The following is a 144,179-nucleotide window of genomic DNA, read 5'->3' as shown; positions in this document are numbered from 1 at the left end:
TTCCGGCCCCACCTAAAAGGCCGGAAAGAAACGATCAAACCTATGAGCCATATAGGGCAAATGGAAATGCACCACGTAGCTCAAACCAATTGGGGGAACGACAACATACTAATATGCAACCAACCCCACCTATGTTTGACCAGAGAGCCGGTGGTCTTGCACCGGCTGCCATTGATATAGTAAGGGAAGAAATAGCCGGGGCGTTCCGAGATAAGCTCGAAGTAAGCATGGTCCCTGGGGGGCAATCATATCGGAAACCTTATGACAGCCGATTTGATCACCACCCATACCCACAGGGAACCAGGATACCCGAATTCGCAAAATTTTCGGGTGATCAAGGGAAAAACACACGCGAACATATAGGCCAGTTCTTAGCACAATTAGGAGAATTGGCCGACACAGAGGCATTTCGCGTACGTTTATTTTCATTATCACTAACAGGAACCGCGTTTGCATGGTATGCCACTTTGCCTCCTAATTCCATTTCATCATGGGGGGATCTAGAACAAAAATTTCATGATCATTTTTTCTCCGGTGATTATGAATTGGATTTGGTAGATTTAGTGTCATTGCGACAGACAAAAGACGATCGGTTAATGATTACATCCGGAGATTCCGCGATACAAGAAACCGATGCTTTCAAATTCATTTAGCAGAAAAACAGCTAGTAGGATTAGCCTTTAATGGTCTACGATATTATTTAAAAGAGAGATTAGAAGGCATCCAATTTTTTACACTAGCACAGTTACACCAGAGGGCTTTGGCTTGCGAAAGCCGGAGCAAAGAAACTGCTAAAACAATGCGTCACAACGTACATATAGTAGAATGCGACCAAAGTAGCTCAGATGACGAATCAGCCGAAGTATATGCTGCTGAAATGGTTTGGCCAAAACAGGCCAAATCTTCGGCTTGTTCCTCCTTGCAGCCGGTTCAAAAGAAACGGCAAGAGGAGGTTAAGTTTACGTTTAATGTTGGTAAGTGTGATAAAATATTTGACGAATTACTCAAAAATGGCAATATTAAAATAAATCACACTGTTCCATCCGCCGACGAGCTAAAACGTCGTGCATACTGCAAGTGGCATAACTCATTTTCTCATGCCACTAATGATTGTAATGTATTCCGACGACAGATTCAATCGGCCATTAATGAGGGACGATTGAAATTTCAGGAAATGCAGGTGGATACAGAGCCCTTTCCAATGAACGTGATCGACTTTGAGGGCAAGAAAGTCCTGGTTCGGCCAAACACGGCCGATAAAAGCAAAGGCAAAGGGGCAATCATCGGCAATTCTAAAAAGGCCGATGAGGATCATAAAGTTTCTTGCAGAAAAGTGGTAGCCGAGAAGACTCCCGATGGAGGGGAGACCCTAAAGGTGACCATCACAGCCTCCAGCACTGGGGGGCAAGCACAGACAGGGAGACAGATGCAGGAACCCGTGCTGCGTATCCCGGACGGTCCGACACGTAGGCGCGGACGGTCCGGGACCCCACCGGACAATCCGGAGAGCTCCGGCGGACGGTCCGGCCGTACTCAGGACTCGCAGCGACCACGTACCTTCAAACCACGACGACCAGAGATAGGTACGTGGAAAACAAATACATTTAAAGCAGCTGGTCGGCTGATCAAGCCTAGCCCAACTTTCGATCAATTGTTGTCTAAATATGTGAAAAAGAAGGCCGGCCCCAGTGACCGGCCACCGAAGCGACCCCGCTTACCCATTCATGAGCAACGTCAGGTCAGGCCGATTGGACCACCTCACCAATCGGAAGAAATGAAAGGTCCTATTGTACAATTGAGACCTAACATGCCGACATGGACCCCTCCACCTCCTTATCCATCTATGCCATATCCATACACATACTTACCTCCACCATATGTCCCAAATCAAATGTGGGGCATGCCACCATATCCATTTGGGATGCCACAGTACCCCGCCTGGGGGGCACCCCAAACGTCCGTTTTTGATAGGTTGGCGCCGCCAGTGCAAGACCGATTGAGCGCTGCTGAATCAGGTCACCAGGCACAGGCCCAACAAGATTACCGGACTACTCGGCCTCCTAGGCCGACCAATCCGGCAGGGGGGCATATGCCTGTAGCAACTCAAAGAACAACAAAAAAGGACATCATCAAAATAGGCACCGCAGATGTTGTCATACAGGGAGACAATAAAGGACCGATGATTTTCGGCGAATCGGCCAACACAACCGAAAAGGATACGGCTACCATCAAAACAGCCGATCCAAAATACTCCATGCCTCGATGGTGCCCAGCGGGATTGACACGATCCCAAAAGAGAAAATTACAGCGCCTAAGAGCAAAGGAGAGCCAGGAGAAGGAGGCGGAAAAGACATTTAATGACACACATCCATTATACCCGCCACCGCAAAAGAAATGGAGACCGAAGGCCGTTGAGAAAAAACAAACGGCCACAGAAATAGAAAGTCAATCTGCACCAAGCGCGGACCGTCCGGCCCCTACGCGCGGACCGTCCGCCGTTCACCAGGAAGTCTCTGGACAACCTGCACCAGGCGCGGACCGTCCGGCCACCGCACGCGGACCGTCCGCCGTTCACCAGGAAGCCTCCACCGACACGACAACATCAATGGAAGAGGACGACCTGCTGGGAGAAGACCTGGTCGACTACGAGGCTTCTCCAGAACACCCAGGTATGGATGTAAATATTATTACATTTTCTGCCGATTGTACTATTATCGGCGACGATGAACCTGTTGTTTCCCAGTTTGATTTTGGTCCTAAAGAAGCCGCCTTTACTAAACCAAAAGAATCGGTAAATCATTTAAAGCCGCTCTTCGTGCGCGGCCACATTGATGGGATACCGATTGCTAAGATGTTGGTAGATGGAGGGGCGGCTGTAAATCTAATGCCTTATTCATTATACAGAAAATTAGGTAAACAAGATGACGAACTTATCAAGACCAACATGACCCTCAGCGGTGTTGGGACTGATAGTTCGATCAAAGCCAGGGGAGTCACGTCCGTTGAATTAACCATCGGGACTAAGACCCTTGCTGCTGCATTCTTCGTCGCTGATGTAGAAGGAAATTACAGTTTAATCCTAGGCAGAGATTGGATTCACGCCAATCAATGTATACCTTCTACATTACATCAAATGCTGATACAATGGGTAGGCGATGACATAGAACAAGTACATGCTGATGTATCGGCCTGCATCGCTGTGGCCGATGCCCCTGTACTCTGGACTTATGAGACTGCTACATGTCTCACAGGAGTAGACTTTTCTGATTATCAATTCATAAGTATAGATAAGAAAGGTTTCATTCCTGTAATGCTAGAGCCGATGGAGAATCGGCTAAATCCTAAATAAAGTTAAATGATGAATACACACAAAGTTCATGAGTCTTTGGTCACGGACAGTTCGGCCGCCAAGGCCGGATGGTCTGGTCTTTCACAAAAGAGTTCGGACTTTAAGACCGAACACCTACCACAGCGAAAAGACAGTATTACGGATGATCCGGTCCACGAGACCGGAAAGTCCGCAATCACACAAAGATCATCTGATTCCTCTGTGGGGGACATGATAGAGGAATTCAGGGATCTTGATAAACTAGGACAGGGGTTTACATCGGCCGATCCTTTGGAGGAAATTGACATAGGAGATGGTAAAACTCCAAGGCCGACTTTTGTAAACAAGACCTTGGAGACCGATTCTAGAAATGAGATGATCGGTCTATTGAAGGAATATTCAGATTGTTTTGCTTGGAATTACACTGAAATGCCTGGACTAAGCCGAGAAATTGTCGAACATCGGCTGCCTATTAAGCCTGGTTTCAGACCTTTCAAGCAGAAAGCTAGAACATTTCGTCCAGATCTTCTCCCACGAATCAAGGACGAAATCCATCGGCTGCTAGAAGCTAATTTTATTAGACCTTGCAGATACGCAGAGTGGGTCTCCAATATTGTGCCGGTGGAGAAGGAGTCAGGTAAGCTTAGAGTATGCATTGATTTTCGTAATTTAAATAAAGCAACCCCTAAAGATGAATATCCCATGCTCATAGCCGACACATTAATCAATAATGCATCAGGAAATAGAATTATTAGCTTTCTTGATGGTAATGCCGGATATAATCAGATTTTCATGGCCGAAGAAGATGCGTCTAAAACGGCCTTTATATGTCCAGGCTTCATTGGTTTATTTGAATGGGTTGTCATGACATTCGGTCTTAAAAATGCTGGTGCTACTTATCAGAGGGCTATGAATCTGATCTTCCATGAGTTGTTAGGAAACACTATGGAAGTCTACATTGATGATATTGTAGTCAAATCGGCTGAGTTTAGTTCTCATATAGCTGATTTGCGCAAAGCCTTCGATAAAATGCGTCGGTATGGTTTGAAAATGAACCCACGTAAATGTGCTTTTGGAGTGTCGGCTGGTAAGTTTTTAGGATTTGTCATCCATGAACATGGTATAGAAATAGACCCTGACCGAATCAAGTCTATTCGGAATGTGGGGCCTCCGACTTGTAAGGTCGAAGTGCAGAGGTTTCTCGGCAAGGTGAATTATTTGCGAAGGTTTATTTCTAACCTAGCCGGAAAGATTGATGTCTTCACCCCTATCCTTCGGCTTAAGAATGATGCTGAATTCACTTGGGGGGCAGAGCAGCAGGAAGCATTTGATCTCATTAAAAAATACTTGTCTTCAGCTCCCGTGTTAAAAGCACCACAAGTAGGAGCGCCATTCAGATTATACATTGCAGCTGAAGACAAGGTAATTGGGGCTGTTCTGACACAAGAAACTGAGGGAAAGGAGCATGTGGTGACATATCTAAGCCGAAGGTTGGTGGATGCTGAAACAAGGTACACTTTTATTGAAAAGTTATGCTTATGCTTGTTTTATGCATGCACCAAATGTAGATGTTATTTACTGTCTAGTCATTGCACTGTTTTTGGTCAAGCCGATGTAATCAAATACATGTTGCATAACCCAATTATGAGTGGTAGAATTGGTAAGTGGGCTTATGCACTCATAGAATATGACTTGGCCTATGAACCATTGAAATCTATGAAAGGCCAAGTCGTAGCGGATTTTATTGTAGAACATCGGGTTAATGATATTCATGAAATAGACGTGTCATACCTCACTATTACTCCTTGGACTTTATATTTTGATGGATCGGTTTGCAATGAAGGGCAAGGAATTGGCATTGTGCTTGTTTCACCAAGTAATGTCTCCTTTGACTTCTCCAGCCGATTGAAAACTTATTGCACTAATAATCAAGCTGAATATGAGGCCCTCCTATTCGGTTTAGAACTTTTAAATGATATGGGAGTAAAACATGTGATGGTATTTGGTGATTCTCAGCTGGTTGTCCAACAAGTGGTAGAAGAATATCAATGTTTTGATGGTACTCTAAATAGTTACCTTGAGAAATGTTGGAGCATAATCCATTCTTTTGACGAATTCAGTATTCGGCATATCTCTAGAGTTGAGAATCATAGAGCTAATGATTTGGCACAAGATGCATCAGGTTATCGGATAAAGAGAAGGAGATTTCACAAAACTGAAAGTCTGATAACCGGTGCAGAGCCAAATTCCCAGGTCGCGGACCGTCCGCGTGGTGACGCCGGACCGTCCGGAGTTACCAGAAATATTCTCTTAATTGATTCGGCTGACAATGAAGCCGATGCAAGTGATTGGAGGACACCTATACTTAATTATTTGCGAAATCCCAATATCAGGACAGATAAGAACATTCGGCGAACAGCTTTCAAGTATGTTTTGATGAGCGATGAACTCTACCGCCGAACAGTCAACGACGTCCTGCTTAAGTGCTTGGGCCCAGATGATGCTATATTGGCCATGGCCGAAGTACATGAAGGAATTTGTGGTACCCACCAATCGGCTCCAAAGATGAAATGGCTGTTGCGAAGATCTGGTTTTTATTGGCCTAACATGATAGCTGATTGTTTCAAGTACTACAAGGGTTGCCAGGTGTGTCAAAAATTCGGCGACCTACAGTTGGTCCCTGCAGCTGAATTACATCCTATCATCAAGCCTTGGCCTTTCAGAGGATGGGGATTAGACTTTATTGGAGAAATTCATCCTTCATCATCAAAGGGGCATCGGTTTGTGTTAGTTGCCACTGACTATTTCACCAAATGGACTGAAGCCGTTGCTCTGAAGAACATGACACACAAGGAGGTAATTGAGTTCATAACTGAGCATATTATTCATAGATTCGGCATTCCCCAGACCTTGACTACAGATCAAGGTACTTCTTTTATGTCAAAGGAGGTACGTGAATTTGCCGAATCATACAGGATTAAGCTACTTAATTCATCTCCATATTATGCTCAGGCCAATGGACAGGCCGAGTCTAGTAATAGGACATTGATTAATTTAATAAAAAAGAAGATATCTGATAATCCTAAACATTGGCATAAGATTTTGTCTGAAGCTTTATGGGCTCATAGAATATCTAGACATAGAGCTACTAAAGTATCTCCTTTTGAGCTTGTCTATGGGCAGGAAGCAGTGTTGCCTGTGGAAATAAGTTTGAATGCTGTCAGGTTTGCCAGACAAAATGATCTAACTGTTACTGACTATTATAATGCAATGATGGATAATATTGATGAAGTGACCGACAAGAGGATGATAGCTTTGGAGGCAATAGAAAAGGACAAGATCATGGTAGCCAGGGCCTACAACAAGAAGGTCAAAGCAAAATCATTTCAAGTAGGGGACCTCGTGTGGAAGACCATTCTGCCTCTAAGGAATAAAGACCGGAAGTTTGGGAAATGGTCGCCAAGCTGGGAGGGTCCTTATAAAGTAAGACAGGTGATGTCTGGCAACGCCTATTTGCTACAAACATTACAAGGCAAGGATTTGCCTAAGGCTTTGAATGGGCGTTTCCTCAAACAGTACCATCCTAGTATGTGGCAAGATGCCTAAGAGAACCGATGTAATCACATCGAGTTAGTTGCTTTTGGTTTGCTCAGCTCCACCAAAAGGCAGGGGGGCATATGTTGAGCCCGCTTTTGAGCCGGCGGACGGTCCGGCCCTGAGGCCGGACGTCCGGACAGTCCGCGCCTGTGGGCCGGACGGTCCGCGCATGCGCAGAGCAGTTTAGGGTTCCGAGTTTTGTGCTACGATTGTTAGCTATATTCGCGGGATTAGCTCGGAATCAGTTGTGTAAAGGGTCCAGCCCCCCTCCTCTATAAATATAGAGGTCTACGGCCGATTTGTGATCATCAACAATCGAATCAATACAACTTTTACTCGCATTTTATCCTAGGAGTAGTTCTAGTCTAGTTTAGGTTTAGCCACTCGATCCCCAAATCCTCCGCCTCTCCTCGACTCTACGTCGATTAGAGGAGTCTAGGTCGGCCTGCCCGAGCCTAGACACCACCTAGGATCTCTACTCCCCGACGGGGTCCCTCCCGGGAGCGAGATCCAGGCGCCGTCGGCGATCTTCCGCCGTCCCTGCGTACGTGCGGACCGTCCGGCCCCAGGGCGCGGACCGTCCGGCCGTCAGGCAGAAGTCCCAGCCGCGCACCAGGCCGCGGACCGTCCGGCCCCAGGCCGCGGACAGTCCGCCCTTGCGCAGAGAGCACCACCGCGCCTCGCACCAGGCCGCGGACCGTCCGGCCCCTGCGCGCGGACCGTCCGCCCCTGTGCAGAGGGCACCGCCACGGTTCTTGTTGAGTGTTTGGCGCTCCGAAAAGGCGTCAACACATAGCATTCATGGCAGCACTTGGCAATGTAGCTCAAGATAGCTACAAGATAGCTATGTGGACCCGTATTACTCTACTGACAAATTTAGAGTAGCGTATGCTCACTTAATCCCTGCTATGCCCGACAAGACTCAATGGTCTAAAGGCCTGTTTGTTTGGATCCTTGTGGCAAACTGTTCGCTGACTAATTTTAGCACCTTAATCTTTAAACTGGCTAACAAATTGGCTAATTATTATCCGGAGGACTGAAAAACTGTTTGCCCATTAGTCATTTGACCTTGCTAATATGTGCTAATAGATCAAATAAAGACAAAAAGACATCTATTAGCCAAGTCTCCAAACATATCGTGGCTAATTATTAGCTACTGGTAAACAATAAGCCAGAAGGATCCAAACGGGCCCTAAAGCGACCCATGGATTTTTCATGTATCCTCCACTCTTAAAACACACTTCTGGTAGAAGGAACCAAATGTTCAGAGGATACACTGACAAGAACAAGAAGAAGAAGAAAAAAGACAGCACAAGTGTCCTATTTGTTTGGATGTTGGGCATCACTGGCATACATGTAAAAAGGGTAATCTAAAAGACATGAGAGCTCTAGCAGCACTGAGGTAATAAAGTCTGTATGTTCAGTACCAATGAAGACAAGAAATTTAAAGGCAAATGACCCTGATTTAATATTTTCGCTTGTAGGGAAACATCCTGTAAACATATCTGATTTTGTCAAATGCATGAAAATTCACATAAAAATTGGCTTATGAGTAGATCTAATTTTCTCACAGTTTTAAATCAATAAATTGTTGGTACTAAACGGTATAACTCTCGAAGTTTAACTAAAATGAATGCATTTTTACAGATCCAAAGAAGGCTCAAATCAACCTGAACATCTACAGAGCACACAAGTGGTGCAGCACCAGCATCTAAAGCTGTGAAGGTCAAGGCCAAGACAAAGAGAAAGAATATAGCTAAAGATATTGCCACCACTGATACTAGACAGCCCTGCGATGAGCACAAGAAGCAATAGATGCGATCCTGCAAGACCTGCAATGAGCACAAGAAGCAAAATGAGGATCAGTTCATGAGTTTCATGTGCCTTCATTTTAATTCCATGTGGAATGTCGACTTTTAATATGAAATTGATGTACGTGTCGATCTAATGCACTGTCAAACTGATGTATGTATCGAACACTACGTTAATTATGTCTTGTGTTCCTTTTGAATTTTTAGGACGATGAACTTGTTTAAATTGTGTGCCATGATCAAGTTGACATCATTTTTACTGTAATGTTGGAGATCTGCATGTTGCATTCCTATCAGAAAGTGCTTAAAATATGTTGTTATGAAAATTGGGATCAAAGAGTGCTCAAAATTATGCTGGTATTATGCCTGGCTATCCTTTGGTTTTTCATAATGTCTCGGGGATAAATTGGTCATTTCATGTATCACTTCAAGACATTAGAGGCAGCAGATTTGTTTCAGGACCAAAGAAGAAAAGCAAGTTCCAATCAGGGCCAAATAAGAATTTTTCACTATTTTGTAAGGCATAGCTGCTCATGAGAGGAGCCATCACAGTTTGAGTCTTCTGGATAAGAGAATAAAAAGATTTTGGCAGAATTCAGTCTGTATATGATTTTGGCCATAAATACTCAGCCCTGGTAAAACCTGAAATAAACAAGTGAAAAGTGGGGAAAATAATGGAAGAGTGTTATCAAAGAAATATAATTTCCTTGCTTTCTTATTTTAATGCCAAATAGAATCAAACAAAAACGATGCAAATCTGCTCTGTGGCATATATGAATCCCAGATTAAGTCTTGGTACAGAACTCTTAATTTCTTCCTCTAGCTGATGGTGTTCAGCTCAAAGTCGAGTTGACCTTGACCAACAAGAAGATAAACACTTCAAATCTCAATCGATCAGCTACCCGGTCTGTTCTTACCAAAATAGATTTGGGAGTTCTATCCTATTATTAGCTAAGCTACTAGTGTCCTAAGCTTTACATTTGCAGCTTATGTCGGTAAGAATGCAGTTTGCCATAAATTATGCCCAGCGACAAAAATCTGAACATGGAACAGAGGAAAAGGGATGTCAAATATGCAAATATATTACTGAAAATATGTGGGTTCCCTACTCGAGAGCTTTCAAGTAAAACAGCAAGTTCAGTGAAATAGTATTGTTAGACCGTGTCCAGCAGTTCACTCATATGGTCACACAAAATATTATTTTGCACTGTAGATTACACTGTTCGGATGAGTAAGCTGTTGAAGATAGTCTTAAAGGCTCCACAACGAAACTAAGGGCCTGTTTGGCAATAATGTTTCTAAAAACCTTAGTTTTACAATACTATACTTTACAATTGTTATTGACAATATAATAGTTTTGGCCAATTTAAAAAATACCATAGTTTTGAGAAACATTGTTTAAATGCAACATTGTAAACCATGATATTTAGATAAAGCTAGCCATACCATGAAATCTTTATAATATGGATTGGAATGGCGTTCCCATTACTCCAAAAATACCATAGTATCTAGAATACCATGGTTTGCGAAAGGGCCTCTAGACGAGTTGGTTAGGTCGTTTGATTAGCATCCCTCAGGTCTTGGGTTCGACTCGCCGTGGGAGCGAATTTTCAGGCTGTGGGTTCCACGCCAAAGCACAGGTCTAAGACCCGACCCCAGTTGTGTTCGTTCTTACATGGGCTACGGTGCCACTGTGTATGGGTAGACCAGAGGTTTATGGGTTTTCTTGACCTGCGTGAGAAGGTGTTCTTCTTAATATAATACCGTGGGCCGGTCTTACCCCCGCAGGTTGAGTTTTTTATATTACCATGGTTTTGAAAACATAGTTTTTAGGATTGCAACCAAACACCGTATGACATAAAATACTCCGGTATTCCTATAAACCATGGTATTATGTAGAAACTATACAAATACTTTACTTACAAACAGGCCTAAAAGATGGAGTATCCTCATTCACGAGTACACTGTTTCAGTCAATAATTTGTCAATACACAATCTTCTAAATTTAATAGACCCTTTACAACTATTCATTCAAGTTTGTGACAATTTCAAACTCAAAAGGCCCATTTCAACAATTTTTTATTCAATGAAATTGACAGTCTTGTGCCGTTCTTTCATGAAAAGAAAAAAACAACATTAGAAGAAGGATGTTTGATCATACTCCCTCCATTCCAAATTATAAGGCATTTGTCTTTTTAAGATACATAGTTGTACCCTAAATATAAAAAACAATGTATTTAGAAAAGATTAGATTCTCAGGGAGAAGTGGCGCACTTTCTCGAGCTATCTAAGCATCCAGGGAAGTGATTCCACAAGCTAGAGAGATTCTCCTCTTTTCTTTTTCAGAGTTGAGCTGGCGGATCAATGTTTGTCAAATCATTCTCTGTTGAGTTGAGTCCTCGCCGAAGGTGCCGTGCCGTATAGTACTTCCCCAGGAAGTCAATTTGTTCGAGATGAGATAAAGAAAAGAGTTTAGAGACGACTCAAAAAATTTCGAAGGGTTTTTCTTTTGAAGTTTGTCAGTAAAAATTAGCCAACTTGAGTCATGAGTATAAATGAACTTATGATTTAGAATGGAGGGAGCACATCTTTAAGTGTCATACTGACACAAAAAAGGGATGTGATTTTTTTTGTGATCTTTAAGAACATTAATCAGAAACATTACAAATTTAGGGCCCGTTCGTTTCCCTCTGCTAAAGTTTAGCACCTATCACAAATGTTAAGATGTTAGTTAGACTATCTGCAGCAGCTTACTCATGCTCATACTTATATTCAAACTACACTCTGCGAACAGTGCAGAACATGCAAAATAGTGTTTTGAATAAACTATGGGTAGAATGATGCAAACAGCCTTAAAAGTATTAAATATAATTTAACTACAAAACTAATTATATAGATAAAAACTAAACGACAAGACGAATCTATTAAGTCTAATTATTTTATGATTTGCTAATGTGATGCTACATTAAATATTTGCTAATCATGGATTAATTAGTCTTAAATTTTTTGTCTTATCGTTTAGTCTTTACCTATATAATTATTTTTGTAACTAGACTTTATTTAATACTCATATTTAACATTAAAATATTTGATGTGACATATACTAAACTTTAGTCCCTGAAATCAAACACCTCCTTATACAGAGAGCACCTTTAGGCTGAGTACTTTCTAAGCATGATGCACGCATGACTTATTGGTAGACTACTTCTTTCCGTAGGCAAATGATAAATAATCATGATGGAATGTTAATGGAAGAAATAACATGTATTAATGAAGTTACATATAGACCAATAAAAACCAGAACAGTAGACCTGAACAAATAAAAAATAAGTTCAATAGAATACTCGCATCATTATAATACTCACATATTATAAACTCAGTAGATTTCCTCCAAACAAAGCAACTGCAGAAAAATGGCACACCTCCACGGAATCTGTGAGTGTGTTAGTTCTTGGGTCATAGATCTGTAAAAGCTGCATGTCTTCTTTATATAGGACCACCCTTCCGTCACGTAATACCACCAATGGATGCACATATTGAAAACTGGCATACTCTTTGAACTGTATGATGTATTGTTTGACCCAGAGACCCTTACCAGAGTCCATCAGAATCCAAATGTCCATACTGGGAGCTGGGCCATGCACAACAGCTAAAGAGCCATTCAGATTGGCTAATGTTAGCTGCTTTATAGGTGGAAGCCGAAGGTCATTGAACACCTGAGCAGCAGCATCAGAAAAGCTGATGGGGGGTCCTCGCATAAATGGCCCCCATTTCTCAGTCTCAATGTCAAATGTAATTATCAAGTCTTCCTCAGTAGCTCGACAATCATAAGTGATAGAATGGTGCGGATCAAAACATTGGGAGTAGATGATTCCATTAATTACCACACTGGTGAACACACCAAACTGAATGTTTTTTTCGAGGGGCGTGACTGCCCTCCACCCTGTGTGGTTGCTACCGTTGACTGTGCAGATCTCGAGCAGCTGCCTGCCTCCAAACTGAACGGAAAGATGGTAAAGCTTCCGGAACACCTTGTATTCCCCTGTGCTGCTAACCTGACCAAACAGATATCTGGACTGTGAAATAAAGCTCGATGTGAAATCTATGTGTTCTTCGGCGAAGCTGTTTGGTATTTGATACACAGCTCCAGTTGCTGGGTTGAGCAATTGATCTGGTAAGTAATGCACGTCTCCGCTAAACGGGTTGCAGAATCGGTAGCTGCTGCTGCTGCTATCGGTTTTCTTGACAAAGACGAGGTCAAGGGCCGTGCTCACGACTCTCTGACCCGGCACGCCGCGCACCTGCTTTAAGATTTGCCCTGACAGATCCATGATGTTGACGTGCACGTCGGGTCTCTCATCGATGGCGGCGATGATGAGCGGCCCCGGGTGCCGCATGGCGTGGGCCGCGGCGAAGTGCGGGTCAGAGAGGATGGACCGCCACAACCGGCACACCGTGCGCAGTCGGCAGAGGAGCTTGGCGGGGAGGCGCAGCAGAATCTCGTACACGAGGAGGTCCAGGGGCAGAGCCCCGATGTTGAACGTGGCGAGGGCGCGCCTCTTCGGTGCGGCGTGCGGCTTGAACGACGACGCCATCGCTGGGACAGGGAGGAAAAGGGGATCTTCGTGAGGAGCAAGCACATCGAGGAGAAAAGTTATCTCCGCGATCGGAGAAGACGCAAACGGCTTACGGGGAGATCGTGGTTAGTTCACGTGCCGGACTAACCGGCGGCGTAACGATCGGCGCTGTCGTCGGAGGGGGTGAGGACTTCTATAGTTCTATTGCCCCGCGCGAGGGCCTGGTGCGGCGATCGGTAGGCCAGTCATGAACTCATGATGACGGCGGCGGTGAGTCGGGACGACGACAAGATGTTATTGGGCTGTGGACCTGCAGCGCAACTGAGCCCCGGTGCATAAATCAGGATGTTTTTTGTGACTAGCCCATGTCTCATTTATATTTCAAACTTTGCTCTCTTCTAATTTATAATTCATTTGACTTTTTAAATCAATTATAACTAGCTTGTCTTATTAAAAAAATACAAAAAATATAAAAAAATTAAAACTATACTTAAAGTATATTATAAAAAATTAACTGCATATGGGAGTAACTTCCACGACTTTTGTTTGACACAATTATATAACGTACCCTCTGGACCAGTCCGCCTAAAGCCCACCATCGTCGGCGTCCGGCGTTCATGCGCTCGCGGCAGCCTATTCAGACGGGCATCTCGCTCTTGAAACCTAGGCTGAAAGAGAAGCGAGGTCCGTCCTTATAAGGGCACCATGACCCCCTTGGCTAGGCGGGGTGGTACTAACCCAGAGCGTGCATACCGGTCTCTCACATCTCACCCTTTAAGAGGCTCAAAGCTCTCCCAGGCAGCAGCGGCAATGTGGGCTTCGATACCAATTGTAACGCACCCTCTGGGTCAATCCGCCCAAAGGCCACCATCGCCAGCGTTCATGCGCTCGCTGTGCCTATTCAAACAAACACCTCGCTCTCAAAACCTAGACTGAGGAGGGAGGCCCGCCCTTATAAGGGCATCACAGTCCCCCTTGGCTAGGTGAGGTGGTACTAATCCAAGGCGTGCATACCGATCTCTCACAGAACCTTTGGCTAGGTGAGGTGGTACTAACATAGGGCGTTCATACCAGTCTCTCACATCCCACCCCCCCTAAGAGACTCAAAGCTCTCCCAGTCAGCAGCGGCAATGTGGGCTTCGATACCAATTGTAACGCACCTTTGGGCCAGTCCGTCCAAAGCCCACAATCGCCAGCATTCATGCGCTCACGACAACCTATTCATACGGGCACCTCGCTCTCAAAACCTAGACTGAGAGAGGAGGGAGGCCCGCCCTTATAAGGACACAACTGCCCCCTTGGCTAGACATGGTGGTACTAATCCAGGACGTGCATACCGGTCTCTCGTAGAATAGGGTGCCCGCGGAAGGTTAAGTTGTTTGCATGGCTCCTTGCTCATGACAGATTTCATAGCAGCACACTCAGACACATGCCCCTGACGTCTGACCAAGAGTCTGAGCCAGAGAATGGCGATATGTGGTGTAACATGTTCCTTTAGCCTCTTGAGCTCTCCAAACTGTTTTGTAATCTTTGTGCTATTTCGAGCCGTTGCTAATTATGATACTACAATCAGGTGGGGACGCTCTGCCCTCCGTTGGCCGTCAAAAAAATAATGATCTAGAGATGGAATTTTACAAACACTCTCGACGACACTTTTAAATACCAATCCAATATCTATATCAAATGGCTCTTTGAATAATGGCTTAGAAAGTAAGTTTAAATATGGCTCCTGAAGATGCTCTGTTATCTTTTAATCCAACAGTATGGACTTTCCACAGCTGATCTTTTTGGGCAGAGCAAACAGAACCAAGTCAAGAAGATATTGATCTCTCTCTTCTCTATCATTAAAGATATACAAATTGCGGATCAACTCACAAGATGATATATGTTCATGCTACCACTCCACTCATGTCATTAGAATACAATCAAATCTCTGTTTTGCCTACAGAAAAGAGCTCACCTTGCATACAATCACTAAACTGGCTTGTTGTCAACGGAAATCTCTAAACAAAACTAAGCTAATGGTGGTTGACAACAACGGAGAAGGAGCCCTTGTCAGGCTTGTCAACAGAAACCAGCAACGGCAGCAAATCTAGATCAAAAGGCAATGGTTAACCCTTCGAACGTGCATGTTTCGGCTCGATCAAAAGCTCCTTGCCAACAGAAACAAGAAGCAAGAACACGTACAGTCGTAGTGACCAGGACGATAGGAATTGTGAAGGCCAATGCCTGTCACATAAACCAGACGGAACAGGTAAATTAAGGGGGTGTTTGGTTTGCCCCTGCTAAAATTTAGCCCCTATCACATCGAATGTTTGAACCTCCGTTCGGGGTATTAAATGTAGTCGGATTATAAAACTAATTTCTCAGCCGAAGATTAAAAAGTGAGACGAATTTAGTACAGTTGGTTGGGTTTATATTTCATACTCCTACTTGAAAGTCAAACGCTTGATGTGACCCGGGCTAAACTTTAGTCCACAAAACCAAACACCCCCTAAATGACAGTTCCCACAAGCTAGCTAGCTAGATAGATAGCCTCACCACTCTAAGCTGAGCAAGGTTCCTGTGTACACACTAACTGCGCTGCTGACACCCGTGTCGGCGACGCTGGACAACTTGTTGGTTTTGGGGTCATAGATCTCCAACATCTCCGACCCTTCGACATGTATGACGATCCTCCCATCGTCTAGCACGATCAATGGAGTGAAGCACGAGAGGCTGCAGTCCCATTCTTCAACCTGAATGCTGTACTGCCTGACCCAGAGGCCCTTCTCTGAGTCCAGCAGATACCAGAGGTTCATGCAGGGAGGAGATTGGAGATGGACGATAACCAGTGAGCCATTCAGGTTGGTTAACGAAAGCTCCTCGTCAACAGCCAGCCCGTTGTCGTTTCCATTGTTGACGACGGTAAGGCTTTGGGGTCCCCTGATATTCGGCCTCCACCTCTCTGCGTCAAGGTCGAACGACGCTATCCAGTCTTGCTCCTCAGATCCAGCAGAAGAAGAAGAAGACGCGTAGTTCTTGCTGAGGAAGTAGACAACCCCGTCGATGACCACGCTGGCCTTGTCGCGCCAATCGATGTCGATGCGGTGCGGATGGTCCTGAATCATCCTCCACTGCGCATTGCTCCTGCCGGTGCCGGCAACGGTGCAGATCTCGTAGAGGACACGAGGGTTGCCGTTGAGCGAGTAGGAAACCTTCCGGAGCACCTTGAACTCCCTTGTGCTGGCAACCTGCCCAAACGGGCACAGCCTGTCGCTGTAGCCGTACGGCGGGTCCTCTTCGGGCACGTGGTGCACGGCTCCCGTGGCCGGGTTCACCAGCCGGCAGCTGCCGTCTCCGGTCCTCTTCACGCAGGCGAGGCTGAGCGACATGCTCGCGATGTGGCCGTCCACGCGCAGGTTCTTCACCACGTGTCCCGTCAGATCCATCACGCTGATGACGCATTGGTACCTCCTTGGTTTCGTCCAGTCACGCTCGTCGCTCTCTGGAGGGGGAGCACTGTCGTTGTAGTTGTAGCCGACGATGATGAGTGGCTCGGGGTAGCGTGCTGCGTGGGCGGCGGCGAACGCGGGGTCGGAGAGCAGGGAGCGCCACGGCCGGCACACCGAGCGGAGGCGGCAGAGTTCCTTGGCCGGGAGGCGAAGCAGGATGTCGTACAGGGCGTCCAGGGGCAGAGCGCCCATGCCGGTGGCGGCGCGGACGGGCTCGACGCGCCTGCCTTGCCCCTGCCCGGCGGAAGCCGACGACGCCATCGCTGGTGCCAAGGTATAGATCTTCGTCGAGGAGGAGGAACAGGAACGCGTCGGTTTGGTTGCAACAATTGAGGAACGGAGATGTGTGGCTGATCGACAGATGAAGGGGGTGGGATGTTCTCTGCTTACCATAGGATCGTGGTGGATTCCGGCCGGCGCCGGACGGCCTCGCGCTTTCCTCGGTAGCGGTGGTAGATCGGCCGGCACGAGGAGCCTGCGATGGGCGAACGGAAGACCCGAGCTTCGAGACGTCGCGGCGCGCGCGGCCGATCGCCGCGGTCGGGAGCTGAGCTTCTTGGTGGAGGGAAGCAGCAGCGCCGTTCAAGTCAACGGCGCGGCGGCGGGTTAGGAACAAGGAAGTGAACTGCCTGTTGCTATTGTGCTGCGTCTTCTGGCTGGGTGGAGTGGTTCCCTGATTAGAGTCAAAGGTCAAGACGGTCAAGCACAATTGCATAATTAATCTAGGCAAGTTGCACGAACAGATAATGATCAAAGCCACCATCGCTCTCTCTCTCTCTCTCTCGAACTGGACCACAAGTAAGAGCAACTCAAGAGGCTTCTAAAAATACTATTCCCCAAAACTTGTTATTGGGATTGTTGTAAAAAAATTCCCTAAAAAAATTGTAAACTACAACAAACTGCTAATAACAAATCTATAAAATGTTTAAAACAACCACGTGGCCACAACAGCTATCCTATGTTGCGTCGCCCGCTACAGCAGCCGATAAGCCAATGGATATTGATCCTAGTACTCTAGGATGTGAGGTGATGTGAGGTGATGGGTCAAAAAACAAGAACACATATATTCATCGTTCACTTTGTTCCATGACAGAAGAAACAAGCACCAGAGCCATCTGGAAGAAGCAAGCACCGGAACCCAGTCACGGTTATAAAACCGTTCCACTGTCGGTAAACCAGTAGAAATTGGTAAAAATTTGTCGGTAAACCGGTAGAAATTGGTAAAAATCGGTCGGTTCGACCAAACCAAATCAATTTGAATTCAAACCGGTTTATCAACGAAAATCCGACCAAAAAAACGTTCTAAACCGCAGATTTTCCGCGAAACCAACCAGTTTTTACAGAAAAAAGAAAATTTTGACAGAAATTATTTATAGTTTGTTCAATTCGTATTGTACAGTAAATATTAATTGAACCACACGATATGTGTTCACCAAAATATCATACAACATACATATGCAACCACAAACTCCGGTTCTCATGTAACAAACAACCAGCGAACTTCGCAATATTTAAATATAAGTTTTTTTACAGCTCTTCAACGAGGCAACGACACATAGGTCGACTTATTTCACAATATTCACATGTTTAGCTCGAGCCATAGCGATAATACTCAGGCATGTTGGAAAGATACATTAGCGAGAAAACAATAATTGTGGTCCTAGTAGATATATATTTGAATATGGCGTTGGAGGGGTCCATAGTTTCCATACCCATACATGATCAATGGTGGCACTTCGTCTGGTGGTCCCTGTCTCGGTTGCCATTGCCATGCATAAGGATTCTAGATTGAGTCTTGTCCAAACGGATAGTTAGAAAAACTGGAGTTACTTAAGCTACGGATTCCATCTTGGACAGGAAATGAAACCGAACGACGTCGATCGCTTATTGTCTCCCGCTGTGAATGAGTTGCATCGTGGTAAGAATCTTGAAACAATAACTAAACTATAAACTATTGGACATTCACATTTAACAATAACTAAACCATAACACATTTACCAAAAGCTAATACATAAAACATACGCCATCACATATATAACAATACTAGCTCATCTTTACATATAACATATAACATCTTTACATATAACACTTAAACTGGGCAAAAAATAGTATCTAACAATAAATCATCTTCACATATAGCATTCAACATCTTCACATATAGCATATAACAGTAAACAATACTAATATGCCTAAATTGACCACTAAACGCCTAAACTGAAACTAAATATTGGCATGAAATCTGGTTTTCCGCAAAAAAATGGCGGTATTCCGGTCTAAAATGATGGTTTACCAATCTAAAAACGGTTTACCGACGATTTTCGGTTTTTATGATTATCAGCGCGGACGTAGTGATTTCTCTACCAAAAGAACTACGCACGGAAAAATACACGGGAACCAGGTGCACTGAAGTAATTGGGAAACAATGTGTGACACGTAAATTTGGGGGAGGAAACGCAATGAATGCGGGACACGAAGAATATGAAGAAAGAAGAGGGACTGTTAGAGGGCTTAAAAAGTATTTTCTTCACTAAAAACGTTTTTGGGGTTAGTTTACATGTTTTTTTGAAGATGCTTTAATTAGAGCTTGTTTGGTTAATATCCTGTTATAAAGCTGTCTGGGCGAGAAAGCACCCGGACCGTCGATTTTCTATGCCTGGCGGCAGGATACATCACTACAGGAAAATGATGTATTTCCGACGGCCTCCACTAGTTCCGACGGTTCCTAGGGTACCGTCGGAAATAAGTCTATTTCCGGCGGCCCACGGCCAGCCGTCGGAAATAAGACTATTTCCGACGGCTCCTCAACCCCCCGTCGGAAATAAGCCTATTTCCGACGGCTGGCCAACTGGGCCGTCGGAAATAAGTGGACGCCCCCTAACGGCCGTCCCCCGCGCGGCCCCCCGGCCGCGCACACAGCCAACGCACACACGCACGCACACATGCGTTCTAACGACTCCGTGCCGCCGCTCACAGCGCGCCGCACGCACGCTGGACCCGACGGCGAAGCTTCGCCGGCCACCTGCCCGGTCCGCCGCGGACGCCCCGACGCACAGGGCGCCGCCGCCCCGACGCCAGCGCGCCGCCGCCCCGACGTCCGCGCTCACAGAGCGCCGCCGCCCCGACGCCCGCGCTCACAGAGCGCCGCCGCCCCGACGCCCGCTCACAGCGCGCCGCCGCCCCGACGGCCGCACACCTGCCCCGACCCCGCACAGCGCGCCGCCGCCGCCGCGCCTCGAGCCGCCCGCGCCCGGCTTTGCCCACCGCCGCCGCCCGGGGCTCGCCAGAGCCATCGCCGTCCGGGTAATGGCATCACTGTCGTTTAGTTTTCATTATGTAAATAGTTTTTTTAATATAATTAGATTATAGTCGTTCGAATATTTGATGTGACATGGAACCAAAATACCCGTGCAGTGCACATTGGCACGCTGCATCGAGCCGATCCGGCCCGGCCCGGACTGCGTGTTGCATGGCTCCAACGAAAATAGAATAGAACCACTGCTAGCTAGGTCGACAACTGGCGCCAACATGCTTGGCCATCATGCCAGACACGTAGGCAAGCTAGACGCAGTGGCGGCCTGTGACTCTCACCGTCTCCATCTACCATTAGTTTAAAGAAAAAATGGAGCAGAAGGCAGTACTGGTTGTGCGCCTGTGCTAGTGCTTCTCTGGTAGCGATAGCAACTGGCATGGCGTTAACGCTTAGCTTATCCAGTTGGAAGCACTGCTCGTTTAGAGATGTGAGTTGACAGTAGTTAACGCATCGACTTTCATCTCTATTCCAAATCCCAGGTAACCAGTAGAGCCACGATGGGTGATAGTCGTCGCTGGATGTATGAAGGCTGGCGAAAAAATGATCCTTCGCTTGAGTGGATACAGAAAACCGAAGATTTTATCAATCGTGTTTTTTCTTCGTCAAGAAATGGTCGAGTGTGGTGCCCATGCAGTGTTTGCAAAAATTATCAACGTCAAACCAAGAAAGAGATGTCTGGTCATCTTTGCAAAAATGGCTACGTGCCAAATTATGAAGTTTGGGTGCATCATGGTGAGGAGCTTCCCCGTGGATATGCTGCAGAAGGTCAAGACAATTTTGACCCGGATTTAGACCGAATGGAGGAGATGGTTCAGGATTTAAGAGAGGATCCCGATTTAGTGTTTCCAGATAATCCTGAGGATCCTCAACCGCCGGAAGTTAAAAAATTCTTTGAACTTCTCAAGGCAGCAGAAGAGCCGTTGCACGAACACACGAGAGTAACCATTCTTGCTTTTGTGACGCGACTTATGGCTATCAAGTCTAAGTTCGCATTCTCCATCAACTGCTTAAATGAACTTTTGAATTTGATCAGCGACGTATTACCACCAAATCACAAAATGCCCAAAGACGTGTATCAGTCAAGAAAGTTACTCTCTGGCTTAGGTATGGAGTATCAAAAAATTGATGTTTGTCCAGATAACTGTATGCTTTTCTGGAAGGAAAATGAAAAATTAGACAAATGTTTGAGATGCAGCAAATCAAGGTTCGTTGAGGTCGTAAATGAAGATGGAGAAAAATTGACAACAGAAGTAGCAAATAAGCAACTTCGTTACATGCCTCTCACGCCTCGTGTAAAACGGTTGTTTCTCTCAAAAAACACTGCTAAGCAGATGAGATGGCACAAAGAACGTGAACGCGAGAACCCTCAAGTTATGATGCACCCATCTGATAGTGATGCGTGGAAGGCGCTTGATGATTTTGATTCAGATTTTGCTAGTGAAGCTAGAAATATTCGAATCGGGTTGGCGACGGACGGGTTCTCACCTTTCAATATGACTGCATCGCCGTATTCTTGTTGGCCTGTATTTGCAGTTCCATACAATCTTCCACCTCACCTTTGCATGAAATACGATTACATGTTTCTGTGTCTAATCATTCCTGGACCAGAACACCCTGGAAAACATCTCAATGTAATGTTGGAACCTTTAGTCGATGAGTTGAAAAAATTGTGGGAAGGAGTCGAAGCTTACGATTGCTACAAGAAAGAGAGATTCAATCTTCGAGTTGCGTACTTGTGGTCGATTCATGATTTCATGGCCTACGGTATTTTTGCTGGATGGAGTTGTCATGGAAAGTTGACATGTCCAATATGTGGTAAGGATACAGATTGTTTTCGTCTTGAGTTTGGTGGGAAAATCTGTTACTTTGATTGCCACAGATGTTTCTTGCCTCTCGATCACCCGTTCAGATTTGAGGCAAATCAATTCAGAAAAGACACCATTGTTACCAAAGGCCCACCGAAACGTTTGAGTGGCACAGAGATTCATGCTGCGCTCGATAATTTGAAACCAGACGGTACTGGTTACCTGGGATTTGGAATAGAACATAATTGGACACATAAATGTTCTTTGTGGGAACTCCCTTATACGGAGGCCTTGATTATGATGCACAACATTGATGTCATGCACCAAGAGCGGAATGTTGCTGAAAGCATTATTAGTACATGTATGGATTTTCCCGATAAAACCAAAGATAATATAAAGGCCAGAAAAGATTTAGAGAAAATTTGTAACCGATCAAGCCTGGTCTTGCTTCAGAGTGGTGCTAAGCCACGTGCGTCATTTTGTCTAAAATCTAAGCAAAAGAAAGAGGTGATGGTGTGGTTGAAAAACTTAAAATTTCCAGATGGGTATGCTGTGGGATTCAGAAGGTCCGTGAATTTGAGGACAGGAAAAATGAATGGATTGAAGAGTCATGATTATCACATTATTATGGAAAGATTACTTCCTGTAATGTTTCGGGGTTACTTGAATAATGATGTGTGGACGGCGTTAGCTGAGTTAAGCTACTTCTATAGACAACTTTGTAGTAAAGAAATTAAAAAAGATGTGATGGAGAAATTAGAGAAGGAGATTCCGGTCCTTATTTGCAAATTGGAAAAAATATTTCCCCTGGATTCTTCAATCCGATGCAACATCTACTTGTACACCTTCCATATGAAGCTAAGATTGGAGGTCCTGTGCAGTATAGATGGATGTATCACATAGAAAGGACACTTAAGAAGCTTAGTGCAATGGTTGGCAACAAGGGAAGAGTTGAAGGGTGTATTGCTGAAGAATTTAAATATAAAGAGATATCAGCCTTCACGAGTGTATACTTTGCAGAAGAACACAATGTAAATGCACCTACATTAAGGTATAATGTTGATCAAGATGGTCCATGCAGTAAACTCAAAATTTTGTCATTCGAGGGAAAGACAGTTGGAGCATCAACTGAATATCACATTGGACGTGAAGAAAAGTTGGATGCATTACTCTACATGTATGAAAACATGGAAGAGATGACTCCATACTTCAAGTAAGCATAGATTTTCAAAATTGAAGAGCAACATGTGCTCATTACTCCTCGTAACTCTTTTATTTACTTTTTTTTCAACAGAGAGTACGAACGACAGAATAAGGGTAAACTGTCGACGAGGCTGTATGAAATCATGCTTCGCGAAGGAAAAGAAGGCACTCCCAATTTCATTAATTGGTTTCGAGTTCATGTAAATATCACATCCGTTTTCTTATGTGTTCATATAGTTTATCTTTTTAATAGTTCCTCCTATTGATCTATATTCGTAACTGACAGTGCGAAAAAAACTTCCAACGTTGACGAGGACTTACGTCAGATGTCACGTGCACTTGTCAAAGTCAGAAGCTATGGTCGTTATGATGTCAAGGGATATCGTTTTCGTTCAACCAAATTTGAATGTACTCGACCGTTAGCTGCGACAACAAATACTGGTGTGGTATGTTGGTCTTTTGATGAGCAAGGAAGGGAGATGAATTATTATGGAACTATCAAAGATATATTGGAATTCGACTTCGCTGGGGGAAAAAATCTGAAAGTTATGTTCTTCAAATGTGATTGGATCGATCCTAAACATGGGATACGACAAAACCAATTTGGTATGGTAGAAGTCAAACACGAGCGTATAATGACTCGTGGTTGTAGTAAATTTATTCTTGGTTTTCAAGTGGACCAAGTGTATTATATGTCATATCCCTGTATCGATCTTAAAGACTGGTGGGTAGTGTACAACGTAAATCCCCGTGAAATATTATATTTAAAGGGTGATACAAGTTATCGACAAAATGAGGTGGAAGCTGATGTTGAAGAAATTTATCAAGAAATTGAAGTTCCACCCGTTTTTAATATAGAAACAACAATGGAGCCAGATTCAGTAGCGGGCGATCTTAATGATGTAATAGTTCCTCCAAAAAGGAAACGAAAGTCGAAGAAGAAAAAGACGCCCGAGAGAAAGTCGACGCGCTTGAGAAGACAACAAATTAATCCTGATTTCGAATATGATTAAGAAGTAAATATTTATTTTGATGAATTATTGTTATACTATGTTGTTATCTCTTTATTGTTATACTAATATAATTTTCATTATGCAGGATGGCGGCTCGAAAGTTGAAGAATTTTGTGAAGGGCATGACGAAGGACTCTTCTTCTTCAGGAAGAAGCAAAGCACAGGAGTGTCTGTTCTAGGGTACCGAGTCGCTCTCGAGCAACAGACGACAGGCTTTGATGGAACATCTTCCACCTGATATGCATGGACAGGTGTGATTACTCTAAATTATTATTTTATTTCAATATAGTAATGTTTATATGAATCTAATGATTAAAGTGTTTCATGTGCAGGATGTTAACGAGACTCGAGAGGAGGAGGCGAGGGGTGAGGATGCGGCCGATTACGATGCGGCCGATGCAGACTATGAGCAGGAAGATGATGCTGGAGGTGGAGGTGGAGATGGGTGGTCTTCCGGTGGTGGTCAGTTTGAGGGTGGATGGTCAGCAGGCGGATGGGACTCATGGCCTAGCAGTGATGCTGGAGCTTCTAGTGGTGGAGGGTCTTCTCGGGCACGGAAGTTGAGGAAAACACATTGGGTGCCTCCTCCTAAAGTTCCTGCTCGTGAGGAGGATAAGATTTTGATCGTACCGTGTGGCGACGAGTGAGTTGATTCTAATGTTAAATATTTGTTCATGCATTATATGAAATTTGTTAATGCTTCTTTTGTACAATGTGGTTGCAGGTCTTGGATTGATGCATCTTTTCAAGGTCAAGGACGTCGCACACAGGTGAATAAAGTTTTGGGAAGTATATGCAAATATCGCTGGCCTGGTGTAGTGATGGAGAAAGGCGTTGAGGTGCCTTGTATGTCTTGGGATCAGTACGGGCTCGCGTTCAATGCAGAACATAGGAATGCCCAAGGTGCTGTGTGGCATGAGTTCTGGGTATGTTCTCTAGCCCAACTTGAATTGATTCAACTATACAATGTGCTAAAAATCTTGTTTCTTGTTTTTTCAGAAACGTTACAAGTTGCCTGAAGATGGAAGTATGAACGATCGTGCACGGATCGTTTTTAACAAGAGCGCGACTACCTTGGTTAGGGATCAGATGTATTATGCTCGGATCCAGGTCACTTCTGATTACATATTAAGGCAGGAAGGACGTCGGCCACGTTCCAAAAGTGAGGCATCAAACAAATACTTAACCGAAGAAGAATATCTTGAGGTAAATTGTTTTTATCCTAATTCATGTCCAAGTGTTAGTACTAACAATACATTGGATCGAAATAAAGTTTTCAGACTCGGTGCCATGGATGGCATCAAATGAGGCTGGTTGGCGGGCTGTATGCAAATATTGCGCAACAGATGGATTTAAAGGTGTTTCATTGAGAAACAGCTCAAATCGTGGGCATGATGTTCACCACAGATATGGTGGTGATGGCCACGTTCGTTTGGCAAAGCGCATGGTAAGTGTAATTTATGGTCGTGCATATCATGAATCTTCTATGTGTTTTATGTTATTTTCTTTTGCCTGTAGGAAGCTAGTTCTGGTGTTACGCCGAGTGATGTTCAGGTTTACCTTAGAGGTCACAGGGGGTCGGATCCTACAAATCCAGAACAGTTGTGTTCTCAGTCAGCTGCTGAGCGTGTGGTGAGACTTTCGCAACTAGTTACAATGCACTTCTATTCTAAGAGTCGAGAAAAATATAACTGCATTGTTTATTATTTGTCAGGCCTCATATGGTGCTTCCATGATGTCGGAGCATGGGCAAGACTATGATTGGATGAATCAGCCTATCGATCCTCAGGTTGTGTATGCTAGTGGAGGCGGAAAACCTCATGGACGGTGAGTTTGCTATTATGAATTCGTCGATTTGATCTTTTCTAACATGATGTGTTGCGTGTTTAACTTCTTTCTATTTTTTTGTAGTTACCCTATGTTTGGTAGTGTTATCGACTCGACTCAGGTGAGGCCTGAAAGGTCTCGCCCATCGAGGTCGTCTAGCCGTGGTCCTCGCTCTAGTACCCAAGGAAACGCCGAGCTGATCCGGGTGCAGGAAGCTTTGAGGCGGCAGGAGGAGTATAACAAGCAACAACAAGAGTACTGGGCTGCTCAATTTGCACGACAGCAGGAGATGATGCAGGTAATCAGATCCTCGTGAGCCTCTACTATAATTGGAGCACATATTTTGTAATATATCCTCGTAACATAGCTTTCAATTTCTTTCAGCAAATAGCACTAGGGCAACGTCCAGATTTTTCAGCGATGACTATGCCACCTCCTCCACCTATCCCGCAGTTTGTACCAACTCCACAATTTAGTTGGCCCACACCTGTACCTCAGGTTATATTACTTGACTTTTTCTTTTGACGTTGCATAACAAGAATTTAACTACTAACACATTTTTTTGAATGTTGTAGGTCCCTCCAGGAAACTTGCTAACTCCGGGAAATGAGGACTCTGAAGATGCGGTCGCTTCTTTTGTGGACGGTCTTCTAAACAGCGGAGGAGCTAGCGGATCAAATCAACCCCATCCATTTGATCAACCTCCTCCATTTGAGTAGCCTGTCTCCTTGTGTTTTTCTCGTACTATGGACTTGTGAACTTGTGGTATTGGGAACTTGTGAACTTGTGGTATTGGGAACTTGTGAACTTGTGCTATTGTGAACTTGTGAACTTGTGCTTTAATTTGTGGGCGGGTGGACATTTTGTGAATTTAACTGTGTGTTTCATGTGAAACGATGAATTATGGATATTTGTGGTATTGTATGTGATTCTGGATGAATTATTGAAAACTGGATATTGTGTGCAGATTGAATTTGTATTTTGTATGATTGTTTGTAAAACAAAAGCAGGAAAATTTTGTTTCTCTGTTTTTTAATTACTTCCGACGGCCACTTATTTCCGACGGGGCCGTCGGAAATAAGCTGTGACGGCGTCAGACGCCGGCGGCCGGCCGTCTGCGGGGCCCACCTCGCTTTATTTCCGACGGCCCCACCCTGGCCGTCGGCAATAAGCATACTTCCGACGGCCCCGTCGGAAAAGCGGGTACTTCCGACTGGGTATTCCCTACGGCGTTACTTCCGACGGGACCCGCCTTAAGCCGTCGGAAGTAGTTACTTCCGACGGTTTAGGATTTACTTCCGACGGTTTAGGCCGTCGGAAACTGAGCGTTTTCCTGTAGTGCATCTGCCAAGAGCACCAACCAAACACGCCCACTGCCGCCGCGTCTTCTCCTGGCCTCCCACGCACTCTCACGTTGCGTTACCACTAGGTAGGCAAAAGGAAGGCAAAGGAAACTCCCACCCAAACCCAAGTAGATCGGGTTCTCTGTGGTTGTACGACGAGAATCACTTGGTTAGCACTGGATATCGAGCCTTAGTTTGAGCTGATTTGGCTCGGCTCGTTAAGAAACCAAGATAGAGAACCCTCTCAACTGACTTATTTAGCTTAGAAACCACAATAACAAACAATATACATATTATTAAAACAATATAATCAATTACTAGTTAGTTCTAAATCAATTTAACATTAGAAAAGAGTAATAATATTCATAATTTTACATATTGCATCAATCCAAGACTAAATTAACAAAGTTTATCGGCTCAAGCTGACTCGTTAACAAATCGAGCTGAGATGATAAATCAGATCATGATAAAATTGAAACGAGTCGAAGCGAGTTGAGTCGAACTGACCATAAGCCACGAATATTTTGTCTAAACCTACACTTGGTTGAGCTACACCCGAAGCACACTTTTTTTATACAATTTGCAAAATCATGGATTAACGGTCGCATAATTTAATTGGCGCAGAAAGGTTTCAAGATTTCTTGGCAGACGATGGATTTAAAACGTTGAGTTTGTACGCGTTATAGGGTGGTGTGTGGTGTTGTGCGACCGACAACCAGCTTGTTATTATATGGCTGTCGGCTCTCCCTTGCGTACAACAATGGCACAAATCAGTTTCGCCATTGCTAAATTTCTAGCGAATTCAAACGAACAAATTGCTGGATATATATTAATCAGACCGTCACCAAAACCATGCCATGCCGATTGGCAATTAAGCGGAAATCAGTCCAGTGTCATTTGCGTACGCGTACAAAGCACGGCAGCCGCAGTCGCAGCTGCCGCTACGAACAGCGACGACACGACGGCGACGATGATCCAAACCTCCGTCGTCTTCGCCTTTCGCTGCTGCCGAGAGCTTGGCTTCCCCTCACGGCGGCCGTCTCGCCGCGGCTGGCGTTGCCGGCGGGCGACGCGCGTCCCGGCGTCCCTCATCCTCACGACGACCTTGCTGCCGACCAGCACGGAGTTGGTGACACCTTGCACGTTGTTGTTCACGTAGACGTTGACGCAGCAGCAGTGGCGGTGCCCACCGCCGCCGCAGCTGCTGCTGCATCGGCAGCCCGACGACACCGCCGGCGCGCTGTGCGCGGCGACGGACATGGTCGCCCCCGTGCTCGTGCAGCCCTCGGCGGCCAGGCGCCGGCCCCCGCTTGCCGGAGAGCTGTCGGCGGCGCCGGCAGCCCCAAGACCCATCCTGGACGGATGAAACAGCGAAGGGAAATGGCTAGCCCGACGCAACGTGACACCATCTCGTCTCCGCGAGACCGGTCGCGCCGTGCGAGAACTTTTATAGGGTCCGGCCGGCCGGAAACTAAACGCACTGTGTTGTGCCTTGTGCGCTGTTGCCTGCTGTGGCCTGTGGATGCGAGGTCAAGCAAAGCATTGGATTAAGAATCATCCCCGTGCCTTGTAGGTGTAGTGCACGCAAGGTATAGGATTGGTTTCTCTCGCAGAACTCCACCAGATAAAAAAAAAACAATCTTCTTTTCTCTGTCGTACAGGCTTACACGAGAACGGGATTCAAAAACTACCCAAGCTGGTGCTCTTTCTCGATCCCCTTTTCTGCATTTTTTTTGTCAATCTCTTCTCAGTTTCTCGAATAAAGAGGAAATAGACAGTTTTTTTCTCAATCTCTCCTTCCTTGTCCTCTCTTTCCTTCTTTAACTGGCACCTCGAGTCCACTCCACTCACCGGGTTGCCGCGAGCATGCTGCCACCGCCGCTGCTAGCAGCCAAGCCGCGCTGACCGCTGCGTCAGGTATAGATGTCCAATAAGCACGAGGCCCGCGAGCCCGGCACGAAGCCTGTTTTTTGGGCTCGATCCGAGCCCGGCATGGCCCGGTTATATGCGGGCCCGGGCCGGCCCGGCACGAATAAGCGGGCCGGGCTCGGACAAGAAATTAGGCACGGTGGGCTAGCCCGGCACGGCCCGTTTAGCTCTAAGCCCGTTAAGCCCGCTTTTTTATACTTAAACGTGCTTTTCGGCCCGCATAGCCCGCTTTTCGGCCCTCTTTTTTCGTGCTAAACGGGCCAGCCCGGCCCGTTTAGGCCCGTTGCGGGCCGGGCTCGGACAAGAAATTGAGCCCGCGTGCTTAGCCGGCCCGGCCCGGTTTTTTAATCGTGCCTGGCGGGCCGGGCCCAAAACGGGCCGGGCTTCACCGGGCCCGTGCCGGACCGGGTCGGGCGGCCCGTTTGGACATCTCTAGCGTCAGGCCACCGCGGTTCGGGCAGGCGAGCTACACGGGCAGACGGGCTTCGCCGTGCCGGAGGCCGAGCGACCGCTACACGGTATGTACCTTGCCAGTTGCCACCTAGTGTGTTGTTACATGACCACAATTCACAATATTATTGTTTAACCGATGTCAAACAATAAAGTTTTTATAGCTCATACAACCCGAAAAAGTGCTTATGAAACTTCGGACACGGCAATGTTACATGACCACAATGTTATTGATTAATCGACGACGCGCATGATCGCGGCAACACACGAGTCAGCGCGCGGCAACACGCGAAATAGTGCATGCAGACAGCGCACGACAACGGGACACAGGTTAGACGCGCCGCGCAAATGCGCGCGCCGCGAGGGTGGCGCCACGTGCACTAATGTGCGAACAAACAACGACACCGTGCACAACGTCGATCGTGGCGAGGGGGCGTGGCCGAGCGCGCGACAAGGTGACGCGCAACGACGAGCACAGACGCGAACACAGTGGCGCTCCTCCGGCACTACGGCGAGCAACGCGAGATGCTGCTCCGATGTGAGGCGCAGGCGGGGGACTTCACGCGCGTGCGCGCGCAACGGCTGCGCAGCAAGGCAGCGTGTGTGACGTGGAGGCGAGGCGCTGCAACGCAATAGCGCACGACCATGGCACCAGGCGCAGCGCAGTTGGGGGTGGTAGAAGGCCAGCAGGCTACCGGCCGCCGAGGCGTCGCCGATGGCCATGATCGGAACAACGTGTGTGTGTGGGGTGGGGGGAGAGGTAGACCGAGCAGGGCGGTAAATGTGCCCTTATCACGGCGAGGACGAGCGCGACGAATGGCGAATGGCGAGGGCACGAATGGCGAGCGCGTGAGGATGGCTCCGAACGGGTCGGCAAAATGCGACCGTGGCGGGCTCGACGCGACACTGGCGCGCGACGGCTGGACGATGGCGCGACGCAGCAAGGCGACTCTAGGCGCGACGAGTCTGGGCACGGCGAAGGCGAAGCGGCTCCAGGCGCGACGAGTCTAGGCACGACTAGTGCTGGGAATATGGGTCGGGCTTTTCGGGCCAGCACGAGTACGGCCTGAAAATAGGAGCCCAAAGCACGACACAACACGAAATAATATGGGTCGGGCTAGCACGACCCGAAGGCGGGCTCGGGCCGGACCTCAATTTCCGGCACGTCGGCCCCCGACACGGCCCAATTAAGCCCAATCTATTTAATTTCTTTAATTTAGTAAGATATTGACGTTATATTGTTGTTATATTTAGAGTTTATGTGGTCAAATGATGCTATAATTGTTTGATATCTTTAATTTAGTAAGATATGAACTTTATATACTTGTAATATTTTAATTTTATGTGGTCAAATATACGGGCCGGGCCTGGGCCGGCACGACCCAACGAAGGCACGACGTGGTTTAGTGCCGGGCTGGACCACTGTTTTTACACTTCGGGCTGGCACGGCATGGCCCAAAAGTTTTTTGGGCTTTACTGTCCCGAACCTGTTTGGCACGAAGCACGATGGGCTTGGGCCGAGCTGGCCCGGCCCGACCCAATTCCCAGCACTAGGCACGACGAAGGCGAGGCTGCTCCGGCGTGACGACGTGGGCACGCGATGCAGAGCGAGCAGGTGCAACTACAAGGGCACGACTGTAGCTGACGTCGACGAAGAGCTCTCGGGCGGAGGCGCTCGGCGATGAGGCATGATGCGATCACGGACGGCTGCGCCTAAGCAGAATTGGGGGCGGAGTTTTGAACCGGTGCGACTAGGCGCGGGCGATTTTAGCAATGCCTTAGTGATGTGGGCACGTGTGGCTTGGGAGCTGGCAGTTGAAGTTGAATAGGAGGCGACGATGTTCGGTTGACAGGCGAGCCCGACGACGGGGGATACATTCTGCCCACATGTGCCGATGTGCGTGAGGCGCAACTGCAGGCGTGGTTGCGCGCGAGGTTGGGCCGATGCGAGGGGGCGAGGACGTGGTGTTGGTGGGCGCAGGTCGAAGCGACGCGGGCCAGGGGGTGGGCCGCGGCGTAGCAGGCTCAAGAATGGGGAGAGGGTGGCACGACGGCGCGGGATGGGCCGCGGGGGTGGCAAGCTGGGCCATGCTAGGGAAGGAAAAGGGGATTTAGGGGAGTCTTTTCCTTTTTTTTCTATTTTTTTTGAGAACTTTTGTGTCGTGGTGGTGGGCGTGGAGGGTGAGACCGGGATGGTTTGTGTCGTGCGAAAGTGTTGTACTATAATACTGGAGATGGCGATGGAAAAAGAAAATAGAAACATGAGAACTTTTAAAACATCAACCGAATTTACTTTCCCTAATTCGTTTTTTCTATTAGTTTGTTCTAGTATATTTTCCATTAATTTTAATAAAAACCAGGCAACCGAAAATTAGAAGAAGACCGAGTCCCATCAAATTAAGTATAGTTTTTTGATAAATTAACGTATTACCCCAAATATCAATGTCAACCAAATATCAATGTCAAGATTATTTTTTTATCCTCGTAACCAGAGATGTTTCGTACTCAACAAGAGTCTCATTCACTTTGGTAAATTTATCTTACCTTGAAGAGGATCAATATGTTTGACTTGAAAAGTCCGTTTCGTCAATGGCCATCATATTTCAGACTAGGTATATGCCCATGCGTTGCTACGAAATCAATATGATAAAAATGCATTGATATGTAAAAACACTAATTATTATTCTATATTTTTATTAATATCACTAAAAGCAGATGTTTACTTACCTTGTAAACATAAAAATAGAAGGCACTTTCATCAAATTAAAAATAATAATAACAATGTTAAATATAAATATTAGCAACCTCACAAGATTAGAACAGTTATCTATAAGAAGTTTTAACTGAAATTCGGGCAACATGCACAACCTCAGCAGTATAAAGAAGTATAATAAAATCACAATTCCAAACATTGTAAGAGAAACACCTTCCGAATTATTTTGGGCACCAGCTTGATAGAGCGTGCCCACCAGGAAAAAAAACGTGAATCAGACACTGAGGGGGCAATGTCAGCCAAGTTCATTGTTAATGACAGTTATATGACATTTGATACTTTTGACACGGACAGTCACAATATCCTATATTCAGAACCGTCAGGAACCTCAGTTATGCCTTAACCAAAATAATATTGGTCTAATGTCATTCAATACTTTAGGCGTGAGGGGTCACAATGCCTCAATTTGTAAGTGAATGACACAACCATCAGGACTTGTGTAGTCTTGAGTAACAAGGACAGATATAGTACCTCAGAAACATCCCGCCGACCTTGATGCAAGATAAGTTCTTTGAGCATTCGCCGTCTGAAATGCTTGCCTTTAAGATAAAGAAAAACTTGTAATTAAATCCTCTACGAGGTCATGCATTCTAAATCAAGCATATCATCAGCGGACAGTACTAACAGTGAACAAATCAAACTGTAAAGTATAACAGCAGTTGAAGTCTTGGAGAAAATTACCCGTGAGAAGAACAAAGACCGCATGAGAAGTTCAAGTTGAAACTCTGTTTGCACCAATGATTTAATAAACAAGTCACCGTAGCAGGACAAAAAGGTTGATATCTGAAATTGTTTGGCACTACTACTAACCAGTATCTTTAATATAGAGGAATATGTGATCTACGATAATGGACACCAATGAAGATCCTGCTGCTTCTGCAAGCTGGCAGACAAGTAGAGTAATAAGGAAAGAAAATGGAATAAGGATATAGGCATAATCTATCTTACTGCAGACAACACAATATCAAAAGCACACAGAAGTAAACCTGTTGAGCTTTTGGATCTATGTCTCCCCTATTTAGGCACACAGATACCCCAGTCATAAATGGAAGAAAGGCCCGTAAGCCTGTCAAAAATATTAGTTTAAGTTCAATTTTTTGCAAATAGTAATTGAAGTATTGAACTGAATGGTCAAGCTTCATAGATAGGAACTGGTTACCAGGTTCACTTAAGGCAGGACAGACAACTTCTGTAATATGTAGCTGAACCTCAAGCCCAAGTGGATTGTTCTGTTCTGTCCGCTGGACCGTGATCTGACGTTCAAAGCAAAGTGCGAGCCAAGAAACCCAGGAAAAGGGAAGTTCAGCAAAAATGAACAAGTTAATAAGTTACACAACATGTTATAAAAATAAAACTCAAACCACTAATGTTAGCCTCTCCAGATATTCCTTCCAAAAATCTTTCACCACCAAAAAACATTCGTTTTGCACCAAAAAACATTCGTTTTGCACCATCAAAAGCGTATAGGTTCTGAAATTTCCAAAGGATACGAGGAGATCATTTCCTGTCCTTTTGAGGCCTTCTCAAAAGCATTTTTGCTTTCTCATTGTCCTTTCTGAACCTATATGTAATTGCTTCAAACAAGAAATGAATTTCACTTATAAATTCCCAGTGAAAAATTGCTCCGCAGAAAAATAAGAAGGAAGGTAAAAATCACCGAGAACTAAGAAACGAATGCTTTTGCCACGGCGGGTACACCCCAATGATAAAGAAACCCAACTTCTAACCTGAGAACTAAGAAACAGTACCTTGCGTTTGCCACGGCGGGGACGTGGCCGGCGCTGGTGAAGGCGGCGACGAGGAGGATGCCCCAGCGGCGACCGGATCCGGCTCCATCGCTGCGATCTATGAGGATATATAGAAGAGATTAGGATTTGGCAAATTGAATTTCGCACGGGAGGATGTCTTTGTACTTGACGATTGCTGAAGCTTGCCATCAGGGGCATCTGCGACAGCAAGCAAAAGCATGCACCTGTTTCACTTGCTTCTTCTCGTAGAGCAGGAAGCCAGCAGGGAAAAAATAATGTCCTTGCCAAATGCAACAATAAATGACTTGCTATTCAGTACACATAAAGAGACCAACGACGAACCAAATTACCATAGAAGCATCAACAAATTGTTGCCACCAAATAGAAAGCCAGGACATGTTCTCTTGTGTGTTCTTTACAACTTGATCCATTGTTGACGATCCTTCCATATCCTCTTCTGCAAGTTGACTGTACTCTACAGTACACAAATGTCCAAAACATAGAAACAATTACTTCAAAAAATAAGTGTAATAAATATATAGATAACTCAAATTTAGGAACCCCCTCCCTCTCCAGAAATAAGAACTTAATCAATCTGCTGCACTTGGTTTGTGTTCAGGCGTGGGAGATAATTGCATTATTTTGAAAACAGTTTAGAGGCATTTATCCTCTCCTAACAAATCAATCAAGATCCTATTTTTATGGAAATGAAAATGGAAATAGACTAAAGGAAATAGATCCTGATCAGTGACTCACTATCAATCTATCATGAAGGAAAGATATTCGATAAACTGGAAAGCTCATACCTGCTGCATCGTAGTAGGAATGTGCAGAGAAGATGTCTACAATCCCATCGTTCCCGTCAGCACCCATAGGGAGTGTCTCGTCAATGCCATCACATTTGGCGTAATAAACAGCAGAAACATCTTCTGGTGGAACCCAATCTTCAGGCCTCTCACCTCTCGCACTGATCGCGGCACATACTTGACAATAGACAACATTTCCACCACAAGCAGCATAGTGAAGTGGGGTGCTACCAGCTCCTGCCACATTGAAGCCCAGGTACTTTTCAAACAGCGAAGCAAACTAAATGACAATATAGCAGGCAAAATGGAGAGCAGCCCACCATTGAGATAATCTGTCCTGCGCACCTGTTCTGGTTTCTCCCGATCTAGTGAAACTAAAACCACACAATGTTAGAGCTTAGGGATTAAAAAAAGATGGAAAATCTGTCCACATTAAGAAGTGAAACAAATGGACTCAGAATCAGTAGCAGCGTGAGAGAAACCGGACTGGTAGAAAAGCTGTCAAGAGCAACAAGCAATCGAAACTAAGAAACATCTGAGTGGAAAAACAGATAACAGAAACAGAGGGATGGATGAATGGTCATTACTGAAGCCGCAATACTTTATCTTCAACCAGCGGTTCCTTGGTCGGGTGAATTTGTAAAGGGTCGTCAGTTGAAAAAGACAGGTAAAGACATCTTAAGAAAAATGTTGGGAAAGGGTTCCGGTGATTGTCAGCAAACAATGATTTGTTACTTAACAGAGACATTACAAGACCAGTCTGAATACAGCCAAACAGAAGATAATTAATTAGAGCATCTCAAGAGTTCCCAACAATTTCTTCCCAAAATCAAGGGATTCCAAGTCGCCAAAAATTATTGAAGGAGTATCATTTCCAACAGTTTCCAACGAACTACCTTTCCAGAACAAAAAGGTAATTCCTGCTAAAATATTTTGACATTATTCAGTACTACACGGACCAACCAGTCGAGTGTATCTCATGCGACCTGGAGCTTGTTTCAGTATTGCACAAGGGACATCATTCAAGGGTTTCGGTGATTGTCAGCAAACAATGATTTGTTACTTAACGGAGACATTACAAGACCAGTCTGAATACAGCCAAACAGAAGATAATTAATTAGAGCATCTCAAGAGTTCCCAACAATTTCTTCCCAAAATCAAGGGATTCCAAGTCGCCAAAAATTATTGAAGGAGTATCATTTCCAACAGTTTCCAACGAACTACCTTTCCAGAACAAAAAGGTAATTCCTGCTAAAATATTTTGACATTATTCAGTACTACACGGACCAACCAGTCGAGTGTATCTCATGCGACCTGGAGCTTGTTTCAGTATTGCACAAGGGACATCATTCAGTTCTTAACTTTTGTTCCCAACAATGTTTCTGTACAGATGTTTTTGATATGCCGCTAGGCAATCACTACCATAGAGGCAATCGCCTGATAGAGGAAGCAGCAGACTTTGTAAAAGAAAACATAAATGAGATAAGTTTGCAAAAGAAAAAGGCATTCATTCAGGAATCAGGATCGTACAATGGGATCAACACAAATGGCCACCGTTTATCCTGCGCATACGCATGGAGCAGAAGCAGCCCATACTGCAGGACTGTCAGCTATGCCTCCCAGAGGGTGATCACTCTAGGCGTCCACACCTGAGTGCAGCGCAGAGAAGATTGTTCAGACATACTTGCATACATACACCCAACCTTCTGGTGGAGCACATGACCATGAGATAAATTCTTTCGACTTTGGCTGGTGATGGTATCTCGTACCTCTAAGATGACATAGAGCCAGATATAGGCCCAGAAAGACCAGAAGAGCTCGACTAACCAAATGCCCAGGTCTGAGATCTTCATCTTTGATCCCGCCCTTGGCATAACCACACAGACAGCGTGGATCAGAAACAGATCAAACGCCATAGAGCCGATGAGTGTGCCTGGACCTAGACCTGCAAAGCTCCAAATTACCTATCGTGCGTGCCACACTTGAATGGATGAATGGATGGATGTGAAAAGGTGGAGCACCAAGCTAGCCAGTTACATAGTATATATATTGAAAAGAAAGAAGAAAAAAAACCACACTTGTACTACCTCCTGCTGTGAGTTGACCGAGGTTACGGATGGCGTCGATGGTGGCGAGGGAGATCTGAGGGAAGTTGGTGCCGAACGCGAGGAGAGCAATGTCCGCGATGGTGTAGTTCCACACCTTGTCGCGCCTCACGACGGGTGCCCCGGTGCGCGGGTCCACGCCGACCACCACCTCCCGGGAGTGCCTCATGATCTGCTCAATGGATTTGAAGAAGCAGGCAATGACCGCGGACAGCCCGACGAAGCAGTAGGCGAATTTGAACTTACCATGACTTAGTGGGGTGCAAATCCATTGACTTGAACCTCTCCGACCACTTAGCGAACCTGTGGTAATCACCACCATAGAAACAAAATCAAATCAAAATTGCTAGTGCATATCAATGTGAAACACTGAAACCATTTAGTTGTGTAGGAGAGTTATGTCAACTTTTGACATCAGCTCCTTGAAAAACCTTAATTACGAGCCATTTCACTACACATTTTGAACTGCAAGAAAGTATAGCAGAACTATAAACCTTAATTACGGGCCATTTCAACTTTGGAGCATCACAAGAAGTCTGTTGTATGTGCTAGTGTCTACTGTAACATAAGAACCTTTTTTTGTTGTAAAGAAGCCCATAAGTTTACCAGGTATAAATAGGTCTAAATAACTAATTATTTCATTATAATGGTATTTTGTTCCAGAACCATTCTTTCCAAACATAGACAATCCCTTCATCACCAGCATAATTTCCAAATCAATCGATAAAAAAATGAGGGAATGGACAAAGTTGGCATGCTTTTGCAAGGAAGAAAAAGGTCATACCATAATCCTTAGTGAACTTGAGTCAGGGTTGGACAACTACAATCATCAAAAGGTAGTTGGACAGCAAGGACACCATTCCTGGCCATAAGTGAACCCACTGGTGAGAATGTTTCAGCCACTATATTCTCTTTGCCTTTATCGTACACCATTCTGAACTGTAACCCCCTTAATTTGTTCATCGATTTTCTTTGAACGTTTGGCTGTGACGGAACTGCCATATCACTGTTTCCTTGGCTAAAAGCCTTGAGCCACCATTGTGTCAGTCCAGTTATTCCATATCGAACATTGTCTTTGTTCTGCCTGGCACATTGATAACGAACCTCGTACAGAAATGTTGCTGGAATCTTGCTTCCAATGCCAACAAATGATGTAGTAAGACTGAGACTCGGTGTATAACTCTCATACTTGAGTTAAAGAGGATTCTCACACCATCACACTCAGGAATATGTTTTGTAGGTTCACCATACTTGTATTGAACAAGACCTCCATATGGACCAATCATCAACAGCACTTTAGGCCAGTAGATGGATACACTATCGAGTCCACTCCAAACTATTTGCTCTGATGACAACACTAAGTCTGCAAGAAGCTCGCCAATGATTTCAACTGCCATCTTCTGTCCAAGTCCAATCTCCAGGTCTCCACCGTTCCTCTCTTCTATAGGGTAAGCCGTAACTAAGAGCTTTAAAAGGCTAAAAGAATTTGACCGAGCAGGTCTGAAATCATGCTGCAAATAAGGGTCTGATGAACCAAATACTTTCTCCTTCCCCTCATCATTTTCATCCTCATCAGCATCAGATTCATCAAATATGATCTGCCCAACCCTGCTACTGATGAACTCTCGAGAGATGCTACCATTAGAGAAGCATTCTGCCAACTCCTTCAAGATCTGCTTCACAGCCTCAGAGCTCCCTGCACCATTAAATTCAACGATTGATTCCAAAGCCAAAAGTTGAGAGAAAATACCGCCAACTCCAGTAGCATCAGCATTTTCAGCCGTTGTGCCAACCTATTCGACTTTACTAACAACAGCCTGATCTTCAGCTTTCTGCTCCTTCTCCATGCTATCCTCTAGCACACTGCCAGCCCTAGCAGGAAGAAACTCCTCCATGTCATTCCAGATAGGCTGGCCCAACACCATCACTCACACAAGTCCAACACAGCCCACACGATTTATAACAAAAAAGAAACACACACCTAATCATCGCACGACAATGGCTCCTCTTCATACTTCAGCTTCTACTACTTCTGTCCTGCTTCATCAGGTGTGACACTGCAGGGCCCTGGAGCAGCAGCAACATGATGGCTTCAGGGGCGGCGACCCATTGCCGCTACTGGGCGGCGCCCCATGGCCGGTGTTAGGGGCGGCAGAGGGCGTCTTCTGCTGGTGGCTTTAGATATGGGCAGCGCGAGAGTCCAGACCTGGGCTAGGAGAAGGGAGGGCCGGTTCTAGCTGGAATTGATCATCACACCTTCACTACGAAGAGCAACAGGAACACGAGCACTGCCTGGATCTCCTGCAAAACCAAGCACATCAACACCGATTCGCATGAGCCAACACAACTCAACAACCAACCGAATGACATGATCCGGATCGGGCACACGGGGATCTCCGAAGCTTACCCTACGGAGAAGGTGGTCATGGAGCTCCCCTCCGTCGTCGGCGGAGAGCGTCGTGCTGCGGACCGCAAAGTAAGAGAAGAAGGCGAGGAGGTGCAGGAAGTAGTAGGGCTCCGAGATGGCAGCGTCTTGCCACGGGAACGGGTGGCTCTGCCCCGCCGCGCCGCCGCTTGCCGCTGGCGCAGACGCCTCCGTCGCCGTCGCGGAGGTGGATCTCGCGGATGTACCGCCCCGCTGCATCGACGTCCTCGCAGCTGTCGTTCTTGGCGAGCCGCATCCACCGTCCTGACCAGGCATCGCGAGAGAAGTCCGCGGCGCGGCACGTCTCCAACGCCGGAAGGGCCGCGTTATTGTCCGGCCGGAACAAGAGGCGGATGCGGCGCAGCTCGGCGCGGTACTTACCTCGAGGAGGAGAACTTGAGCCCCTCCCAGCTGCGGAAGAGGAGGACGACGGTGAGGCGGAACTCCCTCGCGGCGAAGCGCGGTGCCACCTGGAGGCGGAAGGAGTAGGAGCCGTCGCCGTGGTCCACGATGGGGGGCCGCGACTTTCCTGGGGACTGCCGGAGGATTGGGGGCGGGGGTCACGGAGCGAGATTGCTGGCGGCGCGCGGGTCATGGAGGCTGGGGCGTGCGCGGAGGGGGACATCGGGGCGGATGCGGATGCGAGATTTCGGAACGGAGGTGCGCGGACGCGCGGGTGGCAGAACCGTGCACCACGCTATACTGTGGACGCCTACACTAAGGCCTTAAAGAGTAGTAGAGATTAACCGATTTTGAATCGATCTTTTACGAATCTGCTTTGCATGTAAATTACGTATTCCATAATAAAAACACAGGGCCGCCTCATGAGGCCCAGAAGGTATGACGATATAGATCCTCGAAGCGGCACGTACTATCTCCGTAGTGCGGCGATTGAGGTTTTGTTCCGCTTTCTCAGGGTTTTCTATCGTCTCGTCTCCCATCGTCGTCGTCGCCCGCCGCTGCTAGGTTTGGGAACTTTGTGTTCCGAGTGATTGAGAAGAGAAAGCTCACTCGATCCGTGGATCGTTTGAGAGAGGGAAGGGTTGAAAGAGACCCGGCCTTTGTGGCCTCCTCAACGGGGAGTAGGTTTGCAAAAACCGAACCTCGGTAAAACAAATCCGCGTGTCACACTCTCCATTTGGTTGCGATTTGTTTTGCGCCCTCTCTTGCGGACTCATTTATTATTACTAACGCTAACCACGGCTTGTAGTTGTGTTTATATTTGTAAATTTCAGTTTCGCCCTATTCACCCCCCCTCTAGGCGACTATCACAAGGCGAGCATGCGGGGGCGGCGGCGCAAGGTGAGCATGCGGGCGGGGGCGCAGCCGCGCAGGGCTGGAGGCCGCGGGCGTGGGCAGGGTTTCACGGAGATGGACCTCGCAGAACACAAATCGATAGATGGGCCTCGCAAACACAAATCGGCAGATGGGCCTCACACGGCGTATATGGCTGTATTAATAAATTTAGTACCATATTGCTCACCAATTGGTGTTGTAACCTGCTTATATGTGCTCCTGTGCATGTAACATCACAATTGTTATCACATGGTGCTTGTATCGTCCTGTGCGCGTGACATGTGCAGTAATTCTATTTTTTGGAGCATGCACGCAGGAGCAAGCGGGCCCTACCTGTCAGAGACTACGCGGCAGAACACAAAAAGACAGGCTACTATTGCTAACTTAATAAGTAGTAGAGATAGTGGAGATGGAGAAAGAAAATAGAAACATGAGAACTTTTAAAACATCAACAGAAATTACTTTCCCTAATTAGACTAAATATTAGTTTGTTCTAGTATATTTTCCTTTAATTTTAATAAAAAACAGGAAATCGAAAATTAGAAGAAGACCGAGTCCCATCAAACTATGTATAGTTTTTTGATAAATTAATGTATTACCCCAAATATCAATGTCAAGATTATTTTTTTATCCTCGTAACCAGAGATGTTTCGTACTCAACAAGAGTCTCATTCACTTTGGTAAATTTATCTTACCTTGAAGAGGATCAATATGTTTGACTTGAAAAGTCCGTTTCGTCAATGGCCATCATATTTCAGATTAACCGATTTTGAATCGATCTTTCACGAATCTGCTTTGCATGTAAATTACGTATTCCATAATAAAAACACAGGGCCGCCTCATGAGGCCCAGAAGGTATGACGATATAGATCCTCGAAGCGGCACGTACTATCTCCGTAGTGCGGCGATTGAGGTTTTGTTCCGCTTTCTCAGGGTTTTCTATCGTCTCGTCTCCCATCGTCGTCGTCGCCCGCCGCTGCTAGGTTTGGGGTTTCCGGTGGCCAGGACCCAAGCCAGCTCCGTCGGGCGCCGTGGGGAACTGCTGGGAGGGGCGGTCGACCGGCGGTGCCTCTGCTTCGGGTTCTCCGTACCGGCGTCGGAGGGGATCGGATGGCATAAGGTACCGCGTGACCTCCCTCCTCGACTCATTATTTCACCGATTTATTCTGCTGGGACGTGCCTATGCGCTTGTTCCATGTTTCGTTGCCAGGATTATTCTTCTGGGATGTGCCTACGCGCTTGCTTGCGCTTGTTCCATGTTTGTTGATTGGATTAATGTTTGGCGTGGCAAGATTGTTTCTTTGTTGTTTGGATTGAGGTATGGTGCGCTAGGTTTGTTGCTTGACTGAAGTTTCCTTTGCTAACAAATAATGTGGAGTGATTGCCTGCTGTTTGAGGGGTTGTCTCAACGGGAGATCTGTTCTCTCCGTGATTTGAGGGGGTTGGACTTTGGCTGTGTATTTTTTCTCAGATTCGTTTTGTTCTTTGTAATGCCATAGTTGTTTGCCAGCCAATTGGTGTGGGTTGTATCAGTACTAGTAATTTGCCCGTGCCCTGCGCGGGGTCATTGGTTTATTTGTTTACACCGTTTAAAAAGTGTTGCTTTAGATATATGAAAGCAACAATAATCTAGTAATAGAACAATTCAATCTACAAATATAGCAGCATAATCAGCATAGATGTTATATTACAATGACGCTGCTTGAAGAGAGCTGAGCAGATATATATACATGTATTGAAGCAACAAAATGCTGGTCTTAATGAACACAAAATAATTATACTCTGAAATAAAGTTTACAGTGAGTTTCTGCAGCCACGCACTGAACGCGGATCAGTCATATGTACAAATTTCTAAAGGCAACAAAACACTGGTGTTAGAGGCAAAAAAATGCTGATTAAAATAATCAAAAAATTTGATGCTTTTCACGATAACATTTAATCTTCGTGAAGTCCACTGTCCTTTTTTTTCGATATGTAGTGCTCATTTTTTTCAGTCTATATGTGCCTATTAAGCTATTTTAGCGCGGTGATCATCATCTAGGGTGGAAAATAGTGCCTACCCTGTACATGTATACATATATGTACATATGCATGCAGATATTTAATAATATAGGCTACCACTTTGTGTGTATACATAATATGATCCATGTTCACTATATGTACTGATACATTGCATATACAAATATTTATTACATGTAAATATACATGGACACGCAAATGTCTTGTGATGCATGTGATTATACCAACTAATAAAAAAATCGAGAAAAGGATTGCACTGTCGATTCCTCGTATCCTGGCCATTAAGCCATGGTTTGGCTACCACACTCCGTGGTCAGATACCACGGCTCCAAACAGAAACAACAGAGGACAAAGGAGGAGAAACCAAGTGCATGCGTAGCTTTTGTCAGCAAAGAAAAAATTCGAGAGTGCTTTGTTGAGGCGTGCCTACCTTTAAAACTCAATCAAATAGAATATAACCTATAGGATATGTTTAAATAAAAAACCTTATTATTAGTTAGCTAATTTTTAGCTTAAATTGGTTTCAGTGTATCCGAATACAAGGGCGAATATATGAGTTGATTTTTAGCGTAATCTTTCATTATTTATTAGACAATCACATTTAATTTGAGCTAAATTAGTTCCACCTACGAATCAGCCGTGTGTAATATGTCGTTCTTCACTTCCACTTCCATCATTATAGTGACTATCCACTTCCATTGGTCCCTTGCTTCTTCATAAGTTAAGCAAAAACTTCGAGCAGAAATCCATCCAAAATTTGCTCCCGTACACCATGCAGGATCCCCGTTTCTCCCGATGACCAATAGCCGCAAAGATTAGGTGGGGGCTGTGTGCCTGTGTATTAGGGAAGGGGCGATGGAGTGCCTGTGTCTCTTGTTTGACAGGGGATGACGAAATAGATTGGGCGCAGACGACGGGGACATACTCACATACGTCGAAGCAGTCTCCTCGAGCGACGAGGTAACAACGGTGAGGGCCACGCTGGAGATCAAGCGACTGATCTGCCACGCTCCAGATTTCGCCGTGTTGTCCGGGCTTGTGTCGGCCTCCTCGTGCGGTCGTCGCCGCCGCGCAGACCCAGTGCTCCGTTGTTCGCGTCGATAGTTGCAGGTCGTCGCCATATAGTTGTTGATGCAGGCTTCTCAGTGGCACATCGGTTGCTCTCGGACTCTGATTAGGTGCCCCAGAGGATCCTACTGAGCTGCCTCAGCTGCGTCGGCGTTTCCTACGACGAAGTGAGGATAGATGCGTTGCGTGGGCGGCGAGGCCGCTAGCTGAAGTGGGGACAAATACGTCGCTACCTGAAGACGCCATGGATGCGAGCTCTGATGCTGCAAAGAAAGAGGACATACGAGATAGAGCAGTCTTGTGCTATCCACGGGAGCTTCTCGATGGCTCTGAAACCCCGCGCCTACAATGGCTGCTACCTGAGATGCTTTCGTGGGCCTTAGGAGCAGCATCGGGCGGCTAGCTGACGTGGACGTATGTGTGAGGCAACGACAAGCGATTGGCGACGGAGACGTTTGCGAGCACTCTTCACCGCCGTCGTCGGGCGATCGCCTTTTTTTCCATGGAAAACGTTTCGTCGTCTGTGAAACCATCTGGTAGTAACCCTTTTCATTCCCAAAGGTCGCGTGAGTCAGAAGTCTGGAAGCTACGCGCGTGAGTACGTATTGGACCGACGTTTTGACGACGCCGTCCAAAGAAGATCTGACGGCCGAAGTTTTTGGAGGTGGCGTGGCTGAAGGAGGTGCCCGCTTTGCGCCCGCGTTTAATAGATATAAGAATTGGTGGGATTTGCCGATTCGGCGTTGGTTGTTCCCAGTGTTGGTGGTTTTTACTGCAACCGGGTGATTATTACTTGTACTCTTGATTAGCAAGTCAGCAAGAGGAGCTCAAGCCACGTGTTCTAACGTGGGTAGTCGTATAACTGTGGTTCCTCTGCCCATAAGTGCAGATTGATGTACGGTGGCGGGGAAGGGATCTGGGATTATTTTATAAGGACATTTATTTCTGTAAGGGCTGATTTGATGACTAGGGATCACGAGGGGTTCCATGGAAGAGGAATCCCCTTGCTTTTCAATTTTGAATAGCAAGGGTATTTCTCCCCATGGATCCATCCATGGTCACCAAACCAGCCCTAACTGTATAGGCCCAGCCCAGAGGATGGCTCTATGGCTTCTTTGCCCGCTACTCTGGTAGCACGAAACTTGGCTTCCTGTAGGTTGCTGCGTTGCAGCCATGTAAGTTGGGCTTCCTGTAGGTAGCACGAAACAGAGGCCAAAGTGTAGTTCTTGATGCATTTCAGTTATTGGTGTTTGATCTTTTTTAGTGGATGGTTTCTATGAATTGGTAGATGGTAACAAGTGGTATGATTTTGTGTTATTAGTCATTCAAATATTACCTTTAAAAATTGGTAGCTGAGTGGATCGTGTATTTGGCCTATAGCCTTGTCAAGACGCCCAAACGAAGTTTGGTGTGAGGTCATTTGGCCTCTGTAAACTAATATTGAAAACTATATCATCTCAATGAATTAACATGTTTAATGGAAGATTTTATTGTAGGTCATCCAACTTATATGGAATTTGCCATTTCACACCGCCAAAATCCATAATTGTTGGGTTTAGGGATGAAAGTGGTAATCCGAACTGCTAGAACAAATTTAATATTTTAAAATAGATATATATGAAATTTGATGTTGATTTTTCTTATGTTATCTAGCACATTAGTACAAATATGAATAAAATATTACATAATTTTTTTTATGTATTATTTGCTCCCTACAACACAAAAAGTTGAAAAAATTACCGAATTTGTTTCCGAATCCATACCGAAGTTTATATCTATTATTTGAGAAAATATAGGATGAATTTGATGTTTACGTTTTATGAATCTTTACAAGCTGGATGTTAAAAACAAGAATACAAATTTGTATTATAGATTCTATATCCTATTTATTCGCGATCAAAGAAAAACGACTAAAAAACTGATTACCGAATAAATACCGTTTCCGACCGTTTTCATCCCTAGTTGGGTTCATGCTCAAATCACCACAAGTAGTATGTTTATGTCCATTATTAAAGTAGTGTCAACATGTCAGTCCTTTTCTTTGTACACATTCATTTCCCTCCCTGGCTTCTCTACCAAATACCAATGTCATCGCGGGAGGTGCACACGAGTGTGAAGAGTATGGGTTGTAAGGGCACAATTTAGCATGGAAATCCATAGCAAGGCTAATGTCAGGGGCAAGGGTGCAAGACTATTCACCAAAATGTTCCTAGATAATGTCATAAGTAAGTTGTGATTTCGTACGCATTAGTGCTAGTGGCTTTGAGCAGAATGAGTTTGGTAAGTAGCTCCTTGGCAACAAGGGTAAGCTGTAAGCGAACTACGAGGACAGAAGTATGGGGAGATTAGGATCGAGATCTAGGACTAGAATAGGTGAAAGAGTTGGTTAGTTAAGAACCGTAAAGATGAACAAGCACTCATGACATCACGTAGACTAGAAAATTTTGGATTGAGTAATTCGAGTTCTAAAAACTAGGATTTTGAACTTTTCCCCATGAATTACCAAACAAATCACAGCTCAAGTTTGGGTTTTGGGTAATCTTGATACTTGAATCACCTTGAAAAGAAAAAAAAACAACACCCTCCTGTGCTTGTCAGTAGCAATAAATGGTAGACATGACATTGGGCTCAATTTCCATCGCATCACCAACCCTCCTCTTGAGCATCATCCCTTTGGACCATTGTTTTCAAGTCGGACGACTTGCTAGTCGTTCTAGCTGATCGACTTGGGCGATTAATCGCGATTGGTCTAAACCGACTTGGTCGCGATTAATCGGACGACTTGAAAATAATGCTTTGGACCCATGCTAATGGAAAACATTTGGGAGAAGTCGAGAAGAAGGGATTTTGAGTTGTTTCTCACAGTGTCTGGCGTAAAGTGTCGAAGAAGAGGAGTGTGACTATTGGCTTCTCTTTGATATTGTCATGGAAGAAGAGTGTTGGATAGCTGTGGGTATCGCCAAAGAGGTTGAAGATTGGGGCCCTTTGATTGTGCTAGCATGATGGTGCAATGAAGGTGATGGAGAGCATGTGTTCATGTGGCTTTGGTTGCGTTTGTTAGCATGGTGTGATGGTGTGTCGCTGTTTGATGAGATTCTTTTGGTGGAGGTGAACAGTGACAGTAAAGCCAACTCTAGATTGTGCAGCTGTCAAAGTGCAGCTAGTGTAGGGTGTCGGGTGAATCATAGTCACATAAAACATATTCAAAGGCATTGACTAGACCTTGGTATGCGGGGCCATTTTTGACATGCATTGCAAAAATGTCACGCAAGTAGTGTACCACATTCTTTGACCCTACACCTCGACCTCGTTGACTAAAAAATTTGGTGAATTAGGTAGGCGGCATTATTGATGGGGGCTTGGGTCATTAGGTTAGGCTAATGTTACAGGGTCATTAGGTGAGGCTGATGTTACAGGGTCCAATCAACTTTGGGTAAAATGGATAAATCAGACACTGAGCCTTAATACCTCAACTACCTACAAGAAGATCATTTTTTGGCTGTAGGTAATTCAAGTTTGGGTATTGGGATCTATGCCCACATGTAGCGTAGGAGGCCAAGGAAGTTGCACCAGCGAAGCACGTAAAACATGATAAAATGTTGCATCTTGGAAGGAGGTTCAAGAGGTGTAGTGGTCTAGCCTTGATGGCGAGAGTAGTGAGGAAGGGAAGGCTTGAGGTATGTTAGCATGCTCCCCCCTCTTTATCTTCTTGTGTCAGATGTCCAAACAATTGAAGGGGAGGTTGCTTGATGGGAGATGCGATCTAGGGGTGGACAACTAGCAAAGAGGCGAAACTGGTGGGATGGCGCTTAGTTGGCAGAGGGAATTCGAGATCAGCATGGGAGCTTTTAGGAAAGGAGCCAACAATGGGACGAGAACTTGGCGTGGAGCCTTAGGTGGGAAGCGATCCTAGTAGAAAACCATCGTCTAGGCTAGACCCCCGTTAAGTTTCTCACACTTACGAACTCAACTCGAGTGAGAAAGAAGCTAGCCAATTAGGGGAATTAGATGAAAATGGCTTAGTGATGGCAGATACGATCGTGGATGTCGCGATCAACGATGTTGACTATGATGGTGGTCAAGCGGGTGAATAGCGACAAACACCCATCGTGGTGGACACGTCCTTTGTGATGTGGACAAGCATTGGGCCAGTCAATGAGGGTGACAGAAGTCTAGATCTAGGGTGGTGGTCGATGGGCGGTGTTCGTACTTGAGTGTGGAACAACCAGAGTCAAGTTGTTTGGGTTGGAAAAACAATAGAAAAGTACAATACTCCTACTTGACTCCTGGGAGAAGGGGGTAGGTAGGGAATGTTGGGGTGGGTTTTCCTCAAGAAACAAAATGCTCCATCAATTTAGTGATGTCAAGGGGGTTGACATTTGGCATTATAACACATTCAAAATTATATTAGCTTTTTCATGATTGTTATTATTGATGGAAGAATATAATATTAGCTTAATTACTGAGATATCAACACCAATTGCTCTACTATGGCTGCCTCTAGTGCTTATTAGGTTCGTCATGCACGATAGATCCAGGTGGAGGGGAGTGGCAGAGAAGGAAATTGCTTGGTCAACTCTGATTATAAAGAGAAAAATAATAAAGGTGGACCCTAATGCCACTTGTAGTCCACATTGGCAAAAATGACTTTGAAACCAATTAGAGGGCCAAATTTGTTCGGTGTCAGTAGTACAATGTCCAATCAACAATAGCCACTAGTGTTCGAGCTGGAGGGCGAAAATCGACGACAATAGTTCATTGCTGGAACATGAACTTGCTCCTTTTCCCTGAAGTAAGTTATGATGTTATAGATTGCTACATAAAATTAAATGGGAAACTCAAGTAGTAAGCTGGAGAGGTAAAATTGATATGTTTGAAAACTAGAAGTTTGGTATTGGGACCAAAATCGTTGTAGATCACTAGCTTTGAAAATTATACTTGCTACAAGTCTTTCTGTCTCCCTCACCTTATCACACTAGGTCGATTGAGTTATTTGTTTTGATGGAAGCCCTTGCAACCTTGGGTTGTGTTCGCGTTGCTTATCCTATGACTTGAGCATCATTGTTTTATGCATGCTAAAGGGCTACACTAAGTGATGAAATGGCAGAAGGAAAATGAGTTCCTAAAGAACAATGTTACCTTTATCCTTGGCCTCATCTTTGGTTTTCAAGATATAATGGAGTTTGATTTACTGAAATGTATCGCAGAGGCATCGTAAAGCATGAGTAACATGAATGAGTAGGGTTTATGAGGGGGTGATACATCTCTATCTCTACTACTATAATGCACCACTTGTCGCAATTCCATGGTCATCTCTTTTGTAAAAAAGTCCCTATACTTCTTTTTGTGCTAACCCGCAGTCCAATTACATCTATCTTTCTCTTTTCTATTAGGTAGTGTTTGGTTGAAGTGCCAAGTAGAACGGAGTCGTTCTGTTCCAGTTTTGTTGTTGTTTGGTTACAAAGTAACTAGAACGGAATGACTCCAATTAGGGAATATTCTCCTCAGATCCGGAACCATCCCGCTCCAAAAAATCAACCGGACGGAGCCGCTCCGTTCCCAGCCCGCTCGCACAGTCACGCTCCGTTCCGTTCACTCTGCAACCAAACAAAAAACAGAGCCACTCCGTTCCAGATTACCAAAAACAGAACAGAGTGGCTCCGTTCCTAGAATCAGGGATGGAACGACTCCGTTCTACTTGGCTCCTCAACCAAACACTACCTTATTTCTCTACTATTATAAAGCACCAGTTTCGACCGTTCGACGTCGTCCTGCGTCATATTTTTGCAGAATTCTCCCTCAATTTTCCTTGGATCAACCTGCCGTCTCGTCCCCACGTCTCCTCCCTCTCTCTCTCTCTACCTCGCCAGTTAGTTATTCGATCCGATTCATTCGCAGATATCAAGGCCTCTGTTTTCCTGTTGTTGTGTTCGTTAGAATAGCTGCACCCAATTTGCTCGTTGTAGATGCCATGCTCACGCTAGTTAAAGATCTTAAAATAAAAGAAAGTGTGGCAGTACTTATCCTTGCGTCTCCCCAAATAGAGAGATAATGATCTTATCTCTTCTCTACTTGTCCCTGCATCTCTGCTAACAGATAGATAATGATCTTATCTTTGCAACTTATCCCTTCACTACTATAAAACCCCTACCAGTGGTGTGAAGGCTGCGTTCAACGTTGAGTGTTCCTCGACACCCTGTCGCTCGGCTTCTTCGCTAGCTCCATGCTCGTGGCCACCGTGCACCGGGTTACCGCTGCCCGCTGCCCATGGATCGACGACGACCTCAACAAGGGCAGGCTCGACAACCACTGGCTGCTCGCCGTCGTCTGCCTCACCAACCTGCTCGTCTACCTCACCGCAACCAGGCGGTACAAGTACAATGCTAGACGTCCCAGCGCCGACGACAGCGTCAACAACGTCGAGGTGGCCGACGAGCCCATGCTCCACTGATCGATCCGGAGTATACGAGTGTGTATCATCCATGTGTATACGAGTGTGTATCATCCAAGTGCAGTGCGTGTAGATCCAACGTACGCGTGGAGTAGTATAAAATTTAATAACTTGTTTCTTAGAGGGAGGGGAGGAGAGCCACGGTGTCGGCTGGCTGGGACGGGCGCGCGGGATCTCATCCCGTCGGGTGAGGCATCCGCGACCCGATCCGAGCCTCCCTCACACCCCTGCCGGACGAGGTGCTGCTGGGGCTGTGCCACGACGGAGACGACCTTCCGACGCTTGACGCCCACGGCAGCGGCGCAGATGGCCTTAGCGATCCATAGTGTGGCGATGAATAATTTAGTTTGTGTGGCTTGAAACGATTCAATTCATCATGTTTATTTTTTCGTGGGTTGTATAACTTATTTAGCTGGGTGGATTCGATTGTACGAAAGCAGCATACTTGTTTGTAGCCTATCACGTAGCATTTGCTTATCCTTTCTCCATTTCAGTTTATGTGGCTAATTGCATTGGTTAGATTGTTTATAAAATTGTTTGCAACTAGTGCAGTGCAGTGTTCTTAAGGCGCCTAGGCGAGCAAGTGCACCAGCCAAGCGCCTTAGCGCTTAGGCGGCGCCTAGGCGACGCCTAGGCGGGTATGGCGAGCAAGGCGACCAGTTTTGCCCGGGCGCCTGGACGCCTAGGCGACGCCTAGGCGACGCCTTAAGAACACTGGTGCAGTGACTTGGGATTAGCACACATATATAATATAAGATAGGTTTGGAGTGTCTACTATGTTTGTGTTCTTTGTAGGGCTTGATGATTTTATACAAAATCACATTTGTATTTTGGTAATTACTTACAGTCATTAGCTTAGAGTTAACATGAATTACGATTCAAATATTTACCATTTGTAAGACCTTTTCAGGATTCTGGTACACAGATGATCATGAGTAGTTTCTCTTGTACACTTGCTTTAGCTTTAATCATAGTGTTAGCATTGTATGCATAACCTAAAATTACTTCTCCAAACTATAAGGGTAAAAATACTGAGTGATATGTACACATGCCTATACTAATTTATATATAGTATAGATAATAAGCTGTTCAAATAAACTTACACGGTACAAAGAAGTTAGCAAGGATAGCCCATATACCGTTGCAACACACGGGTATTATACTAGTATAATTTAACATGTGACGAGAAGCTGGTCTCCTCAAGGTAGGAGCAACTGGAGTTCACAGTTCACACAATTGTTTCACTGCCTCTAGTCCATGGACCTCATGGTCATGTGAATGCTAGTCCCTCCATGTTTTTTGTTGCTTCTTGGTAGTTGAGAATTTTAGGGGTGTGGGTTCATTCAGCATTTATCCAATCAACATTTTATGAGAGCTGATTACAATTATATTTTTCTAGATTAGAATTTACAATCACATGCAACATGTTGGTGTAAAAGATCACAAATCATGCAAACATAACCTTAGGTTCACTGTTTTTAAGGCGTCGCCTAGGCGTCGCCTAGGCGACGCCTAGGCGTTCGGGCGGTGGTCTGACGCCTAGGCGCCTTGCCCGCCTACCTCGCCTAGGCGTCGCCTAGGCGCCGCCTAGGCGTCTAGGCGGTGGTCCAACGCCTTGGAGCGCCTTACCGCTTTAAAAACCATGCTTAGGTTGTTCGGTGAAATTTCGCTAAAGTGGCTTAGGCAAACAAAGTGCACTATTGGGGTTAGTAAAACAGAAATTTTGTAGATTTTTTTTATAAAGTTTACTACCATATAAATATGATTGCATTTGAGCAAAGTCATGGCAAAAAAGTGGAGACCTTAGAAGTCTTCAAGCAAAGGGCCATCAAAGATGGCACATGGAAGGAAGAAGATGACACAAACATGCGAGAGAAGATGGTAACTTGTATTTGGAAGGTGGCCTTGGAGGTGTGTGGAGCAACAAAAGGGAGTGTATGCGAAGCTAAAGATATTTGTTAGTGGAAAAGAGGAAGTCCAAATGGCTATGGAGGCGAAGAATGATAAGCGTTTGTACCAAGACATGACTGTGGACAACATAGAGATGTACGTGGTAGCAAATAATGGTAGGGCGTTTGTAGATCTTTACTAATGTTTGAGTACGAAGGAAGTAGGTAACCATTACTTTTCTCTCTGCCCAGTTCCTGATACAAACAATACCCATATGGTAGTATTGCACTTTAGTGGGAAAGCCAGTTCATGGTATAGAGGCTAGAATCTGACCCATAATCACCGCTGATCTAATTGAACTGGTTCAGAGGGTATTCCCAGATGCAAGCACCTCACCTCAATGATGTTGAGGAATGGAAGAGATTCTACCAAGTCCATAATGGTCAAGATTCCACACAGAAGGGTCATGCCGTGAAGCATCTTATTCCTGTGGTTCTACAGCAGTAGTAGAAGATTGGTTTGTATTTCTCGCATCTTTTTGATAACTTGATTTGTGAGTCTCTGACCACGAAAAAAAGTTACTACTTTACTGAACTGACCTCGGGCGTGTTAATACCAGTTGAAACACGCTTTGGTCCCTCATCCGTGAATCAATCCCTAGCAGGTTTTGTCTTGTATCCAAGTAGATTATAATCAATATCGGTATCTATGGACCTTAGAAATTCATTCTTCACCTTGCTTACTTTTAAGTATGGTTAATTCATCCCGACTAGTATCTTTGGACACCGAATAAACCTTCTCCCTCTTCTAGGTACCTAACCTAATCCCTAGTACACCATCTATCTCTACATCCAGGGTCGCCTCCAATCTCGTTCCGGGTTAAAAAAGCTGAGTGACTTAAGCGGTATAGATTCTCAGCATTAAAAGAAGATAAAGCCCAACCCTATTACAAAAGGCGGGAAAAGTCACTCTATGTAAGTATTCTAATAAATTGGGCACACATTTCACTATATAGTGAGTTTGAGTCTAGGTTACTGTACCTAAGATGGATTATATAGCCTAAGTCGGGGAATAACTAAGTAGATATTAGCTTTAACCAAAGCATACTTGTGCATCAAAGGACAATATAGGATGACTATGGTTCGTGAGAGGAAGACGAGGAACTTCAACCAAGTTTAGTGCATTAAGGATGAAACGCTGCACCTCTTGGTGGAGGAAGAGATCAGATATAGATGGCGAGAGTATTTTGACTAATTGTTCAATGGGGACAAAGGGGACACGACCTTTCAGTTGGATGAGTCTTTTGATGACATCAATAGACGCTTTATGCATAGGATCCAAGAATATGATGTTAGAGTGGTACTGAAAAGGATGAAATAGGGTAAGGCGATGAGCCCTGATGGTGGCATGGAGATGCCTCAGGGACATAACTATAGTATCGCTAACCAAGTTGTTCAACCATATCTTTTGGTCGAACAAAATACCTAACAAGTGGAGAAGTATATTAGTAGATGAACAAGAATAAGGGAGATATTTAAAGTGGTACCATTTATCGAAGAATTAAGTTGATGGGGCATGCTATGAGGCTATTGGAGTTATCGAGCATCGTCTGAGAGGAATAACGAGGATCTGTATGAACCAATTTGGTTTCATGCCCGGAAGGTCAACCGTGGAAGCCATTTTATTAATAGGATATGGGAAGAGGCAGTAAAAGGTGACTTAAAAGGATGGAGTACACCTAAAGATTTAACCTTGAACAGGAGTGCATGGAAAACAATTATCTATGTGCATGAACTTTGACTTGCATTTTCTGTTGGGTTTCAACTCTAACTTACCCAACTTGATTAGGACTAAAAGGCTTCATTGTCGTTATACATATATGATAGCATTAGGTTTTTAACTTCTATGCACGTTAGGAACCTATATGGGGTTTTGTGTTTTGGAATTTCATGAACTTTGATGGAGTTGAATGTTATGAATAATTCCTTTTGTGGACATTGACATGAGACTTGATCCTAGGAACATATTACTTTTGGTCTTGCATTGACATACTGTTCACTTATTGTCATTTATGTTTTGTTTGTAGCATCCATAAGCCAATGTTATACAATCTCTATGTTTTTGTTTCTTGGGGACTACAATGTTTTCCATTTATATGATTACCTTTCATGTAATTTTTGGAATAACTTGCCACTTCTTGTGACCATGATTTGTTCGTTTTGTAGTTGTTGCTTGGATACATTTGTTTTCAATAGTGAATTTTGTTTCCTTGCTTGTAGTTGGAGCAAATCTAAGTCGTTAAATTGAGAATAGTCCAAGGAAACCTAATTCATCCTATTTTGGCCCAAGACGACGCTTTCCACTAGAATGAAGGTGGCAAATGGGTTGTCTTTGAGGAAATCTAATGGTAGGTTTAAATCAAAGCTTATGATGGAACTTGTTAAACAATGGCGAGAACATCAAGCAAATATGAGGTGCATGAATCTATCCAAGCGTAATAACAACATCTATGTTGGGGCAGAAGGAGCCAACATAACTTCTCCCAACGATAGCAACATTTGGCCAACGAGTGCTTTAGTAGCAAAGAATAGCAACCCAAGATATGTGCTAGCCTCAAAGTGTGCAAGCCAGCCTCCTACAATGTGGCTAGAGAATAGCTTGAATACTTCATCGGGTTTCAAGTGCTCTAAGCTCTCTATCGTTAGGAATGCACTTCCTTCGAAAACACCTAAGGCGTCTGTCTCTTGGAAGTCAAAGGATGATTCGAATGCCATACCAAGACACCTAGAGCAATCTCACTGTAAAAAGACATCTAGAGCAACTCGAACTCACTTCAAGGCGATGCCGAATTTGATTCACAAGGCAAAGAATGTTGATACCTCAAATCTAAACGATGGTACCTCGGGTTCAAGTTGGAGGGGTCAGTCGGATTCATATAAGGGAGAGGACATAAATATCGGGAAGGAATGCACTAAAACTTCAGAGTTGTTGAAAAGTAGAGAAGCCTCAAGAAAATCAAACATCCTAGTGGTAGATCGGAAGGATCCTAACAAAGATGAGCCAGACAAAGTGAAAGGAATCCAAGATGAAGTTATGACCAAAGAAGAGGGAGTGAAAGGCCATACCTGTGAAGGTCGTGCGACGTGTTGGAGTTGTCTTAAGCAGGCGAACACCACAAAGACAAATGATGCTCCAAATTTAGGTTCATTGTTGGTTGGTAACGAACACATGCAAGGCCTCATGAGTAATTTGAGAGATAATTCATCCCATTTGTTTGAAAAGAATCATTCAAGACACCAAAGGGATGATCCATGTGAATATAGAGAAACAAACTTGAAGTTTCCTAATAGGATCCAATCAGTTGGAGGCAATGGGAAAACCAATGATGTCACATCTAGGAGGAAACGACTCTTGTTAGAAGAAAAGGCTAGCGCACACGTGCAAAATGATCTTACTTATGGACCGATGAAGAGGCGGAGGTACATAGAAGCCAACGAAGATGAAGAAGAGCAAAATGATCTTACTTATGGACCGATGAAGAGGCGGAGGTACATAGAAGCCAACGAAGATGAAGAAGATTATGTCGGCGACCACCATCCGGTGCATATTGAAGATGCTACCACTGAATTGACACCGCAGGATTCTATTTCAAAGCATTGCGTTGAGCGACAATGCTATTGTTGCTCAAAGCCTATTGACATACCTAGATGGAGGTACAGTAGATGTGAAGTTTTCTTTTTTACGATCTGAAATGCTAGTCTTTGTATGCTATTTTTTTTCTTTTCTGTAAACAGTGGAACCTTTAAGATAGATGGAAAGGAACACATATCACTGGCTGGACATTTGTCATCCAAATCTTGTGAGAAAGTGTGGAAATTGTCATCATTGCCGAAGGTGGTTCAAGTGACAAAGGTTCCTAGAATGGCAGTGTGGCCTAAGATATTTAAAGCATCAGAACCCAGTGGTGACAATATTGGCCTATATTTCTTCCCTCCTGAAATGAGGTGACTTGCTTAGCCTTTGTGTTTCTTTCCATTACTTGTACTATCATTTTCTTGTGTATAAATGTCTAATCATTTTATATTCCTCCCTAGGCACGATGAAGAACTAGATCAACTAGTTAATGAAGTCATGGATAAAGATTTGATCTTGCGAGCTATTATTGGTGAAGCTGAGATGCTGATATTCCCGTCTGTTCTACTACCTGAAAGATATCAGAGTATGATCTTTCTTTTGTTTGTAAAAATATGGCCTCTTTTGGACTACATAACATATCTAGTAATTTTCTATTACGCCGATCAGTTTGAAGCGGAACTAATTGTTAGATTATTGTATGCTGGTCAGTGGCGGAGGACCCGGTGGCCAAGTATGGCAGCTGCCATACCTAAACTTTCGATAGTCTTATTATAACTTCTACTGTTAGAATAAAACCATGTCTATTGTAGTGGTTGCGCTTTGGTGTTTCAATTAGCACGTCTTGGGTACGATTCCTGTAGTGTGCGCCATTTTTTTTTCCCTTTTTTCTACCTGCTACTACAATGTTCGATTCCTGCATGCACCATTTCCTCGATTTTGTTTCCGTTTTTCTACTAGCTACTACTTATATTGTCATACCTTATATTTCTTTTGTCCTCCGCCACTGATGCTAGTATTACATTGTACTGTTTAATGTAATTGCAGCATTCCAAACCAAACATTACCTATGGGCGGCCTTCAAAGCAAAGGAGGATAAAGGTGATGCAATTGTAGAGGAGGAGGTTGAGAAGGGAAATTGCGTTTCAAACCAGCCAGACAAGGTACAGTCTGATAATGCTTCATTTCCTTCAAACCATGGACTGGACCGTCCAAGCATGGAAGCTCCCCCTCAAAGCAGTAGCAGTGTCTTTGGTATTGTTGTCCGACAAGCTCCAAATCTTGAACCAGAAGTGAAGCGATTTATCCAGGAGATGGAACGCAAAGGTGCGTTGGTAACGGTTATGAGGGGGGAGGCAATTGGTGGAGGGCCATAGCCAAGCAACACCACGACCACTATGCATTAGTTGTAGAGAGAGTAGAGAGTAAACCATGTCAAACTATGCTGTAGTTGTATAGAGTCTGACACATAACGTCGTGGACTTGAGCTCTTGTTCAGTTTTTTTTTGTAAGGTACCTACAGGTTTGGTCATATGATAATTTCTCCGGAACGGCATACCTTAGCACCTGTTTTCTAAATGCTTGTCATTTCCCCAGTTGCAATTGTGTCTACGTGCCATCTGGATTCTGGTTGTTTTTCCTAGACTCTTAGAGCTAATTTGGGAACCATATTTTTCCAGGGGATTTCCATTTTGATTGTTTCCAAATGCTACTTAAATGGCTGCTTCGGTTGCAATTGTGGGTATGGTCGCAAACTAACTGTATCATATTTCCCATATTTCGAGGATCTGATCTGTGTAATCATGTATTCTTTGCTTATATATTTGTGCGTGTATATATTCGGCCTTTTTTTCCTGATGAAATCAACTATCATCACGTGGCTACTTTGGAAGAAAAGACAACCTGCTTCTACCAGTTTTAGGATTTTACTTACAGAATGGTTAATGCAACACCAGTGAAGGCTATGAGCAAATTCGAGACTATTCGTTTTTTGTGTGATCAATATGAAGACTTAAGGCTATGAGCAAATTCGAGACAACCTGCTTCTACCAGTTTTGGAAAATGATACCTGGTTTGCAGCAATTTATCTGCGTTGCAGCAGTAGTGATATTTGAGGGATCGATTTTTTTGTGTGTTCAGCTTCCGTTTAATTAATTAATTAGTGTTTGAATGGTAAGACCAACTTTTAAGAGACTATTTTTGCTAAAGTTTTTGATAAAAAGTACTCCAACTAGTTCTTTAAATGGTTACGTAGTGATATTATAATTTGGGTTTGTCGTTTTTTAAAGATAAAAAACAAAAACGATTATATATGATAATTTAGAGAGAGAGAGAAGTTAGAAAAACTCTTGGAGATTTTTGCAGATACTTTAAGGTTAATTGTGTCGTTTAGTCCTACACATACATCACACGTTTTGACAATTTAAATGGCTGGAAAAGCGTTGTAATGGACAAAGAAATGTGATTAGACCGGCTAAACGACCGTTTAATTGGCACCTAACACATTGGAATTTCAACATATGAGAGGAGTGAGATTTAGTTTCCTTCCCTAATCTTTTTTGTTTGATAAATACACGCTTTTATAAGAATAATTATGTATCCTCAGAGTAACTCCAAAAGATAGTCAGATCGTTTTGTAAGGTAAATTGGGTTATTACTAAAAGGAAAACGTCTCCAATAGACTATAAATGACTCTTCAAATTTAGTACCTCTTTATACACTTTACTCTATTTTTTGACAGCGCCCTGTTAGAACTTAGAATAGTCTGCTTTTCTTTTGAATAATCTATTTTAGAGAGTAGTTAAGTCAATAAATTTGACTAATGTTTTTTATAATCTCTTGGAGTTGCTCTTACTACATATCAGATTTTGTACGCACATAAACATGTATACTTTACCGATGTTATATAAAGTTGTTTAGTTTGTTTAACTTCAATGCAATATCATCTATACACTATTATAGGACGAGTCAACATCCTATCCCATCTTTTATTTTAAAGTAGAGAATGTAATGATTACTGTAGAATAATAATAATAATAATAATAATAATAATAATAATAATTTTATGATGATTTTTAATCTTGAATACGATGTCTTTTATGGCATCATTGAATTTTGAAAACAATTCAACCTATACATACAAATCAGGTTCTAAAAGCAAGGGATCGAACAAACTGAGGGAATACATTTCCGCATTGACGTCTTAATTATAAAGATTATTTTGAGTTTTGACGTGTAAAACAAATTTAGAAAGTTTGTAAATTTGTAGAAGAAATAAAGAAACAGAAATACAAAGTTTGTAAAAGAAATAGCAAGCACACGTACATGCATGGTTGTTTTGACGTCTAAAATAAATTTACAAAGTTTGTAAAAGAAAAAGAAACAAAAATACAAACTGCGCCACGTCGTGTACACGCAGAGCGGGCAATACAATACGTACATGCATATGGTCTGTCGGCATCTTTTCACGTAGACGCAAGATTCGACTCTGATCAATCAGCATTTCAAGATATATCACCTATTTATCTTTTCACGTAGATAGATAGTAGATCGATCGTTTCACAGGTCAAAATTCTGTTGTCAAACTTATCTGGAAAAGGTGTATATAAACACCTCGCTAGCTAGCGCTAGCTACCTGCCTGTCCGTGCAAAACTATTAAGCGCAGCTAGCCGATAAACCATCACCTGCATCGTCCCCGGCGACGAGAGAACGTACGCTAGCCGGCCGTCACCACCTGGAGATCGGAGATCGGTGGCATATGGCCGCCAACGACCACGTCTTCCGGGCCACCAACGAGGCATCCGTCGCCCTCCTGCGCAGCCTCCGCGCCGGAACCGTCGACCAGAGATTCAAAGCCTTCATCCACCACGCGGACGTCTACACCGCTGCCCCTGAGGAGCTGGTCGCCGGCCTGGAGCCGGTGCCGGGCACCAACGTGACGGAGGACGGGTACAACAGACAGTGGTACATATACTGTCCAAAGCGATACAAGAACGGCGAGGGAAGGACCAGCGGGCACAGGCTGCGCGCGGTGGAGACCGCCGGGACGTGCTGGCACTCGGAGACTGGCCCGAAGTCCATGCAGGGCTTGCCCGGCGCCACGGTCTGCAGCCTATCCTACGGCCACAAGGAGAAGGAGGACGAGGGGACGTCAGGTCGGCATCGCTTCCACCGAATGGGATGGAGGATGTTCGAGTACGACGACACCCAGGGCGGCGGCGGCGACCACGTGCTGTGCAAGGTGCACCGTTCGTCCTCGTCTCAGGCCAAGAACAAGTCCAAGGCCAAGAGGACGGCGACAGGCGATCACCCAGAGGCGCCGCCAACTAAGGTGATCCACGACGTGCAGGTCGAGATGCAGGACCCCGCCGACGCCATCTTCACCGGTGCTTACCCGACGATGGATGATCCCCTGCTGATGGTCAGAGGCGAGGAGGCATCAGAGGCGGAGCACGGTGGCGACTTGGGCAAGTTCAACGTCGGTGACTTGCTCAACATCGACAATGTCGATTGGAAAGCTTTGCTAGACAATGTCGATGGGAAGCAGCAGCAACAACAACCATGCGCTGAGCCAGCCAAGCAGAGCAGCGTGCAGGTGCAGGTGGACCCCGCCGCCACTTTGATGCCCTCCAATGTTCATGGTCATGAACAAGGCGGGGATTCCATGATGGTCGGAGGCGAGGAAGAACAGCGTCGACGCATTGAGGAGCAGGTCAGCGTCGACGACTTGCTCGACGTCAACAATGTCGATTGGAAAGCTTTGCTAGATATGCTAGAAGACGATAAGGAGCAGGGGCTGCCGCTGCAGCAGCAGCCATACGCTGAGCCGGCGGCCGAGCAGAGCCAGAGCAGCAGGATCGAGGACCCGGCCGTGCCACCCGTTTGAAAACACAATACGCTTCTCTGCTGATTGTAAACACTTTACACGGACATTAAATATCATCTTGTCTTGAACCAAAGAAATATAATTATGCATGGTTGTTTTACTTTATTAATATTTATGATCAGTGATTTATGTTATTCATATAATTGTTCATCAGATCTAGTGTAGCGTCAATCTTTTGCAGTTAGCTGTTGTGTTGTTATGTCAGACAAGTGGATGCTTGTCGGAGATTGCCGGAGTTTCAGCCACTGCCTTGGCCGCCGGCGAGCTCTCAACTACAACACGTGGGGGCTTTTGAAACATTCTGTAGCTTAAGTTTGTAATTCATATATAAATGTGACAAGTGAACTATATACTTACGGAGGAAAGGGACGAATGTCTGGAACTGTCCTATTTTGGTTTATTCTACCGGATCCTGCCATTGATCTTGTAGGACCAATCATGACATTATTGCAAAGAAAACATCATTAAAAGGATTAAATGACAAAGTCCCTCTGTCAAACAAATAGATTTCTTTTACATCATAATGAAATTACAAGAAACTATTTTGTAGAAAGTGTAGACTCTATCTACGTCTTTGTTCTTTAAGAAACCTAGCATCAAATTGAAGATTTTTCATATAACAATATTTAAAGTTAAATCATAAAATGTAACATAATATGTCTCATATGTTTATCTACATCTTGTGACAGTTGCTGGTGAATAATAGGACAGCAAGCGCCAGTGAAATAGTAAGTACACATTTGCGTCCACCGACAGTAATGAAATGGCATGTAGTCAAAGCTCACGCACCAATAATTTTTTAGGTTGCTTCAGCACTTCATGACAATTGCAAAGCTGTTCTTGTTGGCGAAAAGACTTTTGGCAAGGTTTGAACCACCCAAAAGAGGATATTGTGACGTTTTCTTTCCCTATGATCAACAGGATTATATTATGCCCTTTTTGTGTCTGGTAACTCATGTCTAGGGTGATGCAGGGCTTAATCCAATCTGTATTTGAACTTCATGATGGTTCTGGTATTGTCGTCACAGTTGGCAAATACATGACACCAAACCACAAGGATATCAATGGGAATGGAATAGAACCGGATTACAATCGTCTTCCTGGTACTCTAAGAAAACGCCAGATTTCTTTTGTGGCAATTGAATTCTGCAATGTAATTCCCGTTTGCTGGTTTCCCTTTTGTGGCAGATTTCAATGAAGCCAGAGGTTACCTTTCACGATGCGGAACAAATAAAGCGGATGCTCTGCCTGACTACTACACGACCCTCCATGTCGCGCGCGCTGATACGATAAGCAGCGTATCGGCGAGCGTCGATACAGCCTCTACAGCACAGGGCGAGCATGTTGCTGGTGGCCTCTGCGGCATGGTGCAAGAAATATAGTACACGTGGCGCTCACCATATAGTGTATTGCAATTTAATGGAACATCGGTGCTAATAATAAATCAAAAGATACTTTGCTTGCAATTTATGGTCTTTTCTGACTATCAGTACACACAAACGTTTATATGGTGCATTTTGTCACCAAGCATTGCCTTAAATTAGTTCAATGTTTTTCCTCACAAAGTAATGCACCATTTTCTATGGAATGGATCAGTGCTACCTAGATTTGGATAAGAAATACGAAACAATGTATTGGTTAATATGATAATAATATAGATTAGATAAAAATAAATATCAATACATTCACTTTCTACAATCAGTTTTCTACTTTTATTTTTGTATGGCTGGAAAGCAACTGAAGATTTTTCAATTTATATTCCACAGTATCATTTACTGAACGTCATACTGACGTGTTCGTTATTTCCAGAACAAGGCCATCTCAGATAAAAGTAGATGTAGCTTTCATAGGACTTAGTTCCAGCAAAGCAAAGGTTGGCAGTGCACCAAACAATAGCGTTTATACTTCATTCTTATGGATTGGAGAAGCCTATGCAACATGTCAAGCCAGATGACATGCAGATGAGAAGGTTCTGCATCAATAGAAACCAGAGAAAAATCTGTATGTGTCTGTATGACATCTCAGATAAAGCCTGATGATCAGCATGATGAAAGGTGGGGAGTTCTATAGCTGGTTTAAGCTGGAGCTAGCTTCTGAAGTCCGGTCAGGTGTTTGTATGTGTTGCCCTTTTGTATTTCATTTCATGTTATTTGTTCCTTGAACTGTACTTGGTCGTACTTGTGAATAAATATTTTAGCATGGTTGTTCGACTTCTTATAATGTTTATTCGACATCAGTTCATGATATTAGTGTTACATGATATTTTATCATATGAATTTTGAATATCATAGTGATGTTTATCGTTCCGTATCTATATTTTATACTAATCTTTAACTCTCGTGGCAACGCACGAGCACACACCTAGTCTCACTTAAGGGTGTTTCACTTTGTATTGAACTGTAGACATAGAAAGAAGAATTAAGAGAAGCGAAGAAGAATGAAGTTGCGCAGGTGCAAGTGCACCGTACAGAAAGCATACTACCAGCTAATCCTTTCAACTATCATTTAGCATCAACCTCTATATACCGGAAGCATGCTTGTATATAAACTTCATACCCCAATAAATACCCCTAATACACACAAATTTGTCATGTCCATATATATTAGTTGGAATTTTAATTTAAATTTGTTCTCAATACAATTCATTCGCTTTTACAATTTGGTAATAGACATGACATAACAAAACATGTTCAAACTGTAATAGTAGAACAGGTCATTCAAATATTCAATATAATAAAAGAAATAGTATTAAGAACACAAAATGAAAGCATGAAAGCACTAACCAAAGTTTTGTTGGACAATACAGAGCTGCAAAGATGGGTACAGAAATTGAGGCGAACACAATTCCGAATTTCCCTGGATAGTCACAACGACCCATGATTATTATAGAAAACATAAGTATTCACATTCTGAGAAAAGAAACTGGTATTCTCTATCAGAATTTTCATAGCAACGCCAAACTAAGATGACAGAACTGCTATACAATGATGACAGAACTGCTATACAATGTTAAATGTTGATGAGAAAACACAATGGTAAGTAGGTAAAAACTATAGGAACATATTCAAAGATCCTTCTCAATTCGGATGCAGCGACACAACACACTACATGTTTTGAGAAACTAATCATTGCTATTTGCTAGCTCGGTAATGAACAAAATATTTGAAATAAACACAAACTGACCAGGTGAGCAGAAAGGCAAGTCGAAGAGAACATCATATTAAGGTTACTGAATCAATGATAATCCCACTCGCTCCCATAATAATCTTAGATTAGGTTACATAATAAGATGTTTCATAGTTTTGCTCATCAATATTTAACATTCATCAAAGCTGATAATACTTGTTATTTTGCTAATGGACAAAGAAAACTACAGAAGCATTTTGTTTGTCCACCTAAATTTAGTAAACAGTACAAAGAAGATTGTGTGCCAAGCAAAGAACTACATATCCATAAATGGACCGCCTAGATGTCTGGGATCAGCAATAAAGTATATTACTCTATAATTTCCAAAATTCAAAGGTAGACATAATTCATGGAAAGACAGTATACTGGAAGCAACACGAGGTTGTAAAAGACAGATGCTCCATACTTGTGTGCACAAGAAGAAAAAGGCAACACGGATGCTTGAGAGTCTGCACTGCTTGGGATTAACTCTGAGAAAAACAAAATGGTAATTAGAGAAGCAAAGATTAACTCTAAGAAAACACAATGGTAAGTAGGTAACAACTATAGGAACATATTCAAAGATCCTTCTCAATTCGGATGCAACGACACAACACACTACATGTTTTGAGAAACTAATCATTGCTATTTGCTAGCTCGGTAATGAACAAAATATTTGAAATAAACACAAACTGACCAGGAAAGCACGTAGTTTAAGTATGGCGTTGAAAGCAAATAAAACTGGATAACTTAAATTGTTCAATCATGATATATTGCATTGGTGCCTAGTTTTGAATGGTCAGCTTCTTACCAAACAAAGTCTGCTGATATGGAGTAGTGCAACAGTACAAGTAACCCTGACCGCGGTAAGCAGCCAAGTTACCACTAAGAAACAACGAAAATGATACTCCAAAGACCATGCATTAGATTTTAGGACAATTGGTTGCTGGATCCAAAGGCCATACACCAGATTTCCAGGAAAGCACGTAGTTTAAGTATGGCGTTGAAAGCAAATAAAACTGAAATGTGCTGAAGTTTACCTTTTTTTTAATTCATCGCTAAAAAGTAGTGCATCGATAGAATTTCGCATGTGCAGTTTGAATTAGACACCAATAATTGTGCACCAAAGCAAGTAGAGGCACACAGAGATGACGAAATGTGCTGAAGAAGAAAAAAGAAAGATAGCACTTGTTGAACTCTGTAATTTCGTTACTTTGGTAATGAAATACGGTTTTGATCGGTCTTAAAAAAGAGTCTTTTTGCAATTGTGAGCTCATGAAACATTAACTCAGATTGCTGATTTATACCAGTAGACAGTTTGACAGGTCAAGCTATCAAGAGCAGTGATCACTTCCACAGTTTGAAAAGGTAAGACTTGACCGAGCCAACTAACTCTAGGAGTGAGTCGAATTAGTAAAAATGACTTAAAAATCAAGATATCCCCTTTCCTACATCTAGTAACCTAAACTAAAGCATGAAACACAATTTATGAAAGGGTCAAACATTATATATCACCACTCAGAAACAGGGGCACAGGACTAAGGAAATATAGTACGAGGATGCTAAACAAAGTAATAAGCATGGAAAAATAAGCAAGCAACAGCCTAGAGAACTATATGACCTGCAATGCAAGGCACAGAGTGGTTCTTTCATCGTGTGGTTTGTATATCGTACCACCAAATGCAGGAATGATGGAATTACCATACACAGCCTAGAGAATCGCTCTACCAGTCTTGATTCTAAATAAAAAAACTACCTTACTCCTCAAGCGGGAGAGACCGGTCGTGGAGCAACTCGTCGTCGATCTTCACTACTCCCCTTGTAGCCTGCGCAGTCCCGGTTGTCGGCCGAGCAAGCCCCTCCTCGCCTCTGCTGAGCGCCCCCTCGGTCCACTGCAGGCGCGCTCGGACACTGTAGAGGCCCGGCGCGGCGGCGTGGTACAGGAACCCGACTCTGGTGAAAACGCGTGCTCGGACGAGATAGAGTCCACACATGCTCCCGGTTTATCTTCATCGAGCTCTATAAGGTGTCTGAGGAAGTGGAGGTCGTGGGGAGGAAGCATGCAGTAGTGGACGACGTGGGGACTGTAGAGGGGGAGACGGTTGCACGAACTGTGCGGGGGTGGGGACGGTAGAGGCCGCACAAATGGGGATGGCGCAGGGCTGGAGGTTGCCGGCGGGATAGAAGATGGAACGGCGGTGGTAGAGCGGCGGTGGTGAAGCGGCGGTGGTGGAGCGGCGGTTGCGCTGGACACTGGAGGCCGCGTCCGCAACGAAGGCGAACAAGAGGGCGGCGGCGCAAGGTGAAAGGGAATTAGGCTTACACCTAGTTCCTATATAATTTTGGTGGTTGAATTGCCCAACACAAATCTTTGGACTAACTAGTTTGCTCTAGATTGAATGTTCTACAGGTGTCAAAGGTTCATCTATAGCGATACTAATTCGACTGTCCGGAATACCGTAGATTATTCCGGACAGGAGAAGCTTTTTGGAAAAACAGGCCAAGCGCGGACCGTCCGGGCCCCTGCCGCGGACCGTCCGCGACACATGGATGACCCTCGGACAGAACCAATGCAAAAACACAAGTTTCCACTACAGACTGTCCGGAGGAAAAGCGAAGACCGTCCGAGCTCTTGCGCGGACCGTCCGGCCTCAGGCGCGGACCGTCCGGTCGGTAAGAAACCGAAAAACCCGAAGGTAACGGGTTCGGAGAAATGAATTTTAGCGGCCTCGCGGACCGTCCGGGCCAGGCGGGCGGACCGTCCGCGACTGGCTCTGTCTGACATCTGACGTCGCATTAAATGCAATATAGCCGTTGATATAGCCGTTACTGCTGACCGTTGCATCTTCAGCCGTTGATCTACAGGGGCGGACCGTCCGCACCAGGAGAGCGGACCGTCCGCGCTCAGCAGAAAGGCCCAACGGCTAGGAAGTGGTTGGTGGCTATAAATACAACCCCAACCACCTCCATTCAATCCATCCAAGCATTCCAACCTTCAACATTCAATACAAGAGCTAGCAATCCATTCCAAGACACATTCAAAGCCTCCATCTCTCCAAGTTTCACAATTGAGAAAAGAGATCATTAGTGATTAGTGGCTTGAGAGAGAAAGTGATCCGTGTGTCATTTGTCGCTCTTGTTGCTTGGCTTTTTAATCGTGCTTTCTTGATTCCTTCTTTGCAATCAAACTCACTTGTAATTGAGGCAAGAGACACCAAACTTGTGGTGGTCCTTGTGGGAACTTTGTGTTCCGAGTGATTGAGAAGAGAAAGCTCACTCGATCCGTGGATCGTTTGAGAGAGGGAAGGGTTGAAAGAGACCCGGCCTTTGTGGCCTCCTCAACGGGGAGTAGGTTTGCAAAAACCGAACCTCGGTAAAACAAATCCGCGTGTCACACTCTCCATTTGGTTGCGATTTGTTTTGCGCCCTCTCTTGCGGACTCATTTATTATTACTAACGCTAACCACGACTTGTAGTTGTGTTTATATTTGTAAATTTCAGTTTCGCCCTATTCACCCCCCCCTCTAGGCGACTATCAATTGGTATCAGAGCCCGGTGCTTCATTAGAGCCTAACCGCTCGAAGTAATGTCGGGAGATCACGCCAAGAAGGAGATGGAGACCGGCGACGACAAGCCCACTACAAGCCAAGGGAGCACTTCATCTTCATCGGAAGAGTCCCGCACCAAGAGAAGAGAGAAGAAGAAGAAATCCTCCAAGCGGAAGGAGAAAAGATCTTCCTCTTCTCACCATAAGGAGAAGAAGGAAAAATCTTCTCACAAGCCGCATCGGAGTGGGGACAAGCACAAAAGGATGAGGAAGGTGGTCTTCTACGAGACCGACACTTCATCGACCTCCACCTCCGGCTCCGACGCGGCGTCCGTCACTTCTAAACGCCAAGAGCGTAAGAAGTATAGTAAGATCCCCCTACGCTACCCTCGCGTTCCTAAACATACACCTTTACTTTCCGTCCCATTAGGCAAACCACCAACTTTTAATGGTGAAGATTATGCTATGTGGAGTAATTTGATGCAATTTCATCTAACCTCTCTCCACAAAAGATTATGGGATGTTGTTGAGTATGGTGTACAGGTACCATCCGTAGGGGATGAGGACTACGACACGGACGAAGTGGCCCAAATCGAGCACTTCAACTCTCAAGCCACAACCATTCTCCTTGCCTCTTTAAGCAAGGAGGAATACAACAAAGTACAAGGGTTGAAGAACGCCAAGGAGATTTGGGACCTACTCAAGACGGCGCATGAGGGTGATGAACTCACCAAGATCACCAAGCGGGAAACGATCGAGGGGGAGCTCGGTCGCTTCCGTCTTCGCCAAGGGGAGGAGCCACAAGACATGTACAACCGGCTCAAGACCTTGGTGAACCAAGTGCGCAACCTCGGGAGCACAAAATGGGATGACCACGAAGTGGTTAAGGTTATTCTGAGAGCCCTTATTTTCCTTAACCCTACTCAAGTACAATTAATTCGTGGCAATCCTAGATATACACAAATGACCCCCGAGGAAGTCATCGGGAATTTTGTTAGTTTTGAATGCATGATTAAGGGCTCCAAGAAGATCAACGAGCTTGATGAGCCTTCCACATCCGAGGCGCAACCCGTGGCCTTCAAGGCAACGGAGGAGAAGAAGGAGGAGTCTACACCAAGTAGACAACCAATTGACGCCTCCAAGCTCGACAACGAGGAGATGGCCTTAATCATCAAAAGCTTCTGGCAAATCCTCAAGCAACGGAAGGGGAAGGACTACAAATCCCGTTCCAAGAAGGTTTGCTACAAGTGTGGTAAGCCCGGTCACTTTATTGCTAAATGTCCATTATCAAGTGATAGTGACAGGGACAACGACAAGAAGGGCAAGAGGAAGGAGAAGAAAAAGTACTACAAGAAGAAGGGCGGCGATGCCCATGTTTGTCGGGAGTGGGACTCCGACGAAAGCTCAAGCGACTCCTCCGACGACGAGGACGCCGCCAACATCGCCATCACCAAAGGCCTTCTCTTCCCCAACGTCGGCCACAAGTGTCTCATGGCCAAGGACGGCAAAAGGAAGGTAAAATCAAGGTCCTCCACTAAATATGAAACATCTAGTGATGAGGATGATGATAAAAATGAGGAAGATAACTTGCGTATTCTTTTTGCCAACCTTAACATGGAACAAAAAGAAAAATTAAATGAGCTAATTAGTGCTATCCATGAAAAGGATGATCTCTTGGACTCCCAAGAGGACTTCCTAATCAAGGAAAACAAGAAACATGTTAAGATTAAAAATGCTTATGCTCTAGAAAGAGAAAAATGTGAAAAATTATCTAGTGAGCTAAGCACTTGCCATGAGATTTTAGACAACCTTAGAAATGAAAATGCTAATTTGTTGGCTAAGGTTGATTCTCATGTTTGCATTGATCCTAGAAATGATGATGTTGATTTGCTTGCTAGGATTGATGAATTGAATGCTTCCATCGCTAGCCTTAGAAATGAGAATGAGAAATTAATTGCTAAGGCTAAGAATTTTGATGTTTGCAATACTACTATTTCTGACCTTAGAACTAAGAATGATTTGCTGCATGCTAAGGTTATTGAATTAAAGTCTTGCAAACCCTCTACATCTACTATTGAGCATGTGTCCATTTGCACTAGATGTAGAGATATTAATGTTGATGCTATCCATGATCACCTTGTCTTAATTAAAAAACAAAATGATCACATAGCACAACTCAATGCTAAAATTAGAGAGCATGACTTAGAAAATGAAAAATTTAAATTTGCTAGAAGCATGCTCTATAATGGGAGACGCCCGGGCATTAAGGACGGCATTGGCTTTCAAAGGGGAGACAATGTCAAAATTAATGCCCCTCCTAAGAACTTGTCTAACTTTGTTAAGGGCAAGGCTCCCATGCCTCAGGATAACGAGGGTTACATTTTGTACCCTGCCGGGTATCCTGAGAATAAGATTAAGAAAATTCATTCTAGGAAGTCTCACTCTGGCCCTAATTATGCTTTTATGTATAAGGGTGAGACATCTAGATCTAGGCAACCAACCCATACCAAGTTGCCTAGAAAGAAAACTATTAATGCATCAAATGATCATGCCATCTCATTTAAAACTTTTGATGCATCTTATGTGTTGACTAGCAAATCTGGCAAGGTAGTTGCCAAAATTGTTGGGGGCAAACACACGGGCTCCAAGACGTGTGTTTGGGTACCCAAAGTTCTTGTTTCTAATGCCAAAGGACCCAAAACCGTTTGGGTACCTAAAGTCAAGAACTAAACTTGTTTTGTAGGTTTATGCATCCGGGGGCTCAAGTTGGATACTCGACAGCGGGTGCACAAACCACATGACAGGGGAGAAAAGGATGTTCTCCTCATATGAGAAAAACCAAGATCCCCAAAGAGCAATCACATTCGGGGATGGAAATCAAGGTTTGGTCAAAGGTTTGGGTAAAATTGCTATATCTCCTGACCATTCTATTTCCAATGTTTTTCTTGTAGATTCTTTAGATTACAATTTGCTTTCTGTATCCCAATTATGTCAAATGGGCTACAACTGTCTTTTTACTGATATAGGTGTCACTGTCTTTAGAAGAAGTGATGATTCAATAGCATTTAAGGGTGTGTTAGAGGGTCAGCTATACTTAGTAGATTTTGATAGAGCTGAGCTCAACACATGTTTAATTGCTAAGACTAACATGGGTTGGCTCTGGCACCGCCGACTAGCCCATGTTGGGATGAAGAATCTTCATAAGCTTCTAAAGGGAGAACACATTTTAGGATTAACAAATGTTCATTTTGAGAAAGACAGGATTTGTAGTGCATGTCAGGCAGGGAAGCAAGTTGGAGTCCATCATCCACACAAGAACATCATGACGACCGACAGGCCGCTTGAGCTACTCCACATGGATCTATTCGGCCCGATTGCTTACATAAGCATCGGCGGGAGTAAGTATTGTCTAGTAATAGTGGATGATTATTCTCGCTTCACTTGGGTATTCTTTTTACAGGAAAAATCTCAAACCCAAGAGACCTTAAAGGGATTCTTGAGACGAGCTCAAAATGAGTTCAGCTTAAGGATCAAGAAAATAAGAAGCGACAACGAGACGGAGTTCAAGAACTCTCAAATTGAAGGCTTCCTTGAGGAGGAGGGCATCAAGCATGAGTTCTCCTCTCCCTACACGCCACAACAAAATGGTGTAGTGGAGAGGAAGAATCGAACTCTATTGGACATGGCAAGAACCATGCTTGATGAGTACAAGACACCGGACCGGTTTTGGGCCGAAGCAGTCAACACCGCCTGCTACGCCATCAACCGGTTATATCTTCACCGAATCCTCAAGAAGACATCATATGAACTCCTAACCGGTAAAAAGCCCAACATTTCATATTTTAGAGTTTTTGGTAGCAAATGCTTCATTCTTATTAAAAGAGGTAGAAAATCTAAATTTGCTCCTAAAACTGTAGAAGGCTTTTTACTTGGTTATGACTCAAACACAAGGGCATATAGGGTCTTTAACAAGTCCACTGGACTAGTTGAAGTCTCTTGTGACGTTGTGTTTGATGAAACTAACGGCTCTCAAGTAGAGCAAGTTGATCTTGATGAGATAGGTGAAGAACAGGCTCCATGCATAGCGCTTAGGAACATGTCCATTGGGGATGTGTGTCCTAAGGAATCCGAAGAGCCTCCAAGTACACAAGATCAACCATCCTCCTCCATGCAAGCATCTCCACCAACTCAAAATGAGGATGAGGCTCAAAATGATGAAGAGCAAAATCAAGAAGACGAGCCACCTCAAGATGATAGCAATGATCAAGGGGGAGATACAAATGATCAAGAAAAGGAGGATGAGGAAGAACCAAGACCGCCACACCCAAGAGTCCACCAAGCAATCCAACGAGATCACCCCGTCGACACCATTCTCGGCGACATTCATAAGGGGGTAACTACTCGATCTCGGGTTGCTCATTTTTGTGAACATTACTCTTTTGTTTCCTCTATTGAGCCACACAAGGTAGAGGAAGCTCTCCAAGATTCGGATTGGGTGGTGGCGATGCAAGAGGAGCTCAACAATTTCACGAGGAATGAGGTCTGGCATTTAGTTCCACGTCCTAACCAAAATGTTGTAGGAACCAAATGGGTCTTCCGCAACAAGCAAGATGAGCATGGTGTGGTGACAAGGAACAAAGCTCGACTCGTGGCCAAAGGGTATTCACAAGTCGAAGGTTTGGATTTCGGTGAAACCTATGCACCCGTAGCTAGGCTTGAGTCAATCCGCATATTATTGGCCTATGCTACTTACCATGGCTTTAAGCTTTATCAAATGGACGTGAAAAGTGCCTTCCTCAATGGACCAATCAAGGAAGAGGTCTATGTTGAGCAACCTCCCGGCTTTGAAGACAGTAAGTATCCTAACCATGTCTATAAACTCTCTAAGGCGCTTTATGGGCTCAAGCAAGCCCCAAGAGCATGGTATGAATGCCTTAGAGATTTTCTTATTGCAAATGGATTCAAAGTCGGAAAGGCCGATCCTACACTCTTTACCAAAACTCTTGAAAAAGACTTGTTTGTATGTCAAATTTATGTTGATGATATTATATTTGGGTCTACTAACGAGTCTACATGTGAAGAGTTTAGTAGGATCATGACACAGAAATTCGAGATGTCGATGATGGGGGAGTTGAAGTATTTTCTAGGATTCCAAGTCAAGCAACTCCGAGAGGGCACCTTCATTAGCCAAACGAAGTACACTCAAGACATTCTTGCTAAGTTTGGGATGAAGGATGCCAAACCCATCAAGACACCCATGGGAACTAATGGGCATCTCGACCTCGACACGGGAGGTAAGTCCGTAGATCAAAAGGTATACCGGTCGATGATTGGTTCATTGCTTTATTTATGTGCATCTCGACCGGACATTATGCTTTCCGTTTGCATGTGTGCAAGATTTCAATCCGACCCTAAGGAATCCCACCTTACGGCCGTAAAACGAATCTTGAGATATTTGGCTTATACTCCTAAGTTTGGGCTTTGGTACCCTAGGGGATCCACATTTGATTTAATTGGTTATTCGGATGCCGATTGGGCGGGGTGCAAAATCAATAGGAAGAGCACATCGGGGACTTGCCAGTTCTTGGGAAGATCCTTGGTGTCTTGGGCTTCAAAGAAGCAAAATTCGGTCGCTCTTTCCACCGCCGAAGCCGAGTACATTGCCGCAGGACATTGTTGCGCGCAATTGCTTTGGATGAGGCAAACCCTGCGGGACTACGGTTACAAATTAACCAAAGTCCCTTTGCTATGTGATAATGAGAGTGCAATCAAAATGGCCGACAATCCCGTCGAGCATAGCCGCACTAAGCACATAGCCATTCGGTATCATTTTCTTAGGGATCACCAACAAAAGGGGGATATCGAGATTTCTTACATTAATACTAAAGATCAATTAGCCGATATCTTTACCAAGCCACTTGATGAACAATCTTTTACCAGACTTAGGCATGAGCTCAATATTCTTGATTCTAGAAATTTCTTTTGCTAAGCTTGCACACATAGCTCATTTGAATACCTTTGATCATATCTCTTTTATATGCTATGACTAATGTGTTTTCAAGTTTATTTCAAACCAAGTCATAGGTATATTGAAAGGGAATTGGAGTCTTAGGCGAAGACAAAGGCTTCCACTCCGTAACTCATACTTCGCCATCACTTCGAGCAACTCCCTCGTCTTTTGGGGAGAAATGAGCATCAAGGAAAAGGACTTCATCCTTGGGGGAGAGAGTAAAAGCTCAAACGCAAAAGGACTTCGTCTTTGGTATAATCTTAACTCACTTATTTATGACCAAAGGGGAAGATTGCACTCCAAAAAGGGCTCTAATGATTCCGTTTTTGGCGATTCATGCCAACAAGGGGGAGAAGTGAGCCCAAAGCAAAAGGACCGCACCACCACAAATTTCAAAAACTTAGTGTTGAATATTTTTCATTTGGTATCCTATTGTGTTCAAAAGGGGGAGAAAGTAGTGTTTCAAAATGATATATCAAAACCCTCTTGAACACTAAGAGGAGAATTTCATTTAGGGGGAGTCTTGTTTAGTTAAAGGAAAAGCATTTGAAACAGGGGGAGAAAATTTCAAATCTTGAAAATGCTTCTCAAAATCTTATTCATTTGCCTTTGACTATTTGCAAAAGAACTTTGAAAAGTATTTACAAAAGAGTTTGCAAAAACAAAACATGTGGTGCAAATGTGGTCCAAAATGTTATAAGAAAGAAACATTCCATGCATATATCGTAAGTAGTTATTTTGGCTCATTCCAAGCAACCTTTACACTTACATTATGCAAACTAGTTCAATTATGCACTTCTATATTTGCTTTGGTTTGTGTTGGCATCAATCACCAAAAAGGGGGAGATTGAAAGGGAATTAGGCTTACACCTAGTTCCTATATAATTTTGGTGGTTGAATTGCCCAACACAAATCTTTGGACTAACTAGTTTGCTCTAGATTGAATGTTCTACAGGTGTCAAAGGTTCATCTATAGCGATACTAATTCGACTGTCCGGAATACCGTAGATTATTCCGGACAGGAGAAGCTTTTTGGAAAAACAGGCCAAGCGCGGACCGTCCGGGCCCCTGCCGCGGACCGTCCGCGACACATGGATGACCCTCGGACAGAACCAATGCAAAAACACAAGTTTCCACTACAGACTGTCCGGAGGAAAAGCGAAGACCGTCCGAGCTCTTGCGCGGACCGTCCGGCCTCAGGCGCGGACCGTCCGATCGGTAAGAAACCGAAAAAACCCGAAGGTAACGGGTTCGGAGAAATGAATTTTAGCGGCCTCGCGGACCGTCCGGGCCAGGCGGGCGGACCGTCCGCGACTGGCTCTGTCTGACATCTGACGTCGCATTAAATGCAATATAGCCGTTGATATAGCCGTTACTGCTGACCGTTGCATCTTCAGCCGTTGATCTACAGGGGCGGACCGTCCGCACCAGGAGAGCGGACCGTCCGCGCTCAGCAGAAAGGCCCAACGGCTAGGAAGTGGTTGGTGGCTATAAATACAACCCCAACCACCTCCATTCAATCCATCCAAGCATTCCAACCTTCAACATTCAATACAAGAGCTAGCAATCCATTCCAAGACACATTCAAAGCCTCCATCTCTCCAAGTTTCACAATTGAGAAAAGAGATCATTAGTGATTAGTGGCTTGAGAGAGAAAGTGATCCGTGTGTCATTTGTCGCTCTTGTTGCTTGGCTTTTTAATCGTGCTTTCTTGATTCCTTCTTTGCAATCAAACTCACTTGTAATTGAGGCAAGAGACACCAAACTTGTGGTGGTCCTTGTGGGAACTTTGTGTTCCGAGTGATTGAGAAGAGAAAGCTCACTCGATCCGTGGATCGTTTGAGAGAGGGAAGGGTTGAAAGAGACCCGGCCTTTGTGGCCTCCTCAACGGGGAGTAGGTTTGCAAAAACCGAACCTCGGTAAAACAAATCCGCGTGTCACACTCTCCATTTGGTTGCGATTTGTTTTGCGCCCTCTCTTGCGGACTCATTTATTATTACTAACGCTAACCACGGCTTGTAGTTGTGTTTATATTTGTAAATTTCAGTTTCGCCCTATTCACCCCCCCTCTAGGCGACTATCACAAGGCGAGCATGCGGGGGCGGCGGCGCAAGGTGAGCATGCGGGCGGGGGCGCAGCCGCGCAGGGCTGGAGGCCGCGGGCGTGGGCAGGGTTTCACGGAGATGGACCTCGCAGAACACAAATCGATAGATGGGCCTCGCAAACACAAATCGGCAGATGGGCCTCACACGGCGTATATGGCTGTATTAATAAATTTAGTACCATATTGCTCACCAATTGGTGTTGTAACCTGCTTATATGTGCTCCTGTGCATGTAACATCACAATTGTTATCACATGGTGCTTGTATCGTCCTGTGCGCGTGACATGTGCAGTAATTCTATTTTTTGGAGCATGCACGCAGGAGCAAGCGGGCCCTACCTGTCAGAGACTACGCGGCAGAACACAAAAAGACAGGCTACTATTGCTAACTTAATAAGTAGTAGAGATAGTGGAGATGGAGAAAGAAAATAGAAACATGAGAACTTTTAAAACATCAACAGAAATTACTTTCCCTAATTAGACTAAATATTAGTTTGTTCTAGTATATTTTCCTTTAATTTTAATAAAAAACAGGAAATCGAAAATTAGAAGAAGACCGAGTCCCATCAAACTATGTATAGTTTTTTGATAAATTAATGTATTACCCCAAATATCAATGTCAAGATTATTTTTTTATCCTCGTAACCAGAGATGTTTCGTACTCAACAAGAGTCTCATTCACTTTGGTAAATTTATCTTACCTTGAAGAGGATCAATATGTTTGACTTGAAAAGTCCGTTTCGTCAATGGCCATCATATTTCAGATTAACCGATTTTGAATCGATCTTTCACGAATCTGCTTTGCATGTAAATTACGTATTCCATAATAAAAACACAGGGCCGCCTCATGAGGCCCAGAAGGTATGACGATATAGATCCTCGAAGCGGCACGTACTATCTCCGTAGTGCGGCGATTGAGGTTTTGTTCCGCTTTCTCAGGGTTTTCTATCGTCTCGTCTCCCATCGTCGTCGTCGCCCGCCGCTGCTAGGTTTGGGGTTTCCGGTGGCCAGGACCCAAGCCAGCTCCGTCGGGCGCCGTGGGGAACTGCTGGGAGGGGCGGTCGACCGGCGGTGCCTCTGCTTCGGGTTCTCCGTACCGGCGTCGGAGGGGATCGGATGGCATAAGGTACCGCGTGACCTCCCTCCTCGACTCATTATTTCACCGATTTATTCTGCTGGGACGTGCCTATGCGCTTGTTCCATGTTTCGTTGCCAGGATTATTCTTCTGGGATGTGCCTACGCGCTTGCTTGCGCTTGTTCCATGTTTGTTGATTGGATTAATGTTTGGCGTGGCAAGATTGTTTCTTTGTTGTTTGGATTGAGGTATGGTGCGCTAGGTTTGTTGCTTGACTGAAGTTTCCTTTGCTAACAAATAATGTGGAGTGATTGCCTGCTGTTTGAGGGGTTGTCTCAACGGGAGATCTGTTCTCTCCGTGATTGAGGGGGTTGGACCTTGGCTGTGTATTTTTCTCAGATTCGTTTTGTTCTTTGTAATGCCATAGTTGTTTGCCAGCCAATTGGTGTGGGTTGTATCTGTACTAGTAATTTGCCCGTGCCCTGCGCGGGTCATTGGTTTATTTGTTTACACCGTTTAAAAAAGTGTTGCTTTAGATATATGAAAGCAACAATAATCTAGTAATAGAACAATTCAATCTACAAATATAGCAGCATAATCAGCATAGATGTTATATTACAATGACGCTGCTTGAAGAGAGCTGAGCAGATATATATACATGTATTGAAGCAACAAAATGCTGGTCTTAATGAACACAAAACAATGATACTCTGAAATAAAGTTTACAGTGAGTTTCTGCAGCCACGCACTGAACGCGGATCAGTCATATGTACAAATTTCTAAAGGCAACAAAACACTGGTGTTAGAGGCAAAAAAATGCTGATTAAAATAATCAAAAAATGTGATGCTTTTCACGATAACATTTAATCTTCGTGAAGTCCACTGTCCTTTTTTCCGATATGTAGTGCTCATTTTTTCAGTCTATATGTGCCTATTAAGCTATTTTAGCGCGGTGATCATCATCTAGGGTGGAAAATAGTGCCTACCCTGTACATGTATACATATATGTACATATGCATGCAGATATTTAATAATATAGGCTACCACTTTGTGTGTATATATATATATATATGATCCATGTTCACTATATGTACTGATACATTGCATATACAAATATTTATTATATGTAAATATACATGGACACGCAAATGTCTTGTGATGCATGTGATTATACCAACTAATAAAAAAAATCGAGAAAAGGATTGCACTGTCGATTTCTCGTATCCTAGCCATTAAGCCATGGTTTGGCTACCACACTCCGTGGTCAGATACCACGGCTCCAAACAGAAACAACAGAGGACAGAGGAGGAGAAACCAAGTGCATGCGTAGCTTTTGTCAGCAAAGAAAAAATTCGAGAGTGCTTTGTTGAGGCGTGCCTACCTTTAAAACTCAATCAAATAGAATATAACCTATAGGATATGTTTAAATAAAAAACCTTATTATTAGTTAGCTAATTTTTAGCTTAAATTGGTTTCAGTGTATCCGAATACAAGGGCGAATATATGAGTTGTTTTTTAGCGTAATCTTTCATTATTTATTAGACAATCACATTTAATTTGAGCTAAATTAGTCCCACCTACGAATCAGCCGTGTGTAATATGTCGTTCTTCACTTCCACTTCCATCATTATAGTGACTATCCACTTCCATTGGTCCCTTGCTTCTTCATAAGTTAAGCAAAAACTTCGAGCAGAAATCCATCCAAAATTTGCTCCCGTACACCATGCAGGATCCCCGTTTCTCCCGATGACCAATAGCCGCAAAGATTAGGTGGGGGCTGTGTGCCTGTGTATTAGGGAAGGGGCGATGGAGTGCCTGTGTCTCTTGTTTGACAGGGGATGACGAAATAGATTGGGCGCAGACGACGGGGACATACTCACATACGTCGAAGCAGTCTCCTCGAGCGACGAGGTAACAACGGTGAGGGCCACGCTGGAGATCAAGCGGCTGATCTGCCACGCTCCAGATTTCGCCGTGTTGTCCGGGCTTGTGTCGGCCTCCTCGTGCGGTCGCCGCCGCCGCGCAGACCCAGTGCTCCGTTGTTCGCGTCGATAGTTGCAGGTCGTCGCCATATAGTTGTTGATGCAGGCTTCTCAGTGGCACATCAGTTGCTCCTGGACTCTGATTAGGTGCCCCAGAGGATCCTACTGAGCTGCCTCAGCTGCGTCGGCGTTTCCTATGGCGAAGTGAGGATAGATGCGTTGCGTGGGCGGCGAGGCCGCTAGCCGAAGTGGGGACAAAAACGCCGCTACCTGAAGACACCATGGATGCGAGCTCTGATGCTGCAACGGAAGAGGACATACGAGATAGAGCAGTCTTGTGCTATCCACGGGAGCTTTCTCGATGGCTCTGAAACCCCGCGCTTGCAATGGCTGCTACCTGAGATGCTTTCGTGGGCCTTAGGAGCAGCATCGGGCGGCTAGCTGACGTGGACGTATGTGTGAGGCAACGACAAGCGATTGGCGACGAAGACGTTTGCGAGCACTCTTCACCGCCGTCGTCGGGCGATCGCCTTTTTTTCCATGGAAAACGTTTCGTCGTCTGTGAAACCATCTGGTAGTAACCCTTTTCATTCCCAAAGGTCGCGTGAGTCAGAAGTCTGGAAGCTACGCGCGTGAGTACGTATTGGACCGACGTTTTGACGACGCCGTCCAAAGAAGATCTGACGGCCGAAGTTTTTGGAGGTGGCGTGGCTGAAGGAGGTGCCCGCTTTGCGCCCGCGTTTAATAGATAGAAGAATTAGTGGGATTTGCCGATTCGGCGTTGGTTGTTCCCAGTGTTGGTGGTTTTTACTGCAACCGAGTGATTATTACTTGTACTCTTGATTAGCAAGTCAACAAGAGGAGCTCAAGCCACGTGTTCTAACGTGGGTAGTCGTATAACTGTGGTTCCTCTGCCCATAAGTGCAGATTGATGTACGGTGGCGGGGAAGGGATCTGGGATTATTTTATAAGGACATTTATTTCTGTAAAGGCTGATTTGATGACTAGGGATCACGAGGGGTTCCATGGAAGAGGAATCCCCTTGCTTTTCAATTTTGAATAGCAAGGGTATTTCTCCCCATGGATCCATCCATGGTCACCAAACCAGCCCTAACTGTATAGGCCCAGCCCAGAGGATGGCTCTATGGCTTCTTTGCCCGCTACTCTGGTAGCACGAAACTCGGCTTCCTGTAGGTTGCTGCGTTGCAGCCATGTAGTTGGGCTTCCTGTAGGTAGCACGAAACAGAGGCCAGAGTATAGTTCTTGATGCATTTCAGTTATTGGTGTTTGATCTTTTTTAGAGGATGGTTTCTATGAATTGGTAGATGGTAACAAGTGGTATGATTTTGTGTTATTAGTCATTCAAATATTACCTTTAAAAATTGGTAGCTGAGTGGATCGTGTATTTGGCCTATAGCCTTGTCAAGACGCCCAAACGAAGTTTGGTGTGAGGTCATTTGGCCTCTGTAAACTAATATTGAAAACTATATCATCTCAATGAATTAACATGTTTAATGGAAGATTTTATTGTAGGTCATCCAACTTATATGGAATTTGCCATTTCACACCGCTAAAATCCATAATTGTTGGGTTCATGCTCAAATCACCACAAGTAGTATGTTTATGTCCATTATTAAAGTAGTGTCAACATGTCAGTCCTTTTCTTTGTACACATTCATTTCCCTCCCTGGCTTCTCTACCAAATACCAATGTCATCGCGGGAGGTGCACACGAGTGTGAAGAGTATGGGTTGTAAGGGCACAATTTAGCATGGAAATCCATAGCAAGGCTAATGTCAGGGGCAAGGGTGCAAGACTATTCACCAAAATGTTCCTAGATAATGTCATAAGTAAGTTGTGATCTCGTACGCATTAGTGCTAGTGGCTTTGAGCAGAATGAGTCTGGTAACTAGCTCCTTGGCAACAAGGGTAAACTGTAAGCGAACTACGAGGACAGAAGTATGGGGAGATTAGGATCGAGATCTAGGACTAGAATAGGTGAAAGAGTTGGTTAGTTAAGAACCGTAAAGATGAACAAGCACTCATGACATCACGTAGACTAGAAAATTTTGGATTGAGTAATTCGAGTTCTAAAAACTAGGATTTTGAACTTTTCCCCATGAATTACCAAACAAATCACAGCTCAAGTTTGGGTTTTGGGTAATCTTGATACTTGAATCACCTTGAAAAGAAAAAAACAACACCCTCCTGTGCTTGTCAGTAGCAATAAATGGTAGACATGACATTGGGCTCAATTTCCATCGCATCACCAACCCTCCTCTTGAGCATCATCCCTTTGGACCATTGTTTTCAAGTCGGACGACTTGCTAGTCGTTCTAGCTGATCGACTTGGGCGATTAATCGCGATTGGTCTAAACCGACTTGGTCGCGATTAATCGGACGACTTGAAAATAATGCTTTGGACCCATGCTAATGGAAAACATTTGGGAGAAGTCGAGAAGAAGGGATTTTGAGTTGTTTCTCACAGTGTCTGGCGTAAAGTGTCGAAGAAGAGGAGTGACTATTGGCTTCTCTTTGATATTGTCATGGAAGAAGAGTGTTGGATAGCTGTGGGTATCGCCAAAGAGGTTGAAGATTGGGGCCCTTTGATTGTGCTAGCATGATGGTGCAATGAAGGTGATGGAGAGCATGTGTTCATGTGGCTTTGGTGGCGTTTGTTAGCATGGTGTGATGGTGTGTCGCTGTTTGATGAGATTCTTTTGGTGGAGGTGAACAGTGACAGTAAAGCCAACTCTAGACTGTGCAGCTGTCAAAATGCAGCTAGTGTAGGGTGTCGGGTGAATCATAGTCACATAAAACATATTCAAAGGCATTGACTAGACCTTGGTATGCAGGGCCATTTTTGACATGCATTGCAAAAATGTCACGCAAGTAGTGTATCACATTCTTTGACCCTACACCTCGACTTCGTTGACTAAAAAATTTGGTGAATTAGGTAGGCGGCATTATTGATGGGGGCTTGGGTCATTAGGTTAGGCTAATGTTACAGGGTCATTAGGTGAGGCTGATGTTACAGGGTCCAATCAACTTTGGGTAAAATGGATAAATCAGACAATGAGCCTTAATACCTCAACTACCTACAAGAAGATCATTTTTTGGCTGTAGGTAATTCAAGTTTGGGTATTGGGATCTATGCCCACCTGTAGCGTAGGAGGCCAAGGAAGTTGCACTAGCGAAGCACGTAAAACATGATAAAATGTTGCATCTTGGAAGGAGGTTCAAGAGGTGTAGTGGTCTAGCCTTGATGGCGAGAGTAGTGAGGAAGGGAAGGCTTGAGGTATGTTAGCATGCTCCCCCCTCTTTATCTTCTTGTGTCAGATGTCCAAACAATTGAAGGGGAGGTTGCTTGATGGGAGATGCGATGATCTAGGGGTGGACAACTAGCAAAGAGGCAAAACTGGTGGGATGGCGCTTAGTTGGCAGAGGGAATTCGAGATTAGCATGGGAGGTGCTCTTTTAGGAAAGGAGCCAACAATGGGACGAGAACTTGGCGTGGAGCTTCAGGTGGGAAGCGATCCTAGTAGAAAACCATCGTCTATGCTAGACCCCCGTTAAGTTTCTCACACTTACGAACTCAACTCGAGTGAGAAAGAAGCTAGCCAATTAGGGGAATTAGATGAAAATGGCTTAGTGATGGCAGATACGATCGTGGATGTCGCGATCAACGATGTTGACTATGATGGTGGTCAAGCGGGTGAATCGCGACAAACACCCATCGTGGTGGGCACGTCCTTTGTGATGTGGACAAGCATTGGGCCAGTCAATGAGGGTGACAGAAGTCTAGATCTAGGGTGGTGGTCGATGGGCGGTGTTCATACTTGAGTGTGGAACAACCAGAGTCAAGTTGTTCGGGTTGGAAAAACAATAGAAAAGTACAATACTCCTACTTGACTCCTGGGAGAAGGGGGTAGGTAGGGAATGTTGGGGTGGGTTTTCCTCAAGAAACAAAATGCTCCATCAATTTAGTGATGTCAAGGGGGTTGACATTTGGCATTATAACACATTCAAAATTATATTAGCTTTTTCATGATTGTTATCATTGATGGAAGAATATGATATTAGCTTAATTACTGAGATATCAACACCAATTGCTCTACTATGGCTGCCTCTAGTGCTTATTAGGTTCGTCATGCACGATAGATCCAGGTGGAGGGGAGTGGCAGAGAAAGAAATTGCTTGGTCAACTCTGATTATGAAGAGAAAAATAATAAAGGTGGACCCTAATGCCACTTGTAGTCCACATTGGCAAAAATGACTTTGAAACCAATTAGAGGGCCAAATTTGTTCGGTGTCAGTAGTACAATGTCCAATCAACAATAGCCACTAGTGTTCGAGCTGGAGGGCGAAAATCGACGACAATAGTTCATTGCTGGAACATGAACTTGCTCCTTTTCCCTGAAGTAAGTTATGATGTTATAGATTGCTACATAAAATTAAATGGGAAACTCAAGTAGTAAGCTGGAGAGGTAAAATTGATATGTTTGAAAACTAGAAGTTTGGTATTGGGACCAAAATCATTGTAGATCACTAGCTTTGAAAATTATACTTGCTACAAGTCTTTCTGTCTCCCTCACCTTATCACACTAGGTCGATTGAGTTATTTGTTTTGATGGAAGCCCTTGCAACCTTGGGTTGTGTTCGCGTTGCTTATCCTATGACTTGAGCATCATTGTTTTATGCATGCTAAAGGGCTACACTAAGTGATGAAATGGCAGAAGGAAAATGAGTTCCTAAAGAACAATGTTACCTTTATCCTTGGCCTCATCTTTGGTTTTCAAGATATAATGGAGTTTGATTTACTGAAATGTATAGCAGAGGCATCGTAAAGCATGAGTAACATACTAACATGAATGAGTAGGGTTTATGAGGGGGTGATACATCTCTATCTCTACTACTATAATGCACCACTTGTCGCAATTCCATGGTCATCTCTTTTGTAAAAAAGTCCCTATACTTCTTTTTGTGCTAACCCGCAGTCCAATTACATCTATCTTTCTCTTTTCTATTATTTCTCTACTATTATAAAGCACCAGTTTCGACCGTTCGACGGTCATCCTGCGTCATATTTTTGCAGAATTTTCCCTCAATTTTCCTTGGATCAACCTGTCGTCTCGTCCCCACGCCTCCTCCCTCTCTCTCTACCTCGCCAGTTAGTTATTCGATCCGATTCATTCGCAGATATCAAGGCCTCTGTTTTCCTGTTGTTGCGTTCGTTAGAATAGCTGCACCCAATTTGCTCGTTGTAGATGCCATGCTCACGCTAGTTAAAGATCTTAAAATAAAAGAAAATGTGGCAGTACTTATCCTTGCGTCTCCCCAAATAGAGAGATAATGATCTTATCTCTTCTCTACTTGTCCCCGCATCTCTGCTAACAGATAGATAATGATCTTATCTTTGCAACTTAACCCTTCACTACTATAAAACCCCTACCAGTGGTGTGAAGGCTGCGTTCAACGTTGAGTGTTCCTCGACACCCTGTCGCTCGGCTTCTTCGCTAGCTCCATGCTCGTGGCCACCGTGCACCGGGTTACCGCTGATCGCGGCCCATGGATCGACGACGACCTCAACAAGGGCAGGCTCGACAACCACTGGCTGCTCGCCGTCGTCTGCCTCACCAACCTGCTCGTCTACCTCGCCGCAGCCAGGTGGAACAAGTACAATGCTAGACGTCCCAGCGCCGACGACAGCGTCAACAACGTCGAGGTGGCCGACGAGCCCATGCTCCACTGATCGATCCGGAGTATACGAGTGTGTATCATCCATGTGTATACGAGTGTGTATCATCCAAGTGCAGTGCGTGTAGATCCAACGTACGCGTGGAGTAGTATAAAATTTAATAACTTGTTTCTTAGAGGGAGGGGAGGAGAGCCACGATGTCGGCTGGCTGGGACGGGCGCGCGTGATCTCATCTCGTCGGGTGAGGCATCCGCGACCCGATCCGAGCCTCCCTCACACCCCTGCCGGATGAGGTGCTGCTGGGGCTGTGCCACGACGGAGACGGCCTTCCGACGCTTGACGCCCACGGCAGCGGCGCAGATGGCCTTAGCGATCCATAGTGTGGCGATGAATAATTTAGTTTGTGTGGCTTGAAACGATTCAATTCATCATGTTTATTTTTTCGTGGGTTGTATAACTTATTTAGCTGGGTGGATTCGATTGCACGAAAGCAGCATACTTGTTTGTAGCCTATCACGTAGCATTTGCTTATCCTTTCTCCATTTCAGTTTATGTGGCTAATTGCATTTGTTAGATTGTTTATAAAATTGTTTGCAACTAGTGCAGTGACTTGGGATTAGCACACATATATAATATAAGATAGGTTTGGAGTGTCTACTATGTTTGTGTTCTTTGTAGGGCTTGATGATTTTATACAAAATCACATTTGTATTTTGGTAATTACTTACAGTCATTAGCTTAGAGTTAACATGAATTACGATTCAAATATTTACCATTTGTAAGACCTTTTCAGGATTCTGGTACACAGATGCCCATGAGTAGTTTCTCTTGTACACTTGCTTTAGCTTTAATCATAGTGTTAGCATTGTATGCATAACCTAAAATTACTTCTCCAAACTATAAGGGTAAAAATACTGAGTGATATGTACACATGCCTATACTAATTTATATATAGTATAGATAATAAGCTGTTCAAATAAACTTACACGGTACAAAGAAGTTAGCAAGGATAGCCCATGTACCGTTGCAACGCACGGGTATTATACTAGTATAATTTAACATGTGACGAGAAGCTGGTCTCCTCAAGGTAGGAGCAACTGGAGTTCACAGTTCACACAATTGTTTCGCTGCCTCTAGTCCATGGACCTCATGGTCATGTGAATGCTAGTCCCTCCATGTTTTTTGTTGCTTCTTTGTAGTTGAGAATTTTAGGGGTGTGGGTTCATTCAGCATTTATCCAATCAACATTTTATGAGAGCTGATTACAATTATATTTTTCTAGATTAGAATTTACAATCACATGCAACATGTTGGTGTAAAAGATCACAAATCATGCAAACATAACCTTAGGTTGTTCGGTGAAATTTCGCTAAAGTGGCTTAGGCAAACAAAGTGCACTATTGGGGTTAGTAAAACAGAAATTTTGTAGAATTTTTTTATAAAGTTTACTACCATATAAATATGATTGCATTTGAGCAAAGTCATGGCAAAAAAGTGGAGACCTTAGAAGTCTTCAAGCAAAGGGCCATCAAAGATGGCACATGGAAGGAAGAAGATGACACAAACATGCGAGAGAAGATGGTAACTTGTATTTGGAAGGTGGTCTTGGAGGTGTGTGGAGCAACAAAAGGGAGTGTATGCGAAGCTAAAGATATTTGTTAGTGGAAAAGAGGAAGTCCAAATGGCTATGGAGGCGAAGAATGATAAGCGTTTGTACCAAGACATGACTGTGGACAACATAGAGATGTACGTGGTAGCAAATAATGGTAGGGCGTTTGTAGATCTTTACTAATGTTTGAGTACGAAGGAAGTAGGTAACCATTACTTTTCTCTCTGCCCAGTTCCTGATACAAACAATACCCATATGGTAGTATTGCACTTTAGCGGGAAAGCCAGTTCATGGTATAGAGGCTAGAATCTGACCCATAATCACCCCTGATCTAATTGAACTGGTTCAGAGGGTATTCCCAGATGCAAGCACCTCACCTCAATGATGTTGAGGAATGGAAGAGATTCTACCAAGTCCATAATGGTCAAGATTCCACACAGAAGGGTCATGCCGTGAAGCATCTTATTCCTGTGGTTCTACAGCAGTAGGAGAAGATTGGTTTGTATTTCTCGCATCTTTTTGATAACTTGTTTTGTGAGTCTCTGACCACGAAAAAAGTTACTACTTTACTGAACTGACCTCGGGCGTGTTAATACCAGTTGAAACACGCTTTGGTCCCTCATCCGTGAATCAATCCCTAGCAGGTTTTGTCTTGTATCCAAGTAGATTATAATCAATATCGGTATCTATGGACCTTAGAAATTCATTCTTCACCTTGCTTACTTTTAAGTATGGTTAATTCATCCCGACTAGTATCTTTGGACACCGAATAAACCTTCTCCCTCTTCTAGGTACCTAACCTAATCCCTAGTACACCATCTATCTCTACATCCAGGGTCGCCTCCAATCTCGTTCCGGGTTAAAAAAGCTGAGTGACTTAAGCGGTATATATAGGTTCTCGGCCTTAAAAGAAGATAAAGCCCAGTCCTATTACAAAAGGCGGGAAAAGTCACTCTATGTAAGTATTCTAATAAATTGGGCACACATTTCACTATATAGTGAGTTTGAGTCTAGGTTACTGTACCTAAGATGGATTATATAGCCTAAGTCGGGGAATAATTAAGTAGATATTAGCTTTAACCATAGCATACTTGTGCATCAAAGGACAATATAGGATGACTATTGTTCGTGAGAGGAAGACGAGGAACTTCAACCAAGTTTAGTGCATTAAGGATGAAACGTTGCACCTCTTGGTGGAGGAAGAGATCAGATATAGATGGCGAGAGTATTTTGACTAATTGTTCAACGGGGACAAAGGGGACACAACCTTTCAGTTGGATGAGTCTTTTGATGACATCAATAGACGCTTTATGCATAGGATCCAAGAATATGATGTTAGAGTGGTACTGAAAAGGATGAAATAGGGTAATAGGGTAAGGCGATGAGCCCTGATGGTGGCATGGAGATGCCTCAGGGACATAACTATAGTATGGCTAACCAAGTTGTTCAACCATATCTTTTGGTCGAACAAAATACCTAACAAGTGGAGAAGTATATTAGTAGATGAACAAGAATAAGGGAGATATTTAAAGTGGTACCATTTATCGAAGAATTAAGTTGATGGGGCATGCTATGAGGCTATTGGAGTTATCGAGCATCGTCTGAGAGGAATAACGAGGATCTGTATGAACCAATTTGGTTTGATGCCCGGAAGGTCAACCGTGGAAGCCATTTTATTAATAGGATATGGGAAGAGGCAGTAAAAGGGGACTTAAAAGGATGGAGTACACCTAAAGATTTAACCTTGAACAGGAGTGCATGGAAACAATTATCTATGTGCATGAACTTTGACTTGCATTTTCTGTTGGGTTTCAACTCTAACTTACCCAACTTGATTAGGACTAAAAGGCTTCATTGTCGTTATACATAGATGATAGCATTAGGTTTTTAACTTCTATGCACGTTAGGAACCTGTATGGGGTTTTGTGTTTTGGAATTGCATGAACTTTGATGGAGTTGAATGTTATGAATAATTCCTTTTGTGGACATTGGCATGAGACTTGATCCTAGGAACATATTACTTTTGGTCTTGCATTGACATACTGTTCACTTATTGTCATTTATGTTTTGTTTGTAGCATCCTGTCATGGACCTTCGGTCCATGGGGATAGCTGTCTTCTCCGGCGAGGTTATACCCCTCTGCCGCAGGCTTGGTTCTAGGGTAGCAGCCCTAGGCGCTTGAGAAGGTCATTGCAAGAGAGAGAGAGATTGGTTTGATAATGATTTTGCTTGATTTATTCCCTGCTGCCATGCGGCTTATAAATAGCCCTATGGCTAACCAACTTCTCCTACAAACTCTCAACTAACTCCTACTTTCTTGGACTTATCTGATGCTAACCAACTCTCCACAATTCTCTCATCTCAATCTTATTATCTAGCCTTATCGCAGCTCATCTCAATCTTATTCTCTAGCCTTATCCCAGCCTGGCTGTTGCCTCTCGCTCCCTACGATACCCATGACTTCGGTCCATGGGGATAGCTGTCTTCTCCGGCGAGGTTATACCCCTCTGCCGCAGGCTTGGTTCTAGGGTAGCAGCCCTAGGCGCTTGAGAAGGTCATTGCAAGAGAGAGAGAGAGATTGGTTTGATAATGATTTTGCTTGATTTATTCCCTGCTGCCATGCGGCTTATAAATAGCCCTATGGCTAACCAACTTCTCCTACAAACTCTCAACTAACTCGTACTTTCTTGGACTTATCTGATGCTAACCAACTCTCCACAATTCTCTCATCTCAATCTTATTATCTAGCCTTATCCCAGCTCATCTCAATCTTATTCTCTAGCCTTATCCCAGCCTGGCTGTTGCCTCTCGCTCCCTACGATACCCATGACATCTCCCCCTCCCTTGAGGACCAGCTCGTCCTCGAGCTGCCATAGACTTACCTGACACGACTTAAGGTTAAGCCTTTTACATCTCGGCTTACCTTTATTATTTAAGATGAAAATACAAAATAATTGTGGAACTAAAATATAAATTTGAACTGCAGCTATGTCCTCCTGTCCTCCTGGATCCCAAGGAAAGAACTGAACTGCGGACTTCACGTTGGATGAAAGGTGAAGGAGGAACCAGCTCGTTCTTATGTTGGGTCTGTCCAGCACCAAGGCAGTTGCCCGAATGAAGGAGACGACCCTCTTTGGCCGTGCAGGGGGGCTGCATACCCAGATCTCGACTTCTGCAGGGGGTTCAAAAAGTATAGACGAGACCTGGTGGTTTGGCGCGCAGGCTGCGAGTTGGTGCAGCGATGAGCTGATCAACAAGTGCAGCTTCCGCACCGCCCGCCTAACAAGGAAGCCGCGCACTGCGGCTTGCAGGCGCACCACGACCTGCTCATGTGATGACGGCCATGGGGTGGCCCTGGAGGCCACAACAAGGTGCTTCTCCCCACGAAGGGACTGTACCTGGCGGCGTGCCAGGAACCCTCGCGCTGCCGCCTGAAGCCGCACCGCTGCTTGGAGTTCCTTTTCTGTCTTCTCCTTGTAGCGGTGGAACATCACAACGAATTGATCCCACTTCTCTTCGAGCCGAGTGAATGCATCTAGAGTTGTTGAGGGCGGGTGGGAGGGCGTTGCGGCGGCAGATGACGCGGCGGCTGGTGGTGGTGAGGGATGGGCGGCTGGTGGTGGTGAGGATAACCATCCTCTGATACCAGGTGTCATGGACCTTCGGTCCATAGGGATAGCTATCTTCTCCGGCGAGGTTATACCCCTCTGCCGCAGGCTTGGTTCTAGGGTAGCAGCCCTAGGCGCTTGAGAGGGTCATTGCAAGGGAGAGAGATTGGTTTGATAATGATCTTGCTTGATTTATTCCCTGCTGCCATGCGGCTTATAAATAGCCCTATGGCTAACAAACTTCTCCTACAAACTCTCAACTAACTCCTACTTTCTTGGACTTATCTGATGCTAACCAACTCTCCACAATTCTCTCATCTCAATCTTATTATCTAGCCTTATCCCAGCTCATCTCAATCTTATTCTCTAGCCTTATCCCAGCCTGGCTGTTGCCTCTCGCTCCCTACGATACCCATGACACATCCATAAGCCAATGTTATACAATCTCTATGTTTTTGTTTCTTGGGGACTACAATGTTTTCCATTTATATGATTACCTTTCATGTAATTTTTGGAATAACTTGCCACTTCTTGTGACCATGATTTGTTCGTTTTGTAGTTGTTGCTTGGATACATTTGTTTTCAATAGTGAATTTTGTTTCCTTGCTTGTAGTTGGAGCAAATCTAAGTCGTTAAATTGAGAATAGTCCAAGGAAACCTAATTCATCCTATTTTGGCCCAAGACGACGCTTTCCAACTAGAATGAAGGTGGCAAATGGGTTGTCTTTGAGGAAATCTAATGGTAGGTTTAAATCAAAGCTTATGATGGAACTTGTTAAACAATGGCGAGAACATCAAGCAATTATGAGGTGCATGAATCTATCCAAGCGTAATAACAACATCTATGTTGGGGCAGAAGGAGCCAACATAACTTCTCCCAACGATAGCAACATTTGGCCAACGAGTGCTTTAGTAGCAAAGAATAGCAACTCAAGATATGTGCTAGCCTCAAAGTGTGCAAGCCAGCCTCCTACAATGTGGCTAGAGAATAGCTTGAATACTTCATCGGGTTTCAAGTGCTCTAAGCCCTCTATCGTTAGGAATGCACTTCCTTCGAAAACACCTAAGGCGTCTGTCTCTTGGAAGTCAAAGGATGATTCGAATGCCATACCAAGACACCTAGAGCAATCTCACCGTAAAAAGACATCTAGAGCAACTCGAACTCACTTCAAGGCGATGCCAAATTTGATTCACAAGGCAAAGAATGTTGATACCTCAAATCTAAACGATGGTGCCTCGGGTTCAAGTTGGAGGGGTCAGTCGGATTCATATAAGGGAGAGGACATAAATATCGGGAAGGAATGCACTAAAACTTCAGAGTTGTTGAAAAGTAGAGAAGCCTCAAGAAAATCAAACATCCTAGTGGTAGATCGGAAGGATCCTAACAAAGATGAGCCAGACAAAGTGAAAGGAATCCAAGATGAAGTTGTGACCAAAGAAGAGGGATTGAAAGGCCATACCTGTGAAGGTTGTGCGACGTGTTGGAGTTGTCTTAAGCAGGCGAACACCACAAAGGCAAATGATGCTCCAAATTTAGGTTCATTGTTGGTTGGTAACAAACACACGCAAGGCCTCATGAGTAATTTGAGAGATAATTCATCCCATTTGTTTGAAAAGAATCATTCAAGACACCAAAGGGATGATCCATGTGAGTATAGAGAAACAAACTTGAAGTTTCCTAATAGGATCCAATCAGTTGGAGGCAATGGGAAAACCAATGATGTCACATCTAGGAGAAAACGACTCTTGTTAGAAGAAAAGGCTAGCGCACACGTGCAAAATGATCTTACTTATGGACCGATGAAGAGGCGGAGGTACATAGAAGCCAACGAAGATGAAGAAGAGCAAAATGATCTTACTTATGGACCGATGAAGAGGCGGAGGTACATAGAAGCCAACGAAGATGAAGAAGATTATGTCGGCGACCACCATCCGGTGCATATTGAAGATGCTACCACTGAATTGACACCGCAGGATTCTATTTCAAAGCATTGCGTTGAGCGACAATGCTATTGTTGCTCAAAGCCTATTGACATACCTAGATGGAGGTACAGTAGATGTGAAGTTTTCTTTTTTACGATCTGAAATGCTAGTCTTTGTATGCTATTTTTTTTCTTTTCTGTAAACAGTGGAACCTTTAAGATAGATGGAAAGGAACACATATCACTGGCTGGACATTTGTCATCCAAATCTTGTGAGAAAGTGTGGAAATTGTCATCATTGCCGAAGGTGGTTCAAGTGACAAAGGTTCCTAGAATGGCAGTGTGGCCTAAGATATTTAAAGCATCAGAACCCAGTGGTGACAATATTGGCCTATATTTCTTCCCTCCTGAAATGAGGTGACTTGCTTAGCCTTTGTGTTTCTTTCCATTACTTGTACTATCATTTTCTTGTGTATAAATGTCTAATCATTTTATATTCCTCCCTAGGCATGATGAAGAACTAGATCAACTAGTTAATGAAGTCATGGATAAAGATTTGATCTTGCGAGCTATTATTGGTGAAGCTGAGATGCTGATATTCCCGTCTGTTCTACTACCTGAAAGATATCAGAGTATGATCTTTCTTTTGTTTGTAAAAATATGGCCTCTTTTGGACTACATAACATATCTAGTAATTTTCTATTACGCCGATCAGTTTGAAGCGGAACTAATTGTTAGATTATTGTATGCTGGTCAGTGGCGGAGGACCCTGTGGCCAAGTATGGCAGCTGCCATACCTAAACTTTCGATAGTCTTATTATAACTTCTACTGTTAGAATAAAACCATGTCTATTGTAGTGGTTGCGCTTTGGTGTTTCAATTAGCACGTCTTGGGTACGATTCCTGTAGTGTGCGCCATTTTTTTCCTTTTTTCTACCTGCTACTACAATGTTCGATTCCTGCATGCACCATTTCCTCGATTTTGTTTCCGTTTTTCTACTAGCTACTACTTATATTGTCATACCTTATATTTCTTTTGTCCTCCGCCACTGATGCTGGTATTACATTGTACTGTTTAATGTAATTGCAGCATTCCAAACCAAACACTACCTATGGGCGGCCTTCAAAGCAAAGGAGGATAAAGGTGATGCAATTGTAGAGCAGGAGGTTGAGAAGGGAAATTGCGTTTCAAACCAGCCAGACAAGGTACAGTCTGATAATGCTTCATTTCCTTCAAACCATGGACTGGACCGTCCAAGCATGGAAGCTCCCCCTCAAAGCAGTAGCAGTGTCTTTGGTATTGTTGTCCGACAAGCTCCAAATCTTGAACCAGAAGTGAAGCGATTTATCCAGGAGATGGAACGCAAAGGTGCGTTGGTAACGGTTATGAGGGGGGAGGCAATTGGTGGAGGGCCATAGCCAAGCAACACCACGACCACTATGCATTAGTTGTAGAGAGAGTAGAGAGTAAACCATGTCAAACTATGCTGTAGTTGTATAGAGTCTGACACATAACGTCGTGGACTTGAGCTCTTGTTCAGTTTTTTTTGTAAGGTACCTACAGGTTTGGTCATATGATAATTTCTCCGGAACGGCATACCTTAGCACCTGTTTTCTAAATGCTTGTCATTTCCCCAGTTGCAATTGTGTCTACGTGCCATCTGGATTCTGGTTGTTTTTCCTAGACTCTTAGAGCTAATTTGGGAACCATATTTTTCCAGGGGATTTCCATTTTGATTGTTTCCAAATGCTACTTAAATGGCTGCTTCGGTTGCAATTGTGGGTATGGTCGCAAACTAACTGTATCATATTTCCCATATTTCGAGGATCTGATCTGTGTAATCATGTATTCTTTGCTTATATATTTGTGCGTGTATATATTCGGCCTTTTTTTCCTGATGAAATCAACTATCATCACGTGGCTACTTTGGAAGAAAAGACAACCTGCTTCTACCAGTTTTAGGATTTTACTTACAGAATGGTTAATGCAACACCAGTGAAGGCTATGAGCAAATTCGAGACTATTCGTTTTTTGTGTGATCAATATGAAGACTTAAGGCTATGAGCAAATTCGAGACAACCTGCTTCTACCAGTTTTGGAAAATGATACCTGGTTTGCAGCAATTTATCTGCGTTGCAGCAGTAGTGATATTTGAGGGATCGATTTTTTTGTGTTCAGCTTCCGTTTAATTAATTAATTAGTGTTTGAATGGTAAGACCAACTTTTAAGAGACTATTTTTGCTAAAGTTTTTGATAAAAAGTACTCTCCAACTAGTTCTTTAAATGGTTACGTAGTGATATTATAATTTGGGTTTGTCGTTTTTTAAAGATAAAAAACAAAAACGATTATATATGATAATTTAGAGAGAGAGAGAAGTTAGAAAAACTCTTGGAGATTTTTGCAGATACTTTAAGGTTAATTGTGTCGTTTAGTCCTACACATACATCACACGTTTTGACAATTTAAATGGCTGGAAAAGCGTTGTAATGGACAAAGAAATGTGATTAGACCGGCTAAACGACCGTTTAATTGGCACCTAACACATTGGAATTTCAACATGAGAGGAGTGAGATTTAGTTTCCTTCCCTAATATTTTTTGTTTGATAAATACACGCTTTTATAAGAATAATTATGTATCCTCAGAGTAACTCCAAAAGATAGTCAGATCGTTTTGTAAGGTAAATTAGGTTATTATTAAAAGGAAAACGTCTCCAATAAACTATAAATGGCTCTTCAAATTTAGTACCTCTTTATACACTTTACTCTCTATTTTTTGACAGCGCCCTGTTAGAATAGTCTGCTTTTCTTTTGTATAATCTATTTTAGAGAGTAGTTAAGTCAGTAAGTTTGACTAATGTTTTTTTAGTAATCTCTTGGAGTTGCTCTTACTACATATCAGATTTTGTACGCACATAAACATGTATACTTTACTGATGTTATATAAAGTTGTTTAGTTTGTTTAACTTCAATGCAATATCATTTATACCCTATTATAGGATGAGTCAACATCTATCTCATCTCCTATTTTAAAGTAAACAGTGTAATCTTCCATGTAAATATTATATACACGATTTGCTGCGGACAGCCTCACTGTCCGATGCATACCATCCTTACCTTGCAAAAAGACTAAGCATGTGAAGATCCCTATTACTAAGATAGAACAATAAACTAGCTTGGGAATCTTCGCCGAAAACCATTTGCAAATCTTTATTTTCCACCTCTTGGTTTCGCGTTAGCTCATTGATTTTATGCATGTGCATCCTTCCATGATTTAAAACTGACATACACTAGGAGCAAATTCATTAGTACATATTTAATTGTTTTGTCCATTAATCACCAAAACCCTCAAGATGTTGATTGCATTTACACCATGACCAGACACGACACGACCGGATAGGTCTCAGTCGACTAAGCTTTAGTCAGCCAAACCTCCCTCAAGCTAAATTCAGTCGGCTAGATGTCGTTTAGCGAAAAACTCGATTTGCTCACAATCAGACCAATAAAATGATCCTTTGAAGAAAAGATCTCGGGGGACCATTGAGTTGATTGTTGCTCAACTCAAAGCTTGAGGGCTACATCCATTGGGTGCACCTACAACATGGGAAAAGAAGATGCACTCAAAGACAATCAAATAATAGAGTTCATTCTTGGAGTCTCGAGCCTATTGTCCACGAAAATTTGCTTGAGCCATGGGGGCTTGTGAGAGATAGATATCCCATGGGCCACTAAGGCACCCATACATTCCTTGGGTTGCCTGAGAGGCCCGTGATAAGTCGCCCAATAGAGCGCACAGTGGGCCTCGCCTGGGTAGGACAAAAACTAATCGAAGTTATGGCGCGCGTGATAGCTGAAAATCTCGAAGGATACTGCACGGGTATACCGGTGGTGCGCCGTGCGCGTGTCCCACGGAGGGATCACCTGAACTCTGAAGACGCGTCCCGAGTGTGGTAGAGCGCCGAATCACTCAGATGATAACCCAGAGAAGGCAACCAAGCACCGAAAGAATAGGAATACTTGTAGCAACATGAAGTAGACTCGAGTGGACTCAATGATCTATAAAGGAATATCTCTCCAGTCAGCTATATAAGGTTGCAGAGGTACCCATACAAGAAAGAGAGAACACTCCATTAAATTGATAGGCAACTTCATCTTCCACCTCCCACAATCACTTGAAATCTTCGAACTCAGAGCAATCCAATACTCAGCACCACACAAGACATAGGGTAATACGCACTTGCGCAACCCAAACCTATATAAATCCCCCGTGTTCCAACGTGCTCCTACACGTATCATCGAGCATCAATCGACGTTGTCGTCTTCCCAAAAGCTCTACGTGGGTTACCCCATAGTGCTCCTCGGGACTAAACACTTATAGTGCGCGTACAAGGAACAAAGTCCTAATAGAACTCGAGGAAGACGGTTCTAACGACTGGATTAGAAAATCAGCACACGAATAAAAAACCTTTTTGATTTTTTTAGAAAAGAGTTTAAATCCAAATCCAATTTTTAGATGCGAATTTAAATTCACACACGCAAAAATAATGTTCCTTCATGTAGCGGACAAACAAAATATTTATTTTAAGAAAAATATTATTTGAAATGTTTAATCCGTATAAATGTCCTCTAATTCAAATAAATAGCGGACAAAGAAAGATATTTTTATTTAAATTTCAAATTAGAATTTCGCAACGACCAAACATACATGAATGCATTACACTAGCTCACACTTTGTTTTTAATTACTTAGTGCACTCTAGGCGATAGAATCAGCCATTCATGAATACGTCGCCCTTGCCCCTGGCACAACCGTCGAGGTGGCCGAGGGATGGGTGGTGACTAGGGAGGGGAGGGGAGGAGAGGTGGCAATGGGGTGTAGGGGCGACACGCAGATTCACATCATGATTGGGGTAAGCGGTAGACGATAACGCCTAGGACGAGGGCGGGGTGCAGTGCTGAGGCCGAGGAGAACGGGCCATAGAGGAGGACACCGGAGGCAGTGGCCGAGTGGCGGCTGCGGTGAGCGCAGGGGGGGGGGTCGCGGGCGGGGATGACGGGGTTGGGGCACGGTATCACCATGCACGGCTACAATTGATACTTAATATATAACTAGTAGAGATTTAGTTAATTATATATAAAAGTGGAGCTTTAATTTAAGATCAGGTGAGGTATATTGTGAACAACAAAATTATTTGTTTTTTAAAATATAGGATCAATCGTGTTATTATTTGTAATAAAGTAGAGAATGTAATGATTAGTGTAGAAAAATAATAATAATAATTTTATGATGATTTTTAATCTTGAATACGCGCGATGCCTTTTATGGCCTCATTGAATTTTGAAAACAATTCAACCTATACATACAAATCAGGTTTTAGAAGCAAGGGATCGAATAAACTGAGGGATTAATACATTTCCTCATTGACATCTTAATTATAAAGATTATTTTGAGTTTTGACGTGTAAAACAAATTTAGAAAGTTTGTAAATTTGTAGAAGAAATAAAGAAACAGAAATACAAAGTTTCAAGCACACGTACGTACATGCATGGTTGTTTTGACGTCTAAATAAATTTACAAAGTTTGTAAAAGAAAAAGAAACAAAAATACAAACAATATTCTGCCAGAAAAACTTTTGAATGGTGGCCGAAGTTATTGTGGCTAAAGGCTTTGCCTCAATCCATTTGGAAAAATATTCCACAGCCACCACAACATATCTTAAGTTCCCTTGGGCCGGTGGTAATGGACCCAACAAGTCAAGGCCCCACCTTTGCAATGGCCAGATGGGTTGTATGAGCTGTGTTAAGGACGAAGGTTGTTTTTGATCTTTTGCACATTTTTGACAACCTTCGCACTTTTGAACTAATTCCGCTGCATCCGAAGCTGCCTTCGGCCAATAAAACCCTTGACGGAAAACTTTTCCAAGTAACGGCCTATATCCAATGTGAGATCCACACAGGCCTGCATGTATTTCTTTCATCAACTCTATGCATTCGGTTCTAGATAAACACTTGAGTAACGGAGCACAAACTCCATGCTTGTACAGCTCCCCTTCTATCATGACATATGGACGAGCTCTTGCCTCTATCCTCCTATTATAAGTTTCGTCATCTGAAAGGAATTTACCCTGAAGGTAAGAGATGATCTCAGTTCTCCAATCTTCGCTATAAACAGGAGATATATTGAGGACTGCTCTTTCAAGAAGTTCCATCGAAGGTGCTTTTATTGTTTCGAAGAACACATCCGAAGGTAAGGGCAGCCCCTGTGCTGCTGACTTAGCTAGCAAATCAGCATGCTCATTTTGTCCTCGAGGGATATTTTTGACAGAAAATCCTTCGAAGGAAGCTTCGACTCTTCGAACCATATTCAGATATTTTTCAAGCTTCGACTCTTTGAATATCAACCAAGACATTGTGGACTAGAAATCCTTTGATAACGCAAGAAATAACCATAGCATCATTGTGAGGAAAATCCTTGAGCTGAAGGTCCTCCTGGGAGAAGGTGATTGGAATGTGGGACCACCTTGACTTGATAAAGGGCCCCTGCACTCCAACATGTTGTACCCTTCTCTGCGCCTCTTTCTTCTGCTTTTTGTTGGCTGGTTCTGAGCACGAACCACCTGTTATCGGGAGCACCAGCTTCGGGTCCGAAGCAGCTCCAGCTTGATCGTTGAACGAAGTCATCAGCTCAAAAAAGTGGAAGTGAGTTCACCGGAGGTGGGCGCCAATGTTGGGGACTTGTTCTCAAATGCTATGAATTAAGAACAAGGCAACATAGAATGTTAAATGTTAACGTCCTTCGTCCATGAAGCATTATTCCCTTGAGGATAATGAACCTTGGACGAAGGTTGACAAAAATACGATTACGAAGGTTAAATCTTCGTAATCGAAATTCAATAGATTATATAAGATAACATAAAATAGAAGGTAACAAGGATAAATGAAACATAAACAAATCATATTATATTTAATCAATGTATATAATCATTGAGTACAGTTATACCTCTGCCTTGGCAAAGATTGGTTTCCGAAAGATGCGATTGCAATTACAATAATGCGTGAACAGTAAAGGAATATTGTCCACTATTTATAGGCACAGGACACAGCCTGTGAGGAATTACAATTATGCCCCTCATAAAAGTTTACAACATTGACTCAGACCTTTATGGACTAAAAGGTCATTCTATCTTTAAGTCGGTTTGTAATACCGAAGCTTCATGAAGAGGAACCTTCGGCCATCTCATACAAACAGCTTCAGCCGAAAGCCGCTTCTTCCTAGAAGACCTTCGGCGACGAAGCATAGACCCAACAATGTTCTTTTTTTATCATTTGTTTTAATTCATCTCTCTTAATTATAGGTATGCTCTATTCATGATGCAACTAAGACACATAGAATAAGGAAATCACTATATATTCCTTGTATATAATTTTGGGGTATTACAGCTACATTAATTGATACTTAATATATAAGTAGTAGAGATTTAGTTAATTATATATAAAAGTGGAACTTTAATTTAAGATCAGGTGAGGTGAGGTATATTGTGAACAACAAAATTATTTGTTTTTAAAAATATAGGATCAATCGATGTTATTATTTGTAATAAAGTAGAGAATGTAATGATTAGTGTAGAAAAATAATAATAATAATTTTATGATGATTTTTAATCTTGAATACGCGCGATGCCTTTTATGGCCTCATTGAATTTTGAAAACAATTCAACCTATACATACAAATCAGGTTTTAGAAGCAAGGGATCGAATAAACTGAGGGATTAATACATTTCCTCATTGACATCTTAATTATAAAGATTATTTTGAGTTTTGACGTGTAAAACAAATTTAGAAAGTTTGTAAATTTGTAGAAGAAATAAAGAAACAGAAATACAAAGTTTCAAGCACACGTACGTACATGCATGGTTGTTTTGACGTCTAAAATAAATTTACAAAGTTTGTAAAAGAAAAAGAAACAAAAATACAAACTGCGCCACGTCGTGTACACGCAGAGCGGGCAATACAATACGTACATGCATATGGTCTGTCGGCATCTTTTCACGTAGACGCAAGATTCGACTCTGATCAATCAGCATTTCAAGATATATCACCTATTTATCTTTTCACGTAGATAGATAGTAGATCGATCGTTTCACAGGTCAAAATTCTGTTGTCAAACTTATCTGGAAAAGGTGTATATAAACACCTCGCTAGCTAGCGCTAGCTACCTGCCTGTCCGTGCAAAACTATTAAGCGCAGCTAGCCGATAAACCATCACCTGCATCGTCCCCGGCGACGAGAGAACGTACGCTAGCCGGCCGTCACCACCTGGAGATCGGAGATCGGTGGCATATGGCCGCCAACGACCACGTCTTCCGGGCCACCAACGAGGCATCCGTCGCCCTCCTGCGCAGCCTCCGCGCCGGAACCGTCGACCAGAGATTCAAAGCCTTCATCCACCACGCGGACGTCTACACCGCTGCCCCTGAGGAGCTGGTCGCCGGCCTGGAGCCGGTGCCGGGCACCAACGTGACGGAGGACGGGTACAACAGACAGTGGTACATATACTGTCCAAAGCGATACAAGAACGGCGAGGGAAGGACCAGCGGGCACAGGCTGCGCGCGGTGGAGACCGCCGGGACGTGCTGGCACACGGAGACTGGCCCGAAGCCCATGCAGAGCTTGCCCGGCGCCACGGTCTGCAGCCTATCCTACGGCCACAAGGAGAAGGAGGACGAGGGGACGTCGGGTCGGCATCGCTTCCACCGAATGGGGTGGAGGATGTTCGAGTACGACGACACCCAGGGCGGCGGCGGCGACCACGTGCTGTGCAAGGTGCACCGTTCGTCCTCGTCTCTGGCCAAGAACAAGTCGAAGGCCAAGAGGACGGCGACAGGCGATCACCCCGAGGCGCCGCCAACCAAGGTGATCCACGACGTGCAGGTCCAGATGCAGGACCCCGCCGGCGCCATCTTCACCGGTGCTTACCCGACGATGGATGATCCCCTGCTGATGGTCAGAGGCGAGGAGGCATCAGAGGCGGAGCACGGTGGTGACTTGGGCAAGTTCAACATCGGTGGCTTATTGCTCAACATCGACAATGTCGATTGGAAAACTTTGCTAGACAATGTCGATGGGGAGCAGCAGCAACAACAACCATGCGCTGAGCCGGCCAAGCAGAGCAGCGTGCAGGTGCAGGTGGACCCCGCCGCCACTTTGATGCCCTCTAATGTTCATGGTCATGAACAAGGCAGGGATTCCATGATGGTCGGAGGCGAGGAAGAACAGCGTCGACGCATTGAGGAGCAGGTCAGCGTCGACGACTTGCTCGACGTCAACAATGTCGATTGGAAAGCTTTGCTAGATATGCTAGAAGACGATGAGGAGCAGGGGCTGCCGCTGCAGCAGCAGCCATGCGCTGAGCCGGCGGCCGAGCAGAGCCAGAGCAGCAGGATCGAGGACCCGGCCGTGCCACCCGTTTGAAAACACAATACGCTTCTCTGCTGATTGTAAACACTTTACAGGGACATTAAATATCATCTTGTCTTGAACCAAAGAAATATAATTATGCATGGTTGTTTTACTTTATTAATATTTATGATCAGTGATTTATGTTATTCATATAATTGTTCATCAGATCTAGTGTAGCGTCAATCTTTTGCAGTTAGCTGTTGTGTTGTTATGTCAGACAAGTGGATGCTTGTCGGAGATTGCCGGAGTTTCAGCCACTGCCTTGGCCGCCGGCGAGCTCTCAACTACAACACGTGGGGGCTTTTGAAACATTCTACCGGTTACAGACACAAACATGCTCTGGCTGAAACTGACTAAACTGACACAAGCTTATTCAGACAAATGGGTGTTTATATCCTATCCACATTATGGCTTTGGCAAATCACGCGCAAGTCGGTTTTTGTCATGATTATTGATCAGTATGTGATGAACATTATTCGTCAACTCTAGTGTAGCGTTAAGACCAGAACAGATTTTAGATTAATCTTCAGACAAGTGGTCTAAAATTAATCATCTTCGCGCAACGGACCTAAAGAATGTCTGATGCTTAATACTAGATGTAATGTAGCAGTAGTTCGTTGGAGTCACAAGCTCGTCCAATTTTAACATGGTTTCAGCACCACAATCACATGCTTTCTGAATTCTGATAACTAATAGCACTCTCTGCTTGCCCATAATTTTATGGAGCACAAGGGGTGTGCTGTATACCACTCAAGGTCTCTAGATTGGACAGTTAGAAAAAAAATCTCCAGATTGCATCTTCTAGTATGTGATATACAGATGAACAATAAGCAACTAATCTGGGATATGACGATTATGAGTATAAACAAATGAAATGTGGCTAGCCCTTTTCATACAAAAACATAGAAAATAGAAAGGAAAACATTTATTTCAATCTTACTTCAGATTAGTTAGGAAAGATGAATACACAAGACATTCAAACATGTTAAAATGTTAACCGAACATTAATAGTTCCAAAATAAAAACATTACATAAGACATTCACGATGTTGCCATGTAATACCCAAAAATTTGGAAGGAATAAAGGAGTGTTTTAACTATGTGATTAGAACAAATTCTTGTTTATTTAATTCCATGTGTATGAGTTATTTGTTTAAACAAATTAATAGATTAAAAATAAGACTTTCATCATGCTGGATTCATTGTCTGCTGCATTTATATTTGAATTCAAGAATCATAACCAGATTTGATATTAGAAATTCAAAATAAGAATTTAAAAAGGAATTAGAAACGGAAAACATAAAAGAAAAGGAAAAAAAGAGAAACAGATTGACCGTTGCTGGGCCGAAACCCTCAGCAGAACCCAGTCGTGGGCTCGTGTGCCGACAAGTGGGCCTCGCTGGGCAAACGTGAGTCGCTGAAGCCGTCCACGCCCTCGAGACCAGTCACCGACACCACATGCCCACTCGTCAGTCTCCCATTTCACCAGACATCATCTTCACGCGCGCACACCGCTACTGATGGGCCGCGATGTTAGTCGCACCACAAGATTTCACATGCGCACACCAGAATCACTGTCATGTGGGGCCATGGTGTCAGAACCGTCTTCCACCTAGGGTTGTTACGGTTTGCAACTGTCGCCATAACCGCTAGAGTTGCTGCCAGCCATGAGCCGAGGAACTCAACCCAGTGGCGAACGTAGAGAGAGAGAGAGAGGAAGGGAGAGAGAAGTCACCAAACCCAAAATCGCCTTGTCGCAGGGATATTGGAGGGCGCCCGAGTGGTTGCTGGAGCACCTCAAACGTGTTCCCGACACATTGGAGCATGGCGAGGGACCGGAGCGATCGAAATTACCTAGCCGCCAACGATCCAGGTGTGATATCCTGGCCCCTAGGATGGGATGTCCTGGCCCAAGGCTTAATAGAATTAATAGTGTAATCATACCAACAAGGTGCATCTTCTTTTTCGGAAGCCTATCTCGAAAGAACCTCCAAGTTAAGCGTGCTTGGCATGGAGCAATTTGGGATGGGTGACCGACCGGGAAGTTTTCTCGGGTGCGCATGAGTGAGGACAAAGTGCGCACAAAAGACTCGTGTTGGTCTGTGGGGACAATATATGATCCTAGAGAGCTGCCATGAGTAAGTACCGCCGGTCCAGGGATTGGACGGGGTGTTACAAGTGGTATCAGAACCGACCCTCGCGGTTTCACGGGCGTGTGTGGGCTAGGGGGTTCGGGTATATGGCGCATGGCGCATGTGGGCCCGGAGTGGTCACATGGCATGGCATATGACGACACTGGACATACAGACGTGGCCAAGAGGGGAAGTTCCTGGATTGGGGTTGACCGACGAGGACGTCGGTCTTCTAAGGGGGGTGGATTGTGATATCCTGGCCCCTAGGATGGGATGTCCTGGCCCAAGGCTTAATAGAATTAATAGTGTAATCATACCAACAAGGTGCATCTTCTTTTTCGGAAGCCTATCTCGAAAGAACCTCCAAGTTAAGCGTGCTTGGCATGGAGCAATTTGGGATGGGTGACCGACCGGGAAGTTTTCTCGGGTGCGCATGAGTGAGGACAAAGTGCGCACAAAAGACTCGTGTTGGTCTGTGGGGACAATATATGATCCTAGAGAGCTGCCATGAGTAAGTACCGCCGGTCCAGGGATTGGACGGGGTGTTACAAGTGGTATCAGAACCGACCCTCGCGGTTTCACGGGCGTGTGTGGGCTAGGGGGTTCGGGTATATGGCGCATGGCGCATGTGGGCCCGGAGTGGTCACATGGCATGGCATATGACGACACTGGACATACAGACGTGGCCAAGAGGGGAAGTTCCTGGATTGGGGTTGACCGACGAGGACGTCGGTCTTCTAAGGGGGGTGGATTGTGATATCCTGGCCCCTAGGATGGGATGTCCTGGCCCAAGGCTTAATAGAATTAATAGTGTAATCATACCAACAAGGTGCATCTTCTTTTTCGGAAGCCTATCTCGAAAGAACCTCCAAGTTAAGCGTGCTTGGCATGGAGCAATTTGGGATGGGTGACCGACCGGGAAGTTTTCTCGGGTGCGCATGAGTGAGGACAAAGTGCGCACAAAAGACTCGTGTTGGTCTGTGGGGACAATATATGATCCTAGAGAGCTGCCATGAGTAAGTACCGCCGGTCCAGGGATTGGACGGGGTGTTACAAGTGGTATCAGAACCGACCCTCGCGGTTTCACGGGCGTGTGTGGGCTAGGGGGTTCGGGTATATGGCGCATGGCGCATGTGGGCCCGGAGTGGTCACATGGCATGGCATATGACGACACTGGACATACAGACGTGGCCAAGAGGGGAAGTTCCTGGATTGGGGTTGACCGACGAGGACGTCGGTCTTCTAAGGGGGGTGGATTGTGATATCCTGGCCCCTAGGATGGGATGTCCTGGCCCAAGGCTTAATAGAATTAATAGTGTAATCATACCAACAAGGTGCATCTTCTTTTTCGGAAGCCTATCTCGAAAGAACCTCCAAGTTAAGCGTGCTTGGCATGGAGCAATTTGGGATGGGTGACCGACCGGGAAGTTTTCTCGGGTGCGCATGAGTGAGGACAAAGTGCGCACAAAAGACTCGTGTTGGTCTGTGGGGACAATATATGATCCTAGAGAGCTGCCATGAGTAAGTACCGCCGGTCCAGGGATTGGACGGGGTGTTACAAGTGGTATCAGAACCGACCCTCGCGGTTTCACGGGCGTGTGTGGGCTAGGGGGTTCGGGTATATGGCGCATGGCGCATGTGGGCCCGGAGTGGTCACATGGCATGGCATATGACGACACTGGACATACAGACGTGGCCAAGAGGGGAAGTTCCTGGATTGGGGTTGACCGACGAGGACGTCGGTCTTCTAAGGGGGGTGGATTGTGATATCCTGGCCCCTAGGATGGGATGTCCTGGCCCAAGGCTTAATAGAATTAATAGTGTAATCATACCAACAAGGTGCATCTTCTTTTTCGGAAGCCTATCTCGAAAGAACCTCCAAGTTAAGCGTGCTTGGCATGGAGCAATTTGGGATGGGTGACCGACCGGGAAGTTTTCTCGGGTGCGCATGAGTGAGGACAAAGTGCGCACAAAAGACTCGTGTTGGTCTGTGGGGACAATATATGATCCTAGAGAGCTGCCATGAGTAAGTACCGCCGGTCCAGGGATTGGACGGGGTGTTACACCAGGTAAGGAGTGCATCAGATAGTTGACGGTTGTCTTGGCTACATTCGTTACCGAACGTTGTGCGTGGAAGTGCTCGGATGGCTAGATCGGGGTTACGCCTACGAGCATCCACCGTGGCGAGGAGGCGTCGTCCCGTTTTGTTGGTGAAAGGAGAAGAACGACCGTGCGTTGTTAGATTAGACACAAGTGGTTTAGATTACAGGAACTTTGCGACTGTCACACCCGGTTTTAGAAGGCAAACCGAATGCGAACCATGTACGTGCCAGGATCAGTTATTCACGTACACAGCAGTTACATAACATGGACATCATCACACAGTGCTCAAAATAGTATTAATAAGGGAAATAGTCGATTGCATCATATGTCTGAGACGTCCATATAGTCCTTACAATAAATCAAAGTGCGGAAAAGAAACGTAGATAACCGCGGCCTTCACAGGCAGCCAACTGGGGGTTGCCGCTAACCCACACCTAGAACTCGTCGTAATCTTGGAACTCCTGGAAGTCTCCTTCCACAGCTTCATCTTCGCCTGAGCAGTGGTTGCAATGCTGACAACCTGGGGATGGGGGGGTTTGGTGTGTAGAGCAAGGGTGAGTACATAACAACATACTCAGCAAGTATCCTGTTTGGCTGTAGTGGACTAGCTTTATGTGGGGATAAGTCAAGCAGTTGCTTTTAGTTGGTCAGATTATTATTTACTAATAGAAAGCTAGGTTTTAGCATTAACCCAAGTTATTAACCCGATGTACCATTTCCAAACGGAAAGAATACCACTTACCAGCACCATAGTCATAACCAAAACCATCAATCTCATAGCCACCTGTACCAAAGTATCTCTGATCAAGTACCACTAATCACTGGAGCTCCCTTGGCCGCTCATAACCGCGAGCACGGCTGATATATCAGTTTTCTAACACTCTGCAGAGGTTGTGCACTTTACCCACAAGCCGTGATTCCCATTCTGCCCGGAGATCATGACTCTCCATTGATCACTACCAAGGTGACCCAGCAGGGCATCACTACGTAGCCTTTACAAAGATTCCCCGGGGCTGTAGCCACCCGTTAGGTTTCCTAAATGCACCGCACTCCTCCCCAAGGGGCGAACCCAAACTTGGCAGAGCGAGCCGCATACACCGAGCCCCATTGACGGCACGACGGCTAAGTGAACTACACCCCGGATCCTCTAATTATTCAGCTAAGGGCATCCCATTCCACCCTCATGGTTGCATTGTTTTCCCGGGCGGTCATCCATAGAACAGGTCCTTACGGAGAGGCACTCGAGAAACCGCTCGAGTCCCCTTGAAGACCACAAGTATAACATCATAATAAGAGAAGGGAAAACAGCGTATCATAGATAATCTCATCATGTTCATTGATTATAGTTGAGCAATAGCATAAAGCTAAACAGTAATAATCCAACCCAAATAGGTAAACAAGGACATGGATAACAAAAGCTAGTCAATTCTTAGGCATAAATGTGTAAAGCAGGAGGTGAATTAAAGAATGAATAGGACAGAGATAGGTCAAGGGACACTTGCCTCCACCAACCGACTGCTGCTCAGGGGCTTCTCCTGCGAGTTCCTCGGGCTCTTCAACCGGATCGTTCTCTATGCGAGCGCAAACATACATACATCCACATATTCAATACAAAAGAACAGTACACCATACAATAGAATGCAATAAGTAAACAGACGTTCCACGCGGGCTCGCGAGTACGATTAAGAGAGAAAGAGGAAAAGACAGTCGAGAAACGATCACGTTACATGATTATAAATTAACCACTCGCTTAATGGAAGGAAATTTAATGTAGACACTATGTTTAGCGTAAAGTAAAGTCATGTTTCACGTCTAATTATTATAAGCAGGTGGAGATAAATAAAAAGGATGGTCGCGCGGCGAGACGCGCGACAAAGCTCTCTAAAACAAATTAAGAAGTTAACGACTCGTCGCGCGACCGAGCACGCAACGAGACACTTCGCCTTAGCTACGAGGAGACGTTAAGCGTCGCGCGACGAAGCGCACGACGGCATACGTCGACTAAACTGAGTCCAAAGTGGAACGTCGCGTGAATACACACGCGACGTTACACCTTAAACAACCTGAAACAAAAATGGATCGTCGCGCGACGAAGCGCACGACGCAACACAAGATAGAATCTGAATTTAGACAAATCCGTCGCGCGGCGAAGCGCGCGACGCAACACGCTAATTAATGAATAATCACCGCGAGCGCGGGCGAGCGAAGATACGGTCGGGCGAGGCCGGGACGGGGGAACGGGCGGCCGAGCTGGGGCCAGGGCGGTTGAACCGGCCGGGGGCGGCCGGGGCCGCGCCTGGGACGCGCCGGGGGCCGGAGGCCGCGCCGGGGTCGCGCCGGCGAGCAGGGGCCACCAGGGCCGCGCCGGGCCACGCCGGGGGCGCGCCGGGGCCGCGCTGCGCGCGAGCAGGGGAGGAGCGGGGGCGGGCGGGCGCCGCCACGGGGCCGGGACGGGCGGGCAGGGGGCCGAGCGCCGCCGGGGATGCCGGGGGAGGGGCCGAGCGGGGGGCCGAGTGGGGGGCCGAGCGCCGCAGGGGAGGGAGGCCGGGCGGGGGCCGAGCGCCGAGCGCCGCCGGGGAGGGAGGCCGGGCGGGCGAGCGCCGCCGGGGAGGGAGGGGGAGGGGCCGCGCGAGGGGAGGCCGGGGACGGGCACCGAGCGCCGCCGCGGGAGGGGGCGGGCGGGCGAGCGCCGCCGGGGAGGGCAGCCGGGCGGGGCCGAGCGCCGCCGGGGCCGGGGCGGGCAGGGGCGCGCGGGGGCAGGGGAAAAGGGGAGGGCGCGCGCGGGGGGAAGAAGAGGAGGGAGAGAGAGAGAGAGAGAGGAGAAGGGGAGGGGAGCTCACCTCGGGGTCCAAAATCCGGTGATCGCCGTCTCCAAATCCTAGGGCACCACGGGGAGAGAGAGGTGGAAGAGGGAGAGGAGAGGTTGTTGCGCGGGAGATCCAAATTAGAGAGAGAGAGAGGAGGGGGGCGCATGGGGGGGTTGGGCGCCAGGGGCGCGCAGGCCGGGGCGGGCCGGGCCGGTTGGGCTGGGCCGGGTCACTTCGCGGATCGAAAACCCACGACGAGCGTGGACCCTAAACGGAATTAAATCGCGAACCGAAATCCGGAACGGAACGAGACGAACACTCATCATCAGACAAAGAAATGCGCTTCGGCATGATGCAACACCCATGACACTTAGGTTTTGGTTTATACATGACACGGACACCAGCCGCTATACTGGTTTGAAATTGGGAAGAAGGAGCAAAAGGGGAAAGAGAAAAGAGAGTAACGCCCGAATTTGGTGAGAGAAAAGAAGAAAAAATTCTACCCCCAAATTCAGGGCGTTACAAACCTATCCCCCTTAAAAGAATCTCGCCCTCGAGATTCAGGGTCGGCTAGCAAAGAGCTCAGGGTATTTAGCCATCAGATCATCTTCACGCTCCCAGGTTGCTTCTTCCTCAGGGTGATGATTCCATTTGACTTTGCACATTCTGATGGTCTTCCTTCGGGTGACTCTGTCTGCAACCTCAAGGATTTGCACTGGCTTCTCAACGTAGGTCAAGTCCTCCTGGACTTCAAGACCTTCCACTGGCAACTGCTCTTCTGGCACACGCAAGCACTTCTTCAACTGAGACACATAAAAGACATCATGCACAGCAGACAAATTCTCGGGCAAACTGAGCTGATAGGCCACTTCTCCACGTCTTGCAAGAATCTGATACGGACCAATGTAGCGGGGTGCTAGTTTGCCTTTCACTCCGAACCTTCTGACTCCTCTGATTGGTGACACTTTCAGATAGACAAAGTCTCCGACTTCGAAACTCAGCTCTCTTCTTCTTGTGTCTGCATAGCTTCGCTGCCTCGATTGCGCTATCTTCAGATTCTCTCGGACCATCTTGATGTTCTCTTCGGCTTCAAGCAAAATGTCTGGCCCAAACACTTGCTTTTCTCCAGGCTGATCCCATTGCAACGGAGTTCTACAACTCCTTCCATAGAGCGCCTAAAATGGTGACATCTTCAAACTGGCCTATTAACTGTTGTTATAGGAAAACTCTGCATAAGGCAATCTCTTGTCCCATCCAGACTGATCTTGCAACGCACAGGCTCTCAACATATCTTCAAGAACTTGATTGGTCCTTTCGGTCTGGCCATCTGTCTGCGGATGATAAGCTGAACTGAAATTCAGATGCGTGCCCAAAGCTTCATGCAACTGCTGCCAGAAGTGAGAGGTGAACTGCGTTCCTCTATCTGACACTATCTTCTTTGGCACTCCATGAAGACAAACGATCCGAGACATATACAACTCTGCTAATACTGCACTGCTATAGTTGGTCTTGACAGGTATGAAGTGGGCTGACTTGGTCAAACGGTCCACTACTACCCAAATGGAATCGTAGCCGGCTCGAGTGCGAGGCAATCCGACTATGAAATCCATACCAATTTCATCCCATTTCCACTGAGGGATCTGCAACGGTTGCAACAATCCAGCAGGTCTCTGGTGCTCTGCTTTAATTCTTCGGCAACTATCGCACATAGCCACATGCTCTGCGATTTCTCTCTTCATTCCGTACCACCAGAATTTCTTCTTCAGATCCTGATACATCTTCTCACTACCAGGGTGAATCGAATAGGCTGTCTCATGAGCTTCCTTAAGAATCAACTCCCGAATGGACTGGACATTGGGAACACACAAGCGGTCTTTGAACCATATCACGCCTTCTGCATCTTCTCGAAATTCTTTGTCTCTGCCATCTAGAATCAGTCGCCGGATCTCACTGATTTTCTCATCATTCTTCTGCGCTTCTTTGATTTCGCGCTCTAAGGTAGGTTCCAACTCAACTGTGACCCCTCGTGAATTGTTCAGAAATCCGAGACTCAACCTGTCAAACTCCTTGGCCAACTCATAAGGCATCGGACGAGCGACCATCAGATTGACTTGACTCTTTCTACTCAAAGCATCTGCCACTACGTTTGCTTTGCCTGGATGGTAATGAATCTCCAACTCGTAGTCTTTGATCAACTCTAACCATCTTCGTTGCCTCATGTTCAACTCTGACTGAGTGAATATGTACTTCAGACTCTTGTGATCTGTGTAAACATCACATTTCTGTCCATACAGATAGTGCCTCCATGACTTCAGTGCATGAACCACTGCTGCCAACTCTAGGTCATGGATTGGGTAGTTCTTCTCATGAACCTTCAGTTGTCGGGATGAGTAAGCTACAACTCTTCCCTCTTGCATCAACACGCATCCCAAACCTGTGTAACAAGCATCACAGTACACCGAGAAGGGCTTGTGCACATCAGGCAAGACTAGGACAGGCGCTGTAGTCAACTTCTCTTTCAGCGCTTCAAAGGCCTCTTGGCATTTCTGGGTCCACTTGAACTCAACTTTGTTGCCTAGCAACGCGGTCATTGGTTTCGCAATCTTCGAAAACCCTTCAATGAATCGCCGATAATACCCGGCCATTCCAATGAAGCTCTTGATTCCTCTAGCATCTGTTGGCGCTTTCCAGTTCAAAATGTCTGCCACTTTCTTCGGATCCACAGCCAATCCTTCCTTGTTGATTATGTGACCCAAGAACAGGACTTCACTGATCCAGAACTCACACTTGCTCAACTTTGCATACAGCTGGTGCTCTCGCAATCTCTGCAATACCATCCTCAAATGATCTGCGTGCTCTTCTTCGTTTTGAGAATAAACCAGAATGTCATCAATGAATACCACCACAAACTTATCAAGGTAATCCATGAATACACTGTTCATCAAGTTCATGAAGAATGCTGGCGCATTGGTCAAACCAAAAGACATCACTGTGAACTCATACAAACCATACTTGGAAATGAATGCCGTCTTCGGAATGTCCGAAGGTCGGATCCTGAGCTGATGATAACCTGACCTCAGATAAATCTTGGAGAACACACTGGATCCTCTCAACTGGTCGAATAGATCTTCTATTCTGGGCAAAGGATACTTGTTCTTGATCGTGACCTCATTCAAAGCTCGGTAATCGATACACATCCTCTTGGTGCCATCTTTCTTCTCCACAAATAGGACAGGGGCGGCCCAAGGCGAGGTGCTTGGCCGAATGTAACCTTTCTCTGATAGCTCATCAATTTGCTTCTTAAGTTCATCCAACTCTGGTCCAAATATTTTGTAAGCTCTCTTAAAGATAGGGGCGGTTCCAGGAAGAAGCTCTATGGCAAACTCAACTTTCCGCTCTGGTGGCATACCCGGTAAGTCCTTTGGAAACACATCTGGGAACTCGGACACAACCTTGATCCTCTCAATTGGGTCTGCTTCACTGCTATCAACAGCTAGCTGATAACAACTTCCTTTCTTTGGCTCAGACGGGACTAACTCAGTCACCACTTCCTCTCCAAGTGGGGACACCAACTTGATTGTCCTTTTATCACAACTGATAACTGCCTGATACTTATCTAGCCAATTCATCCCTAGGATGACATCTATTCCCTGAGTACCCATTACTATAAGGTTGGCGGGAAACGCTATCCCCCTTATTTCCACACTTATATTCAAACAAATGCTATCGGCTCGAATTCTACCACCGGCTGAGTCAATTTGAATGGGGGTTGACATGGTAGTAATTGGAAGATTATGTGCTTCTACCCATGATGCAGTAATGAAAGAATGCGTTGCTCCAGTATCAAATAACACTTATGCAATATGAGAGTCGACTGGGAACATACCTACTATCATGCCGGGGGTCTCCTGAACTACTTCAGCCTCCAAGTGGTTCAGTCTTCCATGATTATAGCGCGGCTGAGAGCGATTGCCTGCTCCAGGCTGAGGCACATTCTGCTTCGCTGGGGCATTGGGGCCTGACTGCTGCTGGGCTGCCTTCTTCGGACATTGCATCACCCAGTGGCCTTGCTCTCCACAGTGGAAACATGCTCTGTTTCCAACCTGAGCTGGTGCTGCCTGATTGTTCTGCTGGTTTGTTGGGGCAGGAAGACGAGGTGGCTGCTGATTCTGCCTCTGAAACTGACCTCCTGACTGATTGCTCTGACGGTTCTGGTACTGGTGCTGAGGATACTGCCTTTGGAACTGCTGATGCTGCTGAGGTGGACGCTGGTTCTGCCTGAACTGCTGAGGTTGATTGCCTGAGAAACGAGGACGATTGCTGCTTCCAGGCTGGGGTCCACTGATCTTGCGCTTACGATCCTCCATCTCCTTACGCTTCCTCTCTGTCATGATTGCTCTGTCAATCAGGTGCTGGAATGTCGGGAAGGTGTGATTCATCAGTTGGTACTGCAGAGGGTCAACCAAGCCTCTCAGGAAACGGTATTGTCGCTTGGCGTCGGTGTTGACATCTTCAGGAGCATAGCGAGACAATTGCAGAAACCTGTCCCGGTACTCACTGGCAGACAATGGCCCTTGCTTGAGAGCCAAGAACTCCTCCTTCTTCACTGTCATCAGACCTGCGGGAACATGGTACTGACGAAAACTACCTCTGAACTCTTCCCAGGTGATGGCGTCAGGGTGGGCATGGGTGGCGAGGTAAGACTCCCACCATGATTGGGCTGCTCCTCTCAACAGACGGGGACCATACAAGACTTTCTCCCTATCATCGCACTGAGCGGTATGCAACTCCCGTTCCACAGTGCGCAGCCAGTCTTCAGCATCCATGGGGTCAGAAGAATGAGCAAACGTTGGTGGATGACCTCTCATGAATTCAGCACGCTTGTCTCTGGGCATCTGAGGCATCTGAGGCTGAGGTGGGGCCTGCTGCTGAATGGCGGCCAAAGTCTGACCGATGGCTTGAACTGCCTGAGTCTGCATCAGAAACATCTGCTCGATGGACATCGGGGGCGGGGGCGGCAGGTGCTGCTGCTGGGGCACCTCATCCTGTTGAGCGGCTCGCTCCTGCTGAGCACGCCTTCCTCCTCTGCGCCTGTTCTCTGACATCTGCAGAATGCAACCACACATCAGAACTGATCTGGCAAATCTCGCAGCATAAGAAAAGAGTATAGAATTCTTCAACAGCACTGAACAGATGAGCATCTTCACTGATCTCCAACACAGACCACACAGCTTCTCAGATAAAGAGGAGAGTGGAATAAAAGGTTTCCCAACTATATAACTAACTCCATTAACATAATGGGTAAACCAAAATGCAGGGGATACCCACACTCTGGTGACAGTCATTACAAAGATCCAAACCAAACATAGTTCATCATGACGAACATAAATGCACATGATATAGCAAACTACCCTGTCTAACTAAGACTAACTAAGACCTAGACTAACGCTAAGACTGTAGCTTCTATGTATATATTTCGTATTAATTACAAGATCCGACTCTAACGATCTATGGTTCTAGAGTTATCTTGGTCTTGCAGTCGGGATTGCCATAAGACTGGTGTCCACGCTGAGGTGAGCGGTACGGGTGCTGAGTCCCAACGGGAGCGGGGGAACCACCATCCAGGTGACGACGTTCCGCGCGCTCAGCCCGCAGCAGGGCGATCTCAGCACGAGCCCTACTCAGCTCGTCTAATGCATGGTCCAGCTCCGTGTTTAGCACGGCGGCTAGGTTGACTGTGCTGCTCAACCTAGGATTGCCCTCACCGACAGGTGAGACAATCACGCCTCCTATGCTGCCAGATGGGCGGCGGGGGTAATACTTCAGGTCAAGACCGTCAGTTGCCCCACCGAAAACCGAGCAGTAGTGCGAAAGCGCACGCCGTGCAGCATCTTGCATGGCTGCCTCAGCTGAGTCCCGCTCAGAGATAGAATAGTGCTCTGAGCAGGCCTCCGCACCCTGGAGACTGTTCTCCGGGCAGCGCACCAAGCAGGTTGCCTCCCAGCGGTCCGGGTAGACCCCGCGACTATGCTGGTAGACCACACAGCGATACTCGACGGACCAAGTATGCCGGTTAAATGCCCGACGTAGCAGGGTGTCGAGCGCATCGTGGAAGTGACACCCGCGAGCAGCGTCGCGAGTGATGGGTCGAGCAACCCATCCTTCCGGCTCAGGGTTAGCAGAGAAATCGGTGTCGTGGCTCGAGCTGTCGTCGCCATCTCTGTCGTCTGGGTCTCCTCCAGCAGCTACTCCAGAAGCTGGGGCGCCCAGTGGTGGTGCAGGGGGCGCCTCCAGGGGAAGCACAGGGGAGCAGCTCCTCACAGACTCTATCTCCTGTTGGAGCGAGAAGGAAGAGCCCTGCTGCTCCTGTCGTCGACGTTCCTGCTCCTCACGCAGGCGGTGGTGTAGTCTCTCCAAGTGGCTGGACTGTCCGGCCACGGGACGGCGAAGCGGACGCTCAGCAAGGCGGGAGGGTAAGAAGGGGATGACTGACTTTCGTGCAGTGTGTCTAAGTCGAGCCATCTACAAAAGACATCGCAAGCAAAAGGGTGAGAACAGAATTAATATGACCAGCAAATAATGAATCATAAGTGAATGAAGGATTAGAATAAAACATGATTTTCAGCAAGGTATAATATATAGTAGAACATAGGTTTGGTCGGTATGACCAACTTTTGAAGAGATATCAAAGTCAAGGCAGAGACAAAGGTCTATAGTCCTTAGGACGACCATTCTACTCTAGGTTAGCGGTCCTACAGTCAGCACGGCTTTGATACCACTTATGTCACACCCGGTTTTAGAAGGCAAACCGAATGCGAACCATGTACGTGCCAGGATCAGTTATTCACGTACACAACAGTTACATAACATGGACATCATCACACAGTGCTCAAAATAGTATTAATAAGGGAAATAGTCGATTGCATCATACGTCTGAGACGTCCATATAGTCCTTACAATAAATCAAAGTGCGGAAAAGAAACGTAGATAACCGCGGCCTTCACAGGCAGCCAACTGGGGATTGCCGCTAACCCACACCTAGAACTCGTCGTAATCTTGGAACTCCTGGAAGTCTCCTTCCACAGCTTCATCTTCGCCTGAGCAGTGGTTGCAATGCTGACAACCTGGGGATGGGGGGGTTTGGTGTGTAGAGCAAGTACACATCAACATACTCAGCAAGTATCCTGTTTGGCTGTAGTGGACTAGCTTTATGTGGGGATAAGTCAAGCAGTTGCTTTTAGTTGGTCAGATTATTATTTACTAATAGAAAGCCAGGTTTTAGCATTAACCCAAGTTATTAACCCGATGTACCCTTTCCAAACGGAAAGAATACCACTTACCAGCACCATAGTCATAACCAAAACCATCGATCTCATAGCCACCTGTACCAAAGTATCTCTGATCAAGTACCACTAATCACTGGAGCTCCCTTAGCCGCTCATAACCGCGAGCACGGCTGATATATCAGTTTTCTAACACTCTGCAGAGGTTGTGCACTTTACCCACAAGCCGTGATTCCCATTCTGCCCGGAGATCATGACTCTCCATTGATCACTACCAAGGTGACCCAGCAGGGCATCACTACGTAGCCTTTACAAAGATTCCCCGGGGCTGTAGCCACCCGTTAGGTTTCCTAAATGCACCGCACTCCTCCCCAAGGGGCGAACCCAAACTTGGCAGAGCGAGCCGCATACACCGAGCCCCATTGACGGCACGACGGCTAAGTGAACTACACCCCGGATCCTCTAATTATTCAGCTAAGGGCATCCCATTCCACCCTCATGGTTGCACTGTTTTCCCGGGCGGTCATCCATAGAACAGGTCCTTACGGAGAGGCACTCGAGAAACCGCTCGAGTCCCCTTGAAGACCACAAGTATAACATCATAATAAGAGAAGGGAAAACAGCGTATCATAGATAATCTCATCATGTTCATTGATTATAGTTGAGCAATAGCATAAAGCTAAACAGTAATAATCCAACCCAAATAGGTAAACAAGGACATGGATAACAAAAGCTAGTCAATTCTTAGGCATAAATGTGTAAAGCAGGAGGTGAATTAAAGAATGAATAGGACAGAGATAGGTCAAGGGACACTTGCCTCCACCAACCGACTGCTGCTCAGGGGCTTCTCCTGCGAGTTCCTCGGGCTCTTCAACCGGATCGTTCTCTATGCGAGCGCAAACATACATACATCCACATATTCAATACAAAAGAACAGTACACCATACAATAGAATGCAATAAGTAAACAGACGTTCCACGCGGGCTCGCGAGTACGGTTAAGAGAGAAAGAGGAAAAGACAGTCGAGAAACGATCACGTTACATGATTATAAATTAACCACTCGCTTAATGGAAGGAAATTTAATGTAGACACTATGTTTAGCGTAAAGTAAAGTCATGTTTCACGTCTAATTATTATAAGCAGGTGGAGATAAATAAAAAGGATGGTCGCGCGGCGAGACGCGCGACAAAGCTCTCTAAAACAAATTAAGAAGTTAACGACTCGTCGCGCGACCGAGCACGCAACGAGACACTTCGCCTTAGCTACGAGGAGACGTTAAGCGTCGCGCGACGAAGCGCACGACGGCATACGTCGACTAAACTGAGTCCAAAGTGGAACGTCGCGTAAATACACACGCGGCGTTACACCTTAAACAACCTGAAACAAAAATGGATCGTCGCGCGACGAAGCGCACGACGCAACACAAGATAGAATCTGAATTTAGACAAATCCGTCGCGCGGCGAAGCGCGCGACGCAACACGCTAATTAACGAATAATCACCGCGAGCGCGGGCGAGCGAAGATACGGTCGGGCGAGGCCGGGACGGGGGAACGGGCGGCCGAGCTGGGGCCAGGGCGGTTGAACCGGCCGGGGCCGCGCCGGGGGCCGGAGGCCGCGCCGGGGTCGCGCCGGCGAGCAGGGGCCACCGGGGCCGCGCCGGGGCCGCGCTGCGCGCGAGCAGGGGAGGAGCGGGGGCGGGCGGGCGCCGCCACGGGGCCGGGACGGGCGGGCAGGGGGCCGAGCGCCGCCGGGGAGGCCGGGGGAGGGGCCGAGCGGGGGGCCGAGCGCCGCCGGGGAGGGAGGCCGGGCGGGGGGCCGAGCGCCGCCGGGGAGGGAGGCCGGGCGGGGGCCGAGCGCCGCCGGGGAGGGAGGGGGAGGGGCCGCGCGAGGGGAGGCCGGGGACGGGCGCCGAGCGCCACCGCGGAAGGGGGCGGGCGGGCGAGCGCCGCCGGGGAGGGCAGCCGGGCGGGGCCGAGCGCCACCGGGGCCGGGGCGGGCAGGGGCGCGCGCGGGCAGGGGAAAAGGGGAGGCGCGTGCGGGGGGGGAAGAAGAGGAGGGAGAGAGAGAGAGAGGAGAAGGGGAGGGGAGTGGAGCTCACCTCGGGGTCCAAAATCCAGTGATCGCCGTCTCCAAATCCTAGGGCACCACGGGGAGAGAGAGGTGGAAGAGGGAGAGGAGAGGTTGTTGCGCGGGAGATCCAAATGAGAGAGAGAGAGAGGAGGGGGGCGCATGGGGGGGGGGGGGGGGGGGGGGTTGGGCGCCAGGGGCGCGCAGGCCGGGGCGGGCTGGACTAGGTTGGGCTGGGCCGGGTCACTTCGCGGATCGAAAACCCACGACGAGCGTGGACCCCTAAACGGAATTAAATCGCGAACCGAAATCCGGAACGGAACGAGACGAACACTCATCATCAGACAAAGAAATGCGCTTCGGCATGATGCAACACCCATGACACTTAGGTTTTGGTTTATACATGACACGGACACCAGCCGCTATACTGGTTTGAAATTGGGAAGAAGGAGCAAAAGGGAAAGAGAAAAGAGAGTAACGCCCGAATTTGGTGAGAGAAAAGAAGAAAAAATTCTACCCCCAAATTCAGGGCGTTACAGCGACCGTCAATTTTCTCGCACGCGATCCCCGCGCCCTCGCGAACCCCTTCGATTGCTTTGTAGCCTCCGAACGATGGCGTGCACAGGGTGATGCCGACAGCTCTCTCTACCTCTCTGTTCTCTCGTCGCTCGCTTCAATGGGCTCGTAGCTCATTTACTACGATGCTTATGGGTCAACGGGGTGCAGTGCAGTGCGTATATATAGTCTCCCAAAGTCCTAACTGAAGAAAGAACGAACGACATGAGAATCCTGGTGTTCGGTTTGCTGCTGGCCCATCTCTGACGCGAGGTAAGAGAACGCCTAACAAGGGGTCCCTGTTGTCAGCGACATTCGAGTGCGGTGTGGATGCGAGAAAACGTGCGGGTGGGGGACTAGGTCGGCCGAGTGTAAGAAGTGGGACACGCCTTAGGATGAGTTGTGGGAAGGGAATGTGCTTTTCTCTTTGCTTTTTTTGTTTCTCTTCAATCTTCTTTTCTGTATTATTTCCATTTCTATTTTTTGTTTTGCCCATTCAAAATTGAATTTGTTCTGAAACTAAATCACAAGTTAAATGCATAAAACAAAGAACCTCAACATGATGCAAAGCAAAATTTTATATTAATTATTTTATTCATTTATTTTGGGCTAATGTGATAAATATGCAATACACATATTATTCATTTAAGAAACTATTTTTTTGAATGTATAGACAAATTAAAAAGTTCATTTACAAATTAATATTCATTACTTATTTACTTTACGATAAGGCAATGTATAATCTTTATCAAAAGTTACTTTAACTCAAATATTTTTAAAGAGTGTCTCTAATTATATAGTTTATGAAGGGAATAATCCAGTCTAATAAATAAATTGGAAATCTTTCTATTATTTCTTTTCCTGGGTTTAAAATTAGATTCTAGTTTCAAAGGTTTAAACCTAAATTTTGAATCTACCATAATTTTAATATTATTTTATTATTTATTTTAGGAAGGGCACTACCAAGGTGTAATCCCTCATTTGACATACATACGCGCTCTGACATACATACTCCCATTTTTGTCAATCGAACCTCTCGCTTAGTCAGACTTGCACATTCTCACCTCTGTAATGGCTAAAGTAATACGACCCTAGGAATACCGCGCCCTGGTGGTCGGGTGCAGTGTCTAATTTAATGACCATTCCTTGTAAATTGTATTGGTTGGTATAGCTTACCCCTTAAGCCCCGTTTGACATGGTGACAGGTGCCCGGGAACCAGGTACCTGTAGTAGTCCCATGACTCTTAACGGCCCACCTCAGTCCCTACTAAGCAACTCAACGAGGTGGAGGTCTCGACCAAGTCCCTATCAAGCAACTCAACGAGGCGGATGTCCCGACCTGGTCCCTACCGAGCAACTCAGCGAGTTGGAGGTCCCGACCTAGTCCTGGCAAGGTTGTAATTTAGCACGTGCCCCTGGGCCCCAGCCCACCTATCACTCACCGAATTATCACTCACATACGCTTGTACTCGCTCGTTATGAAAACGAGGTAGATACTGTTGATTCACGTTAGCCACGACAGGTCGCGTCGTCACCGAATTTCGTCCGGGCCAACAGTGCGGCACACCAAAGGGGTGTCAGGAAGTCTCTGTCAACATAAAAGTCAAAAGAAGCATGATGGTTTGAGGTGTCTGGCGAGCAGTAGTTAACATTCCAGTAATAAAACAAAGTTCAAAAAATATAAGCTTACAAGGTTAAAGGAGAGAGTTATCTTTGGCATTATTGGTATATCAATTGGTGCTCATTTTGGCTGAAAGCCGAGCCCTGCAAATCCTATTCACATTTCCTCTCCAACTGCTTTGACCTGCAAGAACAACTAAACTTTGAGGTCATATCCTAATTGCACTGAAATGCAGTCTTGTAGAAACAATACAATTTAGTGGCATGCAATTTTGAATTTTCCCATAAGACCCTAGTCAACGTGCTAAAACAAATACAAAATAAACTCCAACAAGATGCGCGAGTTGAAAGTATAGTTTTCATCAGGAATTACTTAATTTTTTGGTCCAAGACGTGTCCTAAAGTGTTTGTTGTGCTGTTCAAATCTAGAATACCATCCTGAGCCTCACTGAGCAGATTGGCAAAAAAATCAATAGTGCCGGACAAACATCACATATCCACATAAGTAGGTGTCAATAAAAGAATTCATGTGAAAAAAGATATTAGTAAAAAATATTTGTTATGAAACAATGTAACAAAAAATGGTATATCAAATAAGCACTGCATGGATTATTGTAGATGCCGCAATACTGCAAGGATAAATACTTCTCATTAGTAAAGGAGTGGAAAAAACAAAGGAGTGGAAAATAACAGGAATATAAAAGAAATTTAATGATACAAACTGGATCAAGCTTGTTAGCTAGTAAAGATTTGACATTGGATTAGTGGAACAGAGTGGCAAATTATATTGGGTCCACTCTAGAATAATCCAGACATAGAGGTCATGAGAAAGATTATATCTATCAATTGTTTTGATCTATTCAAGAGATTATCTTCACCGTGCTAACATGACAACTTAACTTTTATCCTATACTTGTATGTGGTAAGGGGTAAACCAGGTCATTAAACAATGACATGTAAAAATTATTATAAATACACTTTAGAAGATAATTTGGCCTCTCCAATAGCCTTACAATTAAGAGTTTCATCATTCCTAATTCATATCAGGAATCAACAGGAGGGCGAGGAGGTCCACCTGAACATCTCCACTATCTTTAGTGGGGGAAGCGGGATGCATCGACGGAGAGGCGGAGAGAGAGGCTCAATGAGAGGTCATCGGCGCGTCGAGGAAGAGGAAGGCGCGCACAGGTGCGCAAAGTCAGAGGCGGAGCAGGGGGAGCCCGAGCAGCAGCGTGCGCCTGTAGGAGACCATCCCGAACATTGCGTGGAGCAGGAACGATGGCTCCGATGTCTCTTCTAACTTCGGTGGCAGGGCGGTACGTTGGAGGAGAGTGGAGGGCAACATAGCTCCTCCTCAACGCGGTGTGTCGCCGCCGCATCAGCGTGGGTCCCGAGTGGCGAGGGCACGAAAATGGGATGGTAGAGGAGTTGAAAGGCGATCGACATCGAGTGGAGGAGCGTGCGAAGAAGGATGCCGTGGTACGGGGTTGACAAGGGGCGTGGGTGGCGGGGAAGCTTCCAGCGTCGAGGCCGAGGTGGTGGCTAGCACCGTGCAGGAGGAGCAGAGTCGCTGAGATGCCCTAGAGGTGTCAGCTGCCCCGATAGGTCGAAGAGGGAGGAGCCAGGGCGGAGATCGACGCGAACGACTCATTTCATTTCAGCTGGATTGAAGAAAAACTCGGGTCCGAAGCCACACGTCAGCAAGCCGGAAGCAGCAACACTCGTGAAGCACGGGGAGGGCCTCAATTCCCAGCGTCTTTTAAGACTTTAGATGAAGCATTGTCAGACTGTACCTTGTCTGGCTGGTTTGAAACACAATTTCCCATCTCAACCTCCTGCTCTACAATTGCATCACCTTTATCCTCCTTTGCTTTGAAGGCCGCCCAAAGGTTGTGTTTGATTTAGAATGTTGTAATTATATTAAACAGTACAAGTTCAAATGTATAGACTTGAGGGCACGATTGTAATTTTTTTGAAGATGTATTCCACGACTATAAATAGGGAATAGTGCCATGCATTAGCTCTCTCTCTCTCTTTCTCTCTCTCTCGATCAAAAGAGAACAAATCGTTTTGTCTTCAAAGTTGTATTTACTTCTCCTTCTCTGTTGTAACTTCGTGAAGTCGAAGGTATTCATGTATCCCTTTTGTCACACAATATGAAAGAAGAAAAGAATAATTTCTTATGAAATTAAATTGTGTCTCTTACTTTCATGATATAAATGACACATCTGAAGTATTCTTTACATTTTCTTCACTCAACTTCAACTTCATCATTTACTCAACCTTTCTCCTGAAGGCTAAGAGCTAAAGGATGAAGATGGAATATGATCTAATGGTGTTGCCTTGTTTATGACCATCCAAAGGTATAAAAAACAAGTGACCAACAGAGCGTATGAGTTGAAGCAAGATCTGTAGATACTGGATAAATGTATCTGTTTGAAGACTTATGAATTGGAGAGTTGCTCTTGTGTAATATCAAGACATGTTGAAAATAAAGACATAAAAAACAAGAATTGGGAAAATTCTTGTTGTCCATTTTAACTTCCATCGGCGTGTCCACGTGCCGACAGGAATTAGTTAATCCAAGTTGGCTATATGAGAGCTAACAATAGTTAATTAATCCTCACTGGCCAGACAGACAGCCGATGTGAGTTAATTAATCCATGTCGGCTCAACACCATAACCAACGGGAGTTATTCTCCCATATGAGGAGCCTTCAAGTCCCTTTCTCTCCTTCGCGCACGACTCCCACACATGAGCTAACAGTCGTGACCTCTTTTTCCTCGTTGTTGCACGTCCGATGCTCCCCTAGCCGCACTTGACTCATCGTGGCCGCACCCGGCCCACGGTCGTCCTCCCTCGTCGACACGCCGCCTCGGCCATCCACTACCGCCCACGACTGTGCCTCGTCTCTCGTTGACCATGGCGCCCTCGGTGCATCTTCAAATGTCGGTTGTGTTCACCCCATCCCCGCGCTAGTCAACACCTCTCATGCCTCCGGCCAACACGCAAGTGCCCTTTTCCCTATGCAAATGAACATAGTTAATTACAATTAGTTTAAAAAGGGATGTTGATTATTCTTGTAGGTGTTAGTATGACCGACAAAAGTTAGATGTGGTATGATTAGAGTTAGTTTGTTATTGTGAAGTGATGGTGTGATTCGGATTAATATGAATTTATGCATGATACTAGTTATTTCTAATTTAGTGTTGTGAATACTAATTAATGAGTTTGATGTTATTAATTGATATGATGATATAATTTAACTTTATTATATTGTTGTTGCATCAATATAAATATTAATTGTTTTACTTTATCTCCATCCTCTAATCTTGTATTACACAGTTTAGGTTTTGAAATATTAATTGAATACTTCTTTGCATTTAAACTTGTGCTTTGTTTTGGTTATTTATGATGGACAATACGAATTGAATTGAATGTCTATGGTTTGGTGAACGGATAACTTAACTTGTGAGATGAGATTGTGATTATTGATTAGCTATGATGAGCTTTGATGAATTTGAAATGTTATGTATATGATGTATGTGAATTGTGATATATAATGTATGCGAATTATGATTCATATTATTTGTGCTTTGTTGTGTTCAAATTGGTTGAAAAAAATCATAATTAGAGATGGCAATGGGTAAATACCCACTGGGTATTACTACCTCATACCCATACCCACGACACAAAAATAACCCCACCGGGTCACCCATATACCCTGGTGGGTATGGATTTACCCCCATACCCATACCCATGTGGGTATGGGTCGCCCATCGGGTCACCCGTACCCACGAAAATTAAACATCTATCAAAATATTATACTATACAAATGTCAAGTATATCTATATAAATATCATTACAAAATTTTCTAGCATCATTTAACTATGCATTCAACACACCAAAGATAATTGGATAAAATAGTAACACTAGGATAGTACTACATATCACATTACATGTTCCATTACATAGTCATTAAATTATCGTTAAGCCTTCTATGACATTATGGTCTAAAAGGTTGTTAAATAGTAAAAAAGATGGATGACTAAAGACTAAGTTAATGCTTGGGCTAAGTTTATATTGGGTATTTTATACCCACGGGTTAACGGGTATGGGTGAAGGTGGAACGTTCTAATACCCGTTTATCCATTGGGTGAAGATTTTTGCCTAGTAACACACCCACGGGTAGAATATTTAGCCCACATACATACCCTAATGGAGTAAATACCCATCGGGTATCGGGTCGCGGGTACCCATTGCCATCTCTAATCATAATAGGTTGTGGTGCTTGTGGACTCTAGTCAGGTTGACGGGAGTTAAGCGCTAATGTGGCACCGTTTAGGTTAACTCCTCAAATTAGGAGGTGAACTGGAGTTATGGGCTGAACACAGTGATTCCTGTTGACCCATGGTGCTCGATGGGAATTAAATAAACCTCGTCGATAGTCGATGGAAATTAGATAATCCTCGACAAAAAACTAAAAGAAATGACAAACTTTCGGGGATTTATCGAATTATGGTTGTGAGTTTAGGTTACCTTTGGTCGAGCATTCGAGAGCTACTTTTTCTTCTAAAATCCAATCGAAGGGGTGAAAAATAAAAAAACTGTAGTTTTGGGTAGTATATTTTGAAAGCGTCTTAGACCCTGCCTTTAGCTTTTGATTTCATACCTTTTGAGATTGTGAAAATAGAGAGTTATTTTATAGCAGATAAGTTTTGTACTTGTTTGAATCAAACAACTTACGTTATTTTCATCGTCCACATCCTACAACAACTTTTTACATCTCAACATTCATAATAATTTCTGAGAAGCCACAACTCAACCAAACACACACTTAGTTTTTTAGCTTTCTTTTTAGTCATAAATGTTGGTATATGCTTCTCTATTTCAAAGCTTTAGGCCTAGGAGCTCATGTATCTTTTGGCTGATTATAGAGGTTGTATTTTATATCTTTTGTATAAAAATTATTATTTAAAATATTCTCTAGAATACATTAATCTCTAATATTTTAAAGCATCAGTTTTCACCGCCGTCGTGCGTCATCCCGTCCCTTCCGTCCATCTCTCCCTACCTCGCATTTAAATGATAAAAACCAAAATTATAAATGAAAACTCAAACCATAGCTGCTGGCTCTAAAACAGGGGTGAAGGCAGAATTACTGTCGTTGGTGTCGGTTGGCCTACAGGCCATCGTGTTGCTGCATTGTTGTGGCTGATGTGATATTATATGGTCAGCATCAAAAGTAATTAATACATGAGTATTAGAGATGCTAAGCACGTCACTGATGGTTGCATGTATCTCCGCCCGTGCTCTAAACTTATATTCACATCCACTTATCTAGTAGAACACATATATCTTTATGTTTTATATTTTATACCCAAGCCTAAATGAAAACCATAGCATTATACATATACTAACTAGTACTCGTCCATTTCAATTTATAATTATTTTGATTTTTTATACCTAATTTGATCTGCTCGTCTTATTCAAAAAATTTGCAAAGAATAAAAAAATCAAGCCATTCTTAAAATATATTATATGTTAAATGTTATCGTAGTAATAATAAATAATAATTATGATCTTTTATAAAATGAGCCAGTTAAGTTGGTGTAAAGAAATCAAATGAATTATAGGTCTCAGTCGGCTAAGCTTTTGTCGGCCAAACCTCCCTCAAGCTAAATTCAGTCAGCTAGATGTCGTTTAGCAAAAAACTCGATTTGCTCACAATCAGACCAATAAAATGATCCTTTGAAGAAAAGATCTCGGGGTCCATCGAGTTGATTGTTGCTCAACTCAAAGCTCGAGGGCTACATCCATTGGGTGCACCTACAACATGGGAAAAGAAGATGCACTCAAAGACAATCAAATAATAGAGTTCATTCTTGGAGTCTCGAGCCTATTGTCCTCAAAATTTTGCTTGAGCCTTGGGGGCCTGTGGGAGATAGATATCCCATGTGCCACTAAGGCACCCATACATTCCTTGGGTTGCCTAAGAGGCCCATGATAAGTCGCCCAATAGGGCGCACAGTTGGCCTCGCTTGGGTAGGACAAAAACTAATGGAAGTTATGGCGCGCGAGGTAGCTGAAAATCTCGAAGGATACTGCACGGGTATACTGGTGGTGCGCCGTGCGCGTGTCCCACGGAGGGATCACCTCGCGTGTCCCGCGAAGGGGTCACCTGAACTCTGAAGACACGTCCCGAGCATGGTCGAGCGCCGGATCACTCAGATGATAACCCAGAGAAGGCAACCAAGCACCGAAAGAATAGGAATACTTGTAGCAACAGGAAGTAGACTCGAGTGGACTCAATGATCTATAAAGGAATATCTCTCCAGACAGCTATATAAGGTCGCAGAGGTACCCCTATAAGAAAGAGAGAACACTCCATTAAATTGATAGACAACTTCATCTTCCACATCCCACAATCACTTGTAATCTTCGAACTCATAGCAATCCAATACTCAGCACCACATAGGACGTAGGGTAATACGCACTTGCGGAACCCGAACCTATATAAATCCCCTGTGTTCCGATGTGCCCCTACACGTATCATCGAGCAGCAATCGACGTTGTCGTCCTTTCAAAAGCTCTACATGGGTTACCCCGTAGCGCGTCGTCGGGACTAAACACTGATAGTGCGCGTACAAGGAACAAAGTCCTAATAGAACTCGAGGAAGACGGTTCTAACGACTGGATCAGAAAATCAGCACACGAATAAAAAACCTTTTTGATTTTTTAGAAAAGAGTTTAAATCCAAATCCAATTTTTAGATGCGAATTTAAATTCACACACACAAAAATAATGCTCCAGCATGTAGCAGACAAACAAAATATTTATTTTAAGAAAAATATTATTTGAAATGTTTAATCCGTATAAATGTCCTCTAATTCAAATAAATAGCGGACAAAGAAAGATATTTTTATTTAAATTTCAAATTAGAATTTCGCAACGACCAAACATACATGAATGCATTACATTAGCTCATACTTTATTTTTAGTTACCTAGTGCACTCTAGGCGATAGAATCAGCCATTCATGAATACGTCGCCCTTGCCCCTGGCACAACCGTCGAGGTGGCCGAGGGATGGGTGGTGACTAGGGAGGGGAGGGGAGGGGAGGAGAGGTGGTGATGGGGTGTAGGGGCGACATGCAGATTCACGTCATGATTGGGGTAAGCGGTAGACGATAACGCCTAGAACGAGGGCGGGGTGCGGTGCTGAGGCCGAGGAGAACGGGCCAGGGAGGAGGACACCGGAGGCAGTGGCCGAGTGGCGGCTGCGGTGAGCGCAGGGGGGGGGTCGCGAGCGGGGATGACGGGGTTGGGGCACGGTATCACCGTGCACGGCTACATTAATTGATACTTAATATATAAGTAGTAGAGATTTAGTTAATTATATATAAAAGTGGAACTTTAATTTAAGATCAGGTGAGGTATATTGTGAACAACAAAATTATTTGTTTTTTAAAATATAGGATCAATCGATGTTATTATTTGTAATAAAGTAGAGAATGTAATGATTAGTGTAGAAAAATAATAATAATAATTTTATGATGATTTTTAATCTTGAATACGATGCCTTTTATGGCCTCATTGAATTTTGAAAACAATTCAACCTATACATACAAATCAGGTTTTAGAAGCAAGGGATCGAACAAACTGAGGGAATATATTTCCGCAATGACATCTTAATTATAAAGATTATTTTGAGTTTTGACGTGTAAAACAAATTTAGAAAGTTTGTAAATTTGTAGAAGAAATAAAGAAACAGAAATACAAAGTTTGTAAAAGAAACAGCAAGCACACGTACGTACATGCATTTCATGATATATCACCTATTTATCTTTTCACGTAGATAGATAGTAGATCGATCGTTTCACAGGTCAAAATTCTGTTGTCAAACTTATCTGGAAAAGGTGTATATAAACACCTCGCTAGCTAGCGCTAGCTACCTGCCTGTCCGTGCAAAACTATTAAGCGCAGCTAGCCGATAAACCATCACCTGCATCGTCCCCGGCGACGAGAGAACGTACGCTAGCCGGCCGTCACCACCTGGAGATCGGAGATCGGTGGCATATGGCCGCCAACGACCACGTCTTCCGGGCCACCAACGAGGCATCCGTCGCCCTCCTGCGCAGCCTCCGCGCCGGAACCGTCGACCAGAGATTCAAAGCCTTCATCCACCACGCGGACGTCTACACCGCTGCCCCTGAGGAGCTGGTCGCCGGCCTGGAGCCGGTGCCGGGCACCAACGTGACGGAGGACGGGTACAACAGACAGTGGTACATATACTGTCCAAAGCGATACAAGAACGGCGAGGGAAGGACCAGCGGGCACAGGCTGCGCGCGGTGGAGACCGCCGGGACGTGCTGGCACACGGAGACTGGCCCGAAGCCCATGCAGGGCTTGCCCGGCGCCACGGTCTGCAGCCTATCCTACGGCCACAAGGAGAAGGAGGACGAGGGGACGTCGGGTCGGCATCGCTTCCACCGAATGGGGTGGAGGATGTTCGAGTACGACGACACCCAGGGCGGCGGCGGCGACCACGTGCTGTGCAAGGTGCACCGTTCGTCCTCGTCTCTGGCCAAGAACAAGTCGAAGGCCAAGAGGACGGCGACAGGCGATCACCCCGAGGCGCCGCCAACCAAGGTTATCCACGACGTGCAGGTCCAGATGCAGGACCCCGCCGGCGCCATCTTCACCGGTGCTTACCCGACGATGGATGATCCCCTGCTGATGGTCAGAGGCGAGGAGGCATCAGAGGCGGAGCACGGTGGTGACTTGGGCAAGTTCAACATCGGTGGCTTATTGCTCAACATCGACAATGTCGATTGGAAAGCTTTGCTAGACAATGTCGATGGAGAGCAGCAGCAACAACAACCATGCGCTGAGCCGGCCAAGCAGAGCAGCGTGCAGGTGCAGGTGGACCCCGCCGCCACTTTGATGCCCTCCAATGTTCATGGTCATGAACAAGGCAGGGATTCCATGATGGTCGGAGGCGAGGAAGGACAGCGTCGACGCATTGAGGAGCAGGTCAGCGTCGACGACTTGCTCGACGTCAACAATGTCGATTGGAAAGCTTTGCTAGATATGCTAGAAGACGATGAGGAGCAGGGGCTGCCGCTGCAGCAGCAGCCATGCGCTGAGCCGGCGGCCGAGCAGAGCCAGAGCAGCAGGATCGAGGACCCGGCCGTGCCACCCGTTTGAAAACACAATACGCTTCTCTGCTGATTGTAAACACTTTACAGGGACATTAAATATCATCTTGTCTTGAACCAAAGAAATATAATTATGCATGGTTGTTTTACTTTATTAATATTTATGATCAGTGATTTATGTTATTCATATAATTGTTCATCAGATCTAGTGTAGCGTCAATCTTTTGCAGTTAGCTGTTGTGTTGTTATGTCAGACAAGTGGATGCTTGTCGGAGATTGCCGGAGTTTCAGCCACTGCCTTGGCCGCCGGCGAGCTCTCAACTACAACACGTGGGGGCTTTTGAAACATTCTACCGGTTACAGACACAAACATGCTCTGGCTGAAACTGACTAAACTGACACAAGCTTATTCAGACAAATGGGTGTTTATATCCTATCCACATTATGGCTTTGGCAAATCACGCGCAAGTCGGTTTTTGTCATGATTATTGATCAGTATGTGATGAACATTATTCGTCAACTCTAGTGTAGCGTTAAGACCAGAACAGATTTTAGATTAATCTTCAGACAAGTGGTCTAAAATTAATCATCTTCGCGCAACGGACCTAAAGAATGTCTGATGCTTAATACTAGATGTAATGTAGCAGTAGTTCGTTGGAGTCACAAGCTCGTCCAATTTTAACATGGTTTCAGCACCACAATCACATGCTTTCTGAATTCTGATAACTAATAGCACTCTCTGCTTGCCCATAATTTCATGGAGCACAAGGGGTGTGCTGTATACCACTCAAGGTCTCTAGATTGGACAGTTAGAAAAAAAATCTCCAGATTGCATCTTCTAGTATGTGATATACAGATGAACAATAAGCAACTAATTTGGGATATGACGATTATGAGTATAAACAAATGAAATGTGGCTAGCCCTTTTCATACAAAAACATAGAAAATAGAAAGGAAAACATTTATTTCAATCTTACTTCAGATTAGTTAGGAAAGATGAATACACAAGACATTCAAACATGTTAAAATGTTAACCGAACATTAATAGTTCCAAAATAAAAACGTTACATAAGACATTCACGATGTTGCCATGTAATACCCAAAAATTTGGAAGGAATAAAGGAGTGTTTTAACTATGTGATTAGAACAAATTCTTGTTTATTTAATTCCATGTGTATGAGTTATTTGTTTAAACAAATTAATAGATTAAAAATAAGACTTTCATCATGCTGGATTCATTGTCTGCTGCATTTATATTTGAATTCAAGAATCATAACCAGATTTGATATTAGAAATTCAAAATAAGAATTTAAAAAGGAATTAGAAACGGAAAACATAAAAGAAAAGGAAAAAAAGAGAAACATATTGACCGTTGCTGGGCCAAAACCCTCAGCCGAACCCAGTCGTGGGCTCGTGTGCCGACAAGTGGGCCTCGCTGGGCAAACGTCGAGTCACTGAAGCCGTCCACGCCCTCAAGACCAGTCACCGACACCACATGCCCACTCGTCAGTCTCCCATTTCACCATACGTCATCTTCACGCGCGCACACCGCTACTGATGGGCCGCGATGTTAGTCGCACCACAAGATTTCACATGCGCACACCAGAATCACTGTCATGTGGGGCCATGGTGCCAGAACCGTCTTCCACCTAGGGTTGTTACGGTTTGCAACTGTCGCCATAACCGCTAGAGTTGCTGCCAGCCATGAGCCGAGGAACTCAACCCAGTGGCGAACGTAGAGAGAGAGAGAGGAAGGGAGAGAGAAGTCACCAAACCCAAAATCGCCTTGTCGCAGGGATATTGGAGGGCACCCGAGTGGTTGCTGGAGCACCTCAAACGTGTTCCCGACACATTGGAGCATGGGGAGGGACCAGAGCGATCGAAATTACCTCGCCACCAACGATCCGGGTAAGGAGTGCATCAGATAGTTGACGGTTGTCTTGGCTACATTCGTTACCGAACGTTGTGCGTGGAGGTGCTCGGATGGCTAGATCGGGGTTACGCCTACGAGCATCCACCGTGGCGAGGAGGCGTCGTCCCGTTTTGTTGGTGAAAGGAGAAGAACGACCATGCGTTGTTAGATTAGACACAAGTGGTTTAGATTACAGGAACTTTGCGACCGTCAATTTTCTTGCACGCGATCCCCGCGCCCTCGCGAACTCCTTCGATTGCTTTGTAGCCTCCGAACGATGGCGTGCACAGGGTGATGTCGACAGCTCTCTCTACCTCTCTGTTCTCTCGTCGCTCGCTTCAATGGGCTCGTAGCTCATTTACTACGATGCTTATGGGTCAAGGGGGTGCAGTGCAGTGCGTATATATAGTCTCCCAAAGTCCTAACTGAAGAAAGAACGAACGGCATGAGAATCCCGGTGTTCGGTTTGCTGCTGGCCCATCTCTGACGCGAGGTAAGAGAACACCTAACAAGGGGTCCCTGTTGTCAGCGACATTCGAGTGCGGTGTGGATGCGAGGAAACGTGAGGGTGGGGGACTAGGTCGGCCGAGTGTAAGAAGTGGGACACGCCTTAGGATGAGTTGTGGGAAGGGAATGTGCTTTTCTCTTTGCTTTTTTTGTTTCTCTTCAATTTTCTTTTCTGTATTATTTCCATTTCTATTTTTTGTTTTGCCCATTCAAAATTGAATTTGTTCTGAAACTAAATCACAAGTTAAATGCATAAAACAAAGAACCTCAACATGATGCAAAGCAAAATTTTATATTAATTATTTTATTCATTTATTTTGGGCTAATGTGTTAAATATGCAATACACATATTATTCATTTAAGAAACTATTTTTTTGAATGTATAGACAAATTAAAAAGTTCATTTACAAATTAATATTCATTACTTATTTACTTTACGATAAGGCAATGTATAATCTTTATCAAAAGTTACTTTAACTCAAATATTTTTAAAGAGTGTCTCTAATTATATAGTTTATGAAGGGAATAATCCAGTCTAATAAATAAATTGGAAATCTTTCTATTATTTCTTTTCCTGGGTTTAAAATTAGATTCTAGTTTCAAAGGTTTAAACCTAAATTTTGAATCTACCATAATTTTAATATTATTTTATTATTTATTTTAGGAAGGGCACTACCAAGGTGTAATCCCTCATTTAAAGGCACTTTAATTTAATACTTTTGGAAAACATTTACTAAAGCCAAATTAGGATTTTGGGGTGTTGCACCCAGCTAACTAGTTGGTCATCTGCTATTGTGTGATGGAAACATGTTGCGAGACGAGCAAAAATGCTCATGCCTGGCGTGTCAACTGTTGGTGTTTCGAAACCACTGGCTAGTAATTATTGTGCTGTGTGTGTCTTCGAGCGGATGGTGTACAAAGAGGACACAAGGGTTTATTCTAGTTTGGGCATAACATCCATAAATCCAGTTGACCTGCTCATGTTACCTTGCACTGGTTTGTAGTAGTGGTTACAAACGGGCGAGCGAGGGATCGAGCTCCCAAGTCTCTAGTGTGTGAATATGTGTGCGGTTATAAGTGCTCTGTGCTTTGACTTGTGCTAGTGATGTGTATGTGTGATTGCTTGTCCTCGGAATCATGTCCCTTTCCCTTCCTTTATAGGCCAAGGTCAAAGACCAACACTGTTACAAGAGCCTAACGGTCAAGAGAATAAAGGTCACGCATTGTCGTGTAGTTCGTTGTCCTCTTGGGTTCCCATCAGTCGAGGGACGCCATGGATGACGCCTTCTTCCTCCGTCACGGTACTTTAGGCACACCTAGGCCAACCTGGAGCCCGTCGTTACACTCAGTCATGTCCTACAGCGGTTTATCCAGTGTCCTTTGTTGACTTAATAGCTACGAAGTGGTTGAGCCACTGTCCACCAATAGGTCGTGGTGGATTACATATGCGCTCTGACATACATACTCCCATTTTTGTCAATCGAACCTCTCGCTTAGTCAGACTTGCTCATTATCACCTCTGTAATGGCTAAAGTAATACGACCCTAGGAATACCGCGCCCTGGTGGTCGGGTGCAGTGTCTAATCTAATGACCATTCCTTGTAAATTGTATTGGTTGGTATAGCTTACCCCTTAAGCCCCGTTTGACATGGTGACAGGTGCCCGGGAACCAGGTACCTGTAGTAGTCCCATGACTCTTAACGGCCCACCTCACGACTAGGTCCCTACTAAGCAACTCAACGAGGTGGAGGTCTCGACCAAGTCCCTATCAAGCAACTCAACGAGGCGGATGTCCCGACCTGGTCCCTACTGAGCAACTCAGCGAGCTGGAGGTCCCGACCTAGTCCTGGCAAGGTTGTAATTCAGCACGTGCCCCTGGGCCCCAGCCCACCTATCACTCACCGAATTATCACTCACATACGCTTGTACTCGCTCGTTATGAAAACGAGGTAGATACTGTTGATTCATGTTAGCCACGACAGGTCGCGTCGTCACCAAATTTCGTCCGGGCCAACAGTGCGGCACACCAAAGGGGTGTCAGGAAGTCTCTGTCAACATAAAAGTCAAAAGAAGCATGATGGTTTGAGGTGTCTGGCGAGCAGTAGTTAACATTCTAGTAATAAAACAAAGTTCAAAAAATATAAGCTTGCAAGGTTAAAGGAGAGAGTTATCTTTGGCATTATTGGTATATCAATTGGTGCTCATTTTGGTTGAAAGCCGAGCCCTACAAATCCTATTCACATTTCCTCTCCAACTGCTTTGACCTGCAAGAACAACTAAACTTTGAGGTCATATCCTAATTGCACTGAAATGCAGTCTTGTAGAAACAATACAATTTAGTGGCATGCAATTTTGAATTTTCCCATAAGACCCTAGTCAACGTGCTAAAACAAATACAAAATAAACTCCAACAAGATGCGCGAGTTGAAAGTATAGTTTTCATCAGGAATTACTTAATTTTTTGGTCCAAGACGTGTCCTAAAGTGTTTGTTGTGCTGTTCAAATCTAGAATACCATCCTGAGCCTCACTGAGCAGATTGGCAAAAAAATCAATAGTGCCGGACAAACATCACATATCCACATAAGTAGGTGTCAATAAAAGAATTCATGTGAAAAAAGATATTAGTAAAAAATATTTGTTATGAAACAATGTTACAAAAAATGGTATATCAAATAAGCACTGCATGGATTATTGTAGATGCCGCAATACTGCTAGGATAAATACTTCTCATTAGTAAAGGAGTGGAAAAAAACAAAGGAGTGGAAAATAACAGGAATATAAAAGAAATTTAATGATACAAACTGGATCAAGCTTGTTAGCTAGTAAAGATTTGACATTGGATTAGTGGAACAGAGTGGCAAATTATATTGGGTCCACTCTAGAATAATCCAGACATAGAGGTCATGAGAAAGATTATATCTATCAATTGTTTTGATCTACCACATTATCTGTTCAAGAGATTATCTTCACCGTGCTAACATGACAACTTAACTTTTATCCTATACTTGTATGTGGTAAGGGGTAAACCAGGTCATTAAACAATGACATGTAAAAATTATTATAAATACACTTTAGAAGATAATTTGGCCTCTCCAATAGCCTTACAATTAAGAGTTTCATCATTCCTAATTCATATCAGGAATCAACAGGAGGGCGAGGAGGTCCTGAAAGGGAATTAGGCTTACACCTAGTCCCTAATTAATTTTGGTGGTTGAATTGCCCAACACAAATTATTGGACTAACTAGTTTGCCCAAGTGTATAGATTATACAGGTGCAAAAGGTTCACACTCAGCCAATAAAAAGACCAAGTTTTGGATTCAACAAAGGAGCAAAGGGGCAACCGAAGGCCCTCTGGTTTGGGGGCACCGGACTGTCCGGTGCACCACCGGACATGTCCGGTGCACCAGAGGACTCCAACTCAAACTCGCCACCTTCGGGAATTTCCAGAGGCACTCGCGCTATAATTCACCGGACTGTCCGGTGTACACCGGACAGTGTCCGGTGCGCCAAGGAGGAGCGGCCTCAGGAACTCGCCAGCTTCGGGAATCTCCAACGGCTAGTCCGCTATAATTCACTGGACATGTCCGGTGTGCACCGGACTGTCCGGTGCAACTCCGGAGCAACGGCTATTCGGCGCCAACGGCTACCTGCGACGCAATTAATGCGCGCGCAGCGCGCGCAGAAGTCAGGCGCGCCCATACTGGCGCACCGGACAAGGAACAGTGCATGTCCGGTGTGCACCGGACATCCAGGCGGGCCCACAAGTCAGAAGCTCCAACGGTCAGAATCCAACGGCAGTGATGACGTGGCGGGGGCACCGGACATGTCCGGTGTGCACCGGACTGTCCGGTGCGCCATCGAACAGACAGCCTCCCAACGGCCACATTTGGTGGTTGGGGCTATAAATACCCCAACCACCCCACCATTCATGGCATCCAAGTTTTCCACTTCTCAACTACTACAAGAGCTCTAGCATTCAATTCTAGACACACCAAAGAGATCAAATCCTCTCCAAATTCCACACAACGCCATAGTGACTAGAGAGAGTGATTTGCTTGTGTTCTTTCGAGCTCTTGCGCTTGGATTGCTTTCTTATTTCTTGATCCTTTCTTTGCAATCAAACTCACTTGTAATTGAGGCAAGAGACACCAAACTTGTGGTGGTCCTTGTGGGAACTTTGTGTTCCAAGTGATTGAGAAGAGAAAGCTCACTCGATCCGAGGGATCGTTTGAGAGAGGGAAGGGTTGAAAGAGACCCGGCCTTTGTGGCCTCCTCAACGGGGAGTAGGTTTGCGAGAACCGAACCTCGGTAAAACAAATCCGCGTGTCACACTCTTTATTTGCTTGCGATTTGTTTTGCGCCCTCTCTCGCGGACTCATTTATATTTCTAACGCTAACCCGGCTTGTAGTTGTGTTTATATTTGCAAATTTCAGTTTCGCCCTATTCACCCCCCCTCTAGGCGACTTTCAATTGGTATCAGAGCCCGGTGCTTCATTAGAGCCTAACCGCTCGAAGTGATGTCGGGAGATCACGCCAAGAAGGAGATGGAGACCGGCGAAAAGCCCACTACAAGCCACGAGAGCACTTCATCGGAAGAGTCCCGCACCAAAAGGAGGGAGAAGAAGAAGAGCTCCTCCAACAAAGGGAAGGAGAAGAAATCTTCTTCTCACCACAAAGAGAAGAAGGAAAAATCTTCTTCCCACAAGCCGCATCGAAGCGGAGACAAGCAAAAGAGGACGAGGAAAGTGGTCTACTACGAGACCGACACTTCATCAACATCGACCTCCGACTCCGATGCGCCCTCCGTAACTTCTAAACGCCAAGAGCGTAAGAAGTTTAGTAAGATCCCCCTACATTACCCTCGCATTTCTAAACATGCACCTTTACTTTCCGTCCCATTAGGCAAACCACCAACTTTTGATGGTGAAGATTATGCTAGGTGGAGTGATTTAATGCGATTTCATCTAACCTCACTCCACAAAAGTATATGGGATGTTGTTGAGTTTGGTGCACAGGTACCGTCCGTAGGGGATAAGGATTATGATGAGGATGAGGTGGCCCAAATCGAGCACTTCAACTCTCAAGCAACAACGATACTCCTCGCCTCTTTAAGTAGAGAGGAGTATAACAAAGTACAAGGGTTGAAGAGTGCCAAGGAAGTTTGGGATGTGCTCAAAACCGCGCACGAGGGAGATGAGCTCACCAAGATCACCAAGCGGGAAACGATCGAGGGGGAGCTCGGTCGGTTCCGGCTTCGCAAAGGAGAGGAGCCACAACACATGTACAACCGGCTCAAGACCTTGGTGAACCAAGTGCGCAACCTCAGGAGCATAAAGTGGGACGACCACGAGGTGGTTAAGGTTATTCTAAGATCTCTTATTTTCCTTAACCCTACTCAAGTTCAATTAATTCGTGGTAATCCTAGATATACTAAAATGACCCCCGAGGAAGTAATCGGGCATTTTGTAAGTTTTGAGTGCATGATCGAAGGCTCGAGGAAGATCAACGAGCTTGATGATCCATCTACATCCGAAGCTCAACCCGTCGCATTCAAGGCGACGGAAGAAAAGAAGGAGGAGTCTACCCCAAGTCGACAGCCAATAGACGCCTCCAAGCTTGACAATGAGGAAATGGCGCTCGTCATCAAGAGCTTCCGCCAAATCCTCAAGCAAAGGAGAGGGAAAGATTACAAGTCCCGCTCCAAGAAGGTTTGCTACAAGTGTGGTAAGCCCGGTCATTTTATTGCTAAATGTCCTATATCTAGTGACAGTGACCGAGGCGACGACAAGAAGGGGAGAAGAAAGGAGAAAAAGAGGTACTACAAGAAGAAGGGCGGCGATGCCCATATTTGTCGCGAGTGGGACTCCGACGAAAGCTCTAGCGACTCCTCCGACGACGAGGACGCCGCCAACATCACCGTCACCAAAGGGCTTCTCTTCCCCAACGTCGGCCACAAGTGCCTCATGGCAAAGGACGACAAAAGGAAGAAGGTAAAATCAAGATCCTCCACTAAATATGAAACCTCTAGTGATGAAAATGCTAGTGATGAGGAGGATAACTTGCGTACCCTTTTTGCCAATCTTAACATGGAACAAAAAGAAAAATTAAATGAATTAATTAGTGCTATTCATGAAAAGGATGACTTTTTGGATTCCCAAGAGGACTGTCTAATTAAAGAAAACAAGAAACATGTTAAGGTTAAAAATGCTTACGCTCTAGAAGTAGAAAAATGTCAAAAACTATCTAGTGAGCTAAGCACTTGCCATGAGATGATTGACAACCTTAAACATGAAAATGCTAGTTTAAATGCTAAGGTTGATTCACATGTTTGTAATGTTTCAATTCCCAATCCTAGAGATAATAATGATGATTTGCTTGCTAGGATTGAAGAATTGAACATTTCTCTTACTAGCCTTAGAGTAGAAAATGAAAACTTAATTGCTAAGGCTAAAGAACTAGATGTTTGCAATGCTACCATTTCCAATCTTAGAGATAAAAATGATATTCTTCATGCTAAGATTGTTGAACTTAATTCTTGCAAACCCTCTACATCTATTGTTGAGCATGTATCTATTTGTACTAGATGTAGAGATGTTGATGTTAATGCTATTCATGATCATATGACTTTAATTAAACAACAAAATGATCATATAGCAAAACTAGATGCTAAAATTGCCGAGCACAACTTAGAAAATGAGAAATTTAAATTTGCTCGTAGCATGCTTTATAATGGGAGACGCCCGGGCATCAAGGATGGCATTGGCTTCCAAAGGGGAGACAATGTCGAAATTAGTGCCCCTCCTAAAAGATTGTCCAACTTTGTTAAGGGCAAGGCTCCCATGCCTCAGGATAACGAGGGTTACATTTTATACCCTGCCGGTTATCCCGAGGACAAAATTAGGAAAGTTCATTCTAGGAAGTCTCACTCTGGTTCTAACCATGCTTTTATATATAAGAGTGAGACATCTAGCTCTAGGCAACCAACCCGTGCTAAGTTGCCTAAGAAGAAAATTCCTATTGCATCAAATGAACATAACATTTCATTTAAGACTTTTGATGCATCTTATGTGTTGACTAACAAATCCGGCAAAGTAGTTGCCAAATATGTTGGGGGCAAGCACAAGGGGTCAAAGACTTGTGTTTGGGTACCCAAAGTTCTTGTGTCTAATGCCAAAGGACCCAAAACCATTTGGGTACCTAAAGTCAAGAACTAAACTTGTTTTGTAGGTTTATGCATCCGGGGGCTCAAGTTGGATACTCGACAGCGGGTGCACAAACCACATGACAGGGGAGAAGAAGATGTTCTCCTCCTACGAGAAAAACCAAGATCCCCAAAGAGCGATCACATTCGGGGATGGAAATCAAGGTTTGGTCAAAGGGTTGGGTAAAATTGCTATTTCACCTGACCATTCCATTTCAAATGTTTTTCTTGTTGATTCATTAGACTACAATTTGCTTTCTGTATCTCAATTATGTCAAATGGGCTACAACTGTCTTTTTACTGATATTGGTGTCACTGTCTTTAGAAGAAGTGATGATTCAATAGCCTTTAAGGGAGTGTTAGAGGGTCAGCTATACCTGGTAGATTTTGATAGAGCTGAACTCGACACTTGCTTAATTGCTAAGACTAACATGGGTTGGCTCTGGCACCGCCGACTAGCTCATGTTGGGATGAAGAATCTTCATAAGCTTCTAAAGGGAGAACACATTTTAGGACTAACAAATGTTCATTTTGAGAAAGACAGGATTTGTAGCGCATGTCAGGCAGGAAAGCAAGTTGGCGCCCATCATCCACACAAGAACATCATGACGACCGACAGGCCACTAGAGCTCCTACACATGGACCTATTCGGCCCGATTGCTTACATAAGCATCGGCGGGAGTAAGTACTGTCTAGTTATTGTGGATGATTATTCTCGCTTCACTTGGGTATTCTTTTTACAGGAAAAATCTCAAACCCAAGAGACCTTAAAGGGATTCTTGAGACGGGCTCAAAATGAGTTCGGCTTAAGGATCAAGAAAATTAGAAGCGACAACGGGACGGAGTTCAAGAACTCTCAAATCGAAGGCTTCCTTGAGGAGGAGGGCATCAAGCATGAGTTCTCTTCTCCCTACACACATCAACAAAATGGTGTAGTGGAGAGGAAGAATAGAACTCTATTGGACATGGCAAGAACCATGCTTGATGAGTACAAGACTTCGGATCGGTTTTGGGCCGAGGCGGTCAACACCGCTTGCTACGCCATCAACCGATTGTATCTACACCGAATCCTCAAGAAGACATCATATGAACTCCTAACCGGTAAAAAGCCCAACATTTCATATTTTAGAGTCTTTGGTAGCAAATGCTTTATTCTTGTTAAAAGAGGTAGAAAATCTAAATTTGCTCCTAAGACTGTAGAAGACTTTTTACTTGGTTATGACTCAAACACAAGGGCATATAAGGTCTTTAACAAGTCCACTGGACTAGTTGAAGTCTCATGTGACATTGTGTTTGATGAGACTAACGGCTCTCAAGTAGAGCAAGTTGATCTTGATGAGATAGGTGATGGAGAGGCTCCATGCATAGCGCTAAGGAACATGTCCATTGGGGATGTGTGTCCTAAGGAATCCGAAGAGTCTCCAAGAACACAAGATCAACCATCCTCCTCCACGCAAGCATCTCCACCAACCCAAAATGAGGATGAGGCTCAAGTTGATGAAGTAGAAGATCAAGCAAATGAGCCACCTCAAGACGATGGCAATGATCAAGGGGGAGATGCAAATGAGGAAGACAAGGAGGATGAGGAACAAAGGCCGCCACACCCAAGAGTCCACCAAGCAATCCAACGTGATCACCCCGTCGACACCATCCTCGGCGACATTCATAAGGGGGTAACTACTCGATCTCGTGTTGCACATTTTTGTGAACATTACTCGTTTGTTTCCTCTATTGAGCCACACAGGGTAGAGGAAGCACTCCTAGATTCGGATTGGGTGGTGGCAATGCAAGAGGAGCTCAACAACTTCACTAGGAATGAGGTATGGCATTTAGTTCCACGTCCTAACCAAAATGTTGTAGGAACCAAATGGGTCTTCCGCAACAAGCAAGATGAGCATGGTGTGGTGACAAGGAACAAAGCTCGACTTGTGGCCAAGGGATACTCCCAAGTCGAAGGTTTGGATTTCAGTGAAACCTATGCACCCGTAGCTAGGCTTGAGTCAATTCGCATATTATTGGCCTATGCTACTTACCATGGCTTTAAGCTTTATCAAATGGACGTGAAAAGTGCCTTCCTCAATGGACCAATCAAGGAAGAGGTCTATGTTGAGCAACCTCCCGGCTTTGAAGACAGTGAGTATCCTAACCATGTCTATAAGCTCTCTAAGGCGCTTTATGGGCTCAAGCAAGCCCCAAGAGCATGGTATGAATGCCTTAGAGATTTTCTTATTGCAAATGGTTTCAAAGTCGGAAAGGCCGATCCTACACTCTTTACTAAAACTCTTGAAAATGACTTGTTTGTATGCCAAATTTATGTTGATGATATTATATTTGGGTCTACTAACGAGTCTACATGTGAAGAATTTAGTAGGATCATGACACAAAAATTCGAGATGTCTATGATGGGGGAGTTGAAGTATTTCTTAGGATTTCAAGTGAAGCAACTCCAAGAGGGCACCTTCATTAGCCAAACAAAGTATACTCAAGACATTCTAAACAAGTTTGGGATGAAGGATGCCAAGCCCATCAAGACACCCATGGGAACTAATGGGCATCTCGACCTCGACACGGGAGGTAAGTCCGTGGATCAAAAGGTATACCGGTCGATGATAGGTTCATTACTCTATTTATGTGCATCTCGACCGGATATTATGCTTTCCGTATGCATGTGTGCAAGATTCCAAGCCGACCCTAAGGAAGCTCACCTTACGGCCGTAAAACGAATCTTGAGATATTTGGCTTATACTCCTAAGTTTGGGCTTTGGTATCCTAGGGGATCCACATTTGATTTAATTGGTTATTCGGATGCCGATTGGGCGGGGTGCAAAATCAATAGGAAGAGCACATTGGGGACTTGCCAGTTTTTGGGAAGATCCTTGGTGTCTTGGGCTTCAAAGAAGCAAAATTCGGTCGCTCTTTCCACCGCCGAAGCCGAGTATATTGCCGCAGGCCATTGTTGCGCGCAATTGCTTTGGATGAGGCAAACCCTGCGGGACTACGGTTACAAATTAACCAAAGTCCCTTTGCTATGTGATAATGAGAGTGCAATCAAAATGGCCGACAATCCCGTCGAGCATAGCCGCACTAAGCACATAGCCATTCGGTATCATTTTCTTAGGGATCACCAACAAAAGGGGGATATCGAGATTTCTTACATTAACACTAAAGATCAATTAGCCGATATCTTTACCAAGCCTCTTGATGAACAAACTTTTAACAAACTTAGGCATGAGCTCAATATTCTTGATTCGCGCAATTTCTTTTGCTAGATTGCACACATAGCTCATTTATATACCTTTGATCATACCCCTTCATATGCTATGACTAATGTGTCTTCAAGTCTATTTCAAACCAAGTCATAGGTGTATTGAAAGGGAATTGGAGTCTTCGGCGAAGACAAAGGCTTCCACTCCGTAACTCACCCTTCGCCATCGCTCCAAGAGACTCTCCATTTTTTTGGGGAGAGAGCAAAAGGACTTCGTCTTTGGTATAATCTTAACTCTTTTATTTATGACCAAAGGGGAAGATCGCACTTCAAGGGCTCTAATGATTCCATTTTTGGCGATTCATGCCAAAGGGGGAGAAAGTAAGAGCCCAAAGCAAAAGGACCGCACCACCACCAATTTCAAAAACTTCGTGTTTCCAAGAATATTATCAATTGGTTTTCCTTTTGTGGTCAAAAGGGGGAGAAAATAGTATTTCAAAAATGACATATCAAAAACCCTCTTGAACACTAAGAGGAGGATCTCATTTAGGGGGAGTTTTGTTTAGTCAAAGGAACAGCATTTGAAACAGGGGGAGAAAATTTCAAATCTTGAAAATGCTTTGCAAAACTCTTATTCACTACCTTTGACTATTTGCAAAAGAACTTTGAAAAGGATTTACAAAAGAGTTTGCAAAAACAAAACATGTGGTGCAAGCGTGGTCCAAAATGTTATATAAGAAAGAAACAATCCATGCATATCTTGTAAGTATTTATATTGGCTCAAATTCTAAGCAACCTTTGCACTTACATTATGCAAACTAGTTCAATTATACACTTCTATATTTGCTTTGGTTTGTGTTGGCATCAATCACCAAAAAGGGGGAGATTGAAAGGGAATTAGGCTTACACCTAGTCCCTAATTAATTTTGGTGGTTGAATTGCCCAACACAAATTATTGGACTAACTAGTTTGCCCAAGTGTATAGATTATACAGGTGCAAAAGGTTCACACTCAGCCAATAAAAAGACCAAGTTTTGGATTCAACAAAGGAGCAAAGGGGCAACCGAAGGCCCTCTAGTCTGGGGGCACCGGACTGTCCGGTGTGCCACCGGACAGTGTCCGGTGCACCACCGGACATGTCCGGTGCACCAGAGGACTCCAACTCAAACTCGCCACCTTCGGGAATTTCCAGAGGCACTCGCGCTATAATTCACCGGACTGTCCGGTGTACACCGGACAGTGTCTGGTGCGCCAAGGAGGAGCGGCCTCAGGAACTCGCCAGCTTCGGGAATCTCCAACGGCTAGTCCGCTATAATTCACCGGACATGTCCGGTGTGCACCGGACTGTCCGGTGCAACTCCGGAGCAACGGCTATTCGGCGCCAACGGCTACCTGCGACACAATTAATGCGCGCGCAGCGCGCGCAGAAGTCAGGCGCGCCCATACTGGCGCACCGGACAAGGAACAGTGCATGTCCGGTGTGCACCGGACATCCAGGCGGGCCCACAAGTCAGAAGCTCCAACGGTCAGAATCCAACGGCAGTGATGACGTGGCGGGGGCACCGGACTGTCCGGTGCGCCATCGAACAGACAGCCTCCCAACGGCCACATTTGGTGGTTGGGGCTATAAATACCCCAACCACCCCACCATTCATGGCATCCAAGTTTTCCACTTCTCAACTACTACAAGAGCTCTAGCATTCAATTCTAGACACACCAAAGAGATCAAATCCTCTCCAAATTCCACACAACGCCATAGTGACTAGAGAGAGTGATTTGCTTGTGTTCTTTCGAGCTCTTGCGCTTGGATTGCTTTCTTCTTTCTTGATCCTTTCTTTGCAATCAAACTCACTTGTAATTGAGGCAAGAGACACCAAACTTGTGGTGGTCCTTGTGGGAACTTTGTGTTCCAAGTGATTGAGAAGAGAAAGCTCACTCGATCCGAGGGATCGTTTGAGAGAGGGAAGGGTTGAAAGAGACCCGGCCTTTGTGGCCTCCTCAACGGGGAGTAGGTTTGCGTGAACCGAACCTCGGTAAAACAAATCCGCGTGTCACACTCTTTATTTGCTTGCGATTTGTTTTGCGCCCTCTCTCGCGGACTCATTTATATTTCTAACGCTAACCCGGCTTGTAGTTGTGTTTATATTTGCAAATTTCAGTTTCGCCCTATTCACCCCCCTCTAGGCGACTTTCAGGTCCACCTGAACATCTCCACTATCTTTAGTGGGGGAAGCGGGATGCATCGACGGAGAGGCGGAGAGAGAGGCTCAATGAGAGGTCATCGGCGCGTCGAGGAAGAGGAAGGCGCGCACAGGTGCGCAAAGTCAGAGGCGGAGCAGGGGGAGCCCGAGCAGCAGCGTGCGCCTGTAGGAGACCATCCCGAACATTGCGTGGAGCAGGAACGATGGCTCCGATGTCTCTTCTAACTTTGGTGGCGGGGCGGTACGTTGGAGGAGAGTGGAGGGCAACATAGCTCCTCCTCAACGCGGTGTGTCGCCGCCGCATCAGCGTGGGTCCCGAGCAGCGAGGGCACGAAAATGGGATGGTAGAGGAGTTGAAAGGCGATCGGCATCGCGTGGAGGAGCGTGCGAAGAAGGATGCCGTGGTACGGGGTTGACAAGGGGCGTGGGTGGCGGGGAAGCTTCCAGCGTCGAGGCCGAGG

At 44.9% G+C, this 144,179-nt stretch overlaps 5 protein-coding genes, 1 long non-coding RNA gene and 2 pseudogenes across 28 annotated transcripts; 3 read left to right on the top strand and 5 right to left on the bottom strand.

Annotated features, from left to right (window-relative positions):
* Nucleotides 1–8,368: 8,368 nt before the first annotated feature.
* LOC100382083 (putative F-box protein) lies at nt 8,369–13,655 on the bottom strand. 3 transcript variants are annotated; one of them, XR_559765.4, is made up of 4 exons: nt 13,427–13,655; nt 12,102–13,333; nt 11,011–11,162; nt 8,369–8,757 (listed from the first exon to the last, which is right to left on the bottom strand). XR_559765.4 is itself a non-coding variant. In NM_001349035.1 (3 exons), exon 2 carries the CDS (start codon nt 13,329–13,331, stop codon nt 12,105–12,107), a length of 1,227 nt encoding a protein of 408 aa, NP_001335964.1. In that variant the 5' UTR covers nt 13,332–13,333; nt 13,427–13,618; the 3' UTR covers nt 8,372–8,757; nt 12,102–12,104. The 3 variants fall into 3 exon arrangements, 2 of the variants coding, with proteins under 2 accessions (XP_008662124.1, NP_001335964.1); NM_001349035.1 differs by lacking the exon at nt 11,011–11,162 and having other exon boundaries at nt 8,372–8,757; nt 13,427–13,618; XM_008663902.4 differs by lacking the exon at nt 11,011–11,162 and having other exon boundaries at nt 12,102–13,620.
* Nucleotides 13,656–15,838: 2,183 nt separating this feature from the next.
* On the bottom strand, nt 15,839–17,457 carry LOC100304291 (uncharacterized). The gene is made up of 2 exons (NM_001165733.1): nt 17,198–17,457; nt 15,839–17,089 (listed from the first exon to the last, which is right to left on the bottom strand). Exons 1-2 carry the CDS (start codon nt 17,198–17,200, stop codon nt 15,851–15,853), a joined length of 1,242 nt encoding a protein of 413 aa, NP_001159205.1. The 5' UTR covers nt 17,201–17,457; the 3' UTR covers nt 15,839–15,850.
* Nucleotides 17,458–32,563: 15,106 nt separating this feature from the next.
* Nucleotides 32,564–37,631, bottom strand: LOC103640801 (magnesium/proton exchanger 1). Of its 11 annotated transcripts, none has more exons than XR_004853104.1 (13): nt 37,614–37,631; nt 37,366–37,422; nt 37,102–37,291; nt 36,784–36,959; nt 36,545–36,663; nt 35,335–35,388; nt 35,015–35,251; nt 34,209–34,683; nt 33,620–34,034; nt 33,447–33,526; nt 33,271–33,343; nt 33,142–33,185; nt 32,564–32,999 (listed from the first exon to the last, which is right to left on the bottom strand). XR_004853104.1 is itself a non-coding variant. In XM_020545950.2 (12 exons), the coding sequence occupies exons 6-12, from the start codon at nt 34,567–34,569 to the stop codon at nt 32,889–32,891; spliced, it is 693 nt and encodes a 230-aa protein (XP_020401539.1). In that variant the 5' UTR covers nt 34,570–34,683; nt 35,015–35,251; nt 35,335–35,388; nt 36,545–36,663; nt 36,784–36,995; nt 37,102–37,362; the 3' UTR covers nt 32,564–32,888. The 11 variants fall into 11 exon arrangements, 3 of the variants coding, with proteins under 3 accessions (XP_020401539.1, XP_020401538.1, XP_035819225.1); XR_002265781.2 differs by lacking the exons at nt 37,366–37,422; nt 37,614–37,631 and having other exon boundaries at nt 34,209–34,305; nt 34,433–34,488; nt 34,559–34,683; nt 37,102–37,362; XR_004853103.1 differs by lacking the exons at nt 37,366–37,422; nt 37,614–37,631 and having other exon boundaries at nt 34,209–34,305; nt 34,433–34,683; nt 37,102–37,362.
* Nucleotides 37,632–40,377: 2,746 nt separating this feature from the next.
* LOC100276865 (uncharacterized) lies at nt 40,378–57,590 on the top strand. 7 transcript variants are annotated; one of them, XM_035962993.1, is made up of 6 exons: nt 40,378–40,510; nt 41,824–41,960; nt 54,548–55,981; nt 56,063–56,272; nt 56,363–56,487; nt 56,949–57,590. In XM_035962993.1, exons 3-6 carry the CDS (start codon nt 54,636–54,638, stop codon nt 57,275–57,277), a joined length of 2,010 nt encoding a protein of 669 aa, XP_035818886.1. In that variant the 5' UTR covers nt 40,378–40,510; nt 41,824–41,960; nt 54,548–54,635; the 3' UTR covers nt 57,278–57,590. The 7 variants fall into 7 exon arrangements, with proteins under 7 accessions (XP_035818886.1, XP_023156892.1, XP_035818888.1 ...); XM_023301124.2 differs by having other exon boundaries at nt 54,494–55,981; XM_035962995.1 differs by lacking the exon at nt 54,548–55,981 and having other exon boundaries at nt 40,381–40,510.
* A 3,564-nt stretch (nt 57,591–61,154) lies between these two features.
* Nucleotides 61,155–62,112, top strand: LOC118473538 (uncharacterized). The gene is made up of 3 exons (XR_004853102.1): nt 61,155–61,515; nt 61,591–61,890; nt 61,976–62,112. It is a non-coding gene; the product is annotated as an uncharacterized lncRNA (long non-coding RNA).
* A 14,360-nt stretch (nt 62,113–76,472) lies between these two features.
* LOC103640797 (RING/FYVE/PHD zinc finger superfamily protein) lies at nt 76,473–93,236 on the top strand. Of its 5 annotated transcripts, none has more exons than XM_020545841.1 (5): nt 76,476–76,737; nt 90,197–91,631; nt 91,713–91,922; nt 92,013–92,137; nt 92,596–93,236. In XM_020545841.1, exons 2-5 carry the CDS (start codon nt 90,286–90,288, stop codon nt 92,922–92,924), a joined length of 2,010 nt encoding a protein of 669 aa, XP_020401430.1. In that variant the 5' UTR covers nt 76,476–76,737; nt 90,197–90,285; the 3' UTR covers nt 92,925–93,236. The 5 variants fall into 5 exon arrangements, with proteins under 5 accessions (XP_020401431.1, XP_020401430.1, XP_020401427.1 ...); XM_020545838.3 differs by having other exon boundaries at nt 90,143–91,631; XM_020545839.2 differs by lacking the exon at nt 76,476–76,737 and having other exon boundaries at nt 89,905–91,417; nt 91,487–91,631.
* A 6,961-nt stretch (nt 93,237–100,197) lies between these two features.
* On the bottom strand, nt 100,198–100,734 carry LOC103640795 (uncharacterized; annotated as a pseudogene).
* A 27,227-nt stretch (nt 100,735–127,961) lies between these two features.
* LOC103640798 (uncharacterized) lies at nt 127,962–128,498 on the bottom strand (annotated as a pseudogene).
* Between the last annotated feature and the right edge of the window lie 15,681 nt (nt 128,499–144,179).

This window comes from Zea mays, chromosome 10, assembly GCF_902167145.1.
Source record: "Zea mays cultivar B73 chromosome 10, Zm-B73-REFERENCE-NAM-5.0, whole genome shotgun sequence".
Taxonomy (NCBI): domain Eukaryota; kingdom Viridiplantae; phylum Streptophyta; class Magnoliopsida; order Poales; family Poaceae; genus Zea; species Zea mays.
The sequence above is the reverse complement of the archived record's forward strand: the minus strand, read 5'-3'. Positions and strand labels throughout refer to the sequence as shown.

Coding starts and splice junctions, on each gene's coding strand:
- LOC100382083 (XM_008663902.4), bottom strand. CDS start 13,331: ATGGCGTCGTCGTTCAAGCCGCACGCCGCACCGAAGAGGCGCGCCCTC.
- LOC103640801 (XM_020545950.2), bottom strand. Junction 33,714..34,208: donor CCCGCCGTGGCAAACGCAAG/GTACTGTTTCTT, acceptor TTTGAACGTCAG/ATCACGGTCCAGCGGACAGA. Junction 33,527..33,619: donor TCCTGCCTTAAGTGAACCTG/GTAACCAGTTCC, acceptor TATTTTTGACAG/GCTTACGGGCCTTTCTTCCA.
- LOC100276865 (XM_035962993.1), top strand. CDS start 54,636: ATGAAGGTGGCAAATGGGTTGTCTTTGAGGAAATCTAATGGTAGGTTT. Junction 56,273..56,362: donor TTCTTCCCTCCTGAAATGAG/GTGACTTGCTTA, acceptor ATTCCTCCCTAG/GCACGATGAAGAACTAGATC. Junction 56,488..56,948: donor ACTACCTGAAAGATATCAGA/GTATGATCTTTC, acceptor ATGTAATTGCAG/CATTCCAAACCAAACATTAC.
- LOC103640797 (XM_020545841.1), top strand. CDS start 90,286: ATGAAGGTGGCAAATGGGTTGTCTTTGAGGAAATCTAATGGTAGGTTT. Junction 91,632..91,712: donor ATTGACATACCTAGATGGAG/GTACAGTAGATG, acceptor TTCTGTAAACAG/TGGAACCTTTAAGATAGATG. Junction 92,138..92,595: donor ACTACCTGAAAGATATCAGA/GTATGATCTTTC, acceptor ATGTAATTGCAG/CATTCCAAACCAAACACTAC.